Source organism: Dermacentor variabilis, chromosome 5, assembly GCF_050947875.1.
Source record: "Dermacentor variabilis isolate Ectoservices chromosome 5, ASM5094787v1, whole genome shotgun sequence".
Taxonomy (NCBI): Eukaryota; Metazoa; Arthropoda; class Arachnida; order Ixodida; family Ixodidae; genus Dermacentor; species Dermacentor variabilis.
In genome coordinates this window covers 60,729,728-60,854,635 of record NC_134572.1, presented here as the reverse complement: position 1 = coordinate 60,854,635, position 124,908 = coordinate 60,729,728, and the positions used below count along the sequence as shown (strand labels likewise).

Sequence of the window (124,908 nt, the reverse complement as noted above, 5' to 3'; positions counted from 1 at the left end):
ATAGATATCTTCCAGTATCTTTACATATCGCTCATCTACACCCTGATTCCGTAATGCCTCCATGACTGCTGAGGTTTCGACTGAATCAAACGCTTTCTCGTAATCAATGAAAGCTATATATAAGGGTTGGTTATATTCTGCACATTTCTCTATCACTTGATTGATAGTGTGAATATGGTCTATTGTTGAGTAGCCTTTACGGAATCCTGCCTGGTCCTTTGGTTGACAGAAGTCTAAGCGTTCCTGATCCTATTTGCGATTACCTTAGTAAATACTTTGTAGGCAACGGACAGTAAGCTGATCGGTCTATAGTTTTTCAAGTCTTTGGCGTCCCCTTTCTTATGGATTAGGATAATGTTAGCGTTTTTCCAAGACTCCGGTACGCTCGAGGTTATGAGGCATTGCGTATACAGGGTGGCCAGTTTCTCTAGAACAATCTGACCACCATTCTTCAACAGATCTGCTGTTACCTGATCCTCCCCAGCTGCCTTCCCCCTTTGCATAGCTCCCAAGGCTTTCTTTACTTCTTCCGGCGTTACCTGTGGGATTTCGAATTCCTCTAGGCTATTCTCTCTTCCACTATCGTCGTGGGTGCCACTGGTACTGCATAAATCTCTATAGAACTCCTCAGCCACTTGAACTATCTCATCCATATTAGTAACGATATTGCCGGCTTTGTCTCTTAACGCACACATCTGATTCTTGCCTATTCCTAGTTTCTTCTTAACTGTTTTTAGGCTTCCTCCGTTCCTGAGAGCCTGTTCAATTCTATCCATATTATAGTTCCTGATGTCCGCTGTCTTACGCTTGTTGATTAACTTCGAAAGTTCTGCCAGTTCTATTCTAGCTGTAGGGTTAGAGGCTTTCATACATTGGCGTTTCTTGATCAGATCTTTCGTCTCCCGCGATAGCTTACTGGTTTCCTGTCTAATGGCGTTACCACCGACTTCTATTGCGCACTCCTTAATGATGCCCATGAGATTGTCGTTCATTGCTTCAACACTAAGGCCCTCTTCCTGAGTTAAAGCCGAATACCTGTTCTGTAGCTTGATCCGGAATTCCTCTAGTTTCCCTCTTACCGCTAACTGATTGATTGGCTTCTTGTGTACCAGTTTCTTCCGTTCCCCCCTCAAGTCTAGGCTAATTCGAGTTCTTACCATCCTATGGTCACTGCAGCGTACCTTGCCGAGCACGTCTACATCTTGTATGATGCCAGGGTTTCGTGCAAAGTATGAAGTCTATTTCATTTCTAGTCTCACCATTCGGGCTCCTCCACGTCCACTTTCGACTAACCCGCTTGCGGAAAAAGGTGTTCATTATCCGCATATTATTCTGTTCTGCAAACTCTACTAATACTTCTCCTCTGCTATTCCTAAAGCCTATGCCATATTCCCCCACTGACTTGTCTCCAGCCTGCTTCTTGCCTACCCTGGCATTGAAGTCGCCCATCAGTATAGTGTATTTGGTTTTGACTTTACCCATCGCCGATTCCACGTCTTCATGAAAGCTTTCGACTTCCTGGTCATCATGACTGCATGTAGGGGCATAGACTTGTACCACCTTCAATTTGTACCGCTTATTAAGTTTCACAACAAGACCTGCCACCCTCTCGTTAATGCTATAGAATTCCTGTATGTTACCAGCTATTTCCTTATTAATCAGGAATCCGACTCCTAGTTCTCGTCTCTCCGCTAAGCCCCGGTAACACAGTACATGCCCGCTTTTTAGCACTGTATATGCTTCTTTTGTCCTCCTAACCTCACTGAGCCCTATTATATCCCATTTACTACCCTCTAATTCCTCCAATAACACTGCTGTAATAACACTGCTGCAATAACACTGCTGTAATAACACTGTAGTTGCCATTAAATTTGTGTCCCCGGTCAAAGTTTGTTTCGACGAAAGTGCAGCTGGTTACACGTCATTGGTTACTGCAGAAAGTAATTGAATTACAGTCAGCGTTACCATGTCAACAATTTAATCGTAAGATTACAAAATTAGCAAGGAGTAATTCATTAGACGTAATTACAGGTTATTCGTTACGTACAAATCTGTTCTGAAGACACGCAACATTGTTTTCTTGAGGTTCACTTTGTTGTCTGCTTTGTTTTGAATTCTTATTCTCTGTCGCCTTCCTTGTATACGCAAGAGAATTTCGTCCATTTGAAAGTTCCGGCCGACTCGACCGAGTTCCAAGCGTTTTACATGTGTTTACAAGCCTAACAAGATTTTCTAGGTTGGAATAACCAGACTGCTTTGTTTGCTTGTTTGTTCATGGTTCATGTAAACTTTTTTATTACCATACCCGAGAACAGTCCCTGACACAGCTTGTGTAATACAAATAATACCCATTTACTGAGCGTAATGACCAGCTGCCTAGAGTTACGACAAGTTAAATGCAGATTAATAGTTAGTATTGAAATTTAGTCACCATTAAGGATTTCCGTCTCCAAAGCACAATTATCAACAGCCGTCTTCCTGCTATGATATGGTGCCTTTCTTTTATTCACGAACACCACCCGCTTTTTTCGGAACACTGTTCGTCTATTCATTCTGAAATTGTAAATAAGCTTCTAGCAGGAACCAAAAAAGTCAGCAAAATTTTGAGCGTTGCGAGAAGCCAGGTGTGCGGCGTTTCCCTCGCAATTATTCCGAATCAACATACCTTGTGGGCTTTTTTTTTGCGGCTGTTACTTCTGCAGGAAATAAGAGGGCCAACGTCCAAAGCAGACGTCGTTGCCTTAGATTTTCATCGATATTAGTTGTCAGAGTGAAGAAACATGGACAAAAAAAAAATGAGAGACGAAGAATATATAGGCTGCTTTTATTGCATTCTATTTTTCACCTGTGTCATTTTGTTCATGTTTCGTTTCTCTGACAAATTATAGCTGCATATCAGCACCCAGCTTGCCTACCTTTCAATCACTCCGCGTAGAATGTCCACTTAAAATTTTAAAGCCTTACAATCTATTCAAGTAAAATGTGCCCCAATGTCTATGATGCGACGTGCATTGTAAAGACTTATATCTCACAATTCCGGCTCAGCAACCATTGATTGAACGTTATAAGTGGGGTAACTTCTTGTTCTGTTGTCCGCGTGTTTATAGCGAACTAGTACCCCTCTTTTTACGAGATGAACTTCTACCAATTAGCCCAACTTGCCGCTTGGCTGACAGTTAGTACTGTTCCAATATTATGCCTACATGAAACACCAGCGAAGCGTCATTAGTACTCGCCAACCTTCCAGCCGCCAGCAGTCGCTCACAATCCCAACCATTGCGTCTCGCTGCAGACAGTCTACACGGAGTCAGACTTTCTGTTTTATCCGATGGAAGGACAGAAGCCACGACAAGGAATAAAACTATATCTTTTATGACTTAATGTAGTATGGCCAGTACACGAGGTTGAACAGGAGGAAAAGGGCAGGGAAGGCGACTCGGCTGAGTTGATCGATCTGCTTGGCCTTGACTTTCCCGACGCTGCGTGGCACCGCCTGCACCAAGGTGCGTACTTCGGTGTGTCCGTTCTTATCAAGAACGAGCTGTGCCTGAAACGACACACGCAGGGACAATATAGGTGGCATAGAAACACTTTGACTGCCCTCTACTGCTAGCCACTTCATTCTCCCTAACCCCTTCATCGTCCATACAGATGGAACTGTTAGTGCTTTCTGAACGGCTCTAAGTGATGAGATTTACGTTTTGTCCTACAATTTGTGAGACTACTCTAAACTGTGTTTTCTTTCTTCTCAATTAGTAGCCTCGTTCAAGCGTTTTTTTCGCACATACAGGGACAGTTTTCCTCCTCCCATTCAGTAGTCTTTGTGTAGCCGTGCTTACTGACATGGGGACAGACACACTAAACAAGTTAGCAGACGGCAAGGCCAACGCTGGTTCTCAGGAAGTGAAGATCAACGAGTTTTCTTTGTTTTTATATATATCCTCTTCGCCTTCATGAACTCAGTCAGCAAGGGGGACGTGCGTGGCTAATCCTTGACGCATTGCTGTATCTACAGACGTTTGTGATGTTTTTATGCATGCGAAGTCATGGCTGCGTCGTGATTCTTTTTTTTCCTTTTCGTTTTCGGATGTATCAGCCGGGCTTCGCCGTGCTCTGGCTGATAAAACTTCTGAGCTTCCTAATGCTTTTCGACATAAGTTTTCTACGCGTAAAAGTCATGATTGCACTGCTGTCAGCAAAGACACGCTGGCTTTCGGTAGATCTATTAAAGACTGGTGGTAATGATTCTTTCGCCAAGAAGTTAATCTTCGGAGTTGATTCAGATTGGTTATTCCTTTTTTTTCGTTGAATGCAATGCTTATAACACTGTCGGGTGTAATCATTCCTTGATGACAACCTAATCACAGGAAACGCAGCAGTAATGCTAACAGAGTGTCTCTTATCAAAATTTTATTTAAGGAAATGATAGGCGTTACACTACAAAAAGAAAATTGTTTCATTAAAAGAGCGAAAACAAAAAAACGAAAGCCGCAGGAAACCTAAGATATGAGCCCGACTAACAAAATACGAAAAAACATTAGACAAGCTTCGTTCCCAGCGCTCTGTAGAACTTATCAATAACAAAAAAGGAAACGATGCTCTTGGGTTGACGCTTTTAAATAAGTTTTTTATTGTTCAATTGAACCTTAGAAATGCCATTTTTCTCTTTTGTAAATGGCTGTGCTCCATAAGGCTTATGTTGATTGAAGGAATAAATCTAAACATGTAAAGGCCACAATTCCATCCCATTAAAAAAAAAAACATTGATATGGACCTAATGCTCACCGAAATCTCGTGTTTTGAGCCGTCGTCGGGCACTTCGACCACCGGAACCTGTAATCAGCAAATTAATAACATGTTAAACGGTACTTGCGTACGTTTCCGGTGTATTTCATCGGTGTCCTCAGACAGAGCAAGCTTCAACATTCACGTGCAACGTAGATGTTTTGCTTGAGCTGGAAACGCTTATTTAAAAAAAAAAAGAACAGGCCTGGTTATCATGCATACTGGAGTTTACAATACAATGCTATAGCAATACCAACATACGAAGTAGGTTTGGCAGCAAACCACAACATAAGGAAATGCGAATTCAAGCGCACGGCGAACGAATATAGTGAAATGTAAGTGCTATACGTGGTTCATTCAAATGCGGCTTTCTTTTTTGCCATACTTTCAACTGCTCTGTCCCATTTTTGCCTTGCGTATTAGACAACCACAATTGTTTGTCGTTAATTTACATGTTTGCTTCCCTGCTTCGTATTCTGTTTAAAAGTTGTACCGTGTCGCGACGACAGAGGAAGTAAACAAGTTTCCACGTTGCAAAGAGTGCGAGGAAAATTCATTTCAGGAAGAGCAGGCAGATCGGCTTCAACTGAAAGTTCTCTGGCTTGTTACTGTGCTCACAGAAGAGGGGAAGAACCGAATAAGAAAGTTATGAAAAAAAGAATGGCGGGCAAAGGACAAATGAGAGCTTGAGTCCGATGTTTTGGAGGCCGTGACGCAAGCTTATCAAGCAGAAAAGGTGCACTGTTTACCTTCTGAAAAGCAATTCACGATACAAACGATTTAAAGTACTCTCCCAAATATTTTTCACCCCATAGTTATCGTTCGGGAATGGCATCCTGAAAGAGAATGAAATACATTTTTTGCACGACTGCTCTAATTATTTCTGCGGAAGGTACATCTGATCACTGTGCTTTGGCTATTACTGGGTCGATGCGAGAAAGTTCGAACCTTCTGTGTTCGAATGACTGAAACACGACGCTTAAATTGTCGGGTTAGTAGCCAACTTCCTGAAATACATCACGAAGCAAAGCTCAAAGGACACAAAAGAGAACAGTAGAACTGTTTATAGAAAGTTATCCAAATTGCTTCGTTTTAGCGCCTCATCTTCCCCTCTGCTTTTTCTACCCGAAATCAAGTTACGGTAAGATTGAGCTCTAATTATGAGGGATGGTAAGGAATTGAAGAGGAGTTATTAAACCTTAAATGCTAAAAAAATGTGATCAAGAAGCCGATACTCGTATTGGGAACGGTTTTTCGTTGATTCATCATAGTGAGATGAAAATGAAAGTTGAAAATTTTGAAAAACGCACTGCACGGAATTGCCGTATATTCAAGAATATCACTTTGCGGCAAAATAGATGATCACACAAATATATTTGTGGTCACTAGAAAACGGTAGTGATAGTTACGTTGGTTTCCAAAAATAAATTTACAAGAGAGCATGGTAAGAATAAAATAGCGAACTTAAAGAACCACCGTCACCCTAAAGAAAGAAGAATTCTTGCAGCGAGAGTGATAGCTTGTACCTGACAAAATCAAGATCAAAAGAAACAAAAGAACCGAGGTAGATTTGGCGCATAAAACTAACAAAACGTAAAAGACTTGGCTTTAGTTACTTTATTCAGTGAGAAAGCTGGGGAAAAATTGTTGAAGAACACAGTCGCGGAAGTTCATGTCCTAAATGCGATTGCAGTACTTCGTTTCTTTTTATATTTTCTGTTCTAAACATTCATCGAAGGCATGCTTCCTGAATGCAGAACCTGAACACGCTGACAGGGCAATTCAGGCGTTTCCGCCGCGAGGGTCGTTCACTGCAGCAATTGTCGTAAATATTGATTCCGTCTGTCCTCCAGGATGGCTCTGCTCAGCTATGCGCATTTGTGAACAGATATTCCACTATGTCGAGTTAGAAGAAATGCGAACTCACAAGAGAAAGTAAAGACAACTAAGTGGAGTAATGTATTGCCGTTCTCGGTGCGGTGCATATTAGGAATTTGTAATACCACGCAGAATAAGGTCAAATATATGGTGCTGGAAAGTTCATATGGTCGTGAGTGTAATACCTAGATTGACTGCATTTGCGTCAGTGCTGCGGACTCGTTCGAAAAGCATGTGTGTCGCACACGTGGATGCCCTATAGCGCTAGCAGTGACTGCTTTCATTGTGCAAGAAAGCAATGGAATAGGATCCATATAGTAATGCGTTTTCCAATGGCCACGACAGAGGCCATACAATATAAATGTATCTTTAACAGGATAGCCTTCTTTTTTAGTACCGTACGGGCTGCCGGAGGGCATATTATCGTAATTCGAATGCGTACAGGCCTTTTTCTTAAAGAAGCTCTGTCATATGTTGTGGCCTCGGGAACATTTTGTTATTAATTAACTCTTAATAGTCCATGGACTGGTGTTTCCGTATCCTGGCTCCCCCAGAACCTTTTATACTTGTGGCCTTTGTGCCTGAACAGAGCCACAGCAGATGGCGAGCATACGCTGCTGATACGGGGGCAGATAAATTTAGGCTTTTCGGAGGGCTTTAAGGAACTAGCCTCAAGGCTTAGGTTATCGAACCTGTCAGGGCCACCCCGGCTCTAAGACACACGGGGGGATTGGAGTACGTGTGTCCCTTCGGAGAAGTGATTTTGAGTTTACAAAAATGGCAAGTAGGCCGAACGGAAGGGAAGGGCGAGAGTTTGTGTGCCATAATTAATTTGCGTCTTACCTCAGAGGAGGGCCTCTTATTCGGCAGCCGCCGCCAGAGGTAGTTGACGAACGTGAACTCGAGAAGGGCTGCAAATACGAAAGACGTGCACGACCCTATCCAGACGTCCATAGCTTTGATGTACGACACAGGTGGCAGGTTGCCCTGGATGCCGGCACCCTTTGACGAGATGGTGAGCAGCGTGGTGACACCCAAGGTGACACGGGCGGGGATGGCGTCTACGTCGAGCCAGAAAGACACCCACGATATCACCACGATAAGCGTGGTCGGAAGGTACGTCTGCACCATGTGATAGCCCAGGGAACGCTGGAGATAAAAGTCGGCTTTCAGGCAACTATATTCTCCTGAAACGAAAGAAAAAACACGTAAAAATAACTGCAGAACGGGCTAAAGCACTAAAATGCCTGCATATATTGTATTAGGTAACATATTTCCGTGTTTGTTTTTTTCAGATTAAGCATTATGCCCGTTAGCACATCTATGCCATCGATGGCGGTGAGCTTGCGCTCTCAGAGCGTTAATGTATTTCGAATGCTTAATACATGTAGGGAAACGGACCTCTCCTGTCAGTGCGTACAAATGAGCCATCTCCCCATTTACCCTTTCAATCAGATTTAACACCACGACCACCAAATGAGAAACGAATACTCAAGCGCGTTCTCAAACAGGAGTGGATACCTCAGGATTACCTAGAATGTTCGATGTGGAACATATTAATAGAAAAAAGCACGATATCTTCGTCATTGAACCAATGGCCACCGAATGCTTTGAATGGTGCCCACAGCATCGAGCTGTCAATTGTTTAAGAGAACACAAGAAACCCAACCTCTTCTTCCTCTGCTTTCTTATCCTACCTTTCGCTTCGTGCCACTGCTTTTGTTTACATCTTTTCAACACGGCGCGGGTTTAAGCACAAATAAGCTACAAAACCAGGTATTAGGGAATCATTTAAACGCTCAAGAGACCAGCCACAGTATTGTCCTTTCCCAGATTTTTTGGCAGCTTATCCGTTCGAGTTGCGGGGAGAGAAAATCTGCGACTGGCAATGTGGGTCACAGCGGAATACTGCGACGTTTCTTTTTTTTTTTACGTGATAAAATTCTCAAGCCAAATTCTCAAAGCGGTTGGTTCGTGAGCGCTCTTCGGTGTTAGCTGGCCGCCTTCGCTCAAGATATGTCCATCCAGCATGAGGATTGGCAGGTATTCGCTTTTAGGAACAATTCTAGCATAAGAACGTTCTGTCAATACAGGCCCTGATTCCAGCGACGGACGTGGGATCACAGAATGCTCGCGTATGTTTGCTCCTGCAAGCACCGCGCGAAAAAGTGCAAGACTTATTCCAGAATATATTTCGCCAGCTATGACGTAATCGCCATGCATTAGGGGTGGAATGTGCATTTTGCTTATTTATTCATTTAATTCTGGGCCCATATTCGGAAAAAGTTCAACCAAATATGATGCTGGACATATCATTATGAGCTGGACAAACCAGTTGGCCAATGTCAAAGAGCACTTACGAAAGAAATGTTTTCGAAATTGCACCTCTCTAATTCCGGCAGTATGAATGGATTCTTGGGTTTTCCGTGCCCAAATCACAATTTCATTATGACGCACACCGTAGTGGGGGACTCCGGAATAACTTTGACCACCAAGGGATCTTTAACGTGCCCCCAATGCACGGAACACGGACATTTTTTGGAAAGGACGAAAAGCTGTGCACCTTGATGGCATTTAACTTTTGATGCGATTCTTATCGTACTGCCCAGCGCAGCAGAAACAAAAGTCGCCGACCTCTCCCAAATAAATATTCTGGTGTCGCTTACAAAATTCCACATGCAAAAGAAAGCTAAGGAGCGTCAAAAAGAACTGAAAAAGAGGGCTTAGTATATATAATAAAAGACCACGTTCTGCAAAATATATGAGCCGGCTATAACTCAGCGTACTGACGGGCTTATCAGAATGTGCAGCCGACAGGAAACGGACACTCTTGTCCCAGATGGTCGTCAGTTGTTCGAAGCTGATAGCAAAGTAATACATATATGTACAGATACGTGCCTTCATGCCAACCCAATGATTCATTTCTACCCTTCATGCCTATTCTTGATAGCCATGAGAGTTCTCTTGCAGAACGCATATGCCAGGAAAATATAATAAAGAAGCCCAAACCCAAGTTTTCTTTATCTTTTTTTTTACCCGAGGCATAGAACGTCCATGGCGAGGTGCTGCATCTAGATACTAGTTAGGTATTATGGTATTAGACACGCTGGAATTAGAACTTTTTGACTGGCATGATGGTTGTACATATATAAATGCAAAACCGTTCCCAATTCATCCACCAACATAAAATATGAGAAATTTGTTTCCTCCAGGTCAAGAACACTTCGATTCCGGTGTTTCACATACTTGATAACATGTCTTTTTTTGGCTTCATCCTAGAACAACAGAAAAGAGATAGTGAAGTTATTACAGCACGTGTGCACTAACGCGCACTTCTTGTTTCGCTTCTTTGTGGAATGCGCACGTTTATTAAGTAGTCAGCAAAACGAGCTTCTAACGCCCACGATAACCGGTTTTTGTACCCAGCACGCAATGCCCGAAAAGAATAATTTTATGAAATGCGCAGAAAAGTTAGTATTTGCGTGTGTCAACTTTAGAACTGATTCCACTGCATTGTTTCCTGCCATCTTGCCTGTATCATTTCCATGGTGCTATAGACATTTATCAAATCAGTCGAGCAGCCTGTGCCACCTAAAGGTGCCACTATCCCCCCCCCCCCTACATAGTATGATGATGATGATGAGATTTAACGAGCCAGGATTTAAACTTTTGACGCTTGTGGCTCAGACTGGTTCTCTGTTTTCCTGAGAGATCGGTTGCACCATAAAATAGCATTAAAAGGCGCTGCTCGTGGTGGAAAACTGAGGAAAAGTCTTACCTATATGAAATTTTTCTTTGCATAACGACGTGTTCACTTTCTCTATCTCGAACTGGGGCAACTTGAGGTTTTCGAAGAGAACAACAGGCTGGCTGTCGGACCATTTCAGCAGGAGCTCCTCGGTGGTTTTGGAAACTGCGTGTATCGCGACACGAACAGCTGTGTGAGAGATAAGCGGAAATTTTTCTCCACGCTGTGAAAGTGCTCTTGGTGAAGTACTGTGTGAACTTCTTACAAGAGGCGATTTCGATGCTGCAGATTTGGGAATCCATGGGATACCGATACAGATCCATCATGCAGGAAAACCTTAGCTTTAACCTGTTTTGGAGAGGATGCACAAAACATTACATGAAACTAAAAGAAACCACAATGTATATTCGAAATAAATCAAATATGCTACGGCGGCAATCAAGACGTCCGGTTGAGTCCACGCTTACCACCACTGCAATTCCGTCGAAACGACAGTCTTTGTTTCATATCTTCGTTTCATTTACTGCAACTTTATTATGACAAAAGTAAACTTCAGCAGGCTTTCACAATTCGCAATATAGCTCGAATGTGAATGTCCTGAATAAACTCATGCACATCAAAAATGACATCAAAAATTTATGAAACCGACGCTGTAACAAACACAGGTAATGATAATATACCTTTCCAATAAATTGCATTGCCGTATTGTGTTAACCGTCTTTATGATGTAGCTCCCGGTTGAATTTCGGGTTGGTGTACAGTGTATGGATTTATGCACTGTGTGGGGTTATTTCTTCGTTCCAATAATATTGCTCATCAATCTTCTGTAGATGTTTTTTTTTAATTATAGCTATGCACTAGCTACATCCATTTCAGGTAAGTGACGTCACGCTGTTACGTTTACGCCGTTTGTGCCCTGAAACTACTGGACGCGCAACGTTAAAGAAAGCAAGTGCGGGTAAAATAGATGAAGTATATTGTCTGAAGGTGAAGTAAGAATTCAGTGTGTAGATTTTTCTCATAATGTTCGGATATCTTGGCGACGGAGCATTTGCGCGTCTACAACATACCCTCAGGACATAAAAAGGTTTTTTTTAGGTGAAAAAGCTCTTTTTCTGGTTTACGGAAGTGCGAGCTGTGCGTATCGCAGCGGGATATTATTGTTCTGAAACGCACATCGGCGGTCTAAGTAGTCTTCTGTTCTTTTTTTTTTGTGTTCTTGAAGTTGAGAAGCGGTCTCTGGCGATAACTAGCCACAGTCTGCCTGTGCAGCTAGGTTTGCCACGTGGAGCCCGGGTCATGCCATTAATAACACATTAAGCCTTGACGAAAATAATCGATTAGCCCTCTGGAAACATCAGTAACTGAAACTAATATTTGGGATTATAAGTTATATTTTTAAAATTTTTACAATGCACCTACTCCACAAAGAAGATTTCTAGAGGAATGTATACTTCAAAGTGTGCACTGCTAAAGAGCCCGCTCAATTCCTTTCGTTGTTCGAAGACCCACTAGTCATCTATTGAATAGCTGATTCGTTGGCCGATGATGCATTCATTAACCGTGGCGCGCCATACTATGCTCCAGTGCCCAGGATCTTACATCACTTTATCATCCATTTCTTAGTGGTGATTTACAACAAGAACTTGGTGTCTGGTTATTTTGTGAAAAGAAAAAAAGAAAGAAAGAACGTTCCTGGACTTATCTGCCTTAATTATTTCTTCTTCGAAAATTATATATATATATATATATATATATATATTGAGGCGCAAAGATGCATTTAAAATAATCCGTGGCAATGCAGGTTCTCGGAATCGGCCGTGGTCCTTAAGAAAGACCCCGCGACTACAAGATCCAAGGTTTAATAATAGTTTCGCAAAGCCAGGTCATGTCTAACATTCTGGGTTTTCCGAATACGTGTTACGGGAAGTCATTCTCCCAGCAGCCGGAGACAAATGTCCCGTAAACCTTATATGACTACAACAGGCATTAAGTACATTTGCTGAATGTTTACGAAGAAAGAAAGGTGAACGCGTTAACCAAAATAAAAAGTCGGAAACTGCTACGGGACAATGTCCCGGCGATAACATACTCTACCAAACAAACCTGTTCGGCAACTTCTGTAATCCCAGTTGCTAAAGCATTGCCGGAGACAACCAACCCGGGCACTACCATAGTTAACCTTTCCCATGTTGCGCTTCTGCCTACGGAAGAAAGGGTTCTTTCAAAAGGCCTCAATTTCTGTCCAGCCACCGGGGGCTTCGACGAATTCCAGTTAATGAAAGACATTGAAAACTTCTCCCGAAACTTAAGACTCAAAGAATATTTTCATGGCCGCGCTAGCAGCAAACAGGACCACCCAGCTATACCGTCCGCGACACACTGGACGCCTGCCTCACAACGGGACAAATGCCTAGACCTATATATCAAAGCTGTTTCTCGCGACGTACTCGACACCTACAAGACACGCGCCCCATTCCAGAGAAATCTTTCCACTAGCGAATCCGATGCTCTTAGAAGCCTAAGCACGCGCGATGATATTGTTATTAAACCGGCAGACAAGGGTGGCTCGGTCGTGATAATGACAAAAGAAAATTACAACAAAGAAGTCGTAAGACAGTTATCTGACGGTACATTTTATAAAGAACTTCCCTGTGATCCTACCGACGAATTCCTTTCCATCATTAAGGAGACCATAAAAGCATTGGTGAAGAAGCAGAAGATCGACGATAAAACAGCACGCTCCTTGATCCCACTTAGTCCAATAGCTGGGCGCTTTTACCTGCTGCCCAAGATACACAAACCAGGTAATCCAGGCCGTCCCATTGTATCCGGCATCAGAACAGTCACAGAATACATCTCTCGTTACGTCGACAGTCTAATCAAATTTATTCCAGCCACATTTTCTTCTTTCATTAAGGATACCAATGCTTTTCTTAATGACATAATAGATCTAACCGTTCCCGAAGGCTCGCTTCTGGTAACGATGGATGTCACTTCCCTCTACACGAATATTCCCCATAGGGATGGCATTCAAGCTGTCTTGAAATCCTATGAACACCTCCAATGTAATAGCCCGATTGATAGCTCAACCCTCGAGGTTCTGCTTAAGTTAGTTCTCGAGTTTAACAACTTCGAATTTAATAATTCTCATTACGTACAAATTAGTGGGACATCGATGGGAACTAAAATAGGCCCCAACTATGCGAATGTTTTTATGGGAGTGCTCGAAGACGCGTTCCTTAATAGTGTACGACTAAAACCGATCTACTTTAAGCGCTACATCGATGATATATTTTGTATTTGGACGCATAGCGAAACGGAACTCCTAAACTTCATTGCGGAATTCAACCAGGCACACCCCGCTATCAAATTCACGCATCATTACTCACCGTCATCTGTAGACTTCCTTGACGTGACGATTACCATTGCCGATGGACGCCTAATCACAAAACTCTACAAAAAGCCAACTGATAATCATCAATTTCTTCATTTTGAAAGCAGCCACGTGCGTCATTGTAAGACTGCGATTCCATATAGCCAGGCACAGCGCTTTAAGCGCATATGTTCCGAAGAAGGCGATTTTAATTCTTGTTGCCAGGAACTCAAAAAGAAACTTCTCAACCGTAAATATCCAGAGAAGATGATCGATGACGCGATACACCGAGCGGCAGGATATGACCGGATGGACTTTCTTAAAGGCAGGAACAAGCCCAGTGGCTCCCAGTCGACTAATTTGATACTCACACATTCCGCATCTAACCCTAAGGTCTCAGGCATACTCCGCAAACACTATAACATTCTTACCCAAAGCGACAGGTTAAAAGCCATTTTTCCTGAGCCACCTCGTGTCGTGTATAGACGTTCGAAAAACATAGGTGACATACTAACGTCTTCAAAAATCGCCACTTCTAACCCGACCGGTTGCAGCCGCTGCAATAAACCACGTTGCAAAGTCTGCGCTCATATAACGCCTACATTAACTGCCACCAGCACAGCCAGCCAATTCATGTTCACTATTAAAGGCAGTTTCAACTGTGATTCATATAACGTAGTGTACTTGCTCGAGTGCGGCACTTGCCACATGCAATACATAGGGCAGACTGAAACACCTTTCAGGATCCGCTTTAACAACCACAGGTCACATGCCAAATCCCAACCAAATCTACCACTCTCGAAACATGTTAACATGCCGGGCCACTCATTTAATAATCTCAAAGTAACAATACTCGAATCTGCATTCCGCACCAACCATGACCGCGAGCTTCGCGAATCTTACCTGATTCACAAATTTAACACTGTCTCGTCTGGAATAAATGAAAACAAAGGAAAACTAACCTGTCTAACTTTAGATTGAGCACAAATATACACTTCCCGCACAGTGTACAGACATGATTTCAGCGCTTTTTTCTGTCTCTTATTTTACATGTGGCTTTTTTTGACGTATGTCGCTGTGGCTCGAAGTTGAACGCTTAACATATTACATTTTTAGATAATTCGAGGTTGCACTTAGAGATGCCATGTGTCAAACATCACGCCTTTGTATCTGCACGTGTAAGTCATTTTGTTTTCACTACACATAACCATTGTAACCGCTGGCACTTACTTGAGAGTCATGTTTGTATGTATTGTATCGTGAACACATCTGCATTTCATTTTTTTGTATGTTCCAAAATGCGTGTCATGTACAATCATTTATAATGCGCAATGATAATGATTTATGATGCGCAGTGTATGGTCGAGTCAGTGTAGATAGCGCGCCCTCTGCTCGTGATACGGTGCCTTTAAAGCTGTGTATGTGTTGTCCATGCGTTACTGTACTCTGACGAAGGCTGGTCCACCAGCCGAAAACGTTAAGTAAGAAAAAGAAGTCTCCCAAAAAGTTCGTCGTCTCTTTCCTGCGTATTTTACGTCGGGTCCAGCGTGCTGAACTTTGAAGAAAACCCCTATATATATATATATATATATATATATATATATATATATATATATATATATCCACGTAACGTAGGATAACACGACGTTTTATTGGTCAGGTTCACTTACCGCAGCATGTACAAGATTTCTCCCGTCGGGTTAATCCGAACTAGGACGTTAGGTACAGTCACGTATTGGAACTCGGCGTGTTTCGCATTCGCAAAGAACACTTCCGGTTTCCATATCATCTGCACCAGTTTTGGGTCATTAAGGTCAAGCGGACGAGACAGCGTGGACTTTCGTAACCGCTCATCGAGCCACGACTGCCGGAAGTAGAGGTCGACTTCGTAGTCCTAAAGAGAGAAAGAAAAGGGGGAGGAAGGAAAAACCATGTTTATTCGTTGTATACACAGTTAGTAGCGGTATGACAAGACCAATGTTCTAAGTAATTCCTAAGATTTGAAAAAAAAAAGCAAAAGCGAGGTGAAACTAGTGAAACGAATCTGCCGCTCCTGTAATGTTACTGAGCACTCCAACATAAAGATCATCAGTGTAAACATTGAAATGTAATTATCGGTGCGTTTTCCATTCTTCTCGCGCGGCAACGCGAACGGCTGCTGGGTGCCACTTGCATCACAGACTCCCAAGCATTACGGGCAGTAGTGTTTTTAAAGCTTGGCCTTTAGCTTCGCTCGGTGACAATAATTGTGCTTGAACTAAGGGAGCTCGAGAATTGGTGCTTATGTGCATTCCAAACTAAAACTGATAATTGAAAATTAGTTTAGTTTAAGCAGAGTAATGTAATTGGTCTGTTGGGTGATTTGCGAGCGAAATTTCGACTCCTTTAAAAAGATCGCGTGAGGCGATATTTGGGGCAATTGCTTAATCCGTGTTTGGTCAATATGTTCTAATGTTTATTTTGCGGCCGGAGGAAACATAAACAACTTACGTGCAGGGCCATGAGCTCACTCTTTTATTTCAATGATAAAAGTGCTTTTTGGTTCATCTGAGTTCACAAATATAGTTTTTGCGCTAAGTGAGTTCCAACAACATAGATGTAATATTCAACTCAGTGAGTCTTGTCACTATATCGAGTAGTGCGTATCTTTGCGTCAACAAACTTGTGGAAACACACAGTATTTAATGATTGATTTACATATGATCTGTCTGTCTGTAAAGTCCTACACGTATAGTTCGTTTTTGTAACTCTAAACACATTGTATTTATGGCTCTCATGCCGTGATTTGCCTAAATTTTGTTGGAGAGCAGTCAATGATATTAATTATACATGGAGACCCAATCAGATACATGGAAACATTAAAATATTTGTAACGCCTCAAGTATTTATACGCGGAACAAGCTCATACATTCGCTTAGTAGTTTACTTGCTACAAATAATTCTCTCATTGACAGGAGTAACTCTCTTGTGTTGATTGGTATCGCAATATGGCCCTCCATGTGAAGTCTATACGGCATGAACTAACACTGCACAATGACTGGCGAATCTAACGCCTACACCGTTTTACAGGAAAGTTGTTAGCCTTAGTTCATCAGGACTTTTCGTGACGTGCTCACCCAAAAACCGGCACCAGGAAAGGTGGTTTGTGTTTGAGTCTTTGCGTAACAGAATTATGTTGTCTCGCATATTCGAATTACATTCCGATGCTATCATGGATGCATGTTGTGTGTAAGTCGTCCTTTGTGTATTCTCTAACGCATTTTATCTGAGAAATTCGATTACTTCAATAACCCACTTGCGGTAGGCGGAGGGCCTATAAGAATGAGAATGAATGGTGTGCTAACGGTAGCGACACCTAGCGGCCGCGACCACTCAGACTGCCCTCAAATGGCAGGTGGAAAAGTTCTTTGTCTTTCAGTTTCCGCGCCACAGGTTTATGTATTCTCGTATATTCGAATAACAATCCGAAGCTATAATGTCTGCAGATTCTGTGTGAGTCGCGCTTTACGCAATTGCCTATTAAACATTCATTTAGTTCAGTAAGGTACTTGCGCTTAGCGGACTGCCCAGAAGAATGAGGATGTATGCTGCACTTCCGCACACGTGAATGTGCCCGTGACGAAAGTCACCTGTGTTGGCAGTGGTGCTTGTGTAGCATTGTATAACGTCAGTCTGGGTGGTAGTACTGATCTAACGTCCGCACCAGCTTCGCTGTACATCCACTTTCACGGGGTGAAATGGAGGCGGATGTTTTTTATAGCGATGGGACACTCCAGGCACATTTTTTTTTGCCATCGCCGTGATGTTTCGTAGTAAGTCCAAGAGCAATAACACTCGCCGCACGCCGTATACTTTATGTGCGAGTGAAAGCATGCGGGGGAGCCTGACGATGGCGGCTTAACTGGTCGCGCGCGAGGGAGGAAAGCGGAGAGCAAACGCCCCGTTTCCCCTCGCGCGAAAGGTCGGTGGGAGGGAGGAGGAGGGAGAGAGGGAGGGGGGCGGCGTTTTTCTGCCGCCGCAACTGCCCATTTCGCTAACGCGCGCAAGCGGACTGACAATCGCGGCTCAATCTTGTGTGGCAAAGGCAGGAAAGCCAGGAGGCAGCGCGGGAGGAAGGAAGGGGCGGCTTCTATTCCGCCAGCAACTGCGTACATTGCGCGACCATGCGCGGTCGCGCGCGCCGTATCTTGAAAGCGATCTTCAGAGGGCTCATACCTTTGTGCGTGCGGTATTGTCGCCCCTCAGTTTGCGTTGAAGCGATAGACAGCACGAAAGTCCCTTCGCTCGCTGCTGCTGCCGCGCTTTCTCACGCCAGTGTTTTGACAGTGAGTGTCCGCGGTCATGAAGCGTGATGTGTTCATGTTTGATGTGTGCGCTGAAACCCGGCTTGTTAATTCAGTTAGTAAGCGAGTGTCCCCAGGTTTATACAGCCGATAAAACTATCCTTATTTCGTATAGCTGTCTACTAATTCGCTATCACAATCATTGGTTCCCCTTTCGGGCGAAACTGCAACTTTTTTTTACATATTGTCATTATATATTTAAACAAGGGCACGGAACAATTAAACATCTTCCTTCAACAATTTTTTTTTGTGCTAAAGTCTTAGAGCGCAGTGATTAGGCGCCCGTTGCGGCTTTGAGCGCCGGCGTGCCTCGGCGTCGTTCCTCGGCGTAACCGAGCGAACGACCATATCGAAAGATGAAAGCGAGTGCGGCGCGTCGCGGGAGACGAAAGAAGGGAGCGCGAGCAGGAAAGTGGATGAGGAGGCTATACTGAAAGCATGAAGTGGTAGTCGGGGGATGAGATTATGGCTAAAGGGCGAAGAGGAAAGCACAGTGCCGCACGAGACCATGAGATGGCGCCATAGTATTTGTAATCTTATTGTATGCGCGACACAAATTGTGCAGCACTTTCTGTTAGCCAAGCGATTACACTGGAACCTTCAACGAGTCATGTATAAATGCCGACGCGCTTGATCCGCAGATCTGATTTTCGAAGATCGCCGACTCTGCTCGCCTTTATCCTTGCGCTTGAGTGCTACCTGTTTTGCAGCGCTTCGCTCCGTTGCAACGCGCCGTACGATGCAGATTGTCCGAGCCAGCCAATATATCGCGAAATGAAAACACGTATAGAGCTGCGATTAAAATTCGCATTAGATAGGATCGTATTCGCCGGTGAATTTTTTTGCGCGTACGGAGAACACATGCAATTTCTAAACTGAAGACGGCGGATTATCTTGTCTGCTTATTTTATGTTTTTGTTCTTTTAAGCGACAGCTGCGGAACAGCAACAGACAGAACACAAATCGGGCATCAATTGTATTATCCTAAATATGAAGCATTGTGGTCAACGATTCCTAACATATCTTCATGAGAGACCCTACCTTCTTGCTTATTTATCTGCCATATACAGGAAGAAAGAAATTAGATATCTGCAATATGGGGTGTGCATGGACCAATGAAGCTTTGCCAAGGAAAAGTTCCTGTTAAGCTTTGATTTTATATAACATGGCAAGGCTAGTTGGTCAAGTTAAATAAAAGTTGTCCTTGCATTCGAGTCAGTCGAATTTGTGTATCCGTTCAGACTGTAACCCGCCGGTCAAAGCCTGAACAGATGCAGAAATATAAGGTCACTTACGTCTCAGGAGCCGAATTATTAATCGCACCCCTCATGAAACCATTACTTCGGCAGCCTCTTCCTAAATACATCGTAACAAAGAAATCGTCTTTCTGGCTATACAGCACACCAAAAAGTTGAAGTCTATTGACTGTAGGAACAGGACTTTCAATTGATGTCATAAAGATTGTTTAGAAACATTCTTCAATACTGCCATACTTAAGAAAGTTCAACTATAAGGTTTGCAGCTCTGTAGCTCAGTAATAGAAAATAATGTCGCAGTTCTGTAATCTGCCTATAATGTTACATCTGAAGTCGAAAAGATTTTTTATTATGCAAAACTCTGGAATATACCACGAATTTGTGAGAAGTACATTAGCAAAACATTCGTAAACACTGTAACAATGTTACGTTGGTTCTAAATTTACATTAAAAAATTGTCCACTTTAGAAGTTCGAACAGATACCGAGTAAAGAACTATGATATGTAATTTTGGTGCAAGGTTAATGTTTTGTAAAATTCACGCTACTATATATTTAGCCGTACCGGTTTTCAGCAGCTTTTGAAAAATATGTAAGGTGCTAAATCACAAATTCTGCTTCCAAGAGTCACAAAATATGTAACTTGCTTTCTTAACCGCAACACATTTCATTGAAATCGGTACAGCGGTAGTCTCACATGCATTTGAACAGTGAAGTCAGTGTTTTGCCTGATCTAAAACTTTCGTTTAAAATAATGTTTGAAACACCTGACAGCATACTCCTAGGCTATCATAGGTTGTTCGATGCACCTGCCACATGGGAGCGGCACAATATCTTTCTTGTATGCGCCCTGTCATGAAATCTTCGAGCGGGTACAAAAGATAATAATAGACACTCTTCAGAACAGATATTTACTCGATGTTGTTTCTTGTGCTTTTTGTAGCATTTCTTTTTTTTTTCTTGTTAAATATATATCTAGGAAGGCCCCTCTGGCATAGTTCCTATTCATACAGAGCTAAGCGGTGTCTGACCACTCACAGCCTGCCCACTCACAGAGAAAAAGTCGCAGTTTCGACCGAAAGGCGAAGCATCGATTGCGATAGCAAATTAGTGAACAGCTATACGAAGTATGAGTAGTAGTTTTACCGGGTGTATAAACTCGTAAACATCGGCATACATGGAGGAAGGAAACTGAGGAGAGGTCCTACCCCCTCCGCGCGCTAGGAGAAAAGTGTGGAGGAAATGACGTAGTAGGTTCTCCTCTTTTCTGCTCTTTTTTATTCCTTTGCCGTAGCGGCCACGCCTTTCGGGCCACAATGTCGGCTTTGTTATTGTGCCGTGCGCTCACACGTGTTGCTCCGTAGGTTTCGTACCGTGGCAAAGGTGCCGTGCGGGCATGTTTGCGTTGGTCTCCGTGTTTTGTTGCGCTGCGTTATCTGGACCGTGCTCTACCGGATGTTGCTGTGGCCAGGTGGGACAGGAGAAACTAAAGTTTGTGAAATGAACGCGCATGCAACGCTGCACGCAATGTACCGCGCCACGGCAATAGCAACTGACGAAGGAATATCCGTGGAAAATTTTGCCCTATTTGGCGGTATCATGCTAACGTGCTAACGATTGTTTAGTATTGCTGCGGAGCGCGCGCGTCCGGACAGCCCGGTTGCGCGCAGCGCGGTGGTCTCGCGAGAAATGTAAACAAGAGAGGAGAGCTGGCCCGATAGGCGAAGCAACGCTATGGGCAACACCAACTTCCGGCTTCACTTTTGCTTCACAAAGAGTGACGTCAGGGCCGCTTCTGAGTTTCGTTCCTCCATGTCGGCATACAAACTAAATTAACAAGCATGGCGTCACGCGCGCACAAGCAAACATGAGCACATCCGACTCAGTGACCGCGGTACCTCGCTGCAAAAATGTAGCAGTGAGGAAACGCGCCAGGAGCCGCAGCAGTGAGAGAATTGACCTTTCGCGCTACCGCTCGCATTCATGCGAACTTCACGTCAAAATACAGCGCAGCGTGGATACTGTACCCTTCGCCGATGGCTTTCCAGATACAGCGGCCCAGAGTAGAAAGCCTCCCCCCCCCCCCCCCACCTCCCCGTTCCGTACTTTCCCCGCGAAGCCCTGTGCGCGACGGAAGGCGGCGCGTTTCCTCCCCCCTTTCCTCCGTGGAGTAAGCGAGATTGAGACGCGATCGCCGGTTCACCCTCGCATGCTTTCATTCGCACATACATCATGCGGCGCGAAGCAGCGATTTTACTGCCATTGGACTTTATACGGGACCTCAGAGCGACGCCGATGCATGGCGACGCCTGGAGTGTTCATATAATTGCTATCGCAATAAACACGGCGCAGATGTGACGGCGAAAAAAAAAAACACCTTATTGATGTTTATTTACTATCGCAATAAACACGGCGCAGATGTGACGGCGAAAGAAAAAGAAAAGCAGCTTATTGATGTTTATTCGACGACCACCGTAAACGCGCAAGGGAAAGCAATACGACAAGCGCGCAGATATGATGGGACGCGCATGCGCACCGCTTATTTGGCGCGATTCTTGACAGTACCCGCTGCGCCGTCAGAAGGCATGTTGATGCAGTTTGCCATGCAGTTCTGTGGTGCTCATACGTTTTGCTCACAGGTGTTCAATTGTGAGCAGAAAACCGCGCAATGATATGCATGCAAATTTTTTTTATGAAAACAAGCACATTTTGTATAGTCGAACTTCCTTCTCTACAAGGACAAAGAAGGCAAAAAGAAGTATCGACATCTTTCAGGGTGCCTAAGACTGTATTGATTGACTGGTCCACATAAAGTGTGAGCGCAGCTAATGATTCGTCTCGAAAGATAAACGAAGAAAGGGCAAAAAACTTATACCAAAGAGAGAGAATGCTGCGTCCAAACACAGTAAAAGTTTCGCCAGTCTCAGATATTCTGAGACCCCCCATAAGGCCTGTTCGATCGCTCTTTGACGGGAAAAGGGTAAATACCGAGTACTGCAGCAGGATCGATAGGTTACTAGCACGCCCTGGTGGGCGCTCCATCACAAGGCGAACCCTTCGGCAACCCAATTAGCGACATCCATCACTTGGAAAATAAAATTAAGTGCTAAAAATGTGTGCCCAGACACGTCGAAAACTCCTAATTATTCACACGCCATCACCGTACCCTACTGAGCACAAGATGCACTCGATTCATTAAACCAGCAGAGCACGTGCATTTTTCACCACCCTTGTTGCTATGTCGAAGGGTAGGTTCTTTTAAAACGCTAACCAATAAGAAATGTTCATAAATATTCTTCTAATTTTGGTCAGCGAGAAAAGGCAATGTGTTCGTAGGTATTTTAAATGCGTTAGATATGATATATATATATATATATACAACAGGTGTATTGTTTATCATAGTTGCCTGCCTTTCTAAACTGATAGACTTTGTTAACTGAGCAAAGACATTGTGGTAAGAGGGTTTTGACGCATGTATTGTAAATTAGAAGCGAGTCAGTCGAAGTTAGTTTAAGTTGCGGGGCTTCTTCTGACTAAGACATATTTTTTTCTTTTTTTTTTCAGAGGATTTTAGTTTGGAGATATGTAACGGTCTGTTTATGGAGGCCTTTTGGTGGCTGTTAAGAAAATTACGTTCGATGCATGAGCATTCTATTATGTTTCGGTTGGCCACATCGGGTCTGGCATTTTGTTACCCGAAAGTATGCTAGTTGATAGCAATAGTGGTTGCTAAAATCAAGATTTTGTTTTTCTGTGTTCTTGCCTGAGTATTCCAGAGAATTCGATTCTGCGAAGAGGCAACAATCTTCCCAACAGACGCAGCAACTACCGAAGTGGGACTGTGTACTTAAATCGGACTCCTTACTTATGTTGTACAATCCTTGCATTAAAACCTGAAATTTATGCTTATGATTTAGACAACCGGATAGAAGAAGTTAATAGATGTCAGGGCGATGGAAGCTGCTTTTTGCAAAAAAAAAAGGTTTTTTGGTGCGTGGACAGCACAAAATCGTAACACAGTGAGAATGACAGGACAATGCACTAACAACCGCTTGATTTTATTGATGGGTACATTACTTTATACGCATATTTTGTGAGTTTATTGCAAAGTTGGCCGCCTTCTTCGACGCTCGATAATCGACGTCTCTTGGTCAAAAAGAAAAGAGGAAAGAGAACGCCCGAGGGCAGCCGTTCTAGCAGTTCAATTTATCAGCTTACGCGGTTCAGGTTCATTGTACCACGCCAATTTGAGGGTGCAGGCACTATCACGATATTCTTTGAAATAGAGTCCTTTTGAGACAATGGTGGATACATATACAGCCAGCAAACATCTGGAATAACTTACCATGTTTGATGGGTTTATGGATCCGAAACTTCTTATGTATATTTCACATGACACAATAGTTGGAATTCCTGCGAAGATCGAACAGGGTAAATAACAAGAAAAAAGAAGACATTTTCAATCGCAGATGTGTAGCATATATATGACATTCTCTTCCATCTCAAAAAGGCAAGCTGGCCTCCGCGACATTACCACAGCCAGCTATATTCTCTGGGTAGATGACACCAGATGCTACAAAACACTGCTTGAATTCTTACACAACAGAGGCCTTTAAATGGTCATATAATACACGCCAAATAATATGCCTTATGGTAAGTCTTCATTAAACAAAATAAATATGAACGCTCACCGAGGTGGCTACTCGGCAGGGCTCTTCGATCGTAGTTTTTGAGGAGCTCGTCCAGAATATCAAGATCATCCGCTCGGGAAGAAACTCCCCTGAAAAGAGTTAAAAGAAAGAACGCTAAGTCAATAATCTGTATCGTTCGCTGTTATCTTCTGTTTGATGGTGTTGTGGGATGCTTGCAGAATCAATTTTGTGCCGTGGCACCCCAGAGGTTGCTAAGCGGGGAAACGTTTATAGGAAACGTGTTTTTTTTTTCATCATTGAATTTTTGCATCTCTGTCAGCGCTTTCTTTTCTATTTTATACAGTATCTCTAAATGCATCAGAAGTTTTGACAGTTGCGCATTATGAACACTGTTTTATTGTAAACACGATAACTACGGTGCTCTTTCATTCGCAGCTTGAGACTGCCGAGCAGTAGGTAAAGTGTTACGTAACTCTGTTCATTGCGTTTTCTCTTACAGATTAGAAACGTTATTTTTTCTTTACGTAGCTTGTCGCCAAGAGTAGCCCAAAATTTCGTGTGTAGATTTTATTGTTTCTTGACTAGTTACAGCAAATACTGCAGCAATGTCTTATACCGCTACGTTGATGAAGCACGCGCCACTTCAATGAAATTGATCTTTTTGGTACTGCGCACGCATAAGCAAGTATCCGCCCTAGTGTACGGCGAATTCTATCTCCTGAAATATAACTGGGCATTTTTTTCCGACAGCGATGGGATTTTCTCATTTGAACGTTCAAGTTGGTGAGCCTGACGTGCAGAGTTTCTTTCAGTGTTATTTCTATATTCAGCTTCCTTAATGAAATAAAAGCCACATGCATGTAGAATCCCTATAGATGTTGATTACCTTGTTAGAAAATTGCACTGAGATGACTCTCGTATATATCGCTATTCATAAATAGTGTTCACCATTATTCGCTGTGGTCTCCCCAAAAAACTGGACATTTTTTTATAGTTCTTCAGTCTTTTAAGAGTGCAATGACGAATAACAAAGTAATTGTGAAATCTCGCAATCTCAATACAAGCAAGCGGAAAGCAGAACCCAGTCCTCGTATAATTTGCAAAAGATTGAAGAATAAATAAATAAATTGAATTCGAAAAACGTCATTCAAGAATATCAGAAATGGTTAATGTTAACAAATGGGCGAAACCGCCATCTTCCCAATTTTCTCTGTAGATAACGGCACGAGCCCATCGTACTATTTTCCTTTCAGAAAAATAAGCATAAGTGTCTAGACGAGAATCTTGTTCGTAGCGACTGTCTCCAGTCTACCTTGGGAAATAAATGCAACAATTTCTGGCGCTCAAGATCGCTACATGGATTCCGGGCAAAATCCTTTATTGCGCAGCAAATCAATACGTAATTTTTTTCTCTGAAGCGTTCTGAGCGCTTATATTTCTCCTCTGTTGTTATTGTATATCGCTACTTCTTTCTTGCTAAGCAGCCGAGGCGTTGGGAGCATGGCCCTACACTCTCACCAAAGTGTGCGCTTTTTCGGAGTTATCTTGTTCGCGAATAATATTAATCATCTATCTTGCGTGCCTTTCCAATTTTTAATGCTGCGCGCTCGGCTTCTCCATGTCTCGGACAGCATGTACGTTATCCGCATGTCATAGCTTTCTTGACAGGAAAACAATGAGTTCAGATGTCAAGGCAGATGACGATTATTGTTTAAGGATAAGATGGCCCCAAAGGGTGTAAGCTTATTAGAAAGTAGTTTAACGAAATACGTCCTCAATTTCTGTAGGAAAATGCATTGATGTTTCAGTATGCACTTATCAACACTGTAGAAGATGGATTACCCAGAACTGTTGTCTTAGGCATCGGTGTATTTTGTGAAGAACTAAATTTTGAGGTCTTAATTCAGGAAACCGGTGATAAAAACATGCTTTCCGCTAAAGCCTATGAACTGATTTGTTGAATAAAGGAAAAATCAGGCATCCACCCGTTCGTAGCAATTGCTACAAAGGAAACCCATTCGGGTTCCTAGAAAGAAAAGCCTCGTAGTTAAAGAAAAATTCGTCCTGGTCCGGGACTCGAACCCGGGACCACCGCCTTTCCGGGGCAGCCGCTCTACCATCTGAGCTAACCAGGCGGCTAGCAGATGGCAGGGCGAAGTCGAATTTGTCGACAACACGAAGCAAAGGCAAGATTTTGACGTAGTAGTTCTGCGGAAACCCGCAAGGTGGAGAGAAGTAATGAATAAAGGGACCACCGCCCCGGAAAGGCGGGACTCGAACCCGGGACCACCGCCTTTACGGGGTGGTGGTCCCGGGTTCGAGTCCCGGACCAGGACGAATTTTTCTTCAACTACGAGGCTTTTCTTACGAGGAACCCGTATGGGTTTCCTTTGTAGCAATTGCTACGAACGGGTGTATGTCTGCTTTTCCCTTTATTCATTACTTCTCTCCACCTTGCGGGTTTCCGCAGAACTACCACGTCGAACTGAATTATTGTTCGACTTCGACTGTGCGCTTCACACATGTGCGCTGAAGTGAACAGTTTTGCCAAGTAAATTAGTGAATATATTTATTTAGCTACCATCACACTACAATTTTCGGTGCAAGGGATGTGCGCCTTATTAATTAATGGAGGTGATTTGACCAAAGGGATGTATTTGCTGTATCTGATATTTATTGTCCGTTTCCAATCAGTAGGACACAGCACCTGATAAATAACTAACCCATACTTTATTTTTGTTACTTTTCCACAGAGTTCTCCCTGTCTGTCTATACATATATATATATATATATATATATATACACAGTTGGCTAATATTCATGATTTACAACTCAAAAATACATAGTCAAGGAACAGGAAAGACGATACTCGCACCATTTTTAGGCTGAAGATATGTTCAAAACCACATATGTTGATTTGGCGTGTTGCATATTTATTCGGCGCGTATATTTGTTCCGTAGTTGAGAGACAGTGCTCGCGCTATCTCTACTTTTCATTATATTCTTTTCTGGCGCAGCAAATTATGAAAAAAATAACGTTAGAAACTGAAATACATATCTGAAGAAAAGTAACTGGCTTGCAAAATAGATTTGCATCTTTACTTCACTAACGTTCCGACCTTCGTCAGAGTGACACACTAATCCACTTGCGCCCAATTATTTTAATGACAGGACTTACTGGATTTCTTGTGAGGTATCTTTCTTGCCATTAGCGCACGTCAAAATTTACGACTCTTGAGGCCATTGCATTTGTTCTGTGAGTGCTCGAATTTACTGAGAAATTATACACACAAGGGTTCATTTGATCGCGTTCTTTAATTCAACGACGTAGGAGTCTACGCCGTAATCTTATCTGCTTAATCGCATTTTGCCTGCAGATTGAATTTACCTCGGCCGCCAGCTGCTTTGAGCCTACTCATTTCTTTGTCTTCATTGTTTAGGAGCTTTAGCATAAGTTTGTTTTAATGAGATCACGATGGCAATAATTTTTGTTTTTCAATCTTCATCGTGTAGAGTTAAGGATAATCATGAATGGGAGAAACCATTTTCGGAAAAAATACCACAATGGTAATTTAATTATTTGTTCTTCAAACTCTACTAATTCATTAGATGAACGAAGCCTTGTTAATAGCTATCGCTGTTTTGCTACCAGTTCGTTTTCTGTGAAACGGCGTTTGTTCGGCACGCAGCGCAGGTGGCGAGGCTTCAGCGAAATTTCTTGCTTTGGCAAGACCTAATTTCCCGCTTATAATAACCTTCGGTATTCTACCGTGTAATCGCAACCCTGAGGTGTTCTATACTGCCATAATAAAATAAGTATCCCTGCTTTATTGAAAAATATGGGTCACAATACGAGATCGTGCATTTTGCTTTGCTCTTAATTTTGATTGATTGGCCAGATGCTCACAAAGACAGTCGGGCGAACGCCTCGAATTCTGTTTCACTGCTGGAAGAAGCACTGATGCATACTTTTTGAAGAACTGATTGCGATGATGTCCCTCTCAGGAGCGTAGACTGTGAATGTTCTGCTCTAGAAACGTGATGACACGGTATGAAAAGGAAATATCTTTTGAACGTGCTAAAGGTGACATTGCGATGTTATATAACTCTGCCCATAAGCCCGCCGTCAAAATCTTCAAGGATAGTTCATGACGAACGGTCAATCAGCTCGCTCCTTGGTGAAGACCCGGTAATGTGGTGAATTCGTTGGCTATTGCCACAAGGTATGCGTATAACCTATTATTTCTAAGTTGGCGAACACAGCATGCATGCAGATTCTTCCACGAGGATTGAGGCTATGGTATCAAATTTTCGTTATGGTTAGCTAAAGTAAGCAGCCCGGTGAGAAGCTGATATGGACAACATCGTTGCAAGATCCAGTCAGCGTTGAAGTGACGAAGCCATTGCTTTCCACGACGTGTTCGGCTACCCGACGTCATTATGCAGTTGGTGGCTGGAAGCGACGAGCCTGCAGACAATTGGCAAAATGACATGATAGAAACGCAATGTGTGGAGATCTAGTAGTGTGCAAGAATATTACATTACAATGCATAATGTGCGTTGGCTGTCGGGTTGAAAGTAAACGGATGAACTGACTGGAACCTTTGCTTTAGGAGGCAGACAAATCTCGAGAAATTTTCATCCTAGCGTCTATTCTGGAAGAAAAGCCTGAAACTGAGACTACAGGAGCTCAATTACTTTACAATTCAGCTGCTTTCTACTGCATGGCCTACTTATCATATATACGAGGAAAGATTCAGTCATGCGCTATCAAACAAAGTTGGTCTCATTATTCCAACTTTTCTTTTTCTGCCAAGCATGTGAATGCTCTCAAAATAGTTTACCCTTCGAAGACACTGAACTGCAATTACTCACATTGAAAACATTCAAGTAACAGCGAGAGAAAGAGAGAGAAAGAAGGGAAGAAGAAAAGGCAGGGAGGTTAGCCAGACTGAGTCCAGTTTGCTACTCTACATGTGGGCAGTCTATATCACACTTTCACATGCACTAAGTTAGGTGCAGGATGTCTACAGTCGGGCACTAAAGTCTGTTGCCTTCAGGTAGTGAAGAAGCGCTCGAATTGCTTTCTGGACTAATGAACTGTGAGGACAGACTCCAAGATATTTGCTTCTGTGAGTGACCTATGGTCCAGTCTATTTAAGGCACACTGGATAGTCTGACGTTGGTTATCAAAGCGAGAACAGTGACACAGAAGATGACTGAGGGGCTCTTCAGACGCACTTAGCGCACATCGGTGAGTCCCCCATTCCACTGCTACAACTGTAGGAGTTAGTGAATGCTACACCTACTCACAGCCGGCACAGCAGCGTTGCGTCACATCGTGAGAGGTTTGCTAGTAATTTAAGTTTCAATGATGGGTGGAGGCTGTATAAATGACAGTTAGAGTCCTGTGGTGTGTGGCAGTAACTGAACATGATGGCACGGGCGAGAATGCGAAGCTGTCTTGCAGTGTCTACTCTCGATAAAGGCATAAGTAGTATCGGTGCTGCGGCCAGGGCACGTGGAGCAACGTCATCGGCGAGGTGATTACCAACGATACCACAATGTCCCGACAGCCACTGAAAGAATACATCATGTCCTCGTTCAGAAGCGTAATGGCAAATTTCGTTGATTTGGGACACCAGCTGTTCGTAATTACCACGTCGTTAACCTCGCAAGCTTTGGAGTGCTGCTTTCGAATGACAAAACATTGTCCATTTGCTAGGCGGTTCATTTTCAATGTTCTTTTTCATCCGATGCAACTTGCCTGTTGAGGAGCCTCATGATATCGGAGAGTAGCACAGGTAAGAAAATGGCGCTGTACTTCAGTGAACTCTGCAGAGTCCTCATAGTAGACGCGTCCACAGAGGCCCTGAGCACCCGCCACTTTGCTTTCTGGCTCAGGACAGTCACGTAGTCGTCGTCAGAGCTGTGGTCGCTCTCGCTCGAGTCTATCAGGCTCGCCTCGCTGTCGCTCGAGAAGCAGTTCCGCTTTCTTGAGGCTGCCGACGCGGGCGCTGCTAAATCAGGTGGGAGTGTGGGTAGCTCCACTTCCATTCCCGTCCAACTGAGAACAGTGTTCCCCGAAAGAAACAAGTAACAGCTGCTCGTATTTGTAGCATTGCTTTGCGCTTTGACCACATTGGAATGGCTGGCGCGGAAAGCCAATGAGCAATAGGGGTAAAAATAGGCATGGAAAATACTGGATGGGCCAGCATGATCTCGCGCGTAGAATTTCTTCTCATAGTTTATTTCAAACTTTGAAATCTTTGGCCGGGTTGGGAGGGCGGAGAGCTGTGTTGAGTGGTGCGGCTCAAAGTAAAGCAAACGAGTGCTGTTCTTGCTGGCAGTGAACAATGGACGTGAGAAGTCAGACCTAAAATAATTGTTAGGAGGTCGGAGAACCAAACAGCCGTGAAGTCATGAAACATTGTTCATCACTTTGGTTCAAGTAAAAATTGAACTATCAGTAGTTTCAGGCTAGTGTCGTTCCTGGAAGAAAAATCTCACGAGTTTAGGCGGAGGCGAAGGTAATGCATGATGCCCAAAAGCGCTAAGAAAGCACTATAAAAGTACGCTGTTAGAGCAGATAGTAATTTTTTGTGGGCATTTTTTTCTGAGATACCCTTCCAACCTACGTTGTTTTTAGTTTTCTGGAGAATAGGAAAGAGCGTGGTCATGTAAAGAGAACTCAAGTGTTTTAGAGTAACGCTCGCGCTGCGACGCATCGCCTTAAGGGCAGGAAAAACCGCGAGCGTCGCAGAATTCAAAACATCTTTGCAGAGCCCAAAGTTAAAAAATATTAATAAAGAAAAGATGAGCCGAAACCGCTTACATTTCATGAAACCTTAGGGGTGTCCTATAAAAAAAATGAGCTTTAGGAGATTTCCACTCGCCAGAATTAACGACACTATAAAGTCATGACAAGGGCGCCAGGACAGAGAAAGAGATAAAAAAAAAACTTTTTACCTGAAATGTGCGTTTCCAACGTGATAGTGGGCTGTTTTTAGTGTACTTCACGTTTTTTGTGCTATGTACGTTGAAGCTAATAGAAAAGCGACACGATGTTAATGGTAGCTGTAGCAATCACATGTGCGTATACGCGACTTAAATATTAACAGCTACACTTAAATTTAAAAGCATCGTTTTCTTACTCATAGTAATGAGCCACTTTTATTTTTATTAGTGCTAGCGTATGTTTTTCTTTTTTTTTTTTGCACTTGCTGCTTGCGCGGCAATTCGTCGTCTCCTTGACAACAAAGCAATGCTTATTTTTCTCGAAATTATGTCAGGGGCGCTTCACAGACTCGTAAGAAGCACCCATCTGAAGAAAAGCATTTAAGATTGACCTCAACTCACGCCAACGTAGATATATCTTTGCTCTCTGCCGCCTTTCTTTTTTGCATGCATTATTGTAACTACATTGCATACGCCCCAATATATGATAACGCTTGCGACACTTCACAACTCTCCAAAAATTAGGTGCAATTTGCATGCAGGCAGGCAGGCATGCAAGCAGGGAATGAGCGTTATTCAGGTCCTGAGGAGTGACTCCGAAACCCCCTTACAAGGGAGAAGCTGCCGTGGGCCGCTCCCACGTTGGGACGTGCAGGCCGTGCCAGACCGCTGGCAGGTCCCGTAACGGGGGGCACCACCTAAACATGTGTTCTAAAGTGCAGGAGGGATCTCCGCAATGCCGACAGTCGGGATCAAACGAGTCCACGTACCTGCTGACTCTGGTTAGGCTGGGATAGGACCAGGTCTGCAGCATGCGAAGGATGGGAGACTGAGGCCTGGAGAGCTTGGCGTGGGGCGAGGGATAGGCCCTCCTGCCGAGTGATAATGCTTTGTGATCGCGTTCTGACTGCCCCTTTTTTTTTGCTTCCCACATTCCAGCAAATCCAAAGGAAACTTGCGGCCTCTATGTCATATGGTATAAGATGCGCTATAAGATAAATCACGCCTTTCGGATTTTCGTCAGTATATATATACTCATTTGTTCCCAGTCATTGTCATATGTGAGCCTAATGTGTCAAAACCAGTCAGATTATCGGGATACGAAGCTGTTATATCCGCAACAACTAATGCATGCAGCAAAGTCATCGTTTTTCTTCGTCAAGAACTGACATATGTTCGCCAGCCGATTCCGCCTCATGATAAAAATCAATACGTTTGCCTAACAATTAAAAAGGGCAAACTCATGTTTACACTTGTTGGCGTTTATGTATCGCCTTCAAGTGTTTTTGATCCCAAACGATTAACGAACATCTTGTCTATGTGCCCTGCCCCATATGTCATCATCGGAGATTTTAATGCGCACCATATAGCATGGGGAAGCGCAAGAACAAATGCAAGAGGGCAAAGACTTGCAAACTTCGCCTGTAACCACGGCCTTTCACTCCTGAATGACGGCAGCCCAACGTTTATACGAGGCGTGAATTATGGCAGCTGTCTTGACCTAGCTTTCGTCTCCAGCAGTTTCACAAGATATGTTAAATGGTTTTCGGATATCGAGACACACGGGAGTGATCATATTCCCACGTACCTTGTCATCAAAGGAATGTCCAGTCCCACCCCACGGAACACCATTCGATTAATTGACTGGACCACTTTTACTTCCACCATGGAGGATGCTTGTCGAGAGGGTCTGTCCTCTGGATTAGAGGAAGCAATCAAGTCTGCAATGCTACACGCCGCGCGCACGGTCACGGTTTCGTCGAAGCACACGGAATTGGATATAGAGTTGGAGCGACTTCGTGCACTCCGTCGTCGTGCGGAGCGGCGTTACCGGCGTACAAAATCCATCGAAGACCTTAGGACAGCCAGACGACTACAAAAGAAACTTCAACGTCGCATGGATAGATTGGCATCTCGACGTTGGGCAAGATTTTGCCAGTCACTAGACCCCCGAAAGCCACTTTCCCACATCTGGAGAACCATACGTGGTCTACGTTCCTTCCCTGAACAACGCTTCCCATTCAAAGCGCTGGCGCTCTTCCAGGGGCGGCTAGAGGCTGATGTTGCAGAAGACTTTTGTGCAAGGATCGCTGGCCAAGCAACCGGTCCAGGCTTTCGAGCCCCCCGTCGCATCCCTGTTTCACGTGACGGCCGCATGGATCTTCCTTTCATAATGGAGGAACTAGAAGCGGGTCTTGCTCTATGCAGGCGTTCTTCATCCGCGGGACCAGATGGAATATCCTACCGCGCCTTGAACAACCTGAGTGATGGCGCACGGAGAGAACTGTTACATCTCTACAACTTATCTTGGCAGGATGGCATGGTTCCCGAAGAATGGAAGATAAGCCGCTTGGTCCCTCTCCTGAAGCAAGGCAAGTCCCCACTTGAACCCACCTCATACCGCCCAATAGCGCTGGCCAGCTGTGTGGGAAAGATAATGGAAAAGATGATCCTTGCCCGCTTGGAGTGGTACCTGGAGCACTACAACATGTTACCGAATTGCATGGCTGGTTTTCGTCGAGATCGCTCTTCAGTAAACAGTGTTGTTGATCTCGCTACGTACGTCCAGCTTCAAAAGTCACGCAAAAGATTATGTGCAGCTTTGTTCTTGGATGTCAAGGGGGCATACGATAACGTATCTCATGAGGCTATCCTCGATGCTCTTGAGATGGTTGGTCTAGGTGGTCGAGTTTTCCAATGGATCTCTCATTACCTTTTTATGAGATCTTTCTTTGTCTGTACCGGTGGTGGTAAAACCGCACTACACTACACGTACCGAGGTGTTCCTCAAGGCGGTGTACTAAGCCCTACCCTATTCAACCTCACACTCATTGGTCTCGTTGATCATCTGCCAGCAGCGATCAAGATATCAATGTACGCCGACGACATATGTATATGGACCTCAGGTGTGACACGTCCTCAGATACGTGCAAGACTTCAAAAAGCTGCTACTCTAATAGCTATATACCTCCGCAACCAAGGTCTTGAAATCTCGTCAAACAAATGTGCACTGATGGCGTTTACTCGCAAACCAATGACACCCTACGCCATATCAATAAATGGCCAGTTAATTTCTTATGAGAAGACTCACAAATTTCTTGGCATAATCATTGATAGAGATCTCTCATGGAGCCCCCACGTGACCTACTTGAAGAAGCGTCTGACAGCAATCTCCCAACTTTTCAAGTTTCTGGGAGGAAAGACTTGGGGAATGTCAGTGCATGCAATGTTGGAATTGTACAGGGCTCTTTTTCTGGGCTTCTTGAGATACAGTTTGCCCGTACTGACCAACACCTGCCAGACAAATCTCCGTGCTCTACAGGCTATTCAAGCTCGGGCTCTCAGGGTTTGTCTTGGTTTGCCAAAATGCACATCGATAGCAGCGACTATTGCGATTGCTCGGGACCAACCTATACAAACACACATTGCGGTAGAAGTGTTGAGAGTGCACATTAGGCACGTTGCCCGTGCCTGTTCCCACCATCTGGCAACACTACCGTCAGAAAGGCCGCAGGCAGCATTTTGTACTACGATTTCGGAGTATTCCACCTGCCTCCCGTCAGGCTTCACCCCCGCAACTAAGCCATCGATTCCTCCATGGTGTTTGGCTCGACCCGCAGTGCACCTCACCGTACCAGGAATCAGGAAAAAATCTGAGCTGTCATCACCTGCTCTTAAACAACTAACTCTGCTCCTTTTGCACGAGAAGTACGCCGACCACGTACATATTTATACTGATGGATCGACAACTCTCCAGTGTTCCTCTGGAGCCGTGGTCTTCCCAGCGAAAGCCACCACCATCAGTTTCAAGACATGTCACCCAACGACACCGATGGCCGCGGAACTTGCAGCCCTTCGCGCTGCACTTCGTCTCGTCAGCCAAGAGCAACCTCGAAGGTGGTCAATATTCAGTGACTCGAAGGCTGCACTGCAATCTTTGCTATCGGCCCTGCGGCGCGGACCACACGAACAACTGGTATTTGAGATTAGAGAACTCATTCATACCTTAACTGAGAAAGGACACCACGTGACATTTCAGTGGCTTCCAAGTCACTGCGGAGTCATAGGGAATGAACACGCTGACAACGCTGCTCGGTCGGCTCTTCAAGGGGACGAAGAGGAGCCGATACCGTTATCAAGGACAGATGCCGCTCGAAAACTTCGAATGATCAGCCGTGACATCACGTTCTCCTTGTGGAACGCTGGAAGTTTTCACGACTACCGACTCCACAATCTTGACTACTCTCTACGCCTGTGTATTCCAGCTGGACTCTGCCGTCGCGAAGCTACCCTGCTTTGTCGACTATGGCTAGGGGTGGCTTTCACCAAGTATTTCACTTACCGAATTGGATGGGCCGACGACGCCACGTGTGAGGACTGTGGTAACGAGGAGACTTTTCAACACCTTCTTTGTGACTGTCCTCGATATAATTTAGAGAGACAATCACTCGCAACCGCGATAGCGCGCTTTGACCAAAGACCTCTCATTGAGGAACTTATTTTACAATACCGCCATCACAAGCCATCGCAGCAGAGGGCGACGAGGGCACTGTTGCGGTTTTTGAGGGCGACAGGATTGGACAGGCGGCTGTAGCCTGAACAAATGTTGATAGTGTGGCAAGTGTCACTGTGCTGTGCGATGACAGTATTCGGTGCCAGTGACCGATGGTGACTGTGTGTCTAGGCTCCTTCCTTTCCTTATCTCTACTTTGTTACCACTTTACCTCCCCCTCCCCTCTCTCCCCAGTGTAGGGTAGCCAACCGGATCTTTTTCTCTGGTTAACCTCCCTGCCTTTCCCCTTTCCTCTCTCTCTCTCTCTCTTGAGTAGACTCCCCCATTCTAAATAATAATAAATAATAATAATAAATGAATAATAGTCCCCGATGGGTGCACCCGTTCCGTGGCCCTCCAGAACGTACCTCGGTAAGGTTTCTAATTCTAGCTGGCTATTTATAGTTCTACAAGACACTCCCCACGACACGCATATTGAATTAAGGGTATGCGGCTCGATGCCTTTGGTCTTCTCTCGCGACCAATGGTATAAAATAGCGTGAATTCTTTTATCATACACGGAAATATTATGCGGGATCACTCTTTATCCTTCTACTGAGTTCTGAGAATCATCTTTGGAGAAACCTTCGGTTGGTGCACACCTACATGGAGTATCATTTAGAACTTGCGTTCGCTTTATTCATAGCTTGTAGTCATAGAAAAAGTAAGTAAAGAGGAGAGGTAGGTAATTCACTGTTGGAGGTAGGCCTGCTTGAGGGAGTTCTAGCCTGCACTATTTATTTATTTATTTCAGATACTGTCAATCCCAGCGGGATTTTTACAGGTTGGGCATATATTATACACTCACAAATAGCGATAAAAACAGGTTTACATGATTTCAACAATATTTGCAATCGACACAAAGCAGATTTACACATATGGTAGGAAATAAAACAAGGGTACATTTCATTTGGCAAAAGGGGCTGAAATTACATAGGCAGATACAATGCTCATACAGATTTCATTTTATACAATGACTTGAGTGGTGTTATTTCCGGCTAACGTAATCTAATTATTGCACAACAGCTCTTTTACAAGGGTTATAAATTTCGGCAACGATGTGTTAGTCGTTATGAAGGGGTCCAGGCTATTCCATTCTCTTATTGCAAGAGGAAAGAACGAATATCTAAAACAGTCAGTGCGAAATGCATATTCTTTAAGTGTTAATGAATGCTTATGGCGGGAAGGTCTGGTGTCAGCTAGGGATATATACAACGAAGTATTTATTCGTAATGCATTGTGTATCAATTGGAACAATAATTTTAGTCTTGCTAGCTTGGCGCGGTTTCGCAGAGTAGGAATACCGGCTTGTTTTAGAAGTTGGGTAGGTGAATCGCTATTCTTGTATTTGTTAAAGATGAATCTAATTGCCTTTCGCTGCACTCCTTCTAGTTTGTTAATAAGCTGTTGTGTATAAGGAAACCAAATTGTGTTACCATATTCGAGAACTGGGCGAATAAATGCGTTGTATGATAGCAGTTTAATTTCCGGTGGCGCAGCTCGAAGTCTTCTTCTGAGGAAGAACAGCCGTTTTAAAGCAGATGGTATGATACTGTTAATATGAGATTCCCATCTTAGGTCATGTGAAATGATCAAGCCAAGATATTTAAGCTCATGAACTCGGGTGAGCGGTATATTATTGATTGTGTATTCGAAGTCTGACCTATGTTTTTTGCGGGTTATAGATAAAAAGGCAGTTTTTTTAATGTTCAGCTCCATCTATGTATGAAAAAAAAATGTAGGGAATAAAGTAAAAAGGCAATGGCAGGGACCATCTTCAGGGCCTCTGCTATACTCTCGCTGGCCGAAATCACCCGTCCGTTCTCGTTATCTGTAAACATAGTCTACCTTTTCCCTTCTTTCTCACCTCTCAACCGGCTTTCTTTGCCGCAATATCTCTCATTCAGTGGCACATACGTGCCTTAATCAACCCCATGCGTCTGCCCTCTTTCGTGCAATCTTTCTCGGGTGGACGAAGTTCCTCTCCTGAATCATCGATCCGCAGAAGTCACTATATAGTGGCCTTGACTTGGATCTGGAGTCAAAGTAAAGGACCACATTCTTGCGCAAAGATGTATAGATTTACAAACGTTTACACAATAAGCGACACATGGCATAGCAGCAGCCAAAATTGCGTGGAACAACATTCACTTTGTATTCGCCAGTATTTTCATAGTGCTGCAGTCTTTATTTGTCTAGCGACCCTATTCCCCGGATGAAAGCACTGGCATAGCTATGGAGGTGAGAGTGAAGCATCAAGTGCCAGATTGTATTGCTTTAGCCGAACGATGTGACCAATAGCAGTTTTATTTAGCGGAGATAGCGCTAGAGGATTTACAGGGTCAATATCGTAAGTCATATCGGAGACTTCAGGCCAAGCGGGGTAGGGAGAACCGTAGCCTAGTAGAATATTCACTGACAGACCAACTCTTGACTTGGATTTGATCTGTGAAGAAACAACTCAGAGCTAGTAGATTGCGAATTGATCGACCTGGCAGATATGAGCTCTTATGTTCATGAGTGGCATATTGACCTATGTACTTAATTATTATTTTTCCGGTGACTGAATTTCACCCACTAATAGTCTAATATTATCGCTCAGCGCAAGACACCCCGGAATTATTTGTTACTAGAATGCTATCGTTGATTCTGTATGTTGCGTATGTGCTCGCCGAAGCTTGTGCAGTATTGGCCATTATATTGTACGCGATCAAAAACCGACGTTTGGTTTCGCCGCACGTGATAGTCCAGGCCGCACCGATATCGCAGCCTTATCTAGGCCAATCGCGTGAGGCAGAACCGAACGTCGGCTTTTCGAATGCGTACAAAATAGTGGCCCAGATTGTTAGGTCAACACGAATTATGAAGTACTTTCCGGAAGGTACGCGGCCACCAGCGATCACTCTGGAACCTTCGACGAGTCATGTACCTGTATAAAGGCCGAGGCGCTTGACTCACAGGCCAGGTTTTCGGCAATCGCTGTGTTTGCCGCCATCATTGAGTTTTGAATGTCACTTCTATCGAGGGTCAAAAGTTCGCCAAATAAATAGTTTCGTAATTCCCAGGTTTACTACTGTGTTCTTGAATGTCCCTACAATGTGACAATATTATTTTTTTCAATCAGTCCTCGCATATTTCCACAAGACGGCGCTGGTTGTTCTTTATTTATTGTTGTTGTTGTTTTTTATCATGGCTATTGGTCTTCTTTTTTGTTTTTGTTTCGTAATTTGGGGCTACTGAGCACAAAGTGTGGGTTCGGTTACTAATTGTAGTTTTGCCTTGTGGCAACAATGCAAAATAAAAAGCAAACAACAAATGTTGCGAGAATTGCAAGTTGCACAGTTTATAAATATAGGTTTTACGTAGGCAGAGCAGTCGGTGACAATTATTGATAAAATTTGACATAACAAACTGACATCATCCCATTCTATCTTTCTATTTTACTTTCCCGAATAGCAAGTGGATATCATGCACTGATGATGTGGAGCTGTAGGTTTATTGTATAAGAAAAAAAACACCTTAGACGACAATCACAAACAAAAATACCTGCGGAAATGAACGCGCTTTCACCGCAATAATGTGAAAAGTGCGAGAGGCAAAGTGCAAAAGTGCACCTGCGAAGTGCGTAGCGAGTGTTCAAATTAAAAAGTGCAAAAGCATTTTCTCTGTTCTTTTACGGATCGTATAGCATTTAGGTTATCTTGATCCACTTTCATACTTTGAACTATTCCTCTTTACAAGCTATCTTTATTCAACGTGTCTGTTAAGAATCTGTTTAATCAATCTCTGATGTTAGTACAGCCTTTTTATCGTTAAAGGGACCAACTCAAGTGATACGCATCGCTGTACGAAGTAGTCTAAACATTAAACTCCACTTTTGATAGGCACTTTTCTTTACCTGCGTTTGTTGTTTATTTATTCTCGTATTTCACCTCGTTATTGGTTTGGAACTGCTTCACAGACTGTGGCTGAAAGTACGGTTGATGCTCCATGAGCCATTGATTCTTGTAGACCTCACAAGTTGTAAATGTTGTGATGACGCAAACTGTCGACTGTACAAATAATTTCTATAGCTGTGGTACACAGCGCAAGTGTTGTACAAGGTTAGGTAAAAGCTGAATAAAAGCATTTCAGCTTTCGTGGTCTTTAGATGCACCTGAGTTAGTTGAAAAAAATTAAAACGCAAGCTATACAAATTGTTGCAACAATGTCCAATATGACATGCAACGTTCAGCACATTTGGTTTCCAGACACATCGTTAGCCAACGTTTCTTTCGTGATGTGAATGACGTAACTACATTAAAGCTATTTTAACTAAGGATGGGCAGAGTACTGCATTAGTTTATAATGTCGTCAGCGTTCATACTTTGAGCAATGTGAGGCTAAATAAATGTGGTTGTGTCTGTTCTATTTCTGTAAAAAAAAGGATGTTTTGGTACAGTATTGTAGCACGGTATCGCACGTAAATTTTTGTACGAAATTCTCATCGACCCTTTGTTTCCTGGACCTGGGCAATGCACAACATGTACGGTATCGGCGAAATATGCCATGCAGGCCCTGGACAAAATATTTCAAAACGGATTAAACTGAAAGACTGCAACGCGAGGACCTCAAAGTTTTTTTTTTTTCATTATACATTACACCGACGATTCCCGATGAAAACATAGAAGAAATGAGAGTGTTTGTCCGTTTTAGTACATTCTTCCTAAGCCAGAGAACGTCATGAAAATCAACTCGTGTGTCTATAATGTTGAAATGGGTTACCATAGGGGCACATCTTTAGTTTTTATACTCACGTTGAAAGTGCGCCTTAGTTCCCTTAAAAATCCTACCATTATTGCACAGCATAAGAAATATTTGACCTGTATATTTTGCATTTCTTATAATATCCTTGCTCGCCCCCTTACCCAATGGCCTCTGGGCCCTATAAGGTATTGTAAATAAATAAAATAAAGTCGTATGACTGGGGCCAATGGAGGCGTTCACACGCATGGATACTGCCTGCGCGTGAGTATTCTTCCGATTATGCGTCCCAGTTTATGGAAGTGCAAAACATCTAGACATGTGTACCGGGGTAGGTTTGAATACTGAGACTGTTACTACGAATTGAATAGTTTCATTCACATATACAGTGAATGAAAATTGGCTAACATTTTTATAAAAACTCGTCATGCTCGTTCATTGTATGCACGCATTGTCATATACCAACGTTCGGCCAGAGAAAATCAGGTAAATTGTTGGCAGGAGTAAGAAATTCTGTAAGGACAGTCTCAAGACGAATGTGAAACCTTCTTGCGAAGCCCATGAATTTGCGCATGCCACTTTTAATAATGCACGTAATGACATTTTTCATTGGTAAGGTACATATTATTACTGGTATCGCCTAGTAGGCAGATTCCTCTCTATGGAGTGCTAGCTTATTAGAATATTCTTCGCTTATAATTGAAACCACATGAAGCCCGCTCATGCAACGCTTATTAAATTACACCTCAGTGTAATAAAGAAATGTCACAATAGCTTGTTTCTCTCTTATGCATCTACTAATGTGCGAATAAACTTTAAATATTGTCACATATGACTTCTCCTATTAACGGCATGTGTTTGCATTCAAGGAAAGTAAGTGCGCTGCCGCCAAGATGTGTTTACGGGTCGGACCGTTTCTTCATTGTATCCGAGAGAAAACTAAGAGGCTTAGTCGAAGAGGACTAGACTTTCTACTAAGGCATATGGTGGCACTCATTCTGAGAACAGGTGGCGAATTCCCTACTTCCAACAGTTTCCACTCAATTATAAGATTCTTACACGTGGGTTAGTACACGAAGGTCGCCACGGTAATGGACACGTCAGAATCTGCGGGCTCGCAGCAATTGAGTTAGAGACAGTGCGCTCTAACAAAGGTGTCGGGGACTTTGCATATGACTTCTAGAATATAGCGGTATTTGTGCCTGGATCTCGCATCGCGCAAGAAAATTAATATTTAAAAAAATGATTAGACTCACATGATGGAATCTATTTGAAGCGAAGCTTTCGCGGAACGGTTAATCAAATGATACAAACTTCTCCATTCCATTCTTGCGTCTTTGGCGTAGAGGAAAGAAACCGCAGTGGGTATATGTGCCATTGCATGAAAATCATTATCACAATCAACATGCTGAAATGCGCCTTGGTCGATGCCACGTTGTGGGCGTCTGCCTGAGTACGTAAATCATCATCATAATCAACTAGCCGACGAAGTTCAATAACGAAGCACTGAAAAGAAAAATGTATATATAAAAAAAGAAAGCTGTCGTTGCCGCGACAGCTTATATAGTAATATTTACCGGAAGACGTATGTGGGGAGCGCTACGTGCTTCGCATTGTTAGTAGGAGCACCTGCTCATAAATTATGTGGTTTGGATGCTTGTTTTGCGTTGTTCTTTATTGAAACGAATGGTGTGCTGTATGTTTTATGCGTGATACCATAGAGTATTTGCACTTCTCGCTTCAATCGCTGAAGGCTTCTTTTTTCTTTCGTGAGGAAGATGCATTAAGTATGTTTTTGAGGGTCATTTCCTATCATATCAATATTTGGTGCGTCGACTTGACAGGCTTCGATGGTAGTCTGTCAAATATTATGCGTGTAATTGCAGGCAACAGCATATTAAGTCCGAATTCTGGAGCGGATTTCTTAAGAGATCGCAGCGGTCACGCCTTTTGGAGTAATCCTCGAGCAGATTGCATTTTCAGACATTTCTTGAGTACGTTGGAGTCACTCTTTGGACGGAACACTCGTCTGTAGGTATTTAGTGAAACCGAGCTCCCTTGACATGATGGAAGCGTGCAGTAGTGTGCGCAGAATACGAAGCGGCAACTTGACACTATTGCGAGTGCGGGAAATATTGCGGTTAAGTAAGATTGACTGCAATATAAAAGATTTATACATAGTTTGCCTTCCTTTTGATTCGACTAAGTCATGCCGGCTTCTTGCACACAAGGCCTTATTGATAATTTCAATAGAAAATTCGTTAGAGGGCTCGCGCAAACTTGCATGTGTTTTGTGCGCGTTCACATATTAGGAGGATTCTCAGAATGAGGGTAGAAATGCATGATAAATTTTGCGTACTGTGCTGTCACTCAAGTATACACATTTAACAGTGCGCATAAAATTGGCTGCTGTCTACATCTTATGCTTAATTGACACGCATTGACATTTGCAAATGAGAAACATGCATATTTGTCCGGAATAGGGACGTTGCGGAAGAAGGCGCACTTGACTCTAATTACACATGTGCATAAGTAGCCACAGTGAGCACTCACGTAGACGATGCTAAGTCGAATATCCGTTCGCGCAGCAGGCGTCATTCGCGTATCTGTGTCAAAGTGTAGTGGAACAATAAGCTTAATACTGGTCCTAAGAAAAGTGGGTGCATACCCCAACATCTTGTATCGGCTTTTAAAGGGAAGCTTCTTTTGCATATGCTCTCAAGCTTGGCATGGGCTGCTGCTTGGTCGGTCGGTATCTCGGTGAATGTAAATGGGGATATGCCGGATTTTTTTTTAGAAAACATTTTTTTTTGACTGCCTGTGGCTGATAGCACAATTCTAACCCTTTTTCTAAATTATTCGATGAGGCGGTCATTATTTCTGCGAGAATTGGAAATGGTTCATTGAGTAAATAATTAAATACCACTAATGAACCTTTAAATTAATTACATTATGGCACATATTTAGGTTAACAAATTATAGCCGATGAGTTCGCAAGGTGTCTTCACTTGAAACGAATTCTCCGGACTGCACCAGTTTCGAGGTATTAACCTTCAATGTGTCCGACGAAATGAATTCACATTTCAGCGAGTAATTTAGATTAAGGGTTAGAATTGGGCTATATGCCATAGGCAATGTTTAAAAGATTTGGTGCAGCTAAAAAAGAACCCCCTGTATAGCCGTCAATACCTGACCCGTCGTGTGTCTAAACGCTGCCTTCAAGGATGATTCGGATGTTGTCGCACTGGTCTGGGAATAAAGCCAACGGAAATTGAATGCGAGCAATCCATTGTGTAAGATAAGCGTATCGAGCGCCTGGAACTGACAGGTTTCCAATTATTTTCGCCGTTGAAACCCAATGACAATGCAGCTGTCGTTTCAGAGGTTGCAGAATAGAGGCTTAAACTGCAGCACGCTGCCTGCTTATGGGTGTCATATAACTTTCAAACAAAAGAGTTCATCATTGAAGCAGCCTGCACTTTAGCACAAATCAAAAGGGAACACATTTGCGAGTACCTAGGTTGTCCATTGCAGCTCATTGATATTCTTGTGCTAAAAGATCAGCTAGGCTGTATCGAGGACACAGCCGCAGTGGTGCACGCGAAATATCTTGCGTCTGCTGCTGGGGTGCATGGGCAATATAGCGTACATAAATGAACGGATCAAATACACAAGTGTCATTTATTCACGCCATCCAAAGCTTACATGCGCTTAACATGATGCGGCTAGTGGAGGTTCCAAGCTCTTGTCTTGTAATCGTGCTCACTCCCAACACACGTTCCGCTTGTGATCGAACTAGTTGGGGATGAAGAAGAATTTGAACCGTAGGCAACTGTCAGTGGCCGTTGTACTCGGGCGTACGCCGAACTTGCTTTGGCTGTAGTCCGACACTGAGGCTGTTAGGTGTGCCCTGGATGCTGCTGGTAGATGCTGATTAACTGGTCCCGTCGTCTAGATAAATTGCGGTCGCAGATGCAGGGGGCGCCTCGAACAGCTGTGCCGCTCAACACGCCGTACATGTAGATAGTTGGGGCCCCTGCACTTTCCCCAATATCAGGCGCTTCCACTCCCTATAGGGACACGCCGGACACGTTGCATCGCAGTCAAACGGGGTGGGCGAGCATGGGCATCCTTCTGTACCGGTGGCCGAGTGACTTCATTTTTACACCCTACGTGCCGAACGTTGGTGTGTCATGGCCGAGCAACAGTGAAATTTCTGCAACAATTAGGTTACACATTTGTAGGCATTGGAACTACTCATCAGTGCTGGTTTGAAACTAATGGATTGTACTTTTTACGACAGAGTGAGTTTTGACATACGCGATCATTCCCGCTCGGATCGAGAAATGTACTGCCGAGCTACGCATCTGTGGTGCTCTATAGCTACAAGAGTGGTCTCCACTACTAGAGAGTGGTAGACTGCTACTTCTAGCCAACGATTCAATAAATACAATTCCTTAGTTGTTGTATGCGGTGCAAAAGGTATATTAACATTGGGCCTTTTTAGACTTCAGGAAAAACTGATTAGTAATTGCACGTAAAAAGCCCAAGAGAGAGAGAGAGGAAGGAGAGGAAAGGCAGGGAGGTCAACCAGACGAGGATCAGGTTACTACCTCACACTGGGAGTAAAGTAAAATGAGAATAAAAAAAGAGGGAGAGAGTGAACAATGCCTGCAGGTGGGAGGAGGGACATGACTATGCATAGTCACTCAGGCCGGTGCACTTCAAAAACTGCACTAGTGCACGCATAGTCATTTGCGCTAGCAATAGATGTGGTCATGTTCCTATAATTTTTTGCTTAAAAAATGGTCCCAAATCGATCGGATTTAATGTTCAGAGAGAGACACGCCGGAAATCGTAGCCGAACCAGATGCACAGCAGGTGCTCAATTGTGTTCTATCAACGTCGCTGGAGCACATATTGCTTGAAGTGGTGTTTCCAAATACTTGTTCCTACAGTATAGGAATAACAGACAGCCCGCCGTCGATTCCTGGGGGTGCGAGGAAGTACAAAAACACTTTGTAGCAGTTCCAGATCTAGCCCTTAAATTGTTACCGTGTAGCACTCATAGCCATGGCGGCGTATGTCGAACATCTTTTTAATCGCATGCGTCAGATGACCGCTAAGCCCTCGTATACTAACTAATAACTTCAAGGGTACCAAATCAGGCACCCTTGCTCGGCAATGAACGACAAAAGAAAGTGAACTGAGGGTAGGAAGTTCCTCATATAGTTAGAGCTAAACCGGTGTTAATAACTATGGAACACGTGAACAAATACAAGTCAGCCTCAGTGCAATCAATTGCTGCCGGTGTAGCCTGCGCAGAAACTGTGGGTGCGTAATGATCACTTGAAGGAACAAATCGGAGATTCGCTTCATCTGATTGCTACAGGCAGACCGTTTGTCTTGAGCAGTCTCGTGATGCGTTAGGAGCGCGAGCCACAAGTATTTTCTCATTACAAGATTCTAGTGAACAAATGACCTTACTTCAGACCCATGGTTGCTTTTACGCCACCAGTAAGTAACAACGGCTCGGAGTAAATGACCTGATCCTTACCAAAACTTCCAGGCAGCACTGCAGCTCTTCTATTCCTTTGTTCTCACCCTGCAGGAGCCTTTTGTTTACGCTGTGTCAAGAGCGTCGTTTGAGCAGCTGGCGCTAATTGATTAGCTCGATCGGCACAGAGGGGCTGTGAATAAGTGTCTTGCACAACGTCGCATCAAAGGCGTTCTTTGGTACAATAAAATTTCGGTTAGTTTGTATTATCTCAAAGCGTCATTTAGTGTCCCAACATTGCAACAGAACATCACTTTCTGTGGTAGCATTTTATTCGCCCTAAAGTCGACCGGGAGTCGCCGCCTGGCTTACTCTGGTGGAAGCATGGCAAGCTTAGTGCGAATTAGTCTTGGTGACCTCTGCAAGGTGCTATTGTGGACGTGTGCGCGCACAGTGTGCGACTCGTCACAACAGTGTTCTTTCAGAGGTTGGAGCACACTATGGCATTTCTCCTTCGTAGTCCAATCGTTGCATTAAACACAATTCGTGCGCAGTAACGCCTGCCCGGCTAGTGCGCTCATAGTTAAAAGAAGCTGACTCATGGCACAAGAAATCTAGTTGTTGAAGTATTTGTTAAACGTTTTAAAATATCAAACTTTGATCAGTGTTCGGGCTTGCGGTTTTTAAATAACGATAGAGCCACTCTTGCAAACATTGAGACCAATATGGAGGTAGCATAGGTTCTTGTTTTTTCTAAGACAGCGACTTGCGCAAGTATCCTGGAAGGAAAGCGACGCAGTAGCCGCATCAAAGTGGACATCATGGTCTTCATTCACTTTAAAAGCCATGTAAAAAGAAAGAAAGAACGTTTTCCAGACTGTCCTTGCTTCCCTGTTTGAATTTACCCACAGCATAGCGGGCATCATCATAAACTGCGAGCAATAAATTTTTTCAGGGCATTTTATTGAAGTAAAAGCAATGTGGCAATTACGAAGACTAGAAAATTACGACACTATAAAATTTTATAGAATACTACGTTAGGAACGGTTACTTCCACACACGTTCAGGTAAGAAAATCATAACGTAATACTTTTGTAGTCTGATTGACGCGCACACTTGACAATTACAGATATTGACGTGAATGCGTACGACAGCCGGGTATATTAGTTCCGAGGGTCCCATAAAACGAAAGCTCGAAATCGAAATCGGGACCATTGTTCTCCACATGGAATCAAGAGTTTCAGTTCTCTGTGAGCTCATTTATTGTGAACAAAGCGAACCCTAATTGTTAAAGTAAAAAGTGAGCCCCTAATAGCTGTTGTAATCGTAATCCCCTCTGCAAGTTAAGGCTACTGACGCACCACCGACAGAACAGCAAGTGCTAAGCTCTAGCGGGGATAAGGCTATCTGAATCTGGGTCTTCGGAACTATCTTCAATAGTCCTAATTAAGCTGGATTCGGTTTTGACGTTTGTTGTTGCGCGCAGAGGTCAATATAAAGTAGGACGCTCTAAAGGCAGCAGCGGAAATAAATAGCTCTACACTAGTGTATCGGCTGCAGCTGTACGGATCAGTCGCGGCTTAGCACATGCTTAAAAACGCGTCTTACACGTGCCGTGTAAGCACATTCTTAGCATGCCGCTTACACGTGCCGAATAATAGTGAGCACTACTGTACGGCACTTCTCTGATAACTTCTTTTTTATTGCGATAGCAATTATACAAACACTCCAGGCGCATTTTTGTCGTGGGCTTCGTCGGCGCATGGATGTCCCGTATGCAGTCCAAGGGCAATAACGTCGTCGCCGTGCTTCGTATGCTGTACGTGCGAGTGAAAGCAGGCGAGAGAAGCTGACGATAGCGGTTTAACATGGCGCGCACGGAGGAGGAAGCGCAGAGCAAACGCGGCGTTTTCCGTCGCGCGGAAGGCCATGGGAGGCGCTGTCATTCGGCTGAAACTGCGCAATTTTCGACCAGGCGCAAGGGGAACTCATGATCGCGGCTCAGTCTCGCGCACCGTATATGGTATGTGGAGGATAACTGAGAGGTAGCCCGGTCGGCTTCAGCTCCGCGAACAAGTGCGTACTTTGCACCACCCCACACGGTGGCGCGCGCCATATCTTGAAAGGGATATGCAGACGGCTCATACCTTTGTGCGCACTGTGTTCTTGCCGCTCTTGCGTTGAAGCGATAGAGGTCACGAAGGTCACTTCACTCGCTGCTACTGCCGCGCTTGCTCATACCAGCGTCCAGCGTTTTACAGCGAGTGTCCGCGCCCATAGAGCCTGATGTGTTCATCTTTGTTTGTGTGTGCTGACACCATGCTTGTTAATTCACTCAAACGGCGACCTTAATTCTCTGACGAGTCACAGTACCGTAACCTCTTGCTATGGTCCTGCTTGCGAGATTGATGAAGCAGACTACTCTCGAGGAGCTACGCTATGCGCTTCGCCTTTCTAAACGCCGTAGTGCACCAGGCGAACGCGGTGTCACGTGCCGAGCCTTACGAAACATCAATGAGACCTTTTACTGCAGCTTGTCTTGGGTGAACATGGCGGTGTGTGGCGAACGAGTCTGATCCTTAATGAATGGAAATCATTTGTAGTGATACCTGTATTAGAGCCCGGGCGTCCTGCAAAACACCTCAAGTCATACCGGCCAATATCACTAACGTCTAATGTTATCAAGGTGATGGAACGAATGGTACTGTTTCGTCTAGATAGCGGATTACATTAACTGAATTTCTTTCCTAATGTCATGAGCGGCTTTCGTCGCCATCGTTCAGCCCTTGACAGTATTGCAGACCTTGTGTCATCGCTTAAATTTGCTCGAGAAAACAAGCACTCTGCATGTATGCTATTCCTAGGCAAACAGCAAGCATTTGATTCGGTACCACATAAGGCGATTGTTTTCGCACTTAGAATTTCGAATCGATTGTTTTGTTTTGTGGGCCATTTCCTATCGGAGCGCAAACTCAAAGTGCGCGTTGGAGGAGAAACAAGGGAATCTCGCACTGTTAAGTGTGATGTCCCGCAAGGCAGCGTCTTATCGCCGCTTCTCTTCAACAGCGTACTTGCTGGACTTCCAAGCCGATTGCTTCAAGAATGTAATTTTCCAATAAGCATAGAGATCAATGCTGATGACATCGCACTGGGGATCAGCGATCCTTCGCATCATGGTCCACGTCTTCGTGGAATCTTGCAGAGAGCTCTGAACATCACTTCAGGGTACATGAATGAACTTGGTCTGCAGATTTCAACCGCTGAGTCAGTCGGAAGTACTTGTCATCCTATACAACGCGCTCGTCAAACCATGAGCCGGCTATACCTCGGAGATACACGGGTAGACTGGGTACAGCAACACCACTACATGGACGTAATTATCAATGATCGCCTATCATGGCGCCCTGCCGTCACCTCTGCGACGCAAATTGCAGTCCCTACTCAGATATGTGGCTGCCTTCACTGCTAGAGGCGATTGCTGTGAGCAGATGACAGCACTACAGGTATATAAATCATCTGTACTTTCTGGCGTAATGTATGCTTTGCCAGTATTGATAGTGCCGCCTAGTTTGATGTCTCAATTGGAACGGGACCATCATGTTGCCTTCCGAGTCATTCTTGGCTTACCTCGTCAGGCGCAGTCTGTTCTATTACTCACTGAAGCACACCAGCTGGCGCTGAGGCTGCGAGCAGACCAGAGTACTTTACATCATCTGGAGCGTCTGCACTGAGCATGAGACGGGCAAGCACTTATTAACCGGCTGATTCAGCAACCATTATTCCGCACGGGGAAAATGGCCGCATTATTCGTTGCCATTGCTGGGAGTTCAAAAGATACCACCTCACTGACAACTCCGAAGGAACACACCAACACATGATGCTTCCCTGTTCATCTTTCGATCCCCGAGATACACACAAAGTCTGACCAGCCTGTTTCAGCACTATTCCAGTTGGCTCAGCTGCACTTATTTGAAAAATATGGAGACATTCTTAAAGTATATATAGACACATCGGTAAGCAGCGACGCTCAAGGCACTGCAGCAGCTTTCTTCTGCCCTTCGACGGAAATAAGGAGGCGTATCGAATATCTCATCCATCTTCATCAACAAGTGCGGAGCTGGCAGCGACTGATGTTGCTCTGAAGTACGTACAGGAAGAAATAAGCACATCGATGGTTGACATCCTTACAGACTTCCGTGCTACCCTTAGCAGGCTGTTGAGAAAGGATGCCAATAGCCCAATTCTACGCAGTATAAAGAGTCCGCCGACAAAATTTCTTCTCGCAGGATGCCCTTCATTCTCCAGTGTATATCTTCGCACGTGGGCATTGATATAAATGAAGAGGCTGATAGCCTCGCTTAGACTTGTCCTCACAACAGGAGTGACTGCCCAGAAAATTCTTGTGTGATTGACAACGCCCGTGTGCTAATCCGCCGACACCTCATAAAGCAGCAGCCAGACCACCTTGTTGCAAACGGCTCGTTTCCTCCCCGTAGTTGAGGCTTGCTTCGTAGTGCTAGAGCCCTGTTAGTGACATCAAGAACGCTTGTATTGTCAGGAACGTGTGGACAGTCCGTCGTGTATGTCCTGCGGCTCCTGTGAGACACTTGAACACCTTATAGCAGAGTGCCCCACATTCTTCAAACAACGTGAACCGCTAATTAAAAAAGATGAACTGATTGGACTCAAATGTACGACCCTTGAAGATCGCCTGTTTCCGAGAGGGAGTGCTGCTCAACGTGATCAGGTCCATAGAGCCTCGCTAATTATCATGCAGAAAACTGATTTGGCCTCCCGTTTATAGATATTTTTTCCGTGTTCCTACTTTCTTTTGTCCGTGTTTCTGTCATTCGTTTATTTCCTTTTTTCTCTTTCTTTGTTTCCTATCTTCTCCTCTTCTCCTCTTTTCATTCCTTCCTCCCGAAAGAGTAGGCAGGCCTTGTGCACCTCTCGGTAGCAGTTGTCAGCTTGCTCTCTCCCTGTTTTCCTTTGTGTACTTCTATGTTTCCGTATCTAATAATAATAATAATAATAATAATAATAATAATAATAATAATAATAATAATAATAATAATAATAATAATAATAATAATAATAATAATAATAATAATAATAATAATAATTCACTCAGTAAGCTAATGTTTTCAACAGTATAGTGCCGATGAAACTACTACCCTTACTTCATATAGCTGTCTACAATTTCTTTTTTGGCAATCGATGCTTCGCTTTTTGGGCGGAACTGCGACTTTTTTTTTTTTCGGGTATATATTACAGCTACGTCGAGTAAGTAGCATTGCTACCTGTTTCTTGATGTTTCTCTATATTTCAGGCTATCACAACGACTTTGAATGGTAGCGTTGCTGCAGTAAAATGACATTCACCACTGGTGATAAATTTATTAGGAGTTAGTATATTTATTTAAAGAGCAATAAAGTGTCATGTAGAGAAAATTGGACTGTGGAGACTGCTACTTTAAGTAATATCTTTTTTTTTTAGGAAACGCATACACACTGGCAACCACTCGCCAATGGGACGCGAGCTCTAAATAGTAGTGTTAGATATATAAACATAAGAAGCACAGTTGGTTTTAGTAACGCACAGTATTGAAATAGTATATCAAAGAGGTGTACCCAAAGACATGAACGAGTAATTAAAGGTAACAGAGATGGTCATGTTTTCCATGTGACGTTTGATTACTCCATTATGTATTGGAAATGTTGGCAACATGTACAGTAGATTGCCAGCTTATCCACAATGGGATTAGGGTTACTTCCCCACCTTACAACTGTCGTCCTGAATATTTGAATGCGGAGGGACCGAGAAAACAGCGTGCAAGGAAAAAGGAGTGAAGGAGTGGTGAGGGTTCCCTAGCCACGTATTATCCCCTGCAACCGATACCCACTGGAGCATTGCTTTAACAATACAACAATGGTAAACACACTGGGGTCTGGATCCTCTTACAAGCGGGCAACCTTAATTGTTCCCAGTCCATCTTGTGCTTTTAAGCTGCTGGATTTTGACTGTATCTGCATGCGTCGTCTGTTTCCGTGCACGCCTGTCTGCAATTACCGTCCTAAGAACGTAATGAGGCCGGCAGCAAGAAAAAAGCAATTTCCTCAGTGTAACGTAATTATAGCACCGTTTGATGTATCCGCGTACTTTCTCTTGTCAAGTCAGATTTTGTCTTCGTTGTCGCGACCTCCAGCACTGTCTCCCGCTTTCCTGCAAATAGTTTCATTATAACATCTTTGATGCTCAACGTATAGATTTCAGCTTGTTCTTGCTTCAGTATTGGAAAGAGTGAGTTCGCCACACGGTGATGAACTTAATTGGCGGCGCATCTGCGGCAACAGCATCTTGTCCACCAGTCAACCTTATATTGAACCTTATAGTCAACGAAGTGGTGTGATAACATTGTTTCACATCACAAACAATGTTATCACACCACTTCGTCATGACATTTTATTCATGTCAATGTCGCTACTATCCAAGGTGTCAGAGCAAGAAGGGAGTGGTTACAGAAGGGTGTTAATTTTACTCCAACGAATCGATCAGTTACGTGCCACAAGATATTCCAAAATGGGAGCGCAAGGCCCATTTGAACGCCGTAAATTGAGTTGATGATCTCTTCTCTCTTATAGTGGGCACGGCAGGACGAGAAACTAGAGTTTGAATCTTGCGGCGTTGTTATAGTGGGGTCACAGTGTGGTTCCCGCCTGCGTCTCCATTCCAATAGCAGCAAATGTTCGAAATGTGCTGCATCGGCATTTGCCTGCCCCGGAAGTCCAAACGTTCAGGTTTCGTTCCGTGGTTCATGTTCTACAAAAGGAAAATGAGCAACCTCAAGTTAGTGTTCACGTTCTGTGAAGCTCTGAATGAATGTGGGAATGTAAGTGTGGTTCCACGTTAGATTGATCGTATTTGTTGCTGCATGTGTATGTTTTCAATATTCCTTAAACCTGTAGTGATGAGAAAGTTACGATGTATCTTAGTAATTCACTCTCGCAGGCATCGCGCAAAATTAGATCCTCCAGCCTTCTTCAATGTCTGTGGCAGGTATTCTTCACCGAAACGTATTGTATATCATGCGTAAATCTATCAATGAATCATGGAGATTTACCGTCAGCATTTGTGCCTATCGAAGCTGCATAGCCAGCTTCAAGTTTTTTTTGTGAATTGAAAATAATAAACTGTTGGGGTTTACGTGGCAAAACAATGGTAGGAGTTTGAGGCACGCCATAGTGAGAACTCCGTAAGTTTGGACCACCTGGGGATATTTAACGTGCCCCTAAATCTAACTGCACGAGTATTTTAGCATTCCGCTTTTTTTTATGAATTTCCTCGGAAAACAATATATGCCCTCGCCTTTTGAAGCGCGTGGCAAACGCTGCATTTCAGCTAATCGAAATCAGAAGAAAACGTCGTGCTTTGTTTTCAAATCTTCCTCTAAATATGAACTAACTTCTGAAGTTCTTGTAATCATTTCTGTGTCTAGCATTTCATTTCGTGTGAGCGTGGTGCCCCCCGTACAGATCTTGTTCTGTGCAAGCACTATCTGCTTTCCACGTCTGCGAATCGAAGTCCCCCACTAACGCACACACACACACGCTTACGCTTACACGAACGAGCCCGAGTCGGATCACCGCTGAAACGGGGCCGGCACTCGGTAATCATTGTGCCGAGATACTGGACCGCCGGTCATCTGGAAGAAACGTGGACAATGCCTGCCGCATCAGCCCAGACTACAGGAGCTGGCTGCCTTCCCCGTCTGTGGGCTCCATTATTCTCAGGCCGGCATCCAGTACCCTAATAGAAGCGCTGCGCAAGACTCCAGAAGGGGATACGAACGCGATCACGCTTTGTCTGTCTTCATGCCCGAGAGATTACTGCATCATTCAACCGGAACTCACGCCTTTCGGTGCTCATTCGCGAACACCTCACGGTAATGCGCGCTGAAGTCACCTTATTTGTCATTGGCGTTGCTATGTGGCACGTTCTTGCGTTCTACTTTGTGATGGAATTCGCAGGCAGATAGAGACCGACCAGAACTGCAAGACCATAAAATTTCATTCTCGACGTCGTGGAGGCCATGGGATCGCAGCGTAAATAAGTTATTGCCAAGTGCGCGAATGGAAGCGCGAATTTCTTTCCTGCATTAAGCTAGGACATAGTTCTTACGGTTCCATAGCGTTGACTTCTGCAAAGCATTTTTGAACCAGACTATCAATTTGTAAGCTTAGTGAACACTTTCGTGCAACGAACTGTACCGAATGGAACTGTTGAGGATATTCCCGCGGATACTCGGGGATAAAAATAAACTACTCGGCTCTCCATAATTTTTTACTGTATAGTGAGTGCGCGATGTCCTCACTAAATTGTTAGCTTCAACACGTACGGCATATTAGCACAATGCGAGTAAATAACTACGAATGTTTTCATGCAACAATAGCCGCACTGACCACGAGATCCTCCTCCGCCTTCAGCTGGATGCACTTTTACATCTTCGTGAATCTCTGTCAACTAACACTTGCCATCCCGCATGTAACAACATAGACCGGGCATTTCGCATCCCCCTTAGACCAACCATAATATAAACTGCGAAGAGAAAGGAAACAGTGATGACTAGAATGAGCAATAGAAAAATAAAAGCACAACTTGATGGCGCAGTTCATTAACTCTGGCTTAGCTGGAAAAGAGCAATGCTGCATCAGATTACTCAGTTGTCTTTGGAAACCTTTCGAATAAAGACTTGGCGGTACCTAATTAAACTCTCGGAACGGTTCTTTCTAACGCCAAAATTGCTGCCATCGCTGTTGCAGCCTTACTGTGATTCTCCACTGAAAAAGCCGCCCTACATCCGCCCTCCCCCCTTCTCCCCGCCCCAAAAAAAAAGAGATAAAGTGAATGAAGATAATGACGCTGTTATATTTCTATTCATTAATCAAGATTTCTCATTTTGACTGGGAGCATCATCACTGTTGCCTCACATTTAGGCTTCTCGCTTTTGTCAGTTCTAAAGCTAAGCTGAAAATTTAGGTTAATTGAACTGAACAGATGGATGGCTTAGAATTACAGCTTCTTGACACCGACATTGCTGGAGAGATGCTAACGAGTCATTTATCTTGCGCTTAGGTATGACAGCCGAGGAGATGAGCTATATAACACAGGTTCTGAAGTATATATGTCCAAGGAATATTAATTTTAGAGCAGCCCTATGAATTACAGAGTTCAGTCGATAAAAAAAAATGATGTGCGTCTAGCACCTGCAATAACCACTTGAAGTCCTAAGGAAGTAACTGCAGAAAAAAATATATTTCGCAGTGGATCCTAGGCCTTCGTACCCTGGTGAACACTACATATTTCGAGCATCTCCCACAGGGTCATTATTGATTGGAAGCTGTGCGAACAGAACTGACGTTCGCATGTAATGATGGGAAGTAAACTCAACAACGACACCACTAACGAGCACGATCAATGTATGACGGATTTTTAATTTCTTTGTAATAGCGCAACTTTTTTCCCACGCGTGCAATTTCTTTATTTTCAACCTTTACCAAACTCAGGTATAAAGATTCTTGTGAAGTCACCATTAGGTGCACGGCCCGCTTTATTTCCAAACTTTGTTGTTACACTAAATTCCTGCGCAGACAAAAAAAGTGATGCTAACTTGTGCATACACAAAAAAGATTATTCCACGCGTTCTTACTTCGTACGTGGTGCGACATACGAGAACAGCTAGGTGGGAGGGGGGTGGGGTGAGGGGTGCTGCCCGAGCAAGCAACAGTTTCATTTGCTGCGTGCACAGACTCATTTGCTAATGCATCCTTTCTCATTACTATAAGAAGCTACCATAGCTTTTGGGCGTTACAATTGCTCAACGTTTAACCGAACGTATTATATGCTCCATTACGCGAAAATCCATCGGCATATATAGTCGGCGTGACCGAAAGATGGTAGCAAAAGTGCCCGGCGGCGCATAGACTAAAAACATGTCACAAAATGCTCGGATTTACGTCAAACTTTTCAGGGAGGTTCCTGGAGAGAAATTAAATTAATGAATACGAAAACAAAATGTGGGAAATTTCTATCTGGGTGGGAGCCGAGCACGCTTCCCTTCCCGGCGGCCCCACGGATCTTGTTCATTAATTATGTGCCCAGTGCCTGCGTCATTGCACACGTGGCGGTGCAGCCAATGGGGAGAAGGTGGTGCCACGTCATGAGCGAGTTGTCAAGGGCGCCGCTATATTGGGCATTGATGCGTTTTATTTTATACAGTGATTTTGACTGTACAAAATAAAACGCCTTAATGTTATGAACCCCTGGCGCGCAAGCGAGCGCATGGAGACGCTTGGCGCGTTTTGATTTCGCGTTACCGATGCGCAGGTAGAACGCGGGCGAGGGCTTGCGCGGACAAGAAATGCGCGGAAAGAAAAAAAAACAATTCACGTAAAGGACTATGATACTTTCGCATTTCCACACGTAAATATTCTTAAATGCTTGGGCCGAAATTTTTTTACCGGAAAACCTGTCAATGCACCATTGAATGTGTTGCACTTCTGTTTTTTTTTTCTGGTTATATGAGTACTTGGCAGCCAGGGCCCAGATAGGCAGTATTTCTTACATGGTGTGACTTTCTTTTTCAGTGATTGGCTAGTGTGTTAACACGTTTGTACTCCTGTATCACTGAGAACTTATTCACAAGTGAACTGAATTGTGAATATGGTATTCGAATGGCGTAGTAGTCCTCTTAAAGGCCCGTACCTAATTTCATCCCTGAGCATTTGAAACTGTTTTACTACTTTCTTAATTTATAATTATGGATAAAAAATGCCTATTTTGCCCGAAAAGCTAAGCGCTGCAGTGATACGAAGCTTTACGTTGTGCATGGCGTCACTGAACGGCGCTTCAACTGTATCCACGGGTACGACATGTTGGCGCGACGCTAAACGCAAGGCAACTTCTACCGCGCAGAAGGAAGAATCTGGAGGACGCTTAAGCTTCGCCTTTAAGAGTGGGACGTGGTATAATTTGAAGATTCCTGACTCCTTGTCACGCTTCCCGGCAACTGGAGCATATGTAACCGTACTGTTTACCGGGAAACGCTGGCGGTGAACGCTATGCACGAAGGCGAGCTTTCTGGTAGAAACGCGGCCTCCTGCGTGGGCCGCAATGCGGTGGAGGCGAGCGCCAACTGGAGGTATTGCAGGGAACCAGATGTGTCATTCCGTCTCCTCCGAGATTGGTGCGCGCCGGCGCGTGCAAATTACAATTCAATTTACAACACGGCGTTATCATGTCTGTAGGTTGCATGGTAGTCGTACTTTACGATTTCTCTGACGTATTTCACTTCGAGAAATTCAATTAGTTCAGGAACTTCCTTGCGCTACGCCGAGAGCCTACGTGGTTGGGTATGCATGGCTGAGTTTGAATGGTTCGGAATGGCTTTTGCCGAAATGGCAGTCGACGTAGGACACGGGATGCCGATGCCAGATTTTTCTGTGACATGGGGCCCTTATCGCTGTCGAGTTAATAGCGCCCAGCCGTCCCACAGCGATGATGTGATAACTAATGCCGCCAGTGGTGTTGCAAGCGTCATATCTCGGTGGTGCACGATACAAGAGTGACAAGTAGCGATCGGCGTTATTCAACGCCCGGCAAAATATGGGATCTGACTAGCTGGACGTTTGCTCTCCGTACAGCACAGACACGTACATACACGCATCACCTCACCAGGAACGCTGTTGTGCTTATAGTGTCCTTGTGTGGAATGCTCGTGCTAGCAGGGGAAGGCGCAAAGTTGTCCTCGCTTCGCCACCGAGCCGACTAAGTGCAGTGTTGTTTCTACAAGCAAACGCAACGCTCTCTAAGGGCCTCCACGCGCGAGGCGCGCATGCGCAGTCAATAGCATGGGAGCCCGACGGATGTGCCGATGCGCTCAGACGCCAACATTAATTGCGACCGCAATGCGAGAGAGAAGTATAAATGAAAGGCAGAAGAGATTAATCAAGACTGAGGCCACTTGGCTACACTACACTACTGGAAGGGGAAAAGAGACGAAAGGATTCGGAGAAGATCCAGTGCTAATATCGCCTGCGCAATAAAATTTCTCTTCTCTGTAACAGAGACAGTCACTCAGTCCAGCTGCTTTCAAAAATCGCAGTCGCGCTTTTATGGCCATCTGTAGCTGTGAGTTAATAATAATAATAATAATAATAATAATAATAATAATAATAATAATAATAATAATAATAATAATAATAATAATAATAATAATAATAATAATAATAATAATAATAATAATAATAATAATAATAATAATAATAATAATAATCTTTTACACATCCATTTACGTCGTGGTTTCATATCCAGCCCGCATAAGCAACATTGCTTGTGTGCGAGGGTGGGCAGCCTCGCACACAAACAGAATAGATTATTAAAACAATAACAAAGAAATAAAATAGCACTGGAACGTATAAAGATAAGACTGGGTACTTTGATATCGAAAAAGCATGCACATTCTATGTCTATAACGTAGATTAAAAAGAAAGACATTGACAGCAAAGATAGCTTCGCAGTCGGCTTCGCACACAACAGGTTCTGACAGGTAACAAATTACGAACAAGGTGCACGGTATATAGCCATCTTCTGAATCTGCACCGTCATTGTATACATGCTTACAAAATCGCGTAGTAAATGTTTAACAAATTAGGCCCCTCTATATTACCCATGACCTTGAGTTCGACTTTATTTGTTAGAACGGCTCTGTGATCTCATTGTCATTCAAACTATTTACATTAGCACGTAGAAAGCATGAGTCATTTTGCCATGATTTGTGTGCACACGAGGTAGAACGTATTTTTTATATCTCACGTAAGCAGCGACATTTCACATTCAAGCTTTAGAACGCGACCGTGTACGAGACCACGGTCCCAAGAACTTGTCTACTGAGAAATCAAGAACATGAACAACCATGCCACCGGATTTGTAGATTTATTTATTGCCCCACTTTTACAAACGCCACAAACCTGCAATTTGCTCTCCTTTTCTTATTTATCATTTCCTTAACGCGCCACCTTTTAGGCCAAACCCGAAACGCGCGCGAGCTGTAGCCCGCTCTTTCGCTTTGCCGGTATAAGCAAACCGCAACGTGTTTTCTGGACGCACGTGAGACCGCAGCCACGAGGGAAACGTGGCGGAACGGACACGTCAAGCGAGTGCACTGTCCCCGCCGGTCAGACACGAGCGACAGACAGGACGAGCAGTCAAATCGAGCTGCGCTGCAGCTATCGTAAGCCGCCGCAAACATGCCGATATAACAGAGCACAACACTTCGCGGCGCTGGTGTCAGTCCAAGCCGGTCTAGGACACGCTGCGGAGCGTTCGTGTTAAGCGTGCTGACGGCTGTACGCGTTGGTGAGTGCAAAGCCGAGATGTAAGCGACGCAGCAGCGCTTTCAAACTTGTTACCAAGACCAGGTGGCAGGAGCAGTTGCGTGCAAGGGCCCAGAGAATGCAGCCAACGGCGCGAGAAGTGAGGTGTGGGCTACTTTTACAATGTCAAATCGTGGCCTGGCTTAATTTGACGCCAGTTGTACACAGGGCCGACGTAAGTTGTACACAGGACTCACGACGGATAGCTGCAAAAGGTAAAGTAGAGCCACCTTTGAGCTGCAGAATAGTGCTTAACGGTTATCCGGTTGTTGGTTAATATAATCAACAGCGCCTCGGAGGGTAACATGCTCCATGCTACAGTACCGATTACTTTTCGTGGAATTTCTACGCTATGGTTCTCCAGAGCTCTTCAAAACTTGCAAGTCAGATAGCCGAGCACTTGGAATCGTGAAGAAAATTAGTATGAGACAATGATAAATCACTGTACTAGGCAGAAGTTCTTCTTAGGACATATTTAAGTAATCTCAAAGGAGCCTCATCATGAAAGGTTCAAAGCATAACAAGTGCGAATAAGTGCCTTATTTATTACATACAAACGGTTCGAAAATCTTAGTAATTGGAGGTGCGCAGTCACCTAAAGAAGAGGTAGCATGCATTGGAAGAACGATGGACTCAGAGCGAACAAGCAATTGGAACCCTCCCAGCTAAGAGTAGTTTTCGACATGCGCAGTTTTACAACACGCGGCATCAGCGTATCTGATGCAAGCAGGCGCAAAAGAAGGTTCACAATATTTTTGACGCAGTGACAATACACATGTTTCCTGGGGGGCTCACACGTATACTTAATAACGAAAATAATAACAAATTTATCAATGCGTTCTAGTGCGGACTAGGAGCTTTCTACGAAACATTTAAGAACGCGTCCTTAAATTCGTTATTATTTTCGTTAATAAATGTTGGCGCAAGCCGCACCTAGTATCTACAGAATATCTGAAGCCCTTGGAGATTAAACGATCTAGGGCTTAGGGACAAGAAGATTGAGGTCCAACATATCTGGAATGATAAATAGAGAAGCGGGGGAGGGGGGACTGTTTATTTAACACAGCTTGTTGCTGGGCTGGTTTGTTCATAGTATTCAGTAAAATCACAGAAGCGTAAGAAAGGACACAGGCAAGTCTGAAGAGTAATAAAGAAGTGGTCTTCAGTCTCCTCCGTGTCCTTTTTCGTGCGTGATTATTTTATTGAGGTCGGATGCCATACATCAGTGACATCCAACCTCTATTTCCTCGTCCCTCAGTGCCCAGAACTTTTGACCTCCGCAGAATTGAGACTGTTTGCTGATATCAGGAAACATGTGAGTTGGAACTTGGTCCAGAAGTTTATGACCCTTCATTTGGCTTCTGCTCTCATCAGATGCGCTAATGCCACGGATTGAACCAGGAAGTTCGTTCTATGAGCCCTCTTTCACTCGACATCCCGCCTTGACAACAAAGGTTCTTTTACAATACTTACACGCAAGCAGCGCTTCTATAAGCCTCGTTCATGTCGCCTTCGTCATCGAGTTTGTAATTTTACAGGACTATATGAGGATGGATGAAGTTTTAGAGGTCTGCAGATTATGCAGCTAACTTCAAGCGACTGCACTTCTGCTGCAAGTCGCCAGTTGCCTAATGTGTATCATATATTTCCATGAACAAAAACGCTTAATAATAATAATAATAATAATAATAATAATAATAATAATAATAATAATAATAATAATAATAATAATAATAATAATAATAATAATAATAATAATAATAATAATAATAACGATGCTCTGCTAATGGTAATAATAATCAATCAATCAATCAATCAACCAAAGCTGTTTGTTAAAGTTCTGGTCCACTCGGAAAAACAATGCACAAGAAGAACAATGTAAGCTCACACACGCGCGCACAGGTCAAAAAGTAGAATAAGAATTTCGCGAATGCAGATTTTAACAGAGTGTAAAACGTGTACATGAAGAGAATACAAAGCGAAAGTGGAGAAACAAGAAAAAGGATTACAGAATGACGGAACACACAACAGATATGAGAGTTTTTGTTTAGTTATTAAAATTCCTCTGCAACTCCTTTCAGCAAAATATTAAAATTAGGCAGGAAGATATCCAGGCACTCTGAATAGGCGTTATATGCCACTTGCACTCTAGATAGAGGGCCACAATAATGTTAAGGCTGAAAGGCGCGCTGTTTCCTTGTACCTTTCTGCAGAATGTAAAAGCGCACATTAGAAAGTAAGTGCGAGCGCCCGATTTTTGCATGTATTAATTTGCGGAAAAAAAGAACATTCCGATTTGTTGCTTCTACAGGTGATGGCAGGTAACGTGAGTGTGTGTGTTAGCTGTATGGGGCTGGAAGGCTTTCGACCGAATCGATGTTTATATATACATGTGAACCTTTTTTTGCACAATTTCGCGAAGTTCTCAATTTGACCTACAAGTGCCGCACCAAACGACGCAGGCGTGCTCAAGAACTGGAACGCATGTGCTCTTCCATAAGGTTACTAATGGCCCAGGCTGTTTGAAGTCTCTCGCCACCCCACATACTGTGCCAAGCTTTCGAAGTGCGCGCTGCCTCGTTTGTTGAGCGTGAGGCGAGAAACTGAGAGAGCTATCGAAGTAGACCCCAAGGTCCTTTGTTTCCATGAGCTCTTGGCAGGAGAATGTCTTTAACACTATAGGTAAATAAGTCCAGCTGGTCTTACAGGGGAAGCTTACAACTGTTATTTTTGATGCATTTATGACCAGCTTGTTTCAAGTGCATCATGACGCAAAATTCGCAACGTCCTTCTGAAGAGCGGCGAAATCATCAACATTTTTTAATCGCTTTTAAAAGTTTCGTATCATCAGAATATAACAAAATTGAAGAGTTTTGAATGACTGCCGAAACGTCGTTAATAAACAGCGAGAAAAGAAGAGGGCCCAGGGCCGATCCTTGAGGAACTCCGCTTAAAACTACATAAAGTTCTGCGCGACCGACCACATACCCTATCGTAGCAGTACCGGCCACGTAGGTTGCTTCTTATCAGCTTCTTCTTCTTATCCGCACTGTGACAAAGCGGTGCAGATCAAGTTGTGTCAACTTTTGAAGGATTATATTGTGGCATACACCAAACGCATTACTGAAAACTTAATTAGGCTACCGCGCCACCTTTTCTTTCTTTTTTTTGTTAGGAATTGACTGAAGAAAAAAATTCACATGGCTTAGGATCTAAAAATTAGCATATATAATGGCCACCTAAAACTGTCCTCGGCGCCCCATGTCTTACTGCAATAAAAGAACCCGTGCTAATTACTCCGTATTCTATTACGCGAGGAAGACGGAAACATACATGGAATGTTCCACTGCAGCTTTTTTTTTCTACAAGAATACTTCCCCTAAATCTGAGTACAGAGCGCCGGCTGGGGCAGATGTGTTTTATTTGTTTGAAGCACCAAGCAGAAAGTGTACACATGTTTATCCGTCTGCGTTTCGCAAGACCTACAAATGGAAAACTATATGCGCAGAGAGAGAGAGAGAGAGAGAGAGAGAGAGAAGTAGAAGAAAGGCAGAGAGGCTAACCAGACGCACGTCTGGTTTGCTACCCTGCACTGGGGGAAGGGGCATGGGGACGAAGAGAGAGACAGAGGAGATAGAGGCAGCACAGTTTAGCGCACATTTGAAGGTTCGCACCGAGTATACACACGGTCGCCAAGACATGTCGACTTCAGTACTTCAACAACGCTATCGTGGCTTTCTGTGCCATCGACGTGTATGGCCATGGACCAAGAATCTTCATTTCCGAAAATGATCTACAGTCCAGCTGTTTCAATGCTGTCCGGAGAGCTTCACGCTCGACGTCGTACTGGGTACAGGGACATAAGATGGGCTCAATCGTTTCTATGGTTCCACAAGAGTCGCCCATGGACGCCTCCATTCCGAAGCAGAACGAATAGACCTTCGTAAATGCCACCCCGAGCCAGAGTCGGCACAATTCTGTCGCCTCAGAGTGGGAAACTTTTGATGGCACTTGTGACTTTAAGGATGGATCAACCCTATGAAGATGACAATTCGGTAGGTTGGAAGAAGACCAGTATTTGTGTGCCATAGGTTTAGCCAACATGTGAAGCCTTCTTGCAGTGTAAGTTCCGGATAAAGGGGATTGGAACTGGTCGGACTTCCAGATGGGCAGACCCAGTGGCTTTGTCGGCGAGCTCATTACCAGCAACGTCGGTATGTCAAGGTAGCCACTGGAATATTAATTTCATGCCCTTTAGCAGCAGCTTGATGGTGATCTGCTCTTATTTCATATGTCAGCTGCTCATGAGTCCGATGATATAGGGCAAAATGCAGACTCTGAAGTGCTGCCTCAGAGTCGTGAAAGGTATTTGACAGCAGCACACAGGGCAGCAAGCTCTGCCACCGCTGAAGCTGTCATCTTTTACAGTTTGAATTTCATTGTGGTTTTCCTAGCCGTAATGACAACGACACCTGAAGAACTGGAAAGTGAGACCGAACCATCGGTATACCAGAGGCGTAACCAAGAGATTGGCTTATTGGGCTACGTCCTTCCCCCCCTCCCCCCCCCCCCCCAAAAGAAAAGAAAGTCATTGTTGCGGCGCAGTGAACTGTCGCATGGTGATGTTCGATTTTCTTACTTCTTCTTTTGAGCAAAGTGATGAGCAGCAGGACGCTTCAGTTGCCGGATACTTTTATTGTATTCTTGCAATAGCAATTACATGGGCACTCCAGACGCATTCCTGCCGTCCCCTGTCGCCCTCATATTCTGTATATAGTCCAAGGGCAATCCTTACCGCCCGCCGCATGCTGTATGTGCGAGTGAAAAGGTAGGGGGGTGGCGGCATGAGTTAGCCGACGATGGTGGCGCAGTCTTGTGTGCGCAAGGAAGAAAAGCGGGGAGCAAGCGCGCTGGCTTCCTTGGCACGCGATACGTCAGGGGGAGTGGAGGGAGGGACGAGGTGGCGGGCCTTATAGGATTCTCTGATCTGGGAATCTGTGATTGCGCAACATGTTTATTGCCTTGTTTTACGCATTATATACCGTGACTCTTTCTTAGATACGCAGATTTATTGGAGAATTATACGCATATTTAAATATCTTGTTTCGAAGTTTTGTGTATACGTGCGGTGAACTTTGTTTCCAGTGATACTTTTTTTTGCCGTTTATCAAGCTGTATCTTCGCATTTGTACATTTCATTGTATCTTTGCAATTATAATGTACGAGGGCGAGTCACATAAAAGTTAGCCAAACCATGCAGCGCAATAATGGTTCGGTTCATTACCTGCGAGGCATGCGCGTAGCCCAAAGGCACCTTTCATTCACAAAAGTGACACACAGGTGTGAGGATAAATGTTCTATAATGCTCTAACGCTGGGTTGAACATGGTTGCATGACATAATGGACGCTCAAAAAGTTGAACAGCGTGGTGTCGTGAGGCGTTTGACAGCTGAAGGTGTTTCCCAAAAATAAATTAGTCGCCGTATAGCTGCCGCGTTTGTTGAACATTGCATTTCATTGGCCATTGTGAAACATTAGAGCAATCGGTTCAAAGAAAGACGTGAAAGTTGCAAATACGATCCAAGACCGAGCCAAAGCCGCAGTGCAATCACGCCCAATACAAGTGCAAAGGTTCATGAGCTGATCAGACAAGAACGGAAGATAAGCATCGATGAACTGGCAGAGCATGCGAACATCAGCCACGGTTCGGTTCACATTATAATTCATGAACATCTCGGTCATTGGCTCTTGCGTGCGCAATGGCTGCCCAAGATCTTGAACCACCGCCAGAAGACGGAAAGGTTCGGCGCTGCCTTGACTCATCGCATTCTATATCACAATAAGGGTGACGACTTCTTGTCAGCAATTGCGACCGGGGACGAATCATGGTGCCACTACTACGAGCCTGAAGCACTACGGCAAAGGTTACAGTGGAAACATTCAAATTCACCACCCCAAAGAAAACAAAGGCCGTCATTGCCGCCGGAAATGTGTTGTTGACTTTTTTTTGATCGTCAGGGGCCAGTATTGATCGTATTTGCTAAACCTGGAGAGGCGATCAATCGTTTCCAATATTGTGAAACGCCGGATCGGCTGCGTGTCGCTATCAAGAACAAACGACGTGGAAAATTGACTAATGGGGTCATGTTGCTCCATGACAATGCCCGTCCCCACGTCGCTGATGCGGTCAACACAAAACTGGCAAAGTTCACGTGGGAAACCCTGCAACATCCGCCATACAGCCCAGACCTGTCGCCTTGCTACTTCCACATTTTGGAGCATTTGAAAAAAAACAGCTCAAGGGAACCAGATTCGCGTCGGACGATGACGTGAAAAAGTCAATTACAGACTTTTTGAAGCAGCAACCCAAGGAGGTTTATCAGACAGGAATCACGCGACTCGTTAGTTGGTGGGACAAATGTCTATATGCTCATGCAGACTACTTTTAAATAAAGTACCCCGTTTTTCATATATTCGCATTGAGTCACTTTCATTTGACTCGCCCTGGTATATTTTGCAGAACTCTTGTTTTTTATATGTGCTCTCTGTTACGACTATAATTTCAGGGCAATTAGTCACACTACATGACCGATGACAGCTGCTCCTACGCCATACATTGGAACAAATGACAGCGTCATTGAGATTTTTTCCTGGCCGTTGCATTTGTACAAAAACATGAACAAGGTTCTTGACTGACAAAGTTTATTTAAAATATTTGTCCTCAACTTGTTCAGCTCATGGCCTTTACATTTTTCATAGCAGCGGCATGCACTGCTTTGCTGGTTTCAAACTGATATACTTCAACGCTTGATGTGATATTCTCTTTACTTAATAAATATACAAAGAACATGGAAGCATTGATATCAGTTTTTTTGTGTACAATTTTTTAGACACACGAGTATATTCATTCATGAAAAAATACTTATTTTACTTGTTTTCAAAGTGCGTAGCGTGCAAGAATTCGTTTGGAACATCTTTGGCAATGGTACTGCAGTTATTATTAATGTATTTGATCCCTCGACAAATTCATAACGAAGAGGCCTGCCATGAAAGTGGGGTAGATATTGTAACGCTCGAGATGCCATTCCAGACGTGCAGGGGCCCTCTTTTCCAACATCTCTCCAGTGCAGCTGGTCAGAGGGATAGGGCGATATGCCATCAAGTCCAACGGAGGTTTTTACGGCTTTAGCAAAGGTACTAGGCGACTTAACTTGTATTTCTGGGGAACTGTAACTCTATGACCCGAGTTGTTGGAACTGTTCAAAAGCCATCTTCTTTCCTCTTGTTCAAGGTGTCCCAGGGCAGCATAAGTGACGCCGACAGGGCCTGGAGAGGATGATCGTTTAGAAACGGCCAGGGCAGCTTCGAGTTCTTCCATGATAAAGGACACGTCCATTTTTGGTATCCGAGCCGCAGCAAGGTCATTTACATCAATGTTGGTGTTGACGGGCTCGCCAGTGACTCTCGCACAGAATTCCTCCGCCCCACCAAGCTTAATTTGGCCAAGATGGAGGGCCAAAGCTACGAATTGGTGTAGTTATTTCCGGGATTAACGAAGACTACGGAGTGTCTCCAGGTATGTGAAAGCGGCTTGCGTGAGTCGAATGATTCACAGAATGTCTTCCATCGCTTACTCTCTAGTTTGTCTATGTGACGCTGAATTTTCTGCTCAATGCCTCGTGCGTTTGCGAGATCATAAATTCATTTAGCGCGTCTGTATCGTCGCTCTGCACGCCGTCCAATCACACGAAGTCTCTCAAGATCAATGTCAAAATCCGCTTGGTTTTACGACAGCGATATAAACAGTCGGCAGCTTTAATTGCTTCTGCGATGGTGTCGCCGACGCTGCCGCCTAAATCTCTGCGACACGCTTATTCCATAAGCGACGTAAACATAGTGCAATCAGTGCTCTACAAGACACTACGAGAGGAGGACCGAGTGCATCTATTAATATTTAGGTAGGTGGGAATGTGATCACTCCCGTTAGTCTCGATGTCGCGAAACCATTTAACATGTGACGTGAAGCTTCGTGACACTGAGGTTAGGTCGAGGCAGCTGCTATACGCAGGAGCGTGCAAATACGTCAGGCTACCTTCGTGCATGATGCAGAGGTCATAATCAGAGGCAAGCGACGCAACATTCCTTACCCTGGAGTTGATATTGGTGCTTCCGTTGTGCGCATTGAAGTCCCGAATGATGACTCAGGGGGCATCAGTTTCCTTTAATATGTATTTCAGCCTTTCACAGTCAAACTGCGTTGATGGGGAGATGTAACAAGCAATAAGATTGAAAGACACTTTGTTCTTTCTGACGCCGAGGCATACGTATTTGTTGTAGTCATGAGGCTGAACAGCATGCGAAACATAGGTCGAGTCTGTGCGGATCTAAATGACAACGTTTCTTCGTCTCTTGCATGTGGAGGAAGCAAGAACTTCGTAACCAGATAATCAGTAAGGAATTGATACGTTCGGTTCGCAAATAACAAGTACATGAAACCAATTCCTGGAGGCAAATTGGCGCAAATCCGAGATGCGGGACTTCAAGTCTCTGGCATACCACTGAAAAATCGTCGCACTTCTAACTTCAGTGCGAAAAGAAAGGTTCCGGTGAGCCATGGTGCTTATATGAGGCTTGCAAGTACTGGATTCAGTGCATCCAGTATTTGGAATGAGCTTTGAGCTGTCGGTGTGTACAGCTTGTTCAGTAGCATGCGAATCGTATTAATTACTGATCGCACCATTATAAGCACTTGCCGATCCTCTTCAGTCAGTTCACCGGCAGGAGGTGCTTGGGGTGGACTACTTCCGTCGGCGTGCAGTGATTCTGCTGGTGGCTGCCGTTTTGGCAACGCAGGCGAGGCTTCGGTGTCCATATTCTTCTCAGTGCAGTTGTTCTTGTTCTTTGTAGACCTTTCTAATGTGCGTGACCTGCATGGCAGTGGAGGAGGTGGCAGTGGAGGTGGCACACGCACCACCTACGCAGCTTTCCTTGAAGAACGTCGGGGACGGGAGCGTCGCTTCTTGATTTTAGCTGCGGCTTCTCGATGAGGGGAATAATCTCTTGCCATTTCTTTTAAAATAGCAATTTCTTTCTTAATTGTTGGGCAAGGCTTTGATGAAGTTTCATGAGACCCGCGACACTTTGGACATTTCGTGACAGTGGCTGCACATTCACCTTCGGCGTGTGGCTCAGCGCAGTGGGGACACACTTTCGTTTTCACCGACGCTGCTCAGGTGTCCTATTTTCATGCGGTTGCAGCATTGCAGAGGCTTCAGAATGAAATGCTGGACAGAATGATGAAAGAAGCCTACCTTAACGTGCGACGGCAGACAGTTGCCCTTGAACACAATCTTCACGCTACGTGAGCTGCTGAGGCGCAAGACATCAGCAGTGACATCATGATCACTCTCTGCTTTAACCAGAATCGGCAAAGCTATTGCTGAGGGCGACCAAGTCTAAGTCATATATGACACGAGTGACGACATCAGAGCCCTGCGGGATGTGACAGCGCACCTGCATGCCATCAAGATCTGTTACATTGCGTAGGGCGCTAAGAGCACCCGCATGCAGAGCATCAACTGACAGTACATTTTTGCGGTTGTTCACTCTAATGTCCGTCATTTCGTTGGGCACCATGATCTCCAGGTGAATTGAGACAGGTCGCCCATTAAGCCGCTTCATGTTACCGCTGTGTATTACTGGCATAAACAAGATGGTGTGGGCGTTGGACTTCCGCGCGGGGCCAACAGTTCGTGTACTGGAGGATGAAGAGGTCCTGGTGTTCCTTCTCTTCGCCTTGCGGCTGCGCAAAAGTTCGAAGTCGTGGTAATCAGAAGGATCCTCGCTGTTGAGTGAGTAGACATGGGTGCCTTCGCTGTCACTGTCAGTCTGTAGCCCAATCCGTTTCCTGGAGGTGGCCGTCACTGAGGCCACCGGCTCCGGCAGACGCCCTGGACGGTCCACTTCCATCGCCACCGAACTAGGCGCGACGACTGTTATATACACTGGAAAAATCACAGGAATAGTCAGAGGTCCAAAAACAACACTCCGCCAAATGGGCAGAAATACACGCGAGAGATACACACTGCTTGAAGAACACGAAAAATATTTGCTCTCCAAATGAAACTGTATAGTAACACAGCAGAATAAAAGCCGACATTGCAGCCGCAGTGCACGCGCAATCACCGAGCGGCATACAAAAAACTAAAATGAAATAAAGAAGAGAAAGAACGGCATCTATTCCTAAGGCATAACTACATCTCATATCCGATTATAAACACCGTTTGAGCGGTCTGAACGCCTATATCAGCGCGCGAAGTAGTACGAATGACCCTTCCGAAAAGTATCGTCAACAGTTTTTAACGGCAAGACCTTGATGCAGCCTAATCCACTTCGATGGTAGCACCGTCACAGTATATTTTATCTTTGCGAGCCTTTACTGCGAAGCATGCGCCGCCCCAGCCGCTCGTCCTACTCAGCCTTATTCCAGTGGACTCTATTTGAAAGGGATCTGCAGACGGCTCCTAGCTTTTGTGCGTGCTGTGTGTTCTCGGCGCTCAGTGTGCGTTGAAGCGATAGACAGCAAGAAGGTCACTTAACTCGCTGCCACAGCCGCGTTTCCTCACGCCAGCGTTTTGACAGCAACTGTCGCGGTTATCGAGTCTGATGTGTTCGTGTTTGCCTGTGCGTGCTGGCACCACACTTGGTAGTTTAGTTAGTAAGGAAATGTTCGCAAGTTTACATGGCCGATAAAACTACTATACTTACTCCGTATAGCTGTCTGCTAAGCTGCTATCGCAAACGATGCTTCGTTTTTCGGGCAAAACATCAACTTTTTTGTTACCCGAAATAAGTGTGCAAAGATTAAAAGTTGCTTTCCGAAAAGGCGCTTAGAATAAGGAACAAGGCGAAGAAGGGAGCATTGCTGTGCGTAAGCATCCCTCCTGATGGTCGACGAAGTTATAGCTAGTATATCTGCATTACGCAGCTTCCTGTTGCGGAAATGATTAACTTCGCTTCTCATGGCCAAAGCGCCACCGTCAGCCGTACTGCCATGTACGAGGTCGCTCTCCGAACTGATCTACGATGACATATTTCTGCGCGTCGCCACGTACGGCGATTAGTGGCTCTTATCTAATGCGTTAGAGTGCAGCCCTTTTTAGAGAAGCAGTGTTTTGCGAAATGGAAGTTTCAAGCCCTTAAACTAGAATTTAAGCTACAACTTATAGGCGTCAGCATATATAAATGAGATGGGAGACGGCAGTAGATATCGGTGAGGCAATATATAACTGACAAAGTACCGTGAAGTTAGATATACTCGATATATGTGCTATATACAATAAACATAAATTCAAATCGTCTATTTCCTCTTAATCTCCAACAAATCGCTAAACTTCATTTTTAAAAATTTGATATCCAAGTGGACAAAGCGTAATTTCTCTGGAGTGTAAAGCATGTAATCTTTCTCTTTTTCTAGTTTATGTAGAAGATCACAACGTTCATGCTTTCTACAATGCATTTCACTGTTTCCTGCTTCATCGTTAGAACTTTCCTGTGTTTAACACTATAAGTTGAAATTATATAGAACATATCTTTTTCACACTCTCAACCAACCAAGGCGTTTTTCCTTACTCATCTAAATGCACTGTTTTACTGCCTAAAACACTTTTATGTGCGAACGATGTAACTATAGAGCCGCATCATTCTAAACACAATGAAAACGCTAGAAACGCTTTTTCCCTCAATGCAGCAGTTACTACCAGCGGCGTAGTAACGGGAGGGGTGGGATGGGGAGCGCGTGAGCCCCAGGTGCAAGTTGGGTGGAGGGGGGGGGGGGGGGGGGGGGGGGGGGGGAGAGGTTGTCGCATATGTCTGAGGAGCCCCCTCTTTCCGTCGGCTTCACTGGGAGTAAATGGTAAACAATGCTTTGGTAACCCGCACCCCGAGCTCATGTACCCGATGTACCCGATGTGTATGTATAGTGCCGCAGAATTGTCGGCTGCAATTTTATCAACATCTTACGTAATAATTGAACGAATGTACGGGCTAAAGAATTAATTTCGCGAAGCGGCCGCTGAACTACTCGCCTTAGCGAAACGTTTCGTGTGCAGTGCTCTCGGGGGGTGGGCTCATGCTCATGCATCGCTAAACATAGTCTAGCGATGGGGCTCTTGGGACCCTCTTCCGTTCAGTACGCGCTATTTTAAAATATGTTATATTAAATAACTGTTTAATTAGGAATTATAGAGGAAACTTAGCAGTTCACGAATTGAGGACCCAAATTCATATTAACTCAACAAAAACTTCTTCTCTAAACAAAATCCTCTTAGGGCTAGAGCCAGCAGTACTTTGGCACTGCGGGCAGCCCAGTATGGGAGTACCGAAAGAAATATGAAATCGTGCACCAGCGACGCCGATCGCTCTATCGTTTCCATTGCGACTCCAGACCAACAGTAGCGCCAGCTTTCGCTGGCACTGGTGTGATGGCGGCCCTCTCTCTCTCTCTCTCTCTCTCTCTCTCTCTCTCTCTCTCTCTCTCTCTCTCTCTCTCTCTCTCTCTCTCTCTCTCTCTCTCTCTCTCTCTCTCTCTCTCTCTCTCTCTCTCTCTCTCTCTCTCTTTCTTTCTTTCTTTTGCGTGGTGACGCCATGAAGTGGCGCGAAGCGTGCTCTATTCCATTCCCAACCTTGTGGCGGTATCATAGCTCAGAGAATCACGTTTGCCAATAGTAGCAAATAAAGAAAGGCTTCGTGGACCAGAATGAAGAGAAGTCGTAATTTTCATAGCATTGGCACCCGCGCAGCAGGAAAGCAGGTGGCGTTTTCTAATCAGGTGGGGAGATCAGCGTCACTCACACGCTATATAATTTTCGTTTGCGTTCAGGGCAGCTCACAGCCAACATACTGCATGCCGTAATACCTGCGACAAGTTTTGTGAAGTTGTTGTTGCTCAACATATGACTGTGTGGCTTCAATTTTGCAAATGCAAGATTGCCTCTAAAATCACTCAATATTATTATTATTTCGTGTGGGGTCCTGAGGAGAGACCTGAGCAATAAAACATTAACAAAACAGTTATGTTACTTGTGAGCCACATTTTCCACGATGCCGCATCTGTATTGGCCACCAAGCCTTACAGTCTGACAGCAGGTGTGCAAATGCGCTTATTGTAAGTTATCAGTGCAGCACCCTGTGTTATTTGGTGGAGAAAAAACAGCGTGTATACCTACTGCGTTGGCGATCTTTGGGATCGAAAACGAAGTGTGTGTGGGGGGGGGGAGGGGGGGGGGGGACATGCGCGGTATCCAAGGTGGCTGTGCCCTTCCCCTCTCCAAAAGTTTTTTATATCCTCGCCTTCCCAACTACAACCGCGGGGAGGGGGGGGGGGGGTGCGACAGAAGACCTACGGGCCCCGGGCGCCAGACGGCCTACTTACGCCACTAGCTACCACACTAACATTATTTTGCGTGCAGATAATTTGATTCGGCTAGACGAATCCTGTTAGCGAACTTGCGTCCAATTTTGTCTCATATTATTATTATTAATCATCGAAGACCGGACATCTATCACTGCCTTCTCATCACGCACTGCTGTAAACAAATTAATCAATCATTGGTTGCGTCGAACCAAAAAAGACAGTCAAAGATCGGACAGCTGTATCAATTAAAATCTGGCAAATCCTGCTCCATTTTCTATTTTGACTGAGTTTTACGGCTACCCGAAAGACGTAAACCCCACAGTTTAGAAAATGAGCCATTGAAAAATTCTGTACGCCCGCTGTTTCTTAAACACATATCTTCAACGTAGCAGTCTGTCGAATAAATGCGTATTTATATATTTTAGTGATTTTTGAAAGGTTGAATAAAGCTTTCCCTTTGCTGCAGCTCTAGCTATCAGTGCCGGCTGATATGTCAATTCATTGCACGAAAGGATGAAGTAATGTGCCAATTCCCCCAACTACTAGTTCCCTGTCGGGAAGCCATGTAATTGTACATTTGCCAAAGGAGAAAATTTGCACGTGCTTTAAAACCACATGTTCTCTTTAACAGTGTACTTCCCTGTACGCTCGATAACTGCATTATTACACTGCAAACTGAGTATGATACGAGTAGTCATAATGCCATTGTGAGAAATTAGCGGCAACAACTGTATAGTGTAGTCGGTGTTTATATACGCTGCGTGCGTAATCTAATTTTTAAATTGCGAAACTGAGACGATGTAACACTCTACTCCCGGTCCTTAAGGGCTGCTGAAATGTGCCGACCGGGTTATTATGCAATAGCCATTAGGGAGCACGGCTGACTAGTCCAGTACTCGCTTCCTCATATACGTTTCTAAGTGCGTCACCGCGGACAAACATGCGGCTCCTAAGTGGTCTCTCCTGCATAACTCAAGCTGCAGCATTAAATACACCGCAAGACACAGCCCTATGCAGTACTTTCTGCAGTACTTTCTCGTGTACACAGACTGACCACGTTGTAGGAGAATTGTCGGGGTTTCGGCAAGAAGCAGAATCCACTAGAGACAGTTGCGAGAGGCTATGTGGAACGTGATTCAGACTCCGGTTCTAATGGGGCAGCAGCGTTTTACCAGAGCCGCTCCCGATCAAATGGCGTCACAGCATTGTTTCTTTCTTTTCTTTTATTTTATTTCTGTAGCAGCAGAGATATACATTATGGTCCCCTAGGTGGCTGGAACACATTGTTACTTAAGCAGTTACACGCAATCAGTGTCGTGTTATTTGTCCTCCTTGTGGGGCGTGATGGTGCTACGAAACAGTTATTTCAGTGACCGAGAGCAAGCCTATCATGAACTAAGAGACGATGAGGATTACTGCGTTATAACCTGGCGCGGCCTTTTCGTTCTCGGCAGTGCTACATGCATGCATGCGCTTATAAATATACTTGCATATAGTCATGCCCGAGGCGCTTTCTGCGTAACAATATGGATCGGTGAGACGCTTGCCCTCTCCTATAACGCGCTCATTTTCGTAACCTGTTGTGGACAATTCAGGTGCTTACAAGCGGCTATTATCACCCAGTCTTTAACTCGTGGGCAGTCAAATTTTCTAGCGCTATATAGCAGAACTACGGACGAAAAAAAATCATCGTGTTGTGCTTAAAAGTTACTTTGCTCTAGGCTTTGCGAGTGTAAGCACAAATGGAGCAACCGAACTTTCGTGAAAACAAACGTTTGTGGAAGGTCGAACGCTTGCATTTTATTTTCAGAATGCGGACCTACGAATAAGAACCGAGGCCTGAAATATTTGTCATCTCGTTTATTTGCTCTGAGTATATTTAGGGGCACTCGCAGATATGACGCGAGTACCACTCTCTTCAGACCAGTGCAATTTTTTATCTCCTGCTTTTCTTCATAAAGGGGGAGCAGCTGCATTTAAGATTTCACGGGCGTTATGTACCGCGCTGTGGATGAAAGGGATATATGTGATGACCACATGTTGGAATGGCAATCCGACAATAAATTTAGATATATTCAATAATGCCTTTTATAATACTTGGCACGTTATAGTAAATTCGATGCTCATAAATTTCTTTTTACAGCGAAGCTGTATATGCCTAGGCGAAACGCCCGCGGTCCGACCACAAAAACGCTCCGGTGGAAGATGTGGCACGCATTGGCTACGCCGATAGTGACGTCGTTTCTCTCTCGCAGCAGAGCACGCGAGCAGCAGTCTTTCTCCGACTTCGCAATGGGACGGCCACGCATCGTTCGTTCTCCCGAGGAGCAGCTGGCCTACGACCAACAGCACCGAGAGCAGGAGCGGGAGAGATCTCGTCGGCGTCGCGCCAACGCCTCGGCAGAAGGTCGGGCCCGCGATGCGGAGCGCAAGCGGCAATGCCGGGCCAATCCACCGGCTCATGCGGCCGAGCTAGTTCGCGAAGCGGAGCTAAAGCGGCAACGTTACGCCGCGACGTCGGGTCGTGAATCCGGCGGTTCGGGCTCGCGAATCAGATTAGCGAAAACGTCGACGTCTAGGTAAACACCGGGGCCGCACATTACAGATTCGCCGTTTTACCATCTGTACGGGGTGCTTGGGCAGCGTTTTCATTTAGCACTTTGATTTTTTCGAGCTATAATATTCACTGTCGTATTCTACATCAGACCTCGACGTGACGCTTAATAGTGTTAATGGGCACGTAAACTTAAGCGCCTTACTTTTCCGACGACGTACCCCGACCATAACATACATGAGAAACTACTATACATTTTCTATACCTCAGTAACGGAGCTTTAGACAAATTACCTTTTCTTGTCTTTCAAGCATAATATTTTTTTGTGCAACGTATGAGAGGTTACCAGGCTAACCATTATCGGACAGTAAAGTGCAAGAATGTGTTCTTACCGCTCCGATGAATCCTCGTTAAGGAACTCAAAGGAAGGCACCTCAAAAAGGAAGCCTGTTTGTATTAGACGGCCTATCTTTGGCATGCATGGTTTGTTTTGTTTGCTCGTTCGTTTCTTCGAGCCGGCCCATCTTTGCTAAGTACTGTTTGCCCCAGCGAGAAAGAGCAGCGTGAATCACCCATAATGCCAACCTCTCCTACAGACACAATAAATGAGAGAGAGGGTGAGTGAGAGAGTGATCGTAGCGACGACAAAGGGTTCTTCCTCTCTCTTTCTTATTTAATGAAAGACAGCCTCTAGTTATGGCATGTCCGATGGATTTTGTCAATGTGCTTTTTTGAACTGCACAAGTCGGAAGCGTTGGCTGAAATTCCATGCACAATTTTATCTCAGAAACTACTACTATTCTGGTGACTTCTTCTTTCCGGGAAGGAAAGGTCGGGGAACATATTGAACGCGTTTAGCAAAGCATCGTCATCAGGCATCATAGTTACATCTTTACGCAACAACTTATCTATTTTGTTTAGGTTACATCATTTGCGTTATTTGCTACTAAGGCTTGGCTTACCGCTGAACTTTGCTACATTTTTTTAGCAGAATCTGTTTACTTAATGCTGAGTTTGCTTTTGTCCCGCCTACGCGCAATAACGACAGAAACTGGTCTCATCCATCGAAACCGCGAATAAAAGGCCGCTATCAGAGGAGTTTTTTTGGGCTCTTGACCTGATGCAAATAGCGCGCCCTTGATTGCACGTTCCGCTATAGCGGCACTTGTAATCGAGGCGTTTCTATAAGCCACTGGGCTTCCGCACGTGGTTAGAGATGCCACAACGTTGTGGACTTGTGTGTATGCACCTTCTTTTCATAACATCATAATTCATCAGCGCCTTTCCTCCCCGTTTCTTCACCGCTGTGTAGAGTAGACAAGAGCAAAGTATTGCTGAGGCCAACCTCTCTGCCTTTTCGTAAATATGTAGATGTTTATTTCTCTCTTTCTGTCTCTGTTTAGTTATCTGTGGTTACACAGTATTATTAAACTTATCTATTCATGCAGGCTTGAGAATGTTCCTGGCATTATAACGTCGCTGTGGTATTTATCAATGATTAGGGTAGTGAAACCTGTCTGCCGTGGACATTGTCAAAGGTCGTGATTGCCTTCAGGAGTTATGTTTCAGTCAGGCTTACCAGCGACTATAGAGCACCATTGCCTCTGTGAATGCTGGTGCTGTTGAACGAGTCTTCATGAAGTCAATGCCCAAAACCTTGTCGCACGTTCCTTCTAAACAAGAGCGACCAATATTCCAGTTCCTGTGCAGAAGGACCGAAACCTGTGCAACGTGAGCGGTGTCGCATGGATAGATTGTTGTAAGGAAATTTGTTACATGCACTGAAATATTCCATGACCAAAATATTTTTCAACATTTATGCTACAGAACTGTCATTTAGTTGTTTCTATTTTTTATTTCGTATTTATTATTTTTATTTCGTTGGCGACAGTACAGCATGAAAGGAGCCAAGCAGGACCATATGACCATTAAACTAACATATAAAATTTGCCTGGAATATGTGTAATAAGGAAGCAAGTACTGGATATTATTATTAGTATACGAAATAATAGTATAAAGAAGTAACTGATATCTATCCAGCACAGGGTGCTTAAACCATTGCTGCACCAGTAACAACCTTATCTTTCAGCTATCACCATTTGTTTTTTTGCTTTATTAGGCAGTTTCATGCAACTAATTATCACCGAACCAGAAATGCTTGGCGCTGTTACACCACTACGGGTCTTCGCGTCATATTAGAAGTATCATGACGTCGATGAGTTATATAGATATTGGATACCTAATAATAGCTTGAAATTTAAGCCTAACAACTGATCTCGCTTGCTATAGGGCACGCCGATATGATACTGGTGATCACTTTACGAAATTTCCTCTGGCAATTAAGGCTACATTAAGTGCATGAATAAATTATTGATTGATTATTATTGACATATAACGTGGCGCAAGAAATAAATAACCCACAGTGCCTTAAAAGCTCTCCAATTCTCTAACGGCAGCCTATTACGTTACTTTCTCGGTGATCTAAAAATTGTTTCATTTAAGCTCCAGGCGCTCAAGAGCTTGGAAATCCATAATGAAATACGAGCTTGAAAAACCCTAAAAGGGTGTGGCACGTAGAGACGGATAAATGGGTGGGGTGTCCTCCTGGGCCATTTTATAAAATTATGCTCCGTGGAAATGGCGTTCACCACTAGAGTTTTGAAAAAAGAACGGGCCTACAGGCGCCAAACTTTGGAAGGCCAGACCGATTTTGGTCGGTGGGAGCGCTGAACGTGACATGTTTTGGCAGAGGACGGCGCCGCCTATACCACTCACTCCCTTTGTTTGTTTTTTTCCGGTGAAAGCTTTGAGAGTCCGCAAACAAGTCACGTTCGTTTCTTCTACGCGTCACAACACATCGCCCTGTGACGCCGTTTCTGTGGCCATCTTCAACGTCATCGCCAACCTCGTTGGTATTTTGTGGGTGCAGTCGATACTTCCACATCAGCGACAAAGGCAGATCGGTGGCGTATATTGGAATGATGTACACAGAGAGGCGTGCATACGGACTCGAACTGTATGTAAGAACGCCAGAAGCCTATATACTGTATTTTCTAACTTAAACAAATTTTGGGGTGCGAAAGGGTCCAACTATGTCGAACTGACGTTGAATTATTTCGCCTAAACGAACTCACAGCCAGCGCTGTGCAGTTTAAAATTACGAAGTCGACCAATGGGAAGCAGGTCAGTTTCTATACAGTGCGAGTTAAGAAAGTGAGCGTGATGCTTTTCATCGCACTTCATTTTGACGAATTGCTTTATAGTCGCAAGCGATTTGGACCAGATGCCGTACCGCGCTTTCGGAACGCAATACTGGTTAAGTAGCGAAGTTCCACCTTTTTACCCATATGCCGCTTTAACGGGACAGAGTAGTGATTCCATGAGTCGTCATGTAGAATTTGATCAATGTTCTTTGTATGTTGTTAGTTTCCTCGGTTAAGTAATTTAGGGTGCTGAAGTGTAGAAACGTCCCTCTACTTGAAATTCGAGGCCGGGATAATGTAACGAGTCTATTCTAATTCCATTCCACTTCACGCTTCGTCAGGGATCCACGTGGTGCTGCACCACGCTATCATTGTAATCTAACGGCCGATAAGGGTGGCTCATACGCAGTTAATAGCATTAAGCCACAAGAGTTTGCATGCATGACGAATCCGTATGTATGAAGTATGTAGCGCAGCTTAGATTTCTGGCACCGTAAACAATCTACATACGCGACTAGGGCCTCAAACATCTTGTTCTGCATTAAACTAAAGAAACTCTTCGAAAAGCAACAGAAGCGCGTGAACAAGAATCAGGAAATCGCAGAAGGCGGTATACCTGTATTCACGTTGCTCATTGCTTGAGGCTTGTCTGAATTTCTCTTGTTTTCTTTGTCTTTTGTCTTGTTTCACTGTAGTTCGTTAACACATAGCAACCGTGGTCTCCATGTATAAGTTCTTGCTTTAAGCGATTACTGTTTCATTTTTGTTAGGTTACTATAGTCAATTCCTTATTTAAGTTGTCGAAATGTATTGTGCGACAAATTTTGGCGCTTCAAACCAGCTTGCCAAGAAAGAGGAGGCGGATGGCGGCATAAATATTCACTCGCGCTTTTTAATGTTTTTGTGCCGTGGAGGGATTCCAACAAAAAATAAAGGAAAACTTGCCGTGGACACTTTTTCTTTCTTAATATTCTCGTCAAAATTAATCTAATAAGAGACAAGTGGGTATACGCAGCGAAAAAGCTTATTTTATTTGATATATTATTTCGTGTAAAAGTATAAAATAAGGAACTTGCTACTTGGAATAAAACTAGAATGTCAGCGTAATCTTTGAAATTTGGTGAGAATCAAGCAAATGAGCTCTTACGTAATAAACTCCTATACATTCATGGATATAAATAATTTTGCACTTGCAATGTTTAATACCTACAAAGTACAGGTCGTTTTTAGCGGAATGATTGCCCACCTATTTCCTTTTTGGCGTAAAGGGAGATTTGTAACACAATTAAATATGTACGCTGGTTTATCGCGGAATTTATAAGCGATGGAGCAAGCTGATACTACGAGATAAAAGAGAAAAATGTGTGAATAACATTTTTTATATTTGTTTCTAAAGGCACCTTTTCACTAGCGAGTCGGAAGCAAAGCATCTTACATTTGTGTCAATATTCAATCCCAGCGTAATATAAACTGGTGACAAATTGGGCAAGTTTGCAGAGATTTGCAAACCCAGCACACATTATTACGTTTTGCATTCGAACAAAAACTCAAATTTGTTGAGAATAGTTGCCTATGAAAATAAATTCAGCACCTGCTGGCTATGGAAACCATCAAAGCCCCTCCCCCCCCTCCCCCCCTCCCACACACACACGAAAAAAGAATTCGCCCGAAATTGCTAGCCGAAAATACTGCACACAAACGGTGGATATGGCTGTTTGCATTCCTGCATTCCAGCTAGGCATGAATATTCTTCGTTGGAACGCTGACTGTTTCGTTCTAGGATTTCATCCATGTGTAGAGAACAAGAGGGAAAGACGAGTGGCCAGAACAACATATATTATCTTTTATCATCTACTCCCCTACCAACCGAATAGCCAAATAAAGTAGTGTGTCTTTGTATTCGTACTATTGTCTTCCACTCGAGACTCAAATGGTTCTGATGGCAAAATGCAAAGAATAAGGCGCTTCCATATTATATCTTAAGGATAAATGCGAACACGATCGCATACCTATACTAGTAAGTAAAGCAATAAGCGAATAAAACTCAATACTTTAAGCAAGCAGCGCAACTAGAGACGTTATAAGCAAGTCACGGCACGGTATTTTTGCGGAAATTCCTAAGTCGAGAGGCAAGCAAGAGTTTTTAAATAAGCGCCCCTGAGACGGCAGGAGGTATTTCAAGTAACAAGCTCAAGAGCGTCGGCCCGAGGGCCGAAGTTCTTTTACTGGAGGGAACACAAGGCAGACAGGAGTAAACATACCCCCCCCCCCGCCCCCATTGAAACGTACAGTGAAATTTTACGAATCTTTGGTGCGAGCAATGCAATTGAAGTAAAAAGTAAGGACATAAAATGAAGACAAAGAAATACAGTATACATAGCGTAGTGTTCAAGTCTTCAAAGGCAAGTTGACGTATTATCGTTTTAATAACGACGAAGAACCAGTACATTCATGTCATTCAAAAATAATGACGAAATAAAAGAGTTCATTTAGAAAATCTAGATAGACGTGTATTATTATAAAGGTTCATATATCAAGGTTCAGCAACACATCTACCCGAATTCTTAGCTTCCCGCGTGGCAACTCAATAATCCAGAGCCTTTATGAAGTACCCAAAATTGTGGTGTGCTTCTTGTCTCAGCTCGGAAAATAAATCCTTCAAATATGGCTTACATCATAGCTTTCGTAATTGAAGATGCTTTTTGCGATGTTTATCAAGAAATAAAAGTGAAATAATAATAATAATAATAATAATAATAATAATAATAATAATAATAATAATAATATACTCATAAAATACAAACTATGAGACTGAACAAACTTTGAGGCTAGACCGCATAGCGTCTGGCAGAACCTAGCCGATTCCTTAGAACTACTACCAAACCGAAGGAAATAACGTTTCAAAATTTCTCGCTATATTGAATGTTGTTAAGGGAACCCCAAGAAAAAAAATTATAACAGCCGCTAAATGTACTGGCAAGACAGACGAATGTATCTAACATTATTTTTCACTTTTTACAATTGCAACACTCAGCGTCACATTTCCAATTTTCTGTCCCAGAGCACACACTTTTACAGCTACGTTTCGCGGTCGCCTAAAAATGCGGCGCTACGCGTGGGCGCACACCTTCACGCGAGAGCTAACTTTTGACTCCAACCGCGGTTTCCATCTCGTAATTACTCCGACAGAGCGTTTCCAAAACTTTCGCCTCACACCACTGGAGTGCCCTCAACTAATTTGAAAACGGCAGCGTGGTCTCATCATTCCTCGGCCATCTCCCGGGACAATCTAATCGGCCCAACTCACCCGGGTACGAGCGGCAGAGCGGGCGGCCAGCACAACGCAGCTACCAGCACGACGAGGTGGCAGGCGCTGGTGCACAACACGCTCATCGCGTGGCGACGCTCGTTGCCGACGTGCAGACACCGAGGCAAAGCGGCCGGCCGCGGTGACGCTGGAGCAGCGGTCCAGACCCTCCGGGAGCGAGGAGTCCGGAGCCCGCGATTGAGCGGCGTGGCTCTTACGAGGGCGTACGCGGGGCCCCGCAACGCCGCCGCCGCCGCTAGCGCGCCGCCGCCACCACCACGCCGCCCGCGTTCGCCCGCGCGCTGATGGCCAACGTTGCTGCTGTGGCGAGGGGCACGCGGCTCCCACCCCCTTGGGCAGCCGTCGCGCGGGTGCGGAACCCTCTCTTCTCCAAGTTTGAGCGCTCTTTCGGCGCCTTCCCTCTTGACCCTTCCGCCGCCGAGCACCTCCCATTTCCTATGAAGGCTTCCCTTTTCCCTGTGCTTCTCTCGCACCCCCCCCCCCCTTCCGCCTGAAACAATTTTCTTGTTTCTTTTGCTTTTCATTCGTTGCCTGAGAGTTATGAGTCCTGCTCACTCTTAACCCTTTTGGCTCGTTTCTCTATTTCCTGTATAGTTTTCACTTGTGCTGATTCTTCTTCTCGCAATTAAAAATCTTTTTTTTGCAATTTTCTCGGCTACATTATATCCTTCAGGCTGTCGGCTTTCATGGCGGAAACTTTTTTTACCAGGCTCCTAATCATAAATTTTCTTCCTTTGTTTTTCAGTGAGCGGTGCTTCATCGAGCTGTTGCCAGAAGAGAAAGAAAAGAAATGGCCTCATTCCCTGGTCGACTTAGATATGTGTTCTCCTCCGCTCAATGGCGATTTCTGCGTCGCTTTCACTGCGGTGAGCCCGGTGAAGCAGCTGATAGGAAACGAAGATTGATGGTGGGACCAGTTTGGCCGTCAGTGCTAAACAGTTCCTGGACTGCCACTAGTGGAATATACATGTGGTGTAGAAGAAACGAGCAAACATGTCCAGTGTAACTGCCCAACACACGAAGACGAGACGAGATACCGGACCAGGACGAATTTTTTCTTAACTGCGAAGTTTTCTTTCTGAGTAATTCGTACGAGACTCCTATAAAACATTATACTACGTTCTGGTTGATGACAATTCTTTTTTTCAAGACGACGAAAGAAAGGATTACCCTTCGAGCAGCATTAGCGCACTTGGATGGCAGTCTTTTCACAGAATGGAAGAGCTAGGGACCCTGGCCTCATGTGTCTGCGATTTACACATTCACAAAAGCGCTGCTGCGATTTATGAAATGCACCAACCTCTACGACCGCTTATGACTGACTCAACAATGAAAGCTATATTGTTGTGTGTAAACGTGCTAAGTGTGAACTTCTTATCTCTCAGTCCCCTTTCGCCCTTCTACAGTGCAGGGTAATCTACCGGGCTCAGCTTAGGTGGTGTGTGTGTGTGTATGTATGTATATAAAATCATATCATAAGAAGGCAACAAACAAGGGCACTAAGGAAAACACAGGGGAAATTGCTTGTACTTACTAATTGAATTGAAAAATGATAAACTGATGGAAATGAAAGCGGATGAAATAACTTACCGCAGGTGGGGAAGGATCCCACGTCTTCGCATTACGCGTGCGTCGCTCTACTAACTGAGCTACCACGGCGCCATTTTCCCATCCAATTTCTGGGTTATTGATGTGTTGTTTCAAGAACTAACCCCGGGAGTGTTCCGATGATTTTCCCTTGTGTAGGCCTCGGTGACTTTGTTTGTTGGCTTCTTCTGTTATGAGTAATAAAAATCGGGCCCCTCGGTTAACCCCCTTTCTTCTCGTTCATTACATAATGAGGGACTTGAATCCCGCAACATTGATGCCTTCAGGTAGCATGTGTGGGTTTATTCACCAGTTACCTTTACCCAAAATGATCACGTACTCGTGACGCTTGTGGCAGTAGGGATGTTCCACATCCGCCGCCAAGGTTTATGAGTGGTAGCGCTGGCTAACACTCCCAGGATTATTATTATTATTATTATTATTATTATTATTATTATTATTATTATTATTATTATTATTATTATTATTATTATTATTATTATTATTATTATTATTATTATTATTTGTTTTAAACGCATATATACAATTAAAAAAAAAGGGAAGCGAGGAGCAGGCTGGCAACTGCCACCGGAAGGGGCACAACACCTGCCTACTTTTCAGAAGGGAGGTGACAGCCACACAGAAATGGAAGATAGGAAGGAGGAGGGGAGGAAAGGAAGATCAACAGGACAAATCTAAAGAATAAAGTAGAACACACAGTACAGATAACACCCAGTAGGGCCGGTCACTGAAGGTCACGCTACTCCAGAATGTTGAATAGAATGGTTTCGATGTTACAAGCGTGAACCTAATTAGTTAACTCTAGAAACGTAAGAGTGCGATGAGCCTGATCTCCTTTAGACTCACAACCACTGGGTATACAAACATTCGTTGAGTGTCGTACACCGAAGGCCAAGGAGATGATACTCTCATTAGTGACACGTGCGGCTTACTGAAAGCGGGACACTCACATATAAGGTGCTGAAGTATGTCGCAGCACCCACAAGAAGTACACGAGTTCTAGTAACAGTAACACATAAATACTCCCGAAAGTGGATGGCAAAACGGCGCCGAGGTAGCTCAGTTGGTAGAGCATCGCACGCGTAATGCGAAGACCTCGCAGCTACTGAAAGCTATTTGCTCTAAATACTCGCACTTTCGCCCGAAAGCTGAAGCATTCATAGGGATAGCAAAGTTTTAGACAATTACATGAATTAAGTGTCTGAGGTTTATTGCCCCGGTAAATTGCAGTACCAAATGTGCCTACTAACTAAAAGACGTGCATGTACACCGAAGGTGGTGTTGACGTTGGACAAGTACCTCCATACCAACTGACGCTAGACGATGTTACACAAGCATCACCACCACAAGCGACCTGCGTCACTCGCGCACGCCCATGTGCGTAAGTGCAGTGTACATCCTCATTCTTCTAGGCCGTCGGTCAAGCGCAAGTGCTTTAGTGAACATATATGTTGAAAAGTAAATTGCATTAGCATGTCTCTAAAGTACGACTTGCATGCAAGTTGCAGATATGATAGCTTCGGATTGGTATTCGAGCAGACGAGAAAACATAAAACGTTGGGCGTACACTGAAAAACAAAGACCTTTTCCGCGGTGGTTTGAGGTGGTGTCGACCGCTAAGTAGCGGTAGCGGTAGCAGAGCATACATCCTCATTCCTCTAGGCACTCTGCCTAGTGCAAGTGCATTATTGGACTAATTGAATTTCTCAAAATAAACTGTGTCACAAAATTTAGTAAAGTACAAATTACACACAACCTACACACATTACAGCGTTGGTTTCTAATTCGAATGTATGTAAAAACATAATTCTGTTACGCAGAAACTGAAACTAACCCCTTTTCCAACTGCCGTTTTCGGGTGAGCACACCACGAAAAATCCCGGCCAACTAGATTCTAACATAAAACAAAGGATCATGCGAGTATAGGAAAACAAGAACAGATCTCACTGGCGTTAACGCTGCAGACGTGATGATAAGTGTCGGCAACGCAGAGTGAATGGTTTGTGCTGCCGATTTCTTGACTGAGTGTCCGTAGCTTCGTTTACGCTACCTGCAACAGTAGGTGCACTCAGAGACAGTGCTCATGAAGCCACTAACCATTTCAGCTCACCCTTAGCCCTGGAAATTGTCACACGTAACCAACATACAGCGAGCGGACAGCCTTTGCGCAGCCACAGCCGGGCTACAGGAGGAGACGGCCGCTCTCCTTCCCCAGCGTGGGCTCGATCACGTGACCTTGAAAGACTGCACATATGAAGCTCGCCTTCGCCTCGCAACCACACAATACATCGGGTGGGCCGTTTCATTCTTTTCACATTTTGACTGCATAGCGACGGTGAAAATTCGCCTGGATTTTGATATATTTGCTATCACACCATTTTTTTTATCTCTATGTGGAAAGGAATAGACCGCGCCAACTAAAGGCGACAGCATCTTCTGAGTACCATATAAAAAAAAAAACAAGAAGGGCCATGTGTGCTTTCAGCACTCTCTTTGTTACAGGCTGGCAAAGCAATATGGGAAGCTGAGAAGCGATAATAGGATGAGGATATACAGACTTGGAGTATAGCACCATTTGTGATCCTTGTAGTGCCGCTCAGTTTGTCCCCAGTATGACAAATCATTTAACCTCCTGAGACCCGGGATGTATTTGGGTGCACAGATTTTTCGCAAACTTTCAGAATAGGTCAGTAGGGTTATGAAGGTGAAAAGTGTTAAATGTTTTTTCAATAGCCCTGATAGTTTCAGCACAGCGCGATGTCCAATATATTGGACACTGGGATGCCACCCGGTCTTTTTTCACCCAGCGCGCACGTAATGACGTACCGCAGATATTGCGCTCAAACTCTCGCGCAAAAATATTTTAATAACTCGAAAGAGAAAGTAGTGAATGGAGTACATAAAAAAGAGCATTCCTCTGCTCAACAAAAATTTTTCTCTTGTGTTCACTTCCTGTGGGTATTTTCAAAACACCTTTTTTTCCTTGGTGATGCAGAACAAGAGCCGACATTTGGTGCAAAAGAACTTTGTTTTCATGTCGCAGCCCTGTAGGCTGCAACGGGCAGCGTTTGCAGTGTCTGCCTGCATTGAGCAGTGGGTAGTGCTCTTTTCTTGGGGTTCTCGAGGAGACAGTCGAGCCTGCTTTGATGGCGGATGCCAGCTTGGCTTCGTTCTCACTCTCCGTTTCATCCTGCTTCCCTTGAGCCACGAGTGTCTCAGCAACAGATTGGCAGAACTGCATATATTTGAGTATTTCTTTCCGCTATTTCTTTAGGGAGCGTATGTCCCGCGTGTACTGCACCCAGGAGTTGCTGACGGCAATGTCGAAGAGGTGAAAGAAGGCTCTGATTGTCCACTTGTTAAGGCTTGCTTTTATCCTGTAGTAACTTATCATTCGGTCTGCCTTGTCGACACCACCCATCTTGATGTTGTACATGCGCACAACATCTGATTGAGGGATATCGATACGTTTTTTTTTTCTCTTACGATACCGCCTGCCACAGCTGCCTTGCGGGTCCTAGCCATAGACTGAAAAAAGAAAAGTTATCGGCTTAATTCACCAGACACGCGAGGCCGGTCCCCCAAAGAAAAAAATAGACGCGATTTCGTCGACAAGCCGCTAAATGCCAACAGTACTCGCCTGCTGTTCATAACAAGGCCATCGCAAAAGCGCGGTCAGAATAACCGGGTTGGGTCCTAGCGTCCAACGTAATGGACACGCGAAATCAAAGGAAGCGTAAAAAAAAGTAAGCGCGCGAACAGTTTAAATTTCGTATTCCGCGCGTACGCTGTTGTATTAACTTTAATATAAAATCAAAGATATGCCTTGAAAGCTGGTAGAAATACGAGAAATAGTGCTTACTTCTCCGGCAGCTGCCGTAAAACGCCGCGCGGCTGAATGCCGCCATTGTGGAACTGTTTCGGTGGGAATTTGTACGATGTATTTTCATAAATGCTGCATAGATGGCGCAAGCAGGCGTCCAATAAGTTGGACAGCACGGTTTTAGGAGGATGAAAGCTTTGTCACAGGAGTACTGTCTCACTTCTGAATGTCCAATATATTGGACAAATCCCCATAGCGGGGTCTCAGGAGGTTAAAACAAAAGACTGTCTTTAGAGAACGAATTCAGCGTTCTTATTCTGGGGCCCTATAACGTAAAACTATTTCAATATGTTTCTATTCCAATTTCCTGACGTCAAATTTGCGTAACCACCGACGCAAGCACCGGGCGGTCACCCACAGGGTTGTCTGAACAGCCCAATCAAACGCTCTCCTCGTTCATAGGAGGTCACTTTTGTTTACTTGAAAAACGAATAACATTGCCTACACTGAGCGGCTTGTCGTAGCTAATTGGCTGTCAAGAGGCGAGGAGAACGCTCAAGTGGAGAGAGATTCACTGGGGCAGAGCCAGTGCACTGAAAATCGATAACCGGATGAAGAGGGTGGTGCCGGCGTCTGCGATTGGTCGACTTTCCCTTACTTAGCTTGTGGTGGCTGGTCCAAAATCGCGGCGGCATGCAACGGAAGCTTAAGAATGACGCTAAAGCTGACCCTCAGCAAAGAAGAGTTGGGAGAGTGAGGTAGTAAACGAGCCGAAAGTGCTTGAAAACGTTACACGGTCACGCAAGAAGTTTTATTATACGCAAATACACCCATGCTCTCCGGCAGGTGAAAGTAGCCAGCGTCTCAGCGATCGGCGGCAGCCATCTTTTATTCCTTTCGGAACGGGGCAGCCTGCGGCTATTCCGAAAGAAATTCAGTTTTGTTGGGCATATTAATGCATCTTTATCGCGTACACGTCACTTTGACGCAGTGAGTTCCTGCGGTTTTGTGACGTCGCGTGACAGGCAGGGGAAGTGGGTGCAGCCCGAAAACTTTTTACCAATAGCCGAGGGCTAATGGCGAAAAGGGGTCGAATCAGAAATAACTGTTTTTCTTTTTTCTGTCAAATCATGCATAATCAGTGTGTACACATCAGTGTGTGGGGAGGTATCGCGGTTTTCGTGACGTCGCGTGACAGACAGGTGAAGTGGGGGGTGGTCGAAAAAAGTTTTTGACCAATCGCGGAGGGCTGATAGCAGAATTAGAATAGAAAAGTTTGGAATAGTTTTACGTTATAGCGCCCCTGCAGTCCAATGCAAATTTCGATCCTTGTGCTCTTTGGTTTCTGAAGAATTTCATCAGAAAGCATTCACTTGCTCAATTTCTCGTCCTTTCGTCAAGTTTGTTTTCATGCGAATGATTGCAGGAGAGCCGTTCAGACAAGATGCACCCGGAGAGGTTGCTTAGTGGCTATGATAGTTGGCCACTAAGCACGACGTAGCGGGATCGAATCCCGGCCAGGGCGGCTGCATTTCGATGGGGCTAACTGCGAAAACACCCGTGCACTTATATTTATCTGCACGTTAAAGAAACCAAGGTGGTACAAATTTACGGTTTACCCCGCTTCGGCTTGCCTCATAATTAGGTCGCGGTTTTGGCACGTGAAACCCCATGATTCAATATAAATCCGACAAGATGCGTGCATGCGTGTTGTGAATACGTCTACAAGTACGCGTAGTCCGAATGGATGGATGGATGCAAAACTTTAATAAAGGTCCTGAGGCATGCGACTCAGCGCGCTGCGGGCCGCTGCCACGTTGGGACAGTCAGGCCATGCCCGACCGCCGCATCGTGGGCCCTCTGGACAGCCCATAGTTGCACCCCGGCATCGGGGCTTTTGATAGCGGAGAGCCACTTGTCCTCATTGATTTGTTCTGTGTCTCGTAACGAGGGGCAACGCCACAGCATATGGTCTGGGCTAGCGATGTCATTGCAGTGCCTGCAAGAACTAGTGGCATAGGTGTCGGGATAAAGTTTTTGGAATAAAGCTGGGCTGGGATACGAGCCTGTTTGCAATAGTCTGAGGGTCAATGCCTGCGCTCTATTTAACTTCTTGTGTGGAAGGGGAAAGTCTCTCCTGCCGAGATAAAAGTGTTGCGCAATTTCATTGTATGTGGTCAGTTGATCTCTGTTCTCCACCACTACGGGCCGGCGTTGGAGTTCTCCATGGTAGCAGAAAGCGAGATTTCGCGCCTGGGAGTGGGCCAGCTCGTTGAGGTTTGTGGGGCCTCCCATGATGGATTCCATGTGAGCGGGGAACCAGGTGAGAGTGTGGGTGGCGATGCTTTTGCCGTCGAGGATTACACACAATGCCAACGCTGAAGGCGCAGATGGCTGCCCTGGAGTGGCTGAAGATATTGGCATGTTCGTCGTCCAGGAGGGCCAAGGCAATGGCCACTTGCTCGGCCGCATGCGACGACGTGCTTCGTACCGAAGCGGCGTTGACGGTCGAACCCCTGTGGTTGATCGACACTACCGTGAAATTGTTGCTGTTGCCATACTGGGCCGCGTCAACGAAGCAGCTGCCGCCAGGGAGTTCTGTCGCGTGGCGTAGGAGCGCCACCGCCCTGGCCTTCCTTCTTTCTGCATTGTGCTGGGGATGCATATTGCGCGGGGCGGGCGATATGATGATGCTATCTTGCTGCTCTTTCGGAAGGCCATGATAGGCGTCTTCGACAGTGGCCGGGGGGACGCCCATCTCTGTTAGGGCGAGTTTGTTTACGCTCCGCCGCTGTGTGCCCGCGTGGTGAGGCAGTGGGCACGGACTGCCCCATTTGGTGATCGCTGTATCTTAATGGGCAAGGTTCTGACTGGTGTTGTATAAGTAGCGGGTCGCTTTTTTCGTCGCGACGATAGATTATATTTTTACAAGGACTGCTCTAAGAGGGCACATGTAACCGGCAAAGGGAGGCCTCAGGAGAGCACCTGAGGTTATAATAAAGCAGGTGGCGCAGGATCTCCGGGGCACCCAAGACGTAGCGGGAAGATCAAAGCTGGAAGCAGGGCGGCCCGTGGGTTTGGGCCGCGGAGGCCGAAGCGTGCCTCGAGGCGCCGCCAATACTGCGAAATAATGACACGTTGTTTCAATTAGTAAAAAGGACACGACTGAATAAATATAGTTACGTCGAGCTGCCAACTTTCGACGTTAATTTGAGCACTACACTATACTATACCGTGCCCCGCGACTTCTGCCGGCACTCCTAGGGATAAACGCATACAACACGCGCTAAGAAACTTTCCTAGTGCCTAGGCGCAGTCATATACTCAAGGAGCAAAAGTCCCCACATTTTCTCTCTTGCGCCCGCTCTTACCCGCGCATGCGCGCAAACGTCCGGCGCCTGCGCAAGTGCCACGCCCCACTGTACCTACTAGCAATTGTAAGTACGCCGCCCGGTCGCGAAATATGCACTCGCGGCCGGAGTACAACGCCGTCGCCCCGCTCCCTCGCATTCTCCCAAGGCCTTTCGCGCGACGCAAGTGGGTGTGTTTGCTCTCCGCCTTCCTCCCTCGCGCGCGCCAAATTGAGCCGCGATCGTACGAGACGTTCACTTGAGGGATCGTCAGCCGTTTGTTTGTAGGCGCGAGTAAGAAGGGAGCGAGAAAAAAAATCTGGGGCCTTTGCTCCTTGAATATCTGACTCTGCCTAGGCATTACGGAGTAGGTTTCTTAGAGCGTGTTTTATGCGTTAGTCCTTAGGCGTGCCGGCAGTGCGGAGTGTGGTCGAGTTTGTTTACGCTCGGACGTGGCTGCCGGCGCTGGTGCCGGTGCGGGCGGCACTCACGTCCCATTTGGCGACTGCTGTGCCGGACAGACTGGCTCGCACTTACGGTGCTCGTGCTAACTCAGTCGTGCCGGACCATAGCTTTCTCGCGCCTTACGGCGATGTAACTTGGGAATAACAACACAGATGTTTCCGTGGGAGGAGTAGGGACCGTAGTAGAGGCCGGACCGCACATATTGAAAATGTAGAAGTTAGAGCGCCTTAGCAACCGCATTTGAACGCAAGTGGCTGAAAGGCAACCGGTGACACTCGACAGCCCGGCAATCGCTATGAGAATACGTCGCGCTGCCCTAACACCTCTAACACTAACCTAACCTAACGTTAACCTAAGCAAACGCGGCCGAAACGAAAAGATAATACTCTTCACGGTGTAACCACTGCGAGAATACGCCACGTCACCCTAACACCTTTTACGCTAACCTAACCTAACGTTAACCTACTCTAACCTGGCCGAGACGCAGAGACCATAATCCTCACGGCGCAACCATTGTGACAATACGGCGCGCCACTCTAACGCCTTTTACGCTAACCTAACCTAATTTAACGTTAACCTAAGCTAACGTGGCCGAGACCAAAGACAAAAATCCGCACAGCGCAACCGCTGTGAGAATACGCCGCGCCACCTTTTGCGCTAACGTAACCTAACCTAAGGTAACCTAAACCTAACCTGACGTACGGGCTAGACGCAAAGCCAATAATACTCGCGGCGTGACATCAGGTAGTGGCGTTCAACTGCGGTTGCTAAGGCTCTGTGCGTTTATTTCACTCAAAGGGGACCGCTCAAAAATGCTCCTGAAAGGTCGCGGACAGCAGCAAACGGGAAGCCTGCCAAGAGCGAAGATACTGCACCAGGAGATCAGGCCGGGCTTCTACTACTGCCCCTACTCCTACCCCGGAAATATCACTGATGTTTCTTTTTTTTTTAATGTAGACCGCCGTAAGGGGCAAGAAATGTTTAATCCGGCATGACTGACTCAGCACCAGCATTAGAAGCGCGAGAAAGTCTGTCCGACGTACCTTCAGAGAGGGATCACCAAATGGGGGCGTCAGTGCCCACTGCCTCACCGCGCGAGCAGCCAGCGTCGTAGCGCAAAGAAAATCTACCCCATTCCGCAATACCGTCATGCCTAGGAGCAAAAGCCTCTAGATTTTCTCTCTCGCGCCTGCGCAAAAACGGTTGGCAATCCCTCAAATGAATGTCTCGTCGCGATCGTCGGCTGCGTACACGTGCTTTTGCTCGCACATACAAGGGCGACGGAGTTATCGCCTTTGAAATTTACACGGAACCTCACGACGCCGACGACGCCTATGCCGATGGCATAAATGCGCCTGAGGTGTCCATGTAATTGCCATTGCAATCAAAGGAAGAAGGAAAAGGAACGAAGCAAAAAGCTCTTAATATTCCGAACCTCGTGTGTAAAGCCAACTTGAACGTCGTCTCCTCTCCGAAAAAAAAAGGGAGAAACTTTCTGAAACGCAATCTTATTAAGTCGAGTTAGACCACCTTATAAAACAAATTTCAACAACCACCATCGCGTCAAAGAGAGCGAATACTTTGTGAAATAATTTTAAAAAATTATTTGAATTAATTTTGTTTTTAGCATCTTCAGGGCGAGGTCCCTAGTCTGGGGTCTGAGGTCTTCAGTCTGAGGTCTTCACGATATTATTATGAAGCATATTGTAGGGGAGGGGCAAGGGGTGGTTTAATTTTCACTACCTGTAGTTCTTGACCACGCGTCCAAATCTAAATTCACGAGCACTTTTTTTTTTTTGCATTTCCAGAATGCCGTCACCACGGCTTGCATCGAACCCACCATCCTGCCTTTAGCCGCGCCACGCCATAGCCACTAAACTACTACGGCGGTCGATCAGATTTGTAAGCAGTGTGTTCAATTGGGGCTGCTTGGTTCATCTTTAAAATAAAAACAGGAACAGCGCAACACAGTACGAGCAAGCAAGAGCGAGGATCAGCGCTCTGTCCTGTGCTCTTTACTCGCTCGTCCTGTGTTGCACTGGTCCTGTTTTTATTCTACAGATCTGTAATAGGTCCCGTATGTTATTTCGCTTTCTTGTTATGGTATGGCGAGAGTATGCTAATTTTCTTTTCGAAGCATCCCGAAGATGTCACCAACTAAACGTTAGTTTTAACCTTTAACTCGTGAACTTAGCGTGGCCAGAACCGCTTATCCTACACTCGGGGAAGAAGAAAAATAATATGTATAGCTTACAAGTGCTGAACCAACATGCAGGTTAGCCGAAGTTCCAGTTCCAAAAGTGCGATAGAAGATGGAAATCCGATGGTTAGCATAGGGAGTGTGGTGTTGTTTTACGTCAGCCATATCACCCCAAGTAATGTTATTCTTCTGGAAGCACCGAGATATCAAGCAATCGTTTATATGCACATACCTAGGTTATGCAAATGCAGCGCAGTAGTGAGGTAGCAGTGAAAGCTGCAATAAATATTAAAAGATACCACGATAACTTTCCGACATCAGACGCATTCTTCTTTAAACGTCTCGCCGACATCACTTCCTTAATTATATTTTCTTCTAGCAGGCACGGTACTTTACCTGACGATTGCCCGGAGATGCTACGGAGACTTGTTGTTATTTATCACCGTGAAAGGCTGTAATGTAGCGGTTACCCTTAGCGTGTGGTGGCAGAGAAGCTTATCCTGAAATCAACCTGCTAATTGTCAATCGCCACTGTTTTAGCAGTGTTTGGCGACTAAGGAGAATCAGACGTTTTCCTAGTGTTGGCTGAAGTCCAGTAGCACTTTGACTCCAAAGGCTACATGCGCCTGCTGCGGCTCATTCTGCTACACTAACGTAGTGAAGTAGACAGCATTTCCAGATTTTGCTGCAAAATAAAACTGCCGTACACAAAGGCCAAAAATGGCCTGTAGCCCGTCTGCACCAAAACGAGGCATGTCCAGAGAATCCGTAACGTCCAGCAAAAATAACTATGATTTCGTTTTGAGGCAGTGTTGAGCTCAACTGTTTGTTCTTGCTTGTGCAAACTTGTTTTCAAGTAGTTTACCGTACATTCGCTCCCACACGGAAAAACAAGACACACTGCAGAAGGCGATTGAGAAAGTGGAACATTTTTCTCGAGAGGGAGGCATGAAACGCGCACCGGAAAAATCGGAATATGCACGAGTGAAAGGCGAGAAATGAGCACCCGGATATAAGCTTAATATTGTACGGGCAGCCGATTAGATAGGCACAAAAAACTCAGAATTCTGGGCATGTGGGTACAAGGCAACGGCATGGTATATTGCACACGCTGGACACAGTAAAACAAAGCACGACGGATGTGGCCCGAATGATCCACAGAATCACAAAACAACCAACAGGCTTCAAATAAGCCTCCTATTTCAAAAACTGAATAAGGGTGAAACGACCAAAGCGAATTCCATCATCAGGACAGCGAATAAGCCTGCCTTGCGGCTAACAATAAACACGAACACCGAGAGATTGGAGGCTCTTGGTATTTATAACACTTATGAAGAACACGCCACGGCGGTGGTCATGGCACAGAGAGAACTCCTGAATTCAACAGAGCAAGGAAGGCCCCTACGGCAAATGTTGGGACATCCCCTGAGAGCGCAGTACGGCGGGGAACAAACAGTTCTTCTACCCAGACAAACAAAAGAGAAAATTCTACTTTTATCATTACCAAGGTACATGAGCACGGAACACCACCAAAGCAGAATAAAATGCAATAAAATGTTTTACAATACAAATATGTAAGAAATTCAGACGTATACTACATGGTCGCGCGTATATAGACTCGCACCAGACAAATTAACAGTAGTGACTCTCAATGAGTCCACAGTGATAATGGCCTCCATGCAGGCCCCTTCGACCTGCAGGGTGGAGGCAGCAGCCATAGCGCTGGCCCTTCGAGATGCAGAGGCAAAAGAACCATCTGCATTGGTCATGACGGACTCCCACGCAGCATACCGTTCATTAATGACGAGTATCATTCCACGCAAAGCTCACAGAATACCAGGCTCCACTCTAAAGTGGTACCACGCGATGACGTGTTTCCCGGCGCACGCTAGACTCGAGGAAAACGCGAAGGCGGACCGAACTACTCGAGGAATAAGCATCCGAGCACAGGTCGGCCCATTCGAAGAGCCCCTTTCCTCCCACCCGACATCCTCGAAAACCAAAGAAAAGAGAGACAAAAATACAGACGCCAACTCCCTGGCCTTACGGGATAGCAGCCAAGGGACTGGCGCCGCATAGACAAACACATATCCACACCTCCAAATATTTAGTAAAATACACCCTGCACTGTATGGAGATACGTGTCCTTGGTGCGGGGAGCGGCCAACTCTTGCCCACGTAACGTGCACATGTAAACTATGGCCTCCAAATTCCAATTCACCACCTACGGCGTAAATGCCTAGCAACACGCTGTGGAATGTTTGGCTTGCTAGCAAATATTTATAGTTCGAGAGCTCTTCTCGACCAAGTCCAGCGAACCGCAGAGACTAGTGAAGCCCTGGACTGAGGAACCCACCCACCGCCCAAAGCTCATAACATAAAGAAAGTCTATACTACTACTACTACTACTACTACCACCACCACCACCACCATTGAGTGCGACAAAGCGAGTGCAAGTTTTGGTCGACTACACCTGCATGCGCTACGTCTACCTAACAAGTTCCAGTAAATTAAATTAAATTATGCGCTTTTACATGCCAGAATTACCCCTTTCTGATTATGAGGTATGCCGTAATGAGGGACCCCGGAAGTTTGGATCACCTGGGGCTCTGTAACGTGCACACTGGTGTTTTCGCATTTCACCCTCATCGAAATGCGGCCGCCGTGGCCGGGATTCGATCCCGCGACCTCGTGTTCCAGTATATTCCAGTGTTCCGTATATTACCTTTCAATTAGGCACACTAAGTTCTTAGTTGCTGTTCATGGGCTCCTCACTTAGTTTGGGTATTCCAACCGGACAAACGCACCGCATGAATCACGCCGTGGCGGCTGTGTTTACAATATATTACACTCGAGTAAGCGAAGGAAACAACTGAATATTCCAACAAAACACCCGCGCGCTTCATTCTTTTTTTATTATGGATGAAGCTCCCAAACTCGCAGCCGCACACGTGCATATAAGTGGCAATAAAGCGTGGTTTTAGTCAATCCTCGACCCGCCCACGATATGATGTCAGGCGGGTGGCGCTCTGCGTCACAGGCATTGCCACCTGGGCGCGCAAATAGCCGCAAGCAGCGCGAACAAGTCGGGAATTTCTCTGAAACGCACGGCGCGCGAAACCGTGTCTGGTAATGCTCCGAGCACAACGGGGAGACGAAAGTATGCGAGCTCGCGGGGGCGGGGGTTATGACAGAAAAGGGGGTGCATGGGCCCCCATCACCAATGGGAGAAGGCAGCATATGAATAGCGTTTTATAGCAGAGCACACAAGAGGCTCAAGCTACGCGTGCATACTGAAGGCGCTTGGGTCCCAGACAAATACGAGGCATCTTCGGATTCGTGGGTGACTACAAGCCACTCGCTTAGCCTAAGCGAAAGCTTTCCAGCGTTACTTGCGTGTTCTGGTCGAAACAACGGGAGAGAATCGTGCTGCGCGGAAAGTAGCTTCCCTCATCCAGGCATCGCCTCCCAAAATTTCTTCCACCTCGGCTACTACTTAAGTCTTCGAATATTCTTGAAGAAGCATAATGTCTCTGGGTGGCTGTTGACGTCTTCCTGGGCATTAAATATTGTGTACTAGGCTTCTTGTGTATTAAAAGAAATACCTAAAGGCGTTATTAAAGGTCAACTGCAGTGAAGTTATGGAGTGCGTAAAAAGCCCCGTTTCAGATAATTTAGATATACAGTAGCCTCTGTGGAAAAAATTACGCTTGAAATGCAAGCGATCGTTTCGCAAAACGCTCGCAAAACTTGATGTTTTTCATACCGAAACTGAGAAAAAAGAATGCCGTCATTTTCAGTAGCACTAAGTGATGTGCTCTGCAGACTGTATAGAACCAGCACCATGCAGGGTTGTCTGCTGCCCTTGCTTGTATACTATTTCAGTGTATCAGCAAACATGTTCCGCATGTCTGCTAGACACAGAGTTGCATACTCTACTAGCTGTTCCGTCCGCTGTGCCAACGCCGTTGCGCTGCCGAGATTTTCTTTTAATGCGAAGTATTTTCCGGGTGCAGCCGCTCTTTTTCTATCTGGTTGTCTACGTTCAACAGCAGAGCCTCAGTGCATTCTGCCTCCACTTAAATGTTGATCGGAGTGGCCAAGGTAAAGGCACGGATATGGTCCGGCTTAACGCGGACGCGATCAACGCATCGCGCAGTCACGCTACGTCGGCGAAAATTGGAGGCTGTACAGTCTATCGGTGGCTGGCGCGGGAATAGAACATGTGCTATCGCACGGCGGAGCAGCTAGAACCGGGTTCATTGCGCTATCTTGGCTGACTAGGACCATACTGGCCTATACAGGGTGTTTTTTTTTAGTTGCAACAAATTTTTAAAATGAGAAAAATATAAATCACGGTAACGTTATGTCTACCACTCGAGTGTACGGATAGGCAGCCTCTAGATACAGCGCAATTTCCACAATTACATACATAATTAGCGAAATTACGGTAATTAACTTTCTAATTAGCAAAAATAATAATAATAATATTTGGGGTTTTACGTGCCAAAACCACTTTCTGATTATGAGGCACGCCGTAGTGGAGGACTCCGGAAATTTTGACCACCTGGGGTTCTTTAACGTGCACCTAAATCTAAGCACACGGGTGTTTTCGCATTTCGCCCCCATCGAAATGCGGCCGCCGTGGCCGGGATTCGATCCCGCGACCTCGTGCTCAGCAGCCTAACACCATAGCCACTGAGCAACCACGGCGGGTGATTAGCAAAAATAGGTGGCTACAGCAAATAAGTACTCTGTAGCCCGTCCTCGACACGATCTATCCCAACGATCAAATTTTAAATAGAGTATTTCATGGGGGAGCTACACGAACAATTAGTTCCCCTTGGAAGGCTCCTTGAAACCGGAACTGGCTGGCAAAAGAGCGTCTGCGTCGTCAATGTCGACCCCCCCCCCCCCCCCCCCCCGCCTTTAGTCACTACCGGCCCGATCCCGCGAGCAGCTTGCGTTATCTCCTTGCTTTCTGCGGCGTTGGCCTAGCGCTTCAATGCCGCTGGGCCGCAAAATTAACTTCGTCATTCCGTTGGGCCTCTGAAACGGCATTTTGTCGGTGGAAGTGGACACGTGGCGGTCAAACGGAATGACGATGTAAATTTGGCGGCCTGCCCGCATTGAAGCGCTAGGCCAACGCCGCACACAGCAAAGAGATAACGCATGCTGCTCGCGGGCCGTGCCGGCGGGGACCTCGGAGACGCGACGAAAGGCGGGGGGGGGGGGGGGGGGGGGCTATCGGCGACATCGACGAGACAGACGCTTTTTCCAGCCAGTTTCGGCATTTCGGTTTCAAGAAGCCTGCCAAGGGGAATTAATTGTTCGCGTAGCTCCCACATGAAAACCGCTATTCAAAATTTGCTCTTTGGTATAGGTAGTGTCGAGGACGGGCCCCAAATTATACTCATTTGCTGTATCCACCTATAGTTGATAATTAGAAAATTAATTACCGTAACTTCGCTAATTACGCACTTAAATGCGGCCATTGCTCTGTATGTAGAGGCCGCCAGTCTGTACACTCGTATAGTGAACATAACATTACCGTGATTTATATATTTTCCAATTTAAAAAAAAAAGATTGGTGCAGCTAAAAAAGACACCCTGCATACCGTTCGGGTTCACTGAAGCGAGTGTGTTGCGCTTGCGCCTTCGACAAAGAACAGCTCGTTTGCGGCGCACTTCTGCGCTTGCGCTGCGGCAACAACTGATCGCCTCACTGCGGCAGACCGCGTTTAAAGCACAGGGTAAAATTTTAGCGATCTTAGCGCCTCCTGCGCGCCGTATCTGACTTCGACGGCCACTGCCCGGCACGCTGAAAACGCCGCACCCGTTGACCGATCAGACAACTGCCGCCATCTGTAGGATATGAATGTAAGTATAGCTCTGGCTCGGCACGGCCGGGCCAGAGGGACACGGTGCTAAGTGCGCGTAAACTCACGGCCAGCGAGGCCGGACTGCAGCCATAGAGAGAGAGATATTCAACAAGAGGAGCGACACTCGGCGAAAACTTGCCACAGGAAACACGTCAAGCCTGGTGTTCGCCCCATCCGTTAGCAGACACGAGCACCAGAAAAAAAGAATGTGACATGAACTCACAGGCAACGTTTTATTCATTTTTTTTCTTTCCCGCTAAAACTGAAAAGCTTTGTGTATATATAAATGAACTTATAATTTTCTACTTCTTTTTCTTTGGTTACCTAGCAACAAGCCAAGGGCAAGCAAGACGCGTCTGGTGCATGCGTCATGTGCTATAGTGCTATACTCGCAAACAGCTTTCCGCGGCTATGAAGTTGCGCGTGACTGCTGCACATGCATTACCGCGCCAAGTAGTCCGGCAGAGTTTGACAGTAGGACGATTTTCGGAGTTCTGACAGCCCGCTGGTAGCCAGGCGGCAGCGAGCTAGTTCTGGTACTGATAGGAAATCACGTGGACCGGGATCCTAAGACAAACCCGAAGCTCCCCGAAGTTTGCGAAATCGAAAGCCGGGGCAGCTGTCCGCGGGATAAGTGTAAATATGCTACCAACATGGCAGCGCCCGGCGAGCCCGGCGCGCTTGGCGTAGTCGGCCCATTTATGCGTTGCCAGCTTGAAAATATATAGATACATTCAGGGATACGATCACTTTCGCGAGATTTCGCGCGACTCGGCACAGGACGCACACTGGGCCAACCTCACTTTGGACAGCACAACAGGTGACCTCTGACGTCCCCGATTCCAAGACGCTAAATTACGCGTGATTGTATCACCGAAAATGATCGCTCGATGATGCCTGCTCGCAGCGATAACGTCGCCCACCCCCGACATTGATGAGTCGGCGTTGTGTCATCACTTCACAAAACATGAAAAAGCTGTGTAACCGGGTAAGTCTTATAAGCATAACATTTCATGCGACCCAGCTTCAGCTTCGATTTCAGAAAGTTTGTTTCGGCTGATGGTGCTTCTCTTATGAGCCTAAGGAGCTGGTGACGCGGCTGGCGCATGAAAGGCATCCCGCCTCTGAGCAGAGAAAAGTTTCCCACAAAAACCAATATTGGTCGCGATCATGAGTGCAGCAAGCTAATGTACGTGCGCCTGTCACTCAACCAGTACATTCTTAACATCAACGGCCTGCAGTTAGAACACATTGATTTCGAGTTGCCACTGTTACGGTTGGCGTCTGACGCCACGTGGCGACAGGCCATTCACCCTACTTCCTGAGCCGGAGCCCACGGGCGACCTCATCCTCTTCACCTTCTCTTGGCCGGACCCCACGGCGCCGGAGAGGTCATTCACCCGACCTTCTGCCCAGATTCGTCGATGAGAGGATCGACCTCTCCTACCCGTGCTTGGTATTGCAGGAGGAGGGGCCCTCTCTCCGTGCCTGTCACGTTTCCTCGACGGAAGCAAGATCCCGCCCACACTTGTAGAGAGCTATTTAAGGGGCTCCAAAATGTACTTTGATACACTTCATACTTAAGACTTCATACTTCATGCTTTTCTTATTTTCTTTCAACTACCTTTGAATAAAGAGTGCAAGTTTCGCACTAGCAAATCGTCTCGCCCCTGCTTAGTCGCCATGATCTACCGGATGCCTGCAGCCCGCCGACAACGCCACGCTACGCAATAAGTAATGTCGGTCGAGCTTCGTTAGGCAGGCGTCGCTACTTCTCGGCAGCAGTACGGTACGCTACCCTGGAGTACGCAACACCACCCAAGGATACGAGAGACGGAGCGAACATGAGATAGCTGGGGCGCCTTCGCTAACTGCAGTAAAAGGAGATACCGCTGCATAAATACGCGAGATATGTGAAAAAGAACACCACCAGAGCAAGATGAACCGCAAATGCACCCGAATGTGTGTCAATAAGGGTCTACAACTTGCGTGGGTGGAAGACGATGCCGATAGCATGCATGCATGAGGGCGCGGCTATCTGCTCACTCTCGGGAAGAACACACACACGCGCGCGCAAGCTGCAAAATAAGTAAACGTTTACACTAAGTGGTGTGTTCCGTCTTATTTAACTGTTGCCAATAAGGCGTTTATGTTTTCTCTTGCCCAGCCTAATCGCACACGAATTAGAGCGCGGAACTCTTTTCACAAGCGCTTTCACTTACGCGCGATTCGCCTCCGTAGCTTTGCGTGCATAGCCAGCATAGCCACCGAAAGTTGCCCGCGAGTATTGACACGCCGCCGTAGCGCCCGAGGCCGACTGCGCATGTGAAGTTCCGTCTCTTTCTTTTTTTGGTGTAGCCTGGTTGGGCGGGCGCCCTGTGCGGTGTATACTTACGTTCCTTCTGCACTTCGGCACGGTACGGCTGCACAATTGGGCTATGACAAGGTAAGAAATTTTGTCTGCTACGTATTTCAAGCAATGTATGCTTTTACGGCACGGAACCGAGACTTGTGACGCAGTTAGCGAAAATACAGCTTGGTCTTCCTGGTGCAGTTAGGTTAATGACTCGTACTGGGAGATGTTTGCGATGCGTTCTATTGGCCCCAACATTATCGTAACTTATTTAGATAGTTCTTCTTTGGGCACGCTCGCCGCACGCGGCTTTGTGATGCGGTTAACGAAAAGCAGCTCGACCGTGTGACGCAGTTAGTATATCGTGTACTGAATCTTACAGGGACAAGTTAGTGACGCTTTTTCTGACTCCAACTGTTATCGTAATTAATTTCGTTACTTTTTGGAATACTTTTGAGGCACGCTCAGCGCACCCGCTTTTGTGACGCTGTTTAGCGTGTACTGAATCTTACTGTAACAAGTTCGTGAAGCTTTCTCTGACCGCCATTATTTTAATTTCGTTACTTTTTGGGGTAGTTTTGATGCACGCTCGGCGCACCCGACTTTGTGGCGGAGTTAGCAAAAAGCATCTCGACCCTTTCACGCAGTTTCGCGTGTACTGAATCTTAATAGGACAAATTCGTGACGCCTTCTCTGACCGTCAACATTATTGTAATTAAGTTCGTTAGTTTGCACTACTTGTGAGGCACGCTCGTCGCGCCTAGCGTTGTGACTCAGTTAGCAAAAAGCACCTTGGCCATGATAACGAAGTTTAGCGTGTATTGAATCTTAGCGGGACAAGGTTTCGGCGCTTTTCATGCTCCCCCCCCCCCCGCAACATATACCCCCTTTCGGTACTCGCGCTTGTCGAAAACGCGATGAGCGATTGCCCAGAGTGATAAGACGGGAGCGTTGCTTGCATCGGCAGAACGCGCAAGAGATAACGCCGAAGAACTCAAACACTAGGAACTCGAAAATTCTGACGACTGAAATCAGGCTTCGCGCCCATGCATTTGTCTTGACTGCGAGTTGAGGGCATTCTGTGAGCGTCTAGCATAGTCTGGCTTAGAGCCTTGGTGCGGTGTACTACAGTCAATTCGCCAGCTGGGATCTGTGAAAATTTCCGCTCTTGTTAAATAGGGAGTTTTAGAATAGGGGCCCCAATAGTTTGGGGCCCCAAAGAGCTTTGCGGGTGTTAGCGTTGGGGTACGTAGGAGTGAAGAGCTTTAGAATAGGGTTTGACGTTTGCGGATAGCGTCTTGCGCTGACAGCGCCACTACGGCGTCAAAGAAAAACTATTAGAAATAATTAAATAAAATATACCATTTTATGATAGGAATAATAATTTTTACTTGCGTGTATTCGCGTTTAAGTACAATTGAGAGGTTATTCTCTGTAAGCAGCAAACAATTAGTTGCGCTTAGTTTTGAGCAAACCAATTTTACTAGCCTTCACCAGCCAAGCTTAGCCGTGTTAGGCCTACGAGCCATAAAATCCACAATCGAATTCAAGATCAGCGGCGTCTAATGAGTCAATCTTAATAACACACGCTAGTTGAGAGAAAGCGATAACCGCACTCACTTCTCCTAGCTTGCGAACTTCACGCGTTACCGCGAATCGAACCCAGTTTTGTGCTCGGTTAGAGCCGTCGCTTCGATGGGTGCCGCCATGTTTGCCGACGCAAAGCTTTTGGGGCCGCTATTTGGGCTCCCGCTAAATCGGTGAAATAGCGTTCCCAACGCAAAACCCAAACGGAGTTTGCGTCTTGCGCATGCGCAGTGGCGTCGACGCTATTTCTTTGGGGCCCCAAATGCGCAGTGGCGTCGACGCTATTTCTTTGGGGCCCCAAAACGTTTGGGGCCCCTATTCTAAAACTCTCTAATGTCTTTCGCTATGCTGCGGCCGTAGTAAGCCTCGCAAATTTCCCTCTGGTGACATTACATTCCTGCATGGCTTGCCGACGCATCTACACGATGACCGCCGCGTCACGTTGTGCTTCGTGACAAATGCAGCATGCGGTTCCTGCTCGATTCTGAAGCGGTGCCTGAAAGGCTTTCGTTCGTCTACTTCGTCGTGCCCGATGCAGAGACTTGCGAAATGTCTCGAAGTTAATGCACTACCGGAACCGATCGCTAGAGAATATCACCCGTGAATACAACTTACTTTTGGTTTTCGTACACCTTAGTACTTAGTCACCCCGAGAAAGCGTTTGCTAAGCATATCTTGACGGATAACGGACTGTGCTGTTGAAATATAGCTTGTGCAGACTCATCAACTGCTGGTTACAAGCTCTGTGCGTGTTCGTTGGTCCGCATCGCATTTGCCTGCTGCGTCGCGGTGCGCGCTTGCGCTCTGAAAGATGGGGCAGGAGAGATGTGTTCGGCCTTTGTGTACCCAGCGTTCTGTACTGAAGAGCCATCGCCCGAGTTCGAGTACGTATACGAGCACCCGACGGCCACGCGACGCATCGGAATTCTCAGGACAGATCAAATCACGAGCGCAACAAGGAGAACGCAAACCGCGATAGACGGCCGTCAACCATATAGATTAATATAGTAGGCGTAAAGAGCGGACACTCCCGTAGGACTCTGCGACCGACTTTGGCTCACAGCGCACCTAGCGGAATCTGCGAAACTCACCAGCCTTCAAGACGGCCATGCTTCTTCAGAAGCCGCTGCGATCAACCTTCTTGAATAAATCAACACAAAGCCCTCTGTACCAAACGGCATGTGTTAATATAAGCCGCTTTTCTTAACGAACCATTTTGCTCGAAATAACAGTAAGTTTGGACATGTTGATGGTATATTTCTGCATCTAGTGCGCTCGACGCAGAAATGAACCATGTTATTCTCGAACTTTGTCATTTTTTCGAACATGCCTCGCAGTTCGGACGCTGCCACGTAGCTCTTATGGCTGTAATTACCACCCAGTGCTGCGCATGATAAAAAAAAGAAGGAATGCAAAATGAAGTTCAACGTTAGAAATGCGCAGCAGCTGTTCATGGCTTCATGGCCGCCATGCCCCCCTCCGTCTCTCGTTTATGCGGCCAACATTGACACAACGCAATACGAAGAGAATAAATCTTGAACAACGTGCAAAACATCTTCCTGCTGCCTTATCGTGAAACGGCGACGAAGCAGTTGTCAGACGGTGGCAGAAGACCCAACAGCGATTTTCGGGCGCAGTTTACGGAGCAACGTCGCCACCATCCCGGCCGTAGAGCCGGCCGACGGGGCCTGACTGGGCTTCGCACGTGCTATGTCGAGCCGCCTGTCAAGCTGCTAGCCACGGCCGCAGCTGTAGCCACATTTTTCTTGATGTGCGCTGCCACCTAGTGGAATCGGCGAATCTCCGTAGCTCAGCCGCGAAACAGCTCGAGTGTCCACTCTTGTAGTTTACTATGTTACGTCATGCGTCAACTCGCGAATTATGAGTGAGCATTGCGCTTTGCTGCGTAGACACAACTGAGAGATCAACAGTTGCGTACGGTTCCTCAATATTCGCCCCTACCGCATCGCTACCGCTTTGCCACCAGGTGCGCGCGTCGTCTGCATAGGCGCCGTTCAATAGCTGCTAATAACAAAATTAGGCAAGTACCAACCCTGCGGCTTTGCCGCAAATACTTTGAGAGTGTACACTAGGCATTTATAGTAAATTTAGTCCAAGCAAAATTTCGGTGAAGTTTGCCTGTAACGCTCCTTGGCGAGAACTGCATGGTCATATCCGTGTAGACGTATTAAGGCTATAGCACGCTTTGCTGTCACGAAATTACAATTTTAAGTGTATTAAATTTGCACTCAGTACGAGCGGTAGAATATTTAGGAAAGTATGCGCAAAGTCAGGGCGTTTCGAGAAGTGTTTTTTAGACATGTGGTATAGAAGCTAAGTATAATGTGAGGATTTCATTAAATATTATACGAGTGAAAGACTACCCGGCTCTAAATCTACAACTGTCAATTTATTATTCCAATTCGTAGGTGCTGGCTTAATCTGCTAATTCCTAATTATTAGCAACGCAAGCATTGGCGCACTAGGTGAAGCACTAGGTGAAGTTACAAAACGATCCTTGAGATGAGTTTCTCCAATTAAGAAGAAAAAAATTGTCATGCCCCAGTGATTCCTTCAGGTGAGAAAGCAATTACTGATGTAGTAGGACACGCTCGGACTGGACACTGCCATCTTCATAAAATCGTTTTTCACACGATGTTGTATGTTACATGTATAGCTGCAATTTTCATGCGCTGCAATATCGCCTGCGGTTACTTCAGAAATAAATGCGCAATAACTATGAGAGTCTGCGCGGTGTACAAAAATTCAAGTGAATCGCAGACTACCAAATGTCATATCTGCAACAGTGCTCAGTGTCTAGCACACCCGGCTTTCAACTCCACATTGCCGCAGAGGAGTTATATTCCCTGTGGTCGCAGTGGGATAGCTTTTTTTTTTTTGGTTCACAGTGTGCCCACGGTGAAGGTGAGCACTGGCCTGACGACGACGACGCAATGTCAAAATGCCATGAAGATTTATAGAGTGTGGACTCCTGGCCAAAGAAACCTCTTCAGTCCTACACTGCAGTTACAGTGACTCAGTTCACCTGAAATTGGCCCCTGTGGCTTCAAGTGGCACTGGAACATTTCTTATACTTTGTGATAACAATCGGGTACAAGCTAGCGTGTCTAACCGTTAAATTTCTTAGTTGCAGAATTGCGAAAAGTTTAAAATTTGAGTTTCCCACTACACTGCGCAGTACAAAATGAAGTTCTCAGCTGCTGCCTCCAAACGTGCTTTTTCACAGCACCCCGACCTTGCGTCGGAAAATTGTAGGCTGTTCTTGAGCGAGCGGTCGGGACTGCGCATTCGCCGTAAGGTTCACGCGTAATCTAGTCGTGTAATCTAGTCGCTACAGAAATGCGAGACGCCCGACAGTTAGCGTTTTAGGTACGAATGTTTGCTTCCACTTCGGGGTCTTAACACTTTAAGGCGTTGGCATTGGCACCAGCCGTCTTTTTTCCGATCGTATACGGGGGCATCGCGTGCAAAAGTTAACTTTTCTTTGGTCGACGAGAAATAAAAAAAAAAAGAGCTCGGGAAAAGACCGCTGTTTCTGACGTCAATTAGCGGTAGTGGCGGCACCGGCGGAGGCGCGTGCTGCCGGTACGGGCCCTGTTGATTACATTCAGCGGCCCACCGGTCGCGCGGAGGAAGATTAAATTTGTCCGGCGTACTTGTTTCGTGCAGGTTAGGCGCCGATGCCCAGTGCACAAAGCACGAAGAACAAAGAATGGCGAGACACAAACCTGCTTGGGACACCGGCAGCCATCGAAACTTAATTGTGGCGAGAAAGTAATGAAGATGTATGCTAAGCGGCAAGCACGGGCAGCTAACTGTGGGTTATTGAGAGTGAAAAATAAGGTGCTCTCTGCAGCCAGAAGGAAACTGAGAGCTTTATCGGAAGCGATTTCGCATTCATCATTGTTGCAAAGTTTACGTAAAAAAAGTATTAGTGATGTCGTTGTTTTTCACCGTATAATCATGAGTGTAACTGAACGTGTTTTTCTGCGCGAGACCTTCTCTGCGCAAACTACAATAAATTGGGCTCAGTTGGACATTACATGCGGTGGTGCTTGCGTTTCCGTTCAGAGGCCGAGAAATTATTATTGGAATTGGACAGAAGAGTATTTTGTCATGCCTGTTTGCGACATCTTTTATTACCGTAAGGACGACCCATATATGCCAGGCGTTCTTCAGCGTCCCCGAGTTTTTAACGAGACACTAAAGGCAAATATTAAGAGAAGCTAAACTTAATGATTAATGCTCGAGAATCTCTAAGGCATTAATATTATCGCGAACAGAGCCTTAATGATCGACAACTTGAAGTAAATGCAGAACATCTTTGGAGACTCCCCCGGTACATTCAAGTACTTGCACTATGACGAAAGCATTCCAGACTTAAATTAGGACTGTACTGAACCACTCGCTGAAAGAAAACATCCTTGCTTTTTGTTATAAGACGAAATCAAATGCTACTTGACCAGTTCTTTCATTTTTACGCACACACGGACACACGAACGCACACACAAAACACACACACACAAATAGGCTCACTGAATTTACCCTTGACAACGACGGGGCAGTCGAAAGGTTTCGTTTTCGCTCGACTCACCGCCGTCCACGCTTTTGCATATCAGTAGCGCGTCGCTACCTTTGCTGGCTCGCGAAACTCGCAGAAACTGGAAGTAGCAGAGAATTCAGCTTCCACGTGATGTCGCGGGATGCCTGAATGGTCTACGCCACTTGACGCCTCTTGGGCGCCGTTTTACTCACCGACGGCCGTAAAGGTTTGTGATGGCGTAAGCAACGTCATCACTCCCCCGGTTCGTTGGCGGGAGATTTGAACATCTAAAAAAATATTTGGAGCCTTCAGATGCAAATTTATCGTAAACTAAGTCTCTTCTTTGCACGAAGCAACCGTTGCGAAGTTTCTGGAATGGTATTTAAACAGTCCACGTCAACTTAGTATTTGCCTTTAGTGTCCCTTTAAGTATTGCCTCTGGCAAATAGCACATTTCTAAACGTTCAGCTAAATTACTCGAGGTGGCAGCTATTACTTCTACGAGAAATCAAAATGCGCTTTTTGATAATTACTATAACTACAATAATTACCTTTTTAATCACTATACGTCACATGGTGCAATCTACGAATTGTAGTCAGTGGATCCGCAAGGTATATTCACCTGAAACAAATTCTCAGGACCACCGATTTCGAGACAATTTTCAGTGTCCGACAAGATGCAGTGGCGTTCCAGTTGCTTTTGTGATTCAACGCATAAAGCAGTTTTCTTTAAAAAGTAAGTGGGACAATAGGGCACTTTCTACCGCGGGTTTGTGCCATCCTCAGAATTCGTGCGAGGTCGGTGTGCCTTGCAAACTCACCAGCTACTATTCGTAAATTGAAATATGCACCGTAATGTAGTTAGTTAAATATATAATGAGTTTCATTATGGTTATTATTCAATTAGACATTCTTTTTTTTGCTGTCATAATGGTCGTCTCATTGAGTTATTTAGCTGAAGGGTTGAAATTCTGCTATTCGCCACCGGCAATGTTTAAAATTTCGGTGCAGCCATAAAAAGGAAGGAAAAAGGAACACCCTGTATTGCATAGGAATCGGCGCGTCTTTTTTATTGCATTTGATAGGCGACTCATTTACGAATGATGGCGTGTTTCCTGTTTTAGGCGGTAGCTTTCAGAGCAGTCGCGATCACTGATTGCCAGGCTAACAATCTCCTTATCAACAAAATAAAGCACCACCTATGCATAAATTTAGGTATGGCTGTGTTGGAAGCCATTGTACATTATATTGCCGGCGCACGTTCAATTAATCGACATAATGCTTCCTGGTTGTAGCTCGCTATCGTGTCATCGCCTTCATTACTTTTGTCGGCAAAAACTGCGCGTCAGTATTCATTTATTGTGGCGTTTTATGCCCAGTATTATTTTCCAGAACTTCATTAATTTTTTTCGCAATCATTAACACTACAAGCAAACGGAGATGCTCGTTTGGGTTGCTGAGATGTTTGACGTGTGAGAAATGTAAATTATCTTCCAATTAAACGCCATGGGATTGATATTTAAAACACACAACTACCATTGGGATGCCACAGAAAATTGTCCTTCAAAGTTTATTAATAAGTTACAAAAAATAAGGACGGCACTGTCTTGCTAAGAGGCGTTTCTTGCTGGCAAGCCATGGTCGAGTGCACAAGGACTTCAAAGTCCTTTTCTATTGGCTTACGGCTAATTCAGCTGTTCTTTTCCTCACGAAAGACACTTCTAGCCAGGGGAAATATCTAACGAGATAAAATCGCGCATGTTCTTGAAACGTAATGTTTCAGCGTGAGCCTTCTTAAGTGGGATACCTTATGTGTTCTTATAGGGCGAGGGGGTTTTTAGACTGGCTACAGCCAGCTATGTTTCGCTTGGATTGTTCGCGTCGAAAACTGTGTCAACTTGACCTACCCGCGAAATACTGCGACGTTGTTTCAGTTTGATTGGCCTTCGCCCCATTATTTTTAATCAAATTCCTAAAACTTTGATAATGTGACGAGCACTCGTATAAATAACAGTGCGCGAGCAATACATACTAGCGACGTTCCGAACAGCAGAGGTATCATTCTCGCTACGGTAACAGTGGACCTGTGGCGGGCGAAAACATTGTAGTGCTCACTAGGTTCGGCGGGATTGGCATAGTGGTAGCTCCTTCCCCGAAAAAATGCTGCGATAAATCTATACATCTGCTAGACTCTGTGGGAGCTTTCTGAAATATGAAAAAGCGTATAGGCATTTGAAATTGTAGGTAGTACCTAATGCATGAATCACTTATTACTTCACTTTCTTGGTTAAAGCATACAACCCTACAAGCAAAAATGCGCCCGCAAAAGTAATAATGATGCTTGCGTGATGTGAGGCTGCGAGAGCAGAAACTGTATTTGCCCTGAATTTAATTTTTTTTTTGCCACTAGAAAAATGGCCTTCCAATGTTGTTTTGCACTGTTCAAATCCCGGGGGTGGTGGTCATTCTTGTCCAGAACTTCTGGCCGCAGCGTAACAGGCGAGTGACGGAGTGACTCCGTGGGGATGTATACTGCATACCTGTACTCCTTTAATGAATCGCGAGTGGTCACGGAGATTACAGAAATCTGTGGCACTCGAAGGAAATAGCCACTTTCCCTTGTCATGCTACGCATGCCCTTCATCATTTTCTGACGGCACACAAGTATGCAGCCATGCTGCTGCTGCTTACCCGCTTACCTCCTGACCAATCCATACCTTCGTTCAGTGGCACTAATGGTAGTATAACACCGCAAACCTGCTGCGCTTTCGACCACGCAAAATTTGTTCTCTGTTCTAACCAATGATATAGTGGTATCGGCATGTCTCAGAAAAAGAAAATGTGATCAATCCCCCACCACTTTGGCGAAGCTCCTATGCCACTGTCATTACGCCCCCCCCCCCCCCCGACCCACCGACTACGCCGCTGCCTATAACTCCTATAATGCGCTTTTACCATTATATGTTCACTTTCGGATTATGTTCATTAGCGAGTTTGCAGAGAGCAACGGTCCGTGTGTATAAGAGCAGCATGATTCAAGAAGCCAAGATTGTTAGAAATTGTCGACGTTCAATCTCGCTGTTTCGTCTTGGAAGGCCACATCAGCGCTTTGATAATGTCGTAATTATTCTCGCCAGTGAAATTAATTTTAACGGCGCAGTAATTAAGTCACGTGAGTATGAATAGTTATTGAAAAGACACACCGCAAACCGTTCTAAACCTGCGTTCTATTGCGCTCAAAACTTACAAGCGAGCCAACTAAACGCAGCATTTTGGTTACGGTTGTTTGGTTAGACCGGATATCGACCAGAAAGCAACCGTTTCTCTCTGCGACACGCACTTAAGAAAGCATCGGGGAGGGAGATAAGAGAACGCTTGATGAAAAAAAAAAGCCCTTCTGGTTCGGTACCCTCAGGCCAAACCTTGGCTCGAATTTGCAGTGACACCTCGCTCCTTAGATCTGAAAACAAGGATGATAAACGAAGCCAGAAGAACAAATTGAAACGAATAAAAATAAAAGAAAGAGGCAAGCACAAACGATGATTCTCCTTTTTCTGACAAGCAAGTATTATGTACACTCTCAGTCCTAAATGAAAAACTGAAGCGGGAGGAAGCTTTTCACAATGTTACGATGCATGATGGGAGAATAAAGATACGGTCAGCCTGACACGGATGTTTTTTAAGGCACCGCTCGGAGTGTTTTTCTACACATAAGCGAACGTCAAATATTTCGAATCTCTGCGAGCTCCAGCCGTCTCATGCACGCCTTTGTATGTTGAACAAAACAGCTCTGCCTTCTCCGAAATTTTGTCCCCTTGTTGGCAACCAGACTTTGGTCCGTGAACTTTGTAGTTTTCACCAAATCCACCTAGTGGCAAAGTGATAACAATCCATGCGTTCATATCTTCTTTAAGAGAAAGAAAATGCACATTTAGAAACTTTGAGTTAATCCTTGAAAAGTTATTGCATGGACAGTGCGGGCTATAGTGCAAGAAATCTGTCGGCATGCCCGCCAATATGTCCCACTAATGTTCACCTTACGGTCCCTGTGGCAGCATTCATCGTGTGTGTGAGCACGTCAAAGCCACAACGTGTTAGACGAAACCTGAAAGCTAGAAGAAAACATGCCGCAGCTGTCACAGCGTCATAATTAGAGGATGCTCGGCACTAAGGCAGGGAAAACACACCGCACCAGATGTTGACGGCAAGAAGACGAGCGGCTGAGCTGGGTAGCGAAGGGCACCACTATGAAAAGAACGAGGACGTTGGCCAGAATGGGACCGTTGGCGACACCACAACTTTCATCACTGCTTCGCAAGAATGATATCGCTTGGTGCGTGGCTACGTAGCCAAACGTCAGACCTATTAAACTGACTAATTCGCTCTGGAAGAGCGAACTCATTTATTAGTACTTTGAGAAGTGCTGCCTTGATTCTAAAAAGCAACATGGCTTACAGGGTATTAGCATACATGGAGATTTCTGCTGAAACTAGAACTGTTGTACGCGCCCCTTTTCACGACGGGCGTGTTCAACGTAAGCACGGTTGGCTAACAAAGCAGTTCAACAAGGAAGATAATCTTCCATGAAATTATTCTGAGAAACTGAGCGACCCATCAGCCTCCAGCTTACGTCAAGTGCTTATCGAGGCTGCAATAAATATAACTAAGTAATGATCTTTGGCGCCTCTGCAAGCTCTCCTAAGATGTAATTTAAAATTATGCGGCACGCGAACATTAGGTACTAGTATACCTAACTACAGAAATAATGTCTTGTATTTTCCTTAAATATAATCTGAGTACTTTTGTACGACCCTGCGAACATTCGTCAGCCATCGTTACAACTTATGAACTTTCATTGAGAGTAAAAGAATGAGTTCGATACTCTTTGTTTTTCAGGTGCAAGCAACTGAGACTCTAGGAAACTCTTCGATCTGATGTTCTATGTGTATTCGTATGCAAATTTACCTGTTTCTGTATACTGCACCGGAAGTAAGCAACGCCAACCATCTATCTTCATACAGGTGAATTGAAAACCGTGCAGCCGTGAGTATGATACGTCTACAAGATTTCAATGGTACGGCCGCTGTAAAGTTTGAGTCTTTGCGGAACGCTTCTCGTTTACGTCTGCCCGAAATGACATCTTTTGCGACATTTTCGGTTAAAGACAATAAAAGAAAAAAAAACGCTTGGAAAACGCTTAAGCTTCGCCTTTCAAGAGTGGAACACGATAGCCTGATCTGACCCCGTTGAAGCCGTTAGCAGATATTACAGCGAAGCTGTCTATAGCTAGGATCTGGAAGAAACGTCCGAAATGTTGACAAAAATGAAACGTGTGAGCCGATCCTGGTGATAGGGCAGAAAAGGTCTAAGCTCAATGGTACATAACTCCGTAGGCTCGTTAGTCTATGACGATGCGTGTATAAACGTCAGTCCATATGTATAAAGTAAAAAAAAAATAAAGAAATAAGAAACAAGAAATAAAGAAAACAAACAAAAGACGGAACAAACAACGAAGTTTTTCATTTGTGCCTTTATTCAGCCACCAATATAACATAACCACCACATAGAACTTAATATAGCTATAGAGCAATATAGCTTCGCTGGTCTTCCATCTTCACAAAGTGGAAGGGCTCTGACTTTTTCTGCGACAAGGGGCCGCATAGAAAACAATGGTGGGCCGATCCCGACCGCAGTGCAGAGCAGCGAAATGGCTCGTACCTTCGTAAGGCAGAGGCTGCAAGCAGTGACACTTCAACGGATCATGTCTCCGTAAGCAAGGATAAAGCGGTTTGCTTGACTTTTCGTGTGACATAATTCTGTTTTCTCTTTAAATTATTTCCTTGTGTATGCATCTTACAATCGGGCGCTATCATGTCCGTAGGTTGTGTGCAAGTCGAACTTTGCGAATTTTCTGACGCATATCACTGAGAAATTAGTTCAATAACGCCTCTGTGCCACACGCAGAGCCTGTGTGGTTGTAGTTCGGGATGATTTTTTTTTCTTCTGACTTATAACGCCGCCGACGATGGTTGCTGGCGGAACATTTTCGGCGACATGGGGCCCTTAACGCTATCGCGTTAAAGAACATTGCAGGAAATATGACCGAATAAATAAGCTATCCATGAGGCACATAATTTCAACACAACGTAAGCGTTGCCGGCCTCGCAAAGAGCTCGACACGCTTGATATTCTTGAGGCGCTTGTCGATCAGCGTGCGTTATGAAGAATTTTAGCCGATGCGCGGAGTGTCAGAATTCAGAAGTGAGAACACTTGTTTACGCTGGGAAAATTTAGAGCGTTTAGGAGGTGATCAAACGGAGGTATACAAAGTTCTATAGAACCTCTGACAACTTAGTTAGCAGACCCCAAAACAAATGATGAAGACATGATGCTTAAGAAAACCGGTGTGTACAAAAACCTGTCCGCAGTCAACATAGGCGCTTAGTATTTTTCTTCATAAATATTTTTACTGTAGCACTTTCGATTTTTATTGTGGAAGCAAGACAGAACCAGTGGTCTTGAGCATAAAATAGGAGGAGGAGGAGACAAAGGAGAGGAAAGACAGGGAGGTTAGCCAGTGCAAGTACCGGCTGGCTACCCTGTGCTAGGGAAAGGGGTAAAGGGAATAAAAGGAGAAAGAAGAAGAGGGAAAAAATGGGAAAAAAAAGAGGAAATGCACACAGTAACGCGAAACTACGCGCTACAACGTTCAAAGGCGGTCGCACAATTCGCAGTTCCTTAAAAACTTCAACAAAGCCCTTAAGGCCTTGAGTGCCGAAGCCCGTCTGGACCAATGTCCTAGAGCTTTTTCCTCTGTAAAGGGGCGATTGTCCAGTTTTGCGAGAGCGGTCACGAGCACTTTTCTTCGCACTGCGTAACGGGGACAGTCACATAGGAGGTGTTGAATCGTCTCCTCGCAGCCGCAGGTGTCACAAGTAGGGCTGTCGGCCATGCCAATGCGGAATGAATATGAGTTCGTGAATGCCACGCCGAGCCACAGGCGGCACAGAAGTGTTGCTTCCGCTCGTGGCAACCCTGGTGGTAGGCGGAGTTGCAGACGTGGATCCAATTTGTGGAGACGTGCGTTCGTGAAATCACTGGTGTTCCACAGATTCTGCGTAAGCTCGCGGGCGAGGGAGCGAAGACTTGTGGCTGCGTCTGTTCTTGACAGCGGTATGGGTATAATCTGGGCACCATCATGAGCCGACCGGGCAGCGTCATCCGCACTGTCATTTCCTGAAATTCCACAGTGTCCCGGTATCCACTGGTAGATGATGTTGTGTCCCTTGTTGATTGCGTGATGGTGGAGCAGTCGGATGTCTGCGACTAGGTGCTCATTTGGTCCATGGTTGAAAGGAGACATCAGACACTGAAGAGCTGCCTTTGAGTCACATAAGATGGACCATGAATGTGATGATTTGTGAACTATAAACTCCAGAGCAGCACGGATAGCTGCGAGTTCTGCAGCCGTCGATGACGTAATGTGAGATGTCTTGAACTTGAGGGTGACGCACTCTGCGGGAATCACCACTGCTCCAGCTGAACTATTAGAGGATACAGAACCGTCTGTGTAAACATGGATGCGTCCTCTGTGCTGTTCATGTAGCACTGAAAGCACGGTTTGTTTGAGGGCGAAAGTGGACATCCCGGCTTATGCAAGAATAACATCAAAGCTTTCTGAGTGAGGCAAGAGCCAGAAATACTTCTAACATAACGCTGAGGGTGGGTGAACGCAAAATTGAAGTGTTCCTTCTTTTCTTTTTTTATTTCTTGTTTTTCAGTTTTCATATGGAAACAAGGGAAGTGGGCATTATTTGCGGTGAATTGACGGACAAAAGAAATAAGAATTAGGTGGCAGTAACTGCAATGTAAGTGGACGTGGTTAATGTTTTGGACTGAGTAATTTATGCACAAGTGGGGCAAGCGAGTGTGACGCAAGATGAGGCAATAGTGGACAGGAGCTAGGCAGATATATCGCAATGAGGCGGTATCATGAAATTTTCAGCGTGCACCTTTTGATAGGACAGGCGTTTTCAAGCAGAATGTATTTAGCAACCACTGCTTTGCACTCAGCTAAGCGGTATGGGTACACAATACTAAGAAACGAAAGAGAATATATCGGAAGCGCGCATATATAGCAGGGCGAAAAACCACTAAATGGAAGCTATAATTTCGTTAACAAAAAAAAGTCGCAGTTTCACCAGAAAGGCAAAGCATCGATTGTGATAGCAAATTGGGAGACAATCATGCATGGCGAGGATAGCACTTTTATCGGCCGTATAAACTTATAAACGTTCGCTTTCTAACTAAATTAACAAGCATGTTGCCAGCGCGCACAGCAAACATGAACACATCACACTGGATGGCTGTGCACACTCGCTGTCGAAACGCTGGCGTTAGCAAGCGCGTCAGCAGCAGCGAGCGAAGTGACCTTCGTGCTGTGTATTGCTTCAACAAAAACTCAGCATCGAGAACACAGAACACGCACAAATCTGCGAGCCCTCGACGCAGCTAGGCTCTGGCTAGAGCCTAGCACGGGCCCGGACCGGGCTCGGGTCGGGTAAGCTATCGCTATTGCGTGCTCGGGCCGGGCTTGGGCCAAGGAGCTTCGGTGCCGGACCAGGCCCCGTAATAGGCAGTGTATGCTATTGGCGACATTTGCAAACTGCCTACTATATGTAGGGAAAGCTTTATCTTGTCAGCGTCAAGTGGAGTGGCTAGGCGTAGTTTGTTCAGGCGGGCCAGATGGCCGTTAGTCGAAGTTTGATGGCGACCTCTTCAGCTCGTTTTATGGCCTGGAGTTGGGTTTCCAGGCTAGAACTGCGCAGCGCCGCCTTCCATCTTTCAGGTGAGGCTGAGGGTATCAGGTTAGCAGTAGGCTTGTCGTCCTCGCAGTCCCATATCATGTGATTCGGTGTTGCTAGTTCCCCGCAGAATCTACAGAGTGGGCTCAGCCGCGCGGACAGCGACACACAGCCTGTTCTATACTACCGAGGAAGACAAACTCGCTTACCTCTTCCTCCCTCCCCCTAGCGTGCGCTAACTTTGCCCCCCTCCCCACTCTAGCTATCTTTTGATCACGTGACCTCCAACATCGGGCACACTGGAGGACGGCGCACATCTAGCCAGCATTCTTCTCGTTCATTCTCGCAAGCTTTCCTCCTCACACACAGTCAATGATTATGTGTTCGACAATGCGTTACGAAAATTGCAAAGGTCTAGTGACTGAGAATTGCAAAGTCTAACACGAGGCAGAAAAAAAAAAGATCTGTCGAAGTGTCAGTTTTCGTGGTCATGGCTTTATATTCTTTCTAACCCTGCGCCGGTTTGCCAGAAGTGAAAAAAGAGGTGTCGCATCTCAACTTGTGGGACTCGGTCGATGTCATACTTGCATATTGCACTGAATACCCTACATGTTGAAGAAAAACCAAGAGTCCGCGTTCGCTTATATTACTAAACACAGTTCCCGAAAAGCCAATCATTGGAATGAAACGCCATTGAAATAAAGTGTAATAAAACCACAAAAATTGATTTTTGCCGGCAAATGTGGTTCCATATGTGCGTTGGTGTTGCGTGTCATCAATTTATATTTTAAAGAGCTATAAAGTTCAAGCCAAATTTATTCGCTCCAGTTCTGGCATTGTACGTCGCAATGTTTTTTTTTTAAATACAATATTCACATTAAGTTGTTGGGGATTGTGTACATGAGTAGTGCCCTATTCCTTCCATATATATTGCCGCGCAACTATTTGGCGAAGGTGGCACAGGCTGCCATGTGGCACGTTAACGCACTAGTATAATGGGTTGAACATATAATCTTTCTTTGCATTTTACCTGTTCATTTATCAGCAGCAACGCCAGACAAATGTTGGCTCCCCTCACATGCTTTCACTCGCGAATCCAGCGCAGGGCGCACGGCGACGGTGTTATCGTCCGTCGACTTTACACGTAACCTCACGTCGAAGCTGACGGTGACAGCGACGACAGAAATTCACTTGGAGTGTCCATATAATTGTTATCATAACAAAAAATTACAATGAAGTTGTTGACAGGTGTCACACTTTCGGATATCTTCACAGAGTTAAATAGTAGGCTACTTTGAGATACGAGTCGAATACGTTGGAAAGACACTCCAGACGTTCTGGAACGGCCGCGCACTTACACCTTGTTCGTTATCCATTATTTTTTAAACTTTCACCATTTCTTATCACCTAAACAGGCCTTAGTGCAACCTACGAATTTAGGGTTTGTGGTGGCACACCCATTATCTCATCTTGCGACTAGTTTCACTTCTAATGACGATTTAAAGCGAATGCGGTTATTACTGAGCACAGGGCAAGCGTAGCAGGCGCCGTACGATTGCGACACTCTCTGGCTGGTCCCCAGGCCTGATACTTACATATAAGGCTTTCTTTATGCAAAGCAAAACTTGACTAAAGAGCAGATTGAGGGACGGGAGATTATAAATAGAAAATTATATTGAACAAGATCCTTTGTTCAACCTCGCAATGCCTTTCCAAAAAGTCTGTAGAGTCAGCTTTAGAAATGTGAAATAAATAAATAAATAAATAAATAAATAAATAAATAAATAAATAAATAAAAATTTATCGGGAATTTATTGCTCGTGCAAAACGCGCCTCAGGCATTCCTGTTTATTGATTACCAGTCCACGAAAACGGTTGTGAACGTAGGCACAATTGGAGACATGAAAAATACGAAAAGATCGAACCATTGTCTGCGAGTGCAAGTCTATGGTTTGCGCGAGCAAGGGCCGCAGGGGAAAGCATTGATCATCGTGATGCTTACACATCTGAAAACCCCTGGCGCTCTTTGGCCATTATTGGGCCTTGCGTCATTAAATCCTATAGATCGCCATATAAAAACCCGTATATACCGGATTCTTTCTTTTTAATTTTGACCGTACAGAATTTTTAAAAATCGCCTGTGTCAGAAGCGCACCTTTAGACATTCATCCAGATTCATCAAAGGGGCGGATATTACTTGCTCGAGAAATGGAAACGGACATTCGACTAATTAGCAAATTTCTAGCAAAACTTTTTTGGCACATATTGCAGTTTACTGATTGCATCCGTTGAGGTCTCAAGGCATATGCACTTGGAAAGAAATGTGAATATTACACAAATTTCATATATTGATTCCAAAAATGGATCACAAAATACATTGTTGTCCCACTTTCTTGTTCACTGCAAAAAAAATTGAATTTTCTTAAAACGTACATGGAGTAACAGTGCATTCTTAGTTTGAAGGAGCATAACTTCAAACTGCTGCGATTGTCGCAATTTCCTCTTAGTAGGAATGCCTCGCAAGCTCACCGGCTACTACTCGTAAATTGAAATATGTGCCATGAAGTAAATAGTTGCTTTGTTTTGTTAAATAAATTCTTGTGCATTTCAATTTATTGTGCAAGTGTAATGTCCGTCTCTGTGAGCGATCAAGTTCAAGTGTTAAAACTGTGCTATTTGACAGAGGCAAATTTTGAAAATATTGTATTACAAAAAAAAAAATAAAAACCGGGCATACGCATGCTAGTAGCCGATCGGCCAGCTTAGTAACGAGCGTCATATGAATATAGTCGGTTATCATTCAATAAAAGACCGATTTTACCACGTTCACAGCGCATGCGCAGTAGCCCTGTCGGCGCCGTAATAACAGTAATTCTCGTAGGTTTCACACTGTACGAGCCAACATGGAGATCGCTGTCGAAGAAAGTGCCGTTAGTGGATTTTTCCAAAAAGGAAGAGGAGGAAAGAACGGGAGCAGGTAGGGATGTAAACCAGAAGGAAAAAAAATGGCTGGCTATCCTACGCTGGGGGAAGGGAAATGAGAATAGAAAGATGAGAGAGAAAGGAAGACGTGGTGAGTTAGCGCAAGTACACGGAGGGCTCCACTAAGTCAGAGTCGTTCACACAGGCCAGTGAAACTGAGAAGGAAGTTGAGGGGTGCGTCTGCTCAACCCACTCCTATTGCAAAGTTATTCTTATCCTGATCTCTTTGACCTTTAACCGCAAGGGGCAGGCGAGTTTCTCTCGGTACAAACATGACGTGCTTGTTAGCGTAGTTGCTGTTCAGCCGTTTATGGGCTACCACCTGCAAGCATTGCGGCAGTGGTGGCGTAGTGTAACTCGCCGTCAAATCAGCCCATTCGTGGCAAATGAGAGAGATAATAAAACTTATTAGCAGGTTGGGCTTAGTATATGGAGGTATGAAGGCGGGCGTTCGAAAGCAAATTTATCCGTTACGCGAATCACATACTCTTCGAGCAAGACGGTTACACTGAAATGAGTAAGGAAAAACAGGAAACGAATGCATAGGTTGATCTTGCGTCGCATATATTATGGGATCTGGATTCTATATTAACAACAATAGTAAGTTCAATACAGTTGACACATATGATTGTGACTGTGCAGACAAAGCCAGGACTATCATAGGGGGGTCATTATTTCTCTACGTCTCGCAGGCTAGCGGGGTACAACAATGTGTGCGGTTGTATGATAGTGTCTTACAGTTTTATTGAGTCCACACGGGGAGCTCGTAAACATGGTCGGCACCGCCCCAAGAAACTCCAAAACAATATTTACCTTTAAGCTTAAAGGAAGATACCTAGCTAGTTTCTGCTAGCAAAAGCTATGCAGAAACCCGAAGGCTGTCACGTGAGTGCCATTAGAATTCCATCTTCCAAGCCTTTATACGGTGCGCATTATTTCGGCCTTCTCGGGGAAGTGTTCTAAAATTAGGAACGTGGAGCCGACTCGGGACGTGACGCCGCGATCGAAAGGGAAATCCGGGGTGAAACATGTAAACACACTGTTTCTCAAACATGTTCCGGGGCTTAGAACTCCGCAAACAGCGGCGGTCCGTTTGCTTATCTTGGACGCAGAGGTGGGGCGGAGGAAAAGATCACTCGCGATCGCACGCCCTCTTGAAGTTATGCAAAAATCATCTTGCTTAATATTTGCTGTCTCTTGTCCCGCTGGCGCGCGTCGTTAAATATGAGTGCGTGAATTGTACGTTGTCGGCGTCGCAACAAAAAAAAAGTAAGAAAAATAAATAAACGGTGCGAGAAAAGCTGCTTCCGTAACTCATTTCTAAGCGAGCAAATACCGCTTGCTGATCTGCGCTTAAATGTATCTGCGAATCGGGGTAATGGCGGTTACGGCGCGGTATGACGCCGTCCTGAGGACGGGCTGATGTCAAAGTAAAAAGAAAGAAAACCGATATTCTGAGAGAAATGAGCCGAGAGCACCAATAGAAGGCAGTAGGCTTCGCGTTTTTTTTTTTTTACCAGACTTGATAGCGTTCTAATTACGTTATAAGCTCGAGCGTGTCAATAAATCGCAGATCAAAAGGCCGAAGCTGTTCCTCAAAAAGCACGAACACAAGAGTGAGGAGCATCCGAATTGCTTGCAATTGATTATATATGTAGTGGTTGAATTATCGCTACAGAGGGAATTTTCAAAAGGTAGCCACGCTCGCAGTTACAACGTTCAGCCGGTCAAGTCACAGCAATTTCACTCTCCAACTTTCCATTTGTCAATAAAGTAGTGACACTATACATGTTAAAAAAGGCATTTTTCTTTCACATCAATGATAACGTGTGGCTCCTGCAAAGTATTATTATATATTTCTTTCAGTGATGTTTCAACGATCGCTAGCCAGTTGTGCGAAACCAGCTTCTTCGTTTTCTTTAACGGCACCGCAATGTGTGCCGCTTTATTAGCTAAATGTGGAGGAACGTTGCAGGCGATCACTTTGTTTCCGCTTATTGGTGCCTTGCTTTAGTTGATGGATTTAATGGGGAGTATTCTTTGCTATGTGGAACGTTTCGAAAACGATCAGCTTCTTCGAGCTAAATAATATGTATGCGAGCGAATATTGTCAAGGTAAGCAAGAAGTACCGAACTGTCATTCTCAATGACAAGCAAGGAGCACGTAGGCTGCACCGAAAGCTTCGACCTGACTGCTCCTGAGAATGATGAAAAATTCTAACATAGGAGCGGCTGCATTCAGCTTTTGCGGCTCAATTATGACCAAACGTAAAAGCACTTGATAATACAAAATTTAACAAAAAAATGTTTTGTAGTATCAGATTGCTGACTGATCACTGCACTCGTATCAGATTCGCTTGTTCTCCAGCTGTCTTTATATATTGTCAATCTGTGCCGTCAGTCTGCCTGTGACAAAGAAGCTTGTAGAAGAAAAAGGAGTGTGCGCTCAGATGTACACGCTTCAGCGTAGGAACCCCATTGTACTCTGAGAAAAGCACCGGGATATGGTTTCTTCTTTAAATTTTCGCTGAAGGAACGGAGTTGTTGTGCAAAGCCAGGCATTGAGGCCAAAAGCGGCATCTGATTACGAGTTCAGGTTCTACATGATCGTTGAGAAGATGAGGCTCAGAGTTTGGAGAGAAGACTCTTGACAGAGGCCTGAGACCGCGGGACAAAGAGCCTTCCTTCCTCCATTTTTGGGACAGCTCTGAAGAGGACACGCATTTCTACGGAAAGATTCTATTGCGTTAGGGACTGATTATTAGTGACTTGCAGTGTCCAAATCTCTCTTTTTTTTTGTTAGAACGAGCGTGTGTATAACATTTAGATGTCCAGTAGGAGCAAGAAGTAGGTAAAATGGATATTTAGCTTGTAGGTTTAAATCAATATCCCATAAACTTTCCTTTTTGTATCGGAAAAAAACGCAGCTTATTCAACGAGGAAGTAAGGTATTGTAACATGTTTGACCTTTTGATACGATTAACGTGGAAGCCAGCCTTATCAGTAATAAGAAAACAGCCAGAAACGCATAAAACGCTTCCAGATATGAAGTGTGATTGATGAAAAAATTGGCGATACTACTTTGTAGCAATAAGAACACTTAAAGGTTTTAAGCAGGTCGTTTCACTGTAGTATCAACAAGTTTCAAGTCGTAGGCATGCCAATCGTAGGACCAATCTTGTTACCTTCGGCATTGTTATCACTGGCACATCTCAGCCGCATAATTGGCTTTGTTTTGATGGCGTGTAAGCTACTGAGTTGCAGTTATAATATAGTTTATTTGCTTTACTTTGATTCTATTAGTGTCCCTCCATTATATCATTCAACATCCAGTTTGCCCTTATACTACAGTGTATGTTCCAAGAAGGTGGAACGCCAACTTTCTCCTCTCTCTCGCGTTCTCTGCTTACGTTTCATTATTTATTCCTGCCGAACTTCCAGCTAGGAAGTTTGCGAATATCTCTATGGAAATGTTAGTAGTACGTAAATAAGCCTCATGGCACTAGATTTGTGCCAAGTGGTTTCCTACTAAAGATAAGTCATGTTGAAGAAATTTCTGGCCCTCCTGGTCACTGCGCGTTTGGGTGGTGCTACCCTAGCATAAGCTTTGACTCGCGGCATGATACGAAGTACATAAATCACTGCACCATATGCACGTCTAATGCCTTCGCTCCACAAGTGCTGGTGCTCCACGCAACGCACGTGGCTAGAAATCCTTAACCTCGGGTCGTGGCGAGTGGGCTTCATGGTCAAAATGATCATCCAGATGGAGGTTCTACGCAAAACCCATTTTGGAAAGCTTATTAGGAGTTTAGGCTCGGTAACGAGTTCCGCGATGTCTTCGCGGCAGTGTGCCGGGAAATATTCAAAGCAGCAGCAACACACAAATCAACGCAACACTCCCCGCACTCTCTTTTACCATCGCCAACTACATCAACCCAAAAAGTAAGCGCGACAGGTGAGAACGGAAGATGTGTCATGCTCTGTTGCGTCGGGCGCTAATCCATCGTCCTGTAGTACGGGTCCTGTCGTACCCGCAGGGCTACGCGCTGTTGATTGAGTAGTACAGGACCAGAGCGAGCAGACCGTAATCCTCGTTGATGGGGATGGATTAGAAAGGCCTGTCTTAACGAAAGCGCTGTTTCTCTTAATGTAATGAAGTTCAGCGTAAACAAGCCTCTTTGCCTCTTATCGCTGATGTTTCTTTGATTTAACGCATAGCTTTGTAGGCTGTAAGTTTCCAATGCACCTAGCGCCACCTGTGCTTCTCGCAAGTTGAGCGCAAGGAGTTTCCAACAGCGCTTTCGGACGTTAGATATTTTCTCGTTAAGGAGGAGGAGTCCTTTGCTGCAGCCATGCTACTGCAGTTTTCTCATGTTATTTTATCTGTGTTCGTAGAAGTGGTGAAAGGCTACGTCGAGTCGGTCTTCAGCATTGAGCCAGTGATCAGGCTGTCGGGGATGAAGGCAAGTATAGTGCATCAGCAAGAACTCGTAGATACATGACTTGTATTCGTGAAAGGGAATAATTGTCATCCACATGAATTGTAGCATGGAGCTACAAAGTGGCCATTGCTGCCGCCTTCCACCCTAAATGCTTAAACACAACCTACAAACTATGTGTGTAGTGCAAAAAAGAAATGAAGGAGAGAGAAATTTAAAGTTTTTTAGGCAGTTTATGGTTCCCCCTTCTTTATCTGGCCTAGGACTCAGAGTATTATCATTAGCCATATATTCAAAAGGCGCAAATAAAGCACGGGTACACATTAACAAAAAGAAAGCAAAGAACGGTTCATATATTATAGAGAAGCTGTTTATGCGAACCCTGTGCCATCGTTGTCGGACTTCGCTAATAAACGGTGTTACGTCTCAACACCACAAAGGCGTTAATAAGACGTTTGCCACAAGACGAACACCCACCCATCCATCAGCGCTTATCCAGAGGTCAACGCAGCGGGGACACCGACTCTTGACGGGTCCACAAAAAGCTCCCCCCCCCCCCCCCAATTACCTGATGGCCTGAACTAAGGATGAAAGGGGGGGGGGGTGCAATTCAATGCTACCGAACAATGACGGCGACCTGGTATTCGCAGTTGATTAGACGTTTGCCACGGGACAAACCCCCATCTATCCCTCAGCTCCTATCCAGAGATCAACGCAGCGTGGACACCGACTCTTGATGAGTCAACGAAAGGGCAGGACCCCCACGATTACCTGACAGGCTGAACTAAGGATGAAAGGGGGGTCCCCATGCAATGCTACCGAACATCGACGGCGACCTTGGATTCACAGTTTTCTATCCTGCCGCATATTCCATACCATCGGGTTTCGGAGGCGGGGTTTCTGCAGAGTGAGCCTAGGCGTGGTATCCCAACGGATCCGACGATTGGGATTTGCTGCTGAACAGTATTCAGATTTCCTAGCCGGCTCGCCTAGGGAAGACGACGGTAGTAAACGCCGAGACTTTTCGTGTGGTGAGTAGATGCTCCGTATGTCTACTAGGACGTTTAACTTGCTCCTGCATGGAGTGGGCTTCCGTAACTGGAGCCGTGTAACTAAGTCAAATAAGCCCCGTT

The 124,908-nt window shown here is 45.1% G+C and overlaps 1 protein-coding gene across 1 annotated transcript; it reads right to left on the bottom strand.

Moving 5' to 3' along the window:
* Positions 1-3,356: 3,356 nt before the first annotated feature.
* LOC142581868 (glutamate-gated chloride channel-like) lies at positions 3,357-82,002 on the bottom strand. The gene is made up of 9 exons (XM_075691314.1): positions 81,695-82,002; positions 24,077-24,165; positions 23,731-23,798; positions 15,458-15,681; positions 10,677-10,759; positions 10,442-10,576; positions 7,507-7,850; positions 4,786-4,833; positions 3,357-3,547 (listed from the first exon to the last, which is right to left on the bottom strand). The coding sequence occupies exons 1-9, from the start codon at positions 81,778-81,780 to the stop codon at positions 3,371-3,373; spliced, it is 1,254 nt and encodes a 417-aa protein (XP_075547429.1). The 5' UTR covers positions 81,781-82,002; the 3' UTR covers positions 3,357-3,370.
* Between the last annotated feature and the right edge of the window lie 42,906 nt (positions 82,003-124,908).

Excerpts from the sequence above, each read along its gene's own strand:
- LOC142581868 (XM_075691314.1), bottom strand. The coding sequence starts at position 81,780 with ATGAGCGTGTTGTGCACCAGCGCCTGCCACCTCGTCGTGCTGGTAGCT. Across the intron at positions 10,760-15,457 it reads GAAATCTTGTACATGCTGCG|GTTAAAGCTAAGGTTTTCCT; the intron begins GTAAGTGAACCT and ends TCTCCAAAACAG. Across the intron at positions 3,548-4,785 it reads GCTCAAAACACGAGATTTCG|GCACAGCTCGTTCTTGATAA; the intron begins GTGAGCATTAGG and ends GTGTCGTTTCAG.